Consider the following 144,179-nt stretch of genomic DNA (forward strand, 5'->3'; position numbering starts at 1 on the left):
GCTAAACTAACCTTGAATGAAGACCAAAAAGCTACATTTTGTTTTGATATAGCCTATTTAGACTTTGTGGCTGTGCTATCTCGTGGAAACCAGATGATTGGTTCGTGCTGTACAGTAGCGACAATAACATTTCGCAGCTTGTAACAATATTTATTTTTGTATTCTTTTTGCAACACTGTTCAAAGCAAAGAGACACGCACGCAGATGGTCGCAGATGTGGTTTATTTCTAATCTCGAGGTTTACTACAGGGGTAAACTATTGTATAGAACATGAATAGTATTGAGTGGTTGACTTTTTTAACTTTTGAAGGGAAAGCCTGTATTTCCTTACAATGCCACAAGGTGACGTCAGTGTGTCGACTACATGATTTCTATCTATTAAATATAATGAACACATTAAAGGGGGGAGTTCTCAACTAAATGTTATTGTCTTTCAAAGAAGTCCTGCAATTAATTAAATGAATTATCTATATACACAATTAACATTTATGCCTAAAGCATAAATGCCCCAACTTAGAGAAACGTGAGGCATTCGGATATCTACAGTATAGGCTAATCTTCTGTGATATATTATCAGGTTTGGCTTTTTATGCACAGCCATGTTAAATAGGCTGCACTGTTATATGTCTTTTAGGATGAAAAAAAAAATATTTTTTAAACATTGTGTTGCTCCATACATTCCTATAAATCGAAGGCCTGTGCCTTTGCAGCAATTGATTATGAGCACAACCAATTATACATATACGTGCCAGGCATTCACCGCACCCACGTGAGAGGGTCCATGCTTTCCGGAATCCTTGGGACGTCACAACTCTGACGTGCCCTATTGAAGTTGACATGTAAAATGGTTAAGGTTTAGGTAAGGGTTGTGGTAAGGTAAGGTAAGGTAAGGTAAGGGACGTCCCAAGGATTCCAGAAAGAACTAACCCAAGTGAGAGGGCGGTAGTTGGGCGGAGCGTCGCAGTAACTACAAGCAGAACCAGACCTCTTTGAAAGCACAGCGGATAGAAATTGTGAAAATAGCAGGCTCGCTATCGAGAAGAAGGTGCTGTCTTTCCAACCATATTTCGAATAAACGAGGGTAAGTTGCAACAGATAATGTTATTTCAATAGTAGTACGATCCAGTCGGTGGGAGATCATGTAAATTATGTAAGTGTTATTTTCATTTATCTTTGTATAATATGTAGCGAACTTGCTAGTAGCGTCGCTACAACGTTGCCTACGCGTCGCCAATGGACTTTGCAGAGGGGCGTGTGGACCTTTTTTGTTGTTGTAACTGAAGCAATAGTGAATTATACACTGAATAGTTGTGTTGGCCTACTGGTAGGGTTAGTAACAACAATGGCTCTGTAGGCTACTACTAATTCCATCACCCACCTAGTCTAATTCAAACGCAGGAGTGGGTCTAGGCTCCTAAAGCCACACGTCCTAGTAGGCTGTTGTCTGAGAATGTTGCATAGCCTACACGGGACAGGACGCTGAGTTTAGGTTAAACAAGTGCATTGGTGTATTTTATTATGATATTTATCATAGCATTATGCAATATCGAGTGCAGCATTATGCAATGTTGTTAGAGAACTGTATGTGGCCCCTAATTGGATAGTATTTTACGGTTTACAGTAGGCCTGAATAATGAATGGGACAGGAAAGGAAGTATGAGACCTTCAAACCTTTGAGTCAGTCATTGCTAATAGCCAGATGTTATTTGAACACCTAAACTCAGCAAAAAAAAGAAACGTCCTCTCACTGTCAACTGCGTTTATTTTCAGCAAACTTAACATGTGTTAATATTTGTATGAACATAAGATTCAACAACAGACATAAACTGAACAAGTTCCACAGAAATGTGACTAACAGAAATGGAATAATGTGTCCCTGAACAAAGGGGGTCAAAATCAAAAGTAACAGTCAGTATCTGGTGTGGACACCAGCTGCATTAAGTATTGCAGTGCATCTCCTCCTCATGGACTGCACCAGATTTGCCAGTTCGTGCTGTGACATGTTACCCCACACTTCCACCAACGCACCTGCAAGTTCCCGGACATTTCTGGGGGGAATGGCCCTAGCCCTCACCCTCTGATCCAACAGACGTGCTCAATGCAATTGAGATCCGGGCTCTTCGCTGGCCATGGCAGAACACTGACATTCCTGTCTTGCAGGAAATCATGCACAGAACAAACAGTATGGCTGGTGGCATTGTCATGCTGGAGGGTCATGTCAGGGGTACCATATGAGGGAGGAAGATGTCTTCCCTGTAATGCACAGCGTTGAGATTGCCTGCAATGACAACAAGCTCAGTACGATGACGCTGTGGCAGACCGCCCCAGACCATGACGGACCCTCCACCTCGATCCTGCTCCAGAGTACAGGCCTCAGTGTAACATTCATTCAACAATAAACACGAATCCGACCATCACCCCTGGTTAGACACAACTGCTACTCGTCAGTGAAGAGCACTTTTTGCCGGTCCTGTCTGGTCTAGCGACAGTGGGTTTGTGCCCATAAGCGACATTGTTGACGGTGAGGACCTGCCTTTACAACAGGCCTACAAGCCCTCAGTCCAGCCTCTCTCAGCCTGAGCACTGATGGAGGGATTGTGCATTCCTGGTATAACTCGGGCAGTTGTTGTTGCCATCCTGTACCTGTCCCACAAGTGTGATGTTCGGATGTACCGATCCTGTGCAGGTGTTGTTACACATGGTCTGCCACTGCGAGGACGATCAGCTGTCCGTCGTGTCTCCCTGTAGCGCTGTCTTAAGCGTCTCACAGTACGGACATCGCAATTTATTGCCTTGGCCACATATGCAGTCCTCAAGCCTCCTTGCAGCATGCCTAAGGCATGTTCATGCAGATGAGCAGAGACCCTGTGCATCTTACTTTTGGTGAAGTTATTTGGAATTTTATGAATTATCTTTGAGAGACAGGGTCCTGTAAAAGGGACTAGTTTATCTGTGCTGGTGTGTGTTTATTGTAGGCCTAATTCAACCATGCATCTGTTTTTTCCCAGTGCACTGTAACAATGATGAAGTATTTCATGTTGAATTTTGAACATCCCGTATTTTTCTTTGTCTATTTGAACAATCATCCAATAAGCTTCCAATCTCCCAAGAGATGTTTGGTTACTCTTTCCTATTGATGACTATCCAGCCTTGCCTAGGCTACATTATGGATTATAATGAAAAAAGCCTTGAGATTAATACTTTGTTTGGCCTTCTCTGTACAGTGTTATCCTATCATAGGTAATTGTCATGCAGCCAGTTAGTGAAAGGCTTGGTAAGAACATTGAGGGTTGTTCAGAGGATGAACAGGGATGTCTGAGGCTCTGTGCTGACCTGGCTAATGAATGTGTGCCATCACCCTGTCTTTGACCTGCTGATATCAGGGTATTGTTCATTGGGCACCAAACTCACTGAAACATGGGGGGACTTGCAGAACTTGTCCAATAAGAAACACTTGTTTTTGTTTTCTGCTGCAAAGTGTTTTGCTACGCTATGCACTAGTGAGAGAGACCCCAGGTGAATGTGTGCCATGCCATCTCTGGAATGCAGATTGCTGTTAAATTTGGTGCAATACTGGAGATCAGAACATATTTCACTAAACTATTGCTTCTTTAGTCTGCTAGCTGTTGAAATATTTTTCCAGTCAGTTAGTGGGCTGTAATTCCCATCCTTTATGAGGATTAGTAGAGACAAACTAGGCTAGCAGCCTGTAGAGAGAACTGGAGGGGTATCTCCTTGGATTTTGTTAAATGGGAGGAACACCCTTTCGATTGGAACTGCCACACACACACACACACTCTTGTTTTTAAGATCGGTTTGTTTTAGAGGTCGAACGATTATGATTTTTCAACTCCTTCACCGTTTATTGGAGGACCAAAAAAAAGCCGATACCGATTAATCGTACAATAAGAATAAAAAAATAAATAATATATACATATATATACAAATTATTTGTAATAATGACAATTACAACAAAACTGAATGAACAATGAACACTTTTATTTTAACTTAATACATAACATCTATTTAGTCTCAAATATGGTTTAAATAATGCAAAAACACAGTGTTGGAGAAGAAAGTACAAGTGCAATGTAAAAAAAAGCTAACATTGAAGTTCCTTGCTCAGAACATTAGAACATATGAAAGCTGGTGGTTCAATATTTCCAGTTAAGAATTTTTAGGTTGTAGTTATTATAGGACTATTTCTCTCTCTACCATTTTGTATTTCATATATCTTTGATTATTGGATGTTCTAATAGGCAGTTTAGTATTGCCAGCCTAATCTCAGGAGTTGATAGGCTTGTCATAAACAGCGCTGTGAGTCAAGCATTGCTAAGAGCTGCTGGCAAACGCAGTAAAGTTTGGATGAGTACTTACGAGCCTGCTGCTGCCTACCACCACTCAGTCAGACTGCTCTATCAAATCATAGACATAGATTATAATATAATAAACACAGAAATACGAGCCTTTGGTCATTAATATGGTCAAATCCAGAAATTATCATTTCGAAAACAAAACATTTATTATTTCAGTGAAATACCAAACCGTTCCGTATTTTATCAAACGGGTGGCAACCCTAAGTCTAAATATTGCTGTTACATTGCACAACCCTCAATGTTATGTCATAATTATGTACAATTCTGGCAACAAGCTAGGCGTGCCAAACTGTTACATATACCCTGACTCTGCGTGCAATGAACGCGAGAGAAGTGACACAATTTCCCTAGTTAATATTGATTAATATTAATAACTTCTTTTAACTAAATATGCAGGTTTAAAAATATATATACTTCTGTATATTGTGCTTTTTTCGCGAATGCGCTTCTGTTAAATCATCTCCTGTTTGGCGAAGTAGGCTGTGATTCGATGATAAATTAACATTGATTATATGCGACACAGGATACGCTAGATAAACTAGTAATATCATCAGCCATGTGTAGTTAACTAGTGATTATGTGAAGATTGATTGTTTTTTATAAGAGCAGTTTAATGCTAGCTAGCAACTTACAGCTCCTTGCTGCTCTCGCGTAACAGGTGGTCAGCCTGTCACGCAGTTTCCTCGTGGAATGCAATGTAATCGGAGTCCAAAAATGCTGATTACTGATTTGTTACAATTAATCGGCCATGCAGATTAATCGGTCGACCTCGAGGTGAGGTCGAGGAACAATGTTTTCTGTTGTTATGAAATATTTTAATACGTAGGTTAATATTTTACAATGTTTCAAGAAAAGCAGGTTGATCCAGCCCAGTGGCACTAAGTGGTGTAGTGGATGCTATATGCAGATATATGCCGTATACCCACTTTTTGTTCAGTGGGTATTGCGTATACTCACTTCTTAATCCCCACTGATGCGTATCAAAGTGGTGTGTTGGAGGTATTTCACCCTATCAATTATGTAGTTGTCGTACAATAGAGAAATCATACGAAAAGTAACTCACACAAATGCAAAGCCTGTGAAATACTCTGTTCAGATGCGCGCCACACAGTTTCAGCAGGCAGCAAGACCATGCAGCACTCAACTGGTTGTTGCAACTTACAGAAAAACATCTGTAGCCACTAAGGAAAGGTAGGTAGAAAATAAGTTAAGGCAACAATGGACATGTAAACAATGTATTGAAAAACGATTGGGTACGAAGTCTTGGTTGAATCTTTGCGATGCACAATTCAGTCATCATGCGCTTTTTAGCACATCGATTTCTAAAGGCTTCCCCCAAAAACCTTCACAATTAAATGTTGACTGTAAAGTAGGCCTACCCTGGCAGAATGATGCCATGATGATTTGTATCAATCAGGGGCATTTGTTTAGCAAACTCTGCCATCACATGTAGGACATGTACAGAAACACCACTAGCAAAACAGTCTCTTGCTAGGTGCGCAATTTAATTAACGGGCTACTGCACCCTCAAAAAAATGAACACAACCGTAGTGAATTTCAGGGAATACATAGCATAAGTGCTTTACTGTCATTATATTAATTTAGTTTTAAAAAACACGTAAAAAATAATCTACATTCAGTTTATTATTGGATTCCCCAGCCTGCTGGTTTGGTTTTCAATGCTGATCCTATAAAATCAAGCAACAGCACTGGTAACAAGATTTTTAATTAAAAAAAAATATATATATATTTTATACATCTCTGTTCGAATGTTTCTTTCTGCATGTAATTATTACATCTTCAACCAAGGCGTGGATACACTCAATGGCTGCCAGTCCACCAATTATGCCATTGATTACATTTCTATGGAATAGATACTGTATGTAGCGACCCGCTTGGACAGTTGTGTGCCTGTGTTCTGACGTCCTGTTGTTGTGTGGTTATCACGGCACGTTTATTACCATACTTTATTGTCCATTTGGTTCAAATGGAATTTCATAGTGTGCCATTTTCCAAACCAATCTCCCTTCAGACACCGATCTCCCACCACTCTCTCTAACATGTGACATCTGACTGCCCTCGTCAAGCACGGTCACTGCCCCCTCAACACAACACTCTGCAGCATGGAGCAGATAACATTTCCATGTAAACAGGGTTGGCTTCAGCGTAGATGTTATTAAAAAGAGATTATGAGTGTGGGAGTGCACGTGGGTACTGTGAAGTGAGATATTTTCTTAAATACCCTCCTTTCTCCTTTGAGGCAGATAACATGTCCATGCTAACAGGCTCGGCTTTAGACTAGTTTTAAGGAGGACTGTGTTATTTCTCAATCATTTTCTGTGCAAATGCCAAATATATGCCAAACATCTTTTTTTAAATGGATTTAGTTTTCAGGAATTAAACTTTAGGAAGAATTTGGTGCCGTATTAATGCAGAATGTCTTGATGCTAATTTAGCCATCCGCTAGCGACACACATTCACTGTCCCTCCTGCTTTTGCTCTTGCATAATAACACAGCACCATCTGTTTAACCCAGGCACCACCCTTATGTGCTGAGCAGTCGGCAGCAGGTCCAAATTTGAAGACACTAGTACGCTTTTCACATTACTGGGCCAAACTGAGTCAGGCAAAGTTGGAATGAACAAGATTGTCTCCTATATTAAAATATATATATTTAACCTTTTATTTAACTAGGGAAGTCGTTTAAAAACAAATTCTTGTTTATAATGACGGCCTACCAAAAGGCCTCCTGCGGTGACGGGGGCTGGGATTAAAAACAAAAAATATAAAACAAAACACACATCAATGCAAGAGACAACACTACATAAAGAGAGACGTAAGGCAGCAACACGTGATAACATGACAACAACATGGTAGCAGCACAACATGGTACACACACATTATTGGGCACAGACAACAGCACAAAGGGCAAGAAGGTAGAGACAACAAAACATGACGCAAAGCAGCGACAACTCAACATGATTGAGTTTTTTTTAATGAAGAGATTGAGATAAAACTGTCCAGTTTGAGTGTTTGTTGCAGCTCCTTCCAGTCGCTAGCTGCAGAGAACTGAAAAGAGGAGTGACCCAGGGATGTGTGTGCTTTGGGGACCTTTAACAGAATGTGACTGGCAGAATGGGTGTTGTATGTGGAGGACGAGGGCTGCAGTAGATATCTCAGATAGAAGGGAGTGAGGCCTAAGAGGGTTTTATAAATAAGAATGAACCCGTGGGTTTTGCGACGGGTACACAGAGATGATCAGTTTACAGATGAATATAGAGATCAGTGATGTGTCCTATAAGGAGCATTGGTATTGGTGGCAAATCTGATGGCCAAATGGTAAAGAACATCTAGCTGCTCGAGAGCACTCTTACCTGCCAATCTATATATTTGTTTTATTTTACTTTCTCTACGCAAGTCAGTTAAGAACAAATTCTTATTTTCAATGACGGCCTAGGAACAGTATGTTAACTGCCTTGTTCAGGGGCAGGACGACAGATTTTCATCTTGTCAGCTTGGGGATTCGATCTTGCAACCTCTTGGTTACAAGATGACTACTTCAAGTTCTAAACCCTCAGAGGTAGTAATAACACCCTTGGGAAGAGGGGCATACTTCGTTCCAAACCACATGACATTTGTTTTGGAGGTGTTCAGAACAAGGTTAAGGGTAGAGAAAGCTTGTTGGTGGTTAGAATAGGATGGGAGGCCTAAAGTCTGTGTAACCAATAGAAAGTCAGAGTCCCGAGTGTGGGACAGTCTGTCCCACGGTTGGGTAAAGAAAGTTCGTAGTCAACAAAGCATGCAAGAGGCAAATAGCAAAATGCACAAGAACAATTTTTAATATACAATGGCTTGCCCCAAGTCGTTATAAGTTCAGAGTCACTCGCCCCAACAGTGCGTGTGTACTGGAGGCGAGCGACAGCTCAGGAGAGGGGGGGGGGGAGTGTGGTGGAGTTACCTGTACCAGACGGGGAGACAGGCCAGGGCAGACGGTGAACAGATCGCCAGGTGGAATCCAAGCAGCAGTGCAGCAGGCAACTGGAGTAGGTGTCACACCCACTTGGGATAAGCTTTTATTTCTGGAGGCAGATGTCTTGTTGAACATGCCAGTGGGTGGTCTTTGAACAGTGAGCGAGGGCTTCAAAGACTCCTGCCACTTGTTGGGCCCAAAGGCCTCGACACCTCTCACGTCACACCTCAGTGCTAGTTGAAGTTGTATCTTGTTTGTCCTGGCAGCCTTAACTCAGCATTCAGTATCCATAATAGAGGTCGACCGATTAATCAGAATGGACGATTTAATTAGGGCCGATTTCAAGTTTTCATAATAATCGGAAACCGGTATTTTTGGGTGCCAATTTTTTTTATTTTTTTTAAACACCTTTTTATTTAATCTTTATTTAACTAGGCAAGTCAGTTAAGAACACATTCTTATTTTCAATGACTGCCTAGGAACGTTGGGTTAACTGCCTCGTTCAGGGGCTGAAAGACAGATTTTTCACCTTGTCAGCTCGGGGGATTCAATCTTGCAACCTTACAGTTAACTAGTCCAACGCAATAACGACCTGTCCCTCTCATTGCATTCCACAAGGAGACTGCCTGTTACGCAAATGCAGTAAGCCAAGGTAAGTTGCTAGCTAGCATTAAACTTATCTTATAAAAAACAATCAATCGTAATCACTAGTTAACTACACATGGTTGATGATATTGCTAGATATTATCTAGCGTGTCCTATGCTGCATATAATCTGACTGAGCATACAAACCTACAAGTATCTGACTGAGCGGTGGTAGGCAGAAGCAGGCGCGTAAACATTCATTCAAACAGCACTGTCGTGCGTTTTGCCAGCAGCTCTTGTTGTGCATTGCGCTGTTTATGACTTATCAACTCCCGGGATTAGGCTGGTGTGACTGTCAGTTAAAGTGAAATGGCTGGCTAGTTAGTGCGCGCTAATAGCGTTTCAAACTTCACTCGTTCTGAGCCTTGGGGTGGTTGTTTCCCTTTCTCTGCATGGGTAATGCCGCTTCAATGTGGTGGCTGTTGTCGTTGTGTTGCTGGTTATTGAAGACTGTTAAAAGGAACCACCAGCTTTCATATGTTCTCATGTTCTGAGCAAAGAACTGAAACGTTAGCTTTCTTACATAGCACATATTGCACTTTTACATTATTCTCCAACACTGTTTTTGCATTATTTAAACCAAATTGAACATGTTTCATTATCTACTTGAGGCTAAATTGATTTTATTTATGTATTATATTAAGTTAAAATAAGTGTTCATTCAGTATTGTTGTAATTGTCATTATTACAAAACAAAATATGTTATATCGGTATTGGCTTTTTTGGTCCTCCAATAATCGGTATCGGCGTTGAAAAATCATAATCGGTCGACCCCTAATCCATAAAGTAAAATATATATAATTCTAATGTACTTTTTTATTTGCATTTTTCTTCTTGGCTTTCAAAATAGTATCAGACCAAACACTACTCACTCAGTTCCAGGTTGGATGGTGTCCTCAGGTCTGCTGTTTGTTTGCTAGAGCACCCTCTGTATAGCTTGGAAAAAGAGAACCTTGGTAGAAGTAATCCCCCCAGTTCATTTTGGCCAAAATTAGGTTGCAGGTCCCTGCCCGAAAATCCAATTTTGACCAAGCAAAAACAGGTTTTTAGAAACTTTTGCAAATGTATTAAATATAAAGTGAAATATCACATTTACAAAAGTGACCCTTTACTCAGTACTTTGTTGAAGCACCTTTGGCAGTAATTAGAGCCTCAAGTCTTCTTTGGTATGACGCTACAAGCTTGGCACACCTGTATTTGCGGAGTTTCTCCCATTCCTCTCTGCAGACCCTCTCAAGTTCTGTCAGGTTGGATGGGGAGCATTGCTGTGCAGCTATTTCCAGGTCTCTCCAGAGATGTTCAAGTCCGGCCTCTGGCTTCGGGCCTTTGTCCTGTTGGAAGATGAACCTTTGCCCCAGTCTGAGGTCCTGAGTGCTCTGGAGCAGGTTTTCATCAAGGATCTTTCTGTACTTTGCTCTGTTCATCTTTCCCTCGATCCTGACTAGTCTTACAATCCCTGCCACTGAAAACCATCCCCACAGCATGTTGCTGCCACCACCATGCTTCACCGTAGGGATGGTATTGGCCAGATGATGAGTGGTGCTTGGCTCCCTCCAGACGTGATGATTGGCATTCAGGACAAAAAGTTCAATCTTGGTTTCATCAGACCAGAGCATGTTGTTTCTCATGGTCTGAAAGTCCTTTAGGTGCCTTTTTGGTTAACTCTAAGCTAGTGTGCCTTTTACTGAGAAGTGTCTTTTGTCTGGCCACTCTACCATAAAGGCCTGATTGGTGGAGTGCTGCAGAGATTTACATTTACATTTAAGTCATTTGGCAGACGCTCTTATCCAGAGCAACTTACAAATTGGTGAATTCACCTTATGACATCAGATGGTTGTCCTTTGGGAAGGTTCTCCCATCTCTACAGAGGAACTCTGGAGCTCTGTCTGTGACCATCGGGTTCTTGGTCACCTCCCTGACCCTTCTTTCTCGATTGCTCATTTTAGCCTGGCGGGCCAGCTCTGGGAGGTGTCTTGGTGGTTCCAAACTTATTCCATTTCAAAATAATGGAGGCAACTGTGTTCTTGGACTTTCAATGCTGCATACCTTTTTTTGGTAACTTCACGAGATCTGTGCCTCGACAAAATCCTGTCTCTTAGCTCTCTCTTAGCTCCTGTCTCTTATTCTTTCGACCTCATGGCTTGGATTTTGTTATGGCATGCACTGTAAACTGTGGGACCTTTTGTATAGACCGGTGTGTGCCATTCCAAATCATGTCCAATCAATAAAATATACCACCGGTGGTCTCCAAGTTGTAGAAACATCTCAAGGATGATTAATGGAAACAGGGTGCACTTGAGCTCAATTTCGAGTCTCATAGCAAAGAGTCCGAATACTAATGTAAATAAGGTATTTCAGTTGATGTGCACGAAAACCCCCACCTCTTTTCGCTTTGTCATTATGGGGTGTTGTGTGTAGGGTGATGAGAGCAAAATGTTTATTTAATCAGTTTTAGAATAAGGCTGGAACAAAATGTGGAAAACGTGAAAGGCTTTGAATACTTTCCTAATCCACTGTATGAGGATGAAAATCATGTTAAATGATGTATTGAATATGATGCCACTGTACATGGACCTCTATCAGTCTGCCATAAATGTCAATCTCAGTATTGTTATCTCTGTTCAAAACAAATCAATGCTGGAATGTAGACTTCTAATTCAATAACATGAAATGGCATCTAACTCTATTTCTAAAAATGTATTTCAAGTGACTTATCAGGGCACATAACCATCCTCAAGCATCCAATTTGTATATTTTATCAGGGCTTTGCCATGTAAACACTGCAACAGACACACAGAACACACTGTTCAATGCTCATAGCATCTCATTTACATGAGTGAAAAGGGCCATGGCTATAATGCATTCTTCTGTTATGAGTTAGGGACACTAGTTATCTGAGGCACAGGCAACAGTTGTCAGGCAGTGGATTCCTACATCCCAAAGAAGCATTATTATGGATTACATCTATGACCGGCATTCACTCTGGAGTTAGACTGCACTCATTGTTTGGAAGCATAGTGGACTTCGCCATGTATCACTGACCCATCCAGATATGGAGGCACACACACGGGAAGTGAGAGAGGGTGAGTTTGAGACCAAAACTTCAGTTTCCTCTCCTCGCAAAATCCTTTCACAAAATGACTTGACTGGCATAATTTTGGAGCTAACGCAAGTGGTCTTTTTATCCTGGTTTAAGAAAAAAAAAACTATGAACTAGGTTTGATGGAAAGGTATTTTCAATGGAACTTCCTGCTCTGATTGAAAGCGCTTTGGTAAAATGATCTTATTTCTTGTGTATTTTTGTTCTGCTTTATTTTATAGTACTACTGATATTGATTACTTCATTTTTGGGAAAGCGCTTGCAAGAAAGGTATTTCGCTGTACTTGTGCATGTAATGAAAAAAAAATGTAATTTTAAATAGGTTTTCCCTCCAACATAATGACTAAAGGGGTGTAGAGTGGGGTTACATAACATTACACAGCCAAATGGTGTCTCAAATAATTAAAATGTTTTTCACTTTCATTATCTATGGTGTTGAAATAAGCTAACTGAAATGTTATTTTTCATTACATTCTCTACTGTTATTGGAGATCTAGCAGGTGTAAAAGAAACACCTGAAAGTAGATCCACCTACATACTGGTCTTGACGAGAAAAACTGTCGGGAGGTTGTTTTCTGCACTGTAAAACCTATCCAGTAAATGTGTAGGAGGAGTTAAGATGGAGTGTCGCCTCGTTAACGTCCAAAATCGGAAGAAGCATCAGCCTCTCTTTCCCCTGAACTGCAACATCTGGTTGTTGGGGACTCTGCAGAGGTTATTGGAGATCAAAAGTCAAGAACACACATGTTCATCTCAATGGACCCTTCCCCTATCCTCCCTACAGTAACTCTGGTCCAAACTTAACATCTAACAGCTTTTTGACTGAAGTTATTGTAGTACTAACAATTAGTCGCCATCTCTCGCTCTCCTAATGCATTCAACATTGCCTCATGTCAGGATGCAGGCTGGGAAAGGACGGAAAAGTTATGGACAGCATCTGGACTGTTGCAGAATTTCTCCAAAGCCGTCTTACTCTAATCAATACTACTCTTTAGGTTAGTTTCCCCCAAGGCATTGTGTTGGAATGTGACCCAGATTGATTCATTCCTTTAATTATATTTGAAGGTTATACGTTGTAAATTATTTAGGTATGCATGCATCAGTGAGAGATTTAGAGTGCATTTTGAACCAAATCTTTAGTCAGAAGGACAGGCTCATTTGGGGTTCAAAGATGACAATGGTGTTGCAACCTGTATCCCTACTACTACCTAGTGCAATCTGTCATGAATGAGATTTATTTTCCTTGTTCTCTGTAACAAGTCTGGAACGTGTTAATAACACCTTTCATTTGGAGTAGAGTTGGTGTGTACTGTAATGATAGATTGCTATACTATTACATAAGTTTAAAAGGCTATTCCCAGTTTCCATGGTAATGTGCTTTGTTTCCATAGTGACCACAGTCAATGCTACACCCCTGCACATTTCTGATGTGCACCAGTTGTTGAGTAATAGTGGGAAGGGGGAACCTGTGTGATGTGGGGTTAGTACATAATACAGATGAATCAGCCAGGTGTGAAATGTACAACTCTGGGCCTGATGCTACGATTGCAGCTTTTATCAGTAGCTGCACAGTTCTCTATCCTGGAAGCGTGATTTTAAGTATAAGATATGTATGTAAAACGTTGAGCTGATATTCCTTGTAGAAATGGACGGATGGATGGAAAAGGCCATGATGTTTCCACTGAGCTTGGGGATGGTTGGATGCTTCAGTGTGGCAGAATGGGCACAGTAGATCTGTGGTGACGGTAGTCAGCAACAACATCAGCATTGTGTGCTTGAATGGGGAGTGTTTTTGTGTTTGTTCAGCTTCATGATTATATTGTACTGTATCAAATGACATGGTAAGCACTGAGCAGCATGTAGTCTCTTGACATCCTTTGGATCATTCCATCTCCCAAAAAGCATGAGGATTTCGACACCCACCATCTGAAATAGTTTCTGGAGTTATAATTTAATCTCTACTTGATTGCACCCAAATTGTCCCTTAAAAAAAACATTTATAGGATTCATATAATCTTCAATAGATACAGATATTAATAAGTACTATAAGTCTTCCTAACAATGAGTAAGACATGCAGAATCTAGGCTGGGACGGTATAACCGTATATACCATATACTGGGGTATTTGGAAATGGCCACAGGATGGTGTTTAGAAACTGTCAATACCAGTCCAAATAGGTACTATATTTGTTGAAGATGATATGAATCCCATAAATTAAAAAGGGAACATTTTTAGGTCATGGTTTGTCATGTTTTCTATGTAGCTACAGATATTCATAGGCTATAGTAGTACATTGCCTAATTCTACTATTATTTGACAGCTTATCTGCCAGGTTAGGGTAGATGCCCACGCAGTGGAGCGCATATGATATTGAGTTGCAGTGACATTTTGTTTACATAGCCAGCTAACAAATGGATTGTTTTGTCCTTTTTCTACCGACGCAATTAATTTGGAAACTGTCCCAGCTTCGTAAGTAATCAGCTAACTTTGTAGTTGGTCTGTCAGGCAAGAAAACGAGTTGGAGGCAACATTGTGCTTTGCTCGCGACACTGTCACTTACTTGATAGTCTCACTTCTTCTCTACAAAGACAACCAGCTATGACCATCAAAATAGATTAAGAATTATTCTAAACCTGTTTGGCACTTTGTCATCATTGTAATATTTTACTTTCAACATCCTAAATAAACAGTAGTTGATGTGTTGAATCTGTAAACCGTTGTGCCACATACTTTGACTTCTTACCATCTATATAAGGTAATCTGAACATGGGTCTTGAAGTGGTTGTACCCTATATTGCCTTTGTGGTTATAATCTGACCCATCTATGAACATATTCATGAACGTCTTTTTTTTTGTACTCTATATCCTGTCTAACATGCATATGTAAAACATGAATTGAGAAACAATCTGACCACCAAGGTCTTCGTAAAATAATTTGGATTGATTTGAAAGTGCTGTATAGCATCATGATACTGTTTATTTTGTGTGTGTGTGTGGAATGGGAGGCGTGTAACTGTATCACACAATTTATTATGGAAACCTCTAATAGGAGATTTATTAGGAAGAGAGTATGAGTATGTTGAGAAAAGGAAGTGATGTTCCCAGCCACAATTGTATCTGTTTTGTTGCTCTGCGCTCCCTCTGTTAGTCTGTTCCTCTAGGTCAGTGAAAGTGAGGGAAGTGATGAGAACTCAGGGCTCAACAGCAAAGGCAAGGAGGAAGAGGAGATAGAGATGTGGGGTAGGAGGAAGAGGCTCCCTCTCAGGTGTGTTATGTTTCCATAGTGTCTGCCCCAAGTCAGACCACAGCCTGGGCCTCAAGTGACAGCAGCAGGGATTTTGGAGTTGTTTTAAAAAGTTGTAGGAGTCTGACTTTTAAAATGTTTTACACTTAATCTGCTTTTTTAAAACACCAACCTGTCCGCCACCACATCCAATTCACAGAATTGTCAGAGTAGGCTACTATTTCTACATTGTGTAAAGCCTAGTCTGTATGAAATCAGTTGTTTGCATTTTTATGTTGTTACAGAAGTAAGAATCTTTGTCAATAAAATTGCCTACTTTGTGTGGGTGCATTCAATTTTTTTTCTCTGGATCTTTCTTTATCTAATACTCTTAAGTACTATTTGTACATTTTGTGCCACTTTGTAGGATGGGTCCTTGTTTCAAGAAGTTTCATGGCATGTTGTAGGCTAAATGCAAACACTTCAGTGACAGTGTGACATGAATATTTGTTCGTGAAATTGTGTACTTTTTAAAATAGTCTTCTATCTAATACTTGTTGCCTTCACTGAATTGTTGTCAAAGTAATCTACTATTTCTACATTTGACAGGCCTGGTCTGTACTAAATCTTATTGAGAGAGGTTATCTATATTTTGAAAGGGTCTCTGAATAGTTGTTTACATTGTGTGTGTGTGTGTGTGTAGTATATATATGTATATCACACACACATACAAATACACACACACACACACACACACACACACGTATATATATATGTGTGTATATATATATATATATATATATACGTGTATACATATATACGTGTACGTGTATACATATATACGTGTATACATATATACGTGCATATATGTATGTGTGTATGTGTGTGTGTGTGTGTATATACACACACACACACACACACACACACACACACACACACACACACACACACACACACACACACACACACGTGTGTATATATATATATATATATATATGTGTGTATAATATATTATACCTGGTACATTTTTGGTGAGTAATTTAGTCAGATTTGCTGCATTAAGTTTGACAGTGAGGGTCTTTACACAATGGAACACAAAATTAGTGTAATTGACATGAATCTGGTGTCATATTAAAGAAGAGGTTATGCTCTTGAAAACTAAGTTCACTTGTAATTATTATTTGTTTTTGCGCCATGTCTGTTTTGTTTGAAATGTGTGAGAAAATGAGCTTTATCTTGAAAATGTTCAGTAATCTACAGCAGCATCCTAGAATTCTATTGGGGTCTAAAGGGTTAAGTAAATATCTGCAGTCAACTTGTGCAGTACCTTCGGAGATGAAACAATCGCATTCAGTGGCGACCCATCATTCAGGGCAGAGCCCTACCTGTGTTTTGAGCCCCACATTTTTAGCTAAAAAAAACAGGGCTAACCTGTTTTGCATGTTATTTTGGCATTAATTTGTGTCACATATCAGTTTGCAAACGATGTAATAAAAGAAATTGAGTTAATAAAGCCGCATACTAACATGGACTCTTGTTGCTTTTTTGAGTAATGCAGCTCCAAAATGCAGGTGTTTCAATCTAGCTCTGTGCTTTCTGTGGTGGTGGGGCAGCCATCAGAATATATGGAGCGTAGGTGTTGGTAATGTTCTCTAGTTTCGCCATGATTAGCTCAGTATTCTGTCACTCGTGGGGACAGTACATCATCGCCAAGTCTAAGGGTAGACCTCAAATTCAAGTCCCTGGGTGCTGCCATAGTTACAATAGAAGTGCCCATCCAAGAAGGCGCAAGGGCATTGGCCACAGATAAAATGGTGTCAAATCACATATCAACAGTTGCTTTGATTGGACTGATCATGTCAGCATCATTATTTCAAAATCTTAGCTTGCCGTTAGCATCATGAATCAAGTAAACAATCTACTGGCAAATTATTTTTAATCCTTGTCATATGAAGTGAAATTATAGACAAAACTTATCGGTGCTCTTTGGACACACACGTCCGGATCCAGAATTCTATATAATGCCACGGGTCTGGGTCGGCTCTGATATGATATGATTGTCATGGGTCTCCAGTATTTGTAATTTTTAACTGTCTTATCCGTAAAAGGCCGTACAGAGATGAACACTACTTCTGCAGTGGAGAGAGAATATTACAATTTATGCTGCTGCTCTTGCATGAGAGTGGAGCCTCCTTTAACCTATGAATCACATTTACTGAATTAGTCTTCCATCTCCTCCTAACTTTTGCAACACGTGGAGCGGGGCTCTTCAGCCTATTGCCACTTTGATGACTTATGATTGGCCAACAACAAGCAACACACGCCACGCTCCATCTTGTGAAAAGTAAGAACAGCAGCATTAATTATGCATTTTCTCTCTCTCTCTCCCTACTGCAGCAGTCGCGTTAGGATCTGTACAGACCGTTCCGGACAAGTCCGGTATAGTTTATATATACCCGAGACCGTGACAATCATAGCAGATCTGACCTTGACCAATGACATTTATTTCGAATTCTGGATCCGGACCCACTTGGGTCCTGGATCGGGTCTCTGGTATTCAGATACAGGTGGATCTGTACCGGCAGTTGGAACCTCTACTGTGAAAAGGAAAGTAGAGTAAAGAAAAGTAGAGTACAGTATATTCTACTAAACTATACCGTACTGAACTGTTCTCTGCTGTGCTGCGATGTGTTTTCCAGACTTGTGAAACACGAGAATGACTTTCATATCCATAATTATACATTTCTGTGTAGTACAGGCCATGGACCTATGGTGTAATTCCCTTACCGGGTGTAAATCCATTTCACTTACTATAGTTCAATAACAAATCTCTACAGACATCTTTGAATCTTAAATCGGAGCTTTTGGAAAACATGTTTACTGTAATTCCATTACCAAAGCTTGCATTTGCACAGTTCTTTCATTACACTTTTTTTTTTAAATTGTATTTTTTGGTTGAAATTGTTTAAAGTAGTCCTTGTGCATAGAGTAATATGGTTTGTTAAACTTTGAAATCAGTGGTTTTTGTTTGGCATATATTTTAAAGTGAAAAAACAGTCAAAGCGTAATTCCGTTACTGTGGAAATTGCCCTCAACTACAGTTTTTTTAGAGATTATTCCAGGTCGTTTATCTAAATGGCATCAGGGTTGTATGTAAGAGAAGACCGTTTTAGTCTGCAATGCTCCCTTCTCACACTGGCACCACAACATTTAACAAAAAATACTCAACAATCAATAGTGCAGAGTGTGACTATGAACCAGAGACCTAAGAGACCGTTAAGGAAGGATTTCATTGCTGGACACAGAAGACCATGGGTTGTGTACCAAATGTCACTCTACTCCCTATATAGTGCACTACTTTTGACAAGAGTCCTATGTTCTGGTCAAAAGTACTGCACACCAGTACCAGTCAAAAGTTTGGGCACACCTACTCATTCAAGGGTTTTTCTTTATTTTGACTATGTTCTACATTGTAGAATAATAGTGAAGACATCACAACTATGAAATAACACATATGGGATCATGTAGTAACCAAAAAAGTGTTAAACAATCCAAATATATTATATATTTGAGATTCTGCAAATAGCCACCCTTTGGCTTGATGACAGCTTTGCACACTCTTAGTATGCTCTCAACCAGCTTCATGAGGATTGCTTTTCCAACAGTCTTGAAGGAGTTTCCACATATGCTAAGCACTTGTTGGCTGCTTTTCCTTCACTCTGCGGTCCAACTCAACCCAAACCATCTGGGTTGAGGTCAGGTGATTGTGGAGGCCAGGTAATCTGATGCAGCACTCCAACACTCTCCTTGGTCAATTAGCCCTTACACAGCCTGGATGTGTGTCTTGGGTCATTGTCCTGTTGAAAAACAAATGATAGTGGGACAAAGCGCAAACCAAATGGGATAGCGTATCGCTGCAGAATCCTGTGTTAGCCATGCTTTTTATGTGTGCCTTGAATTCTAAAAAAATCACAGACAGTGTCACCAGCAAAGCACCCCCACACCATCCCACCACCACCTCTGTGTTTCACGGTGGGAACCACGTGTGCAGAGATAATCCATGCACCTACTCTGCGTCTCACAAAGACATGGCAGTTGAGAACCAAACATCTTAAATTTGGACTCGTCAGACCAAAAGACAGATTTCCACAGTCTAATGTACATTGCTCATGTTTCTTGGCCCAAGCAAGTCTCTTCTTATTATTGGTGTCCTTTAGTAGTGGTTTCTTTGCAGCAATTCAACCCTGAAGGCCTGATTCGTGGAGTATCCTCTGAACTGTTGATGCTGAGATGTCTGTGAAGCATTTATTTGGGCTGCTATCTGAGGTGCAGTTAACTAATGAACCTTATCCTCTTCAGCAGAGGTAACTTTGGGTCTTCCTTTCCTGTGTTGGTCCTCATGAGAGCCGGTGTCGTCATAGTGCTTGATGATTTTTGTGTCTGCATTTGAAGAAACTTTCAAAGTTCCTGAAATGTTCCGCATTGACTGACCTTTGGCTTAAATTAATGATGGACTGTTGTTTCTCTTTGCTTATTTGAGCTGTTCTTGCCATAATATGGACTTAGCCCTATTTGGTAAAAGACCATCTTCTATATACCATCCATACCTTTTCAAAACACAATTGATTTGGCTCAAACGCATTAAGGAAAGAAGTTAAACAAATTAACTTTTAACAAGGCACACCTGTTTATTGAAATGCATTCCAGGTGACTACCTCATGAAGCTGTTTGGGAGAATGTCAAGTGTGTGCAAAGCTGTCATCAAGGCAAATGTTGGCTATTTGCAGAATAAATAAAGGTGAAATTTGCAGAATCTCAAATATAAAATATAATTTGATTTAACTTTTTTGGTTACTACATGATTCAATGTGTTATTTCATAGTTTTGATGTCTTCACTATTATTCTACAATGTAGAAAATACTAAAATATTCTGTAAAACCCTTGAATGAGTAGGTGTATGAAAACTATTGACTGGTACTGTATATAGGGAATAGGTTGCCATTTGGGAGGCATACACATCTACATTCTCTCCACCAGACAGAGACGGTGCAGCATTATCCACTGTTCTGTTGGACAATAAATGGAAATTCGTCATACAAAACCAGAGATTTGAGGACTTTTTTGCCCTAATGAGTTTGGAACAGCAAAACCTATGCCTAATTGCTATTTTTCTATCTGTTCATGTTATTTGGTAGCCTGGAATCCATGCTGTAAAACAGAGCATGTCTGTTTTGGATTTTAAGCTAGTTGTTCTCCAATCACAAGAATCCCTCAGGTCAGAAGTGAGATCCTTGCTTCAATACTCACACTAAAACAGTGTGGAAACATTGCATATACATTTTGACTTGTTAAAGGATGCATCATCATGGTTTTTCTACTTTCTCCATTAATTTATCCTGATTTCCCCTTTTTATTTGCACCTAAACTCTTCTTATTGTGTATCTGGCACTAAACCGATTGGACCAATGTCTGCTGTGAGGGCTGGATGGTTTGGGCCTGGCTAGTAGTTGTCATAGCATCCCTGTGTCCAGTTTTGGCTGCCTGAAAGCTGCTGTAACTGCTGAGAACTGAGAAGGGCAAATGGTTTACAGTGGTGTCTGCCAGCCCATAGAGGCCCACTAGCCTTACTCTAATCCTCTTATGCTGCCCGTCTTTGTCCTCTGGGGGGTAGGTCTCCGTCTACAGGCTGCTAATGTACTTTATCTGAGAGAACATTATCCCCTCAGACAGCCTTGACAGAAATGAGACAAGATCAATTGCAAATAATTTCGGTCCCTCGAGCTTTGACTCCAGCCGCTCTAGGTTGAGTCTTGAAGGGAAATCCGTGTCATGTCTGGCAGAGTGAGACTACTGTCCCTCCTTTCTCTCATCCCACCATCTATTTTCGCTCCATCTATTTTTGCTCCATCTCTACATCAGCAATTCCAAGGCAACACAATTATGCTGAGACTCGCTTTAAAGACTTGAAAGACTCGCTGCCAAAAAAAACCCATTGTTTTCAACGCTTAACAAACCATACAACTCTATGCAATGACTACTTTGAATAATTTACACAGTAAATAAATACACGCATGGAAAACCGCATTAAAATGGAATTGCACCCATCTCTCTCTGATCGTCAATGATCTGTCTAAATTGGAGGTGGCGGTGCAAGCTGTACTGTGGTCCCTCCTTCCTGTACTCACTGTGTAGCCATCAAACACAATGATTGCCTGTGTTTGGCGTGCTAGTGTTGGGTAAAATATTGATTTCCTGTCCATTTTTTCCCTGGCTCCGTCATTCATAACCCAATAATAACAATAGCAAGGGATATTGCTATTTTATTATTGGGTTTTGTTTAGAATGACGGAGCCAGGGAAAGTGGACAGGAAATCAATAAGCCATGGGGTGTGTAGTCACATGACCAAACAGGAAGCAGCAGAGGTGGTGGCATAAAGCCATGCAACGTGACTGAATGTTTGGGACAGCAAGTGTGACGTGCACATTTTAAATTCTGAGGCAGTGGCATACACCCAGTAGTCTAGTGTGACTGTGTGATATTAAACGGATTACTTCGATGAAACCAGGATTGTGTTCATTTGGTACCAAATGTAAGAGAACTGACAGGGAGAGACTACTACCTTGGACTTGTCTAATAAGAAATGCTCATTTTCATCTTACATTTCAAAATGTTTTTCTACAAGCGTACCTTAATAAACATGACCAGTGGCGATTTTAGCATGTAAATCTTGGTGGGGCAAACTAAAGAAATACATGTTTTAGATCGATGCCAGCAAAGCCACACCACAACACTTAACAATACATGAATTGCACTGTAACGGTGACAAACAGTGCCCACAAACCTGTTAGGGCCTACAAAAAGTTGTCCCCACAGCAGAGTTCTCTGCTACACCTGGCTCTCAGCGGAGCCTTGTCTGGCAGTGAAACAGTTCATTCAGCCTCATTTACTGCCTTTTAAAAAACACAGCTGATATGGCTGACTTGCTTAAACAAATGTATTTTCTACTGACAATTGAAAATGTACAAACTATAGCATAAGGGGACGACGAGCGGATAAGAGGCCATCTGTAATTTAGATTAAGACATTAATGAGCGAGCTAGGATGGACGTAGTCAATAACTATTTGTTCAGCACTTTCGAAATGTACAGCAACAGAACTAAGAACCTGGGCCATTCCTACAGTAATTATCCCTGTACACCAAGGGAGAACGGGACTAAGAACCTGGGCCATTCCTACAGTAATTATCCCTGTACACCAAGGGAGAAAGGGACTAAGAACCTGGGCCATTCCTACAGTAATTATCCCTGTACACCAAGGGAGAAAGGGACTAAGAACCTGGGCCATTCCTACAGTAATTATCCCTGTACACCAAGGGAGAAAGGGACATATAAGCAGACAATGAACTCTTACAATAGTCAATGATTACATTTCTCTAAAACAGGCTATAGGCTACATGTGTACTACCAAGTCAGCAGTAGGCTGAATTAGGAGGGGAAAAGGGACCAAAAGATTAGGGTGAGGCATGTGGGCTACTAACAGCTGACATACACTTAGTATTACTTTCTCAGCTACAGTATACATATCTCCTTGGCATATTACATAATTTATGCTGCAGAATACAATACATTTTTGGACTCACCTTGCTGTGTTCACTTGAACCGGAAGTTGTTTTGAGCGTGGCAGAAGTCATGCTGGATTGACAGCATGGCCAATGTTGAATGTTTTATCCTTTTAAGCTTGGAAAAGAAACCCTTACACCCAGACTTGGACCAGACACCCACTCCACTGAATAGCAGGCTAGTAATTGCTTTGCAATGCTTGCAGTGAGCCACTGATTCCTTCAAACTACTCTTTGTTGAATTTGTGATTTCCAACTTGTGTAATTGTTGTCCAGTGGCCGATCACTGATACATTTTGTCGTAGTGTCCCCATGAGTGACAGAACACTGAGCCAATCATGACTCAAGTAGAGAACATTTACAAACCCCTAAGCTCTATATTTTCCGCTGGCTACCCCACCACCACAGAAATCACTGAACTAGGCCGAAACACCTGCATTTTGGCGCTGCCTTACTCAAGAAAGCAAAAGAGACCCTGTTTTGTATGCGGCTTTATTAACTCAAATATTTGTAACCTTTTTTTTAATTTCTTTTTTTACATTGTTTGCAAACTGATGTGACACTTACTAATGCCCAAGTAACATCCCCACCTGCCCTGAATGACGGGTCGCCACTGAACATGACCCATGTTGTAACATCTGACCTTTTTCTCCCTGGCATCTTCAGGAGCCAACAGACCTGGTGATGAACGGTGACTCAGGTGCTGGGGTGGTGACTGTCCTCCCGCCCACCACCGCCCCCCACAAGGAGCGCTACTTTGACCGTGTGGATGAAAGCAGCCTAGAGTACCGGCGTGAGAGAAACATGGCTCCAGACCTCAGACAGGATTTCAACATGATGGAGCAGAGGAAGAGGGTCTCCATGATCCTGCAGAGCCCGGTAGGACTGGCTATCATACACACGCATGCAAATGCACGTTCTCACAAACCCACACACACTCAGTAGGAAGTACTACTCCTTTTCTATCTTATGTCTTAATGTAATGTCACCAACATAAGAACACCTTTTGTTACTTCAAATTGAATAGCCTTTTTGTGTAGGGCTGTATCACCCTCTCCACTATCACATGGTATAACCACTTAACATTGATCAACAGTTTATCTGTCTCTCTCGAACACACTACTGTTCCCTCAACGCTCAGTTTAAGCCCAGTATATACACGTATAAAAGCTAAATATTTATACATCAGCCCTTATAGAGCTGGGAAAAAGACTGTCTTTATTATGCTGTGCAGTGTGGATGGATCAGGGTCTAGGGATAGGCAGAGAGCCATAAGGCCTCCGTACTCTAGTCCGAATGAGTTTATATGGGTCAGAGAGGAGATGAGCTCTTTCGGGCAGCAATGACACGCACATACACATGCACAAAGTGTGCCCACACCGACAGCAGCTGAGAGGGTAACACAAGGGTAGAGTTCATGATATTCTCCCCTAGGTTCTCGTTTATGTCAGGGACAGTATGAAATATACAGGACCAATGTGAGGAGCATATTATTTTTTAGTTTTCTCTCATAGCTGCTGTTGGGACAGGGGGAATGTTTAGTACAGTAATTGCTAGTCAGCGCTTCTGTAATATACTACACTATTTCTACGAACATTGTTTCAGTTTGGAGTTCCTCTGTCTCCTCTTTGCAATGCGGCAGTCAACAGGCACTTCTGACTTACTTGTGACATTGTCAAGCAGCGACAGTGAGAGGACATGTGTAGACATAATGTAGAGGCCCTTTTAATTCAGATCACACTTGATTTAAGAGTAACCATGGATCCTGTAATAGATGAACTAACAATAGCCATCCAGTGACAGTGTATTGGCGCGTTCTGTCCTGCCCTGCCCTGACCCTTCATCATCTGTCTGTGTGAATGTCAACTCTGTGGCGGTTGTAGTGTATTGACCCATATGTGTGCAGTGACGCGTCCTGACCCTTCAATGTCTGTCTCCGACTATGTGACTCTCTGACTGTGTGTCTGTCTCTGTCTTTCTGTCTGTCTGTTACTGACTGTGTTACTGTCTACTTTACTCCCCAGGCGTTTTGTGATGAGCTGGATACGATGATCCATGACCAGCTGAAGAGGGGAAAGACCCCCACCAGCCTGTTGGCCCTGCAGCAGATAGCTGACTTCATGACCACCACTATCCCCACCATGTACCCTGCAGCGCCACAGGGAGGCATGGCTGCACTCAACATGAGTGAGTAATATAGAGTAGAATCCTGTCCTGTGTCTTCAGTTCTTACCACTATGATTACTTTTTAAATACTTTTGAAGTAAGTAGACTGTCTGGGGGTACTCAGAGGTTTGGGATACTTTTTAATCGAATGTAAACTCAGCAAAAAACTACAAAAAAAGAAACGTCCATTTTTCGGGACCCTGTCTATCAAAGATAATTCGTAAAAATCCAAATAACTTCACAGATCTTCATTGTAAAGGGTTTAAACACTGTTTCCCATGCTTGTTCAATGAACCATAAACAATTATTGAACATGCACCCGTGGAACGGTCGTTAAGACACGAAAAACTTAGACTGTAGGCAATTAAGGTCACAGTTATGAAAACTTAGGCCACTAAAGAGGCCTTTCTACTGACTATGAAAAACATTATTCTTTGTTAACCGAGGTAAGTGAAATTGTTCCTGTCTCTCTTTTTCTCAATGCAATTTGTTTTATTGGCATGATGTAACAATGTACATATTGCCAAAGCGTCTCCCTCTCTCCCTCTCTAGGTCTGGGTATGGTAACTCCAGTGAATGACCTGCGTGGATCTGACTCTATCTCCTATGAGAAAGGAGAGAAACTGCTTCGTTGTAAGCTAGCTGCCTTCTACCGCCTGACAGACCTCTTTGGCTGGTCCCAGCTCATCTACAACCACTTAACCGTAAGAGAAGCTTATACTTTAGGCATCTTACCCCTCTAGTAATACTGTATATCACTGAAGCTGTCTTGTAGTCAGTAGGAAACACCTGAAGTAGTATGTAAGGACAGGATCTTTTTTCCCCCACTGCAGTATAATGTAGTGCTTGCTTAGCACATTTTACCAGCATATTTTCGGAAAGCTCGTTATGGAAATGTAGGGTTGGCTAGATTAGTAAGATTAGCTGAGTAAGCGTTATATAGATGAACCATCAAATGAATGAAAATACTAACTACTGCATTATTGTATGTACAGTTGAAGTCGAAAGTCTACATAAACCTTAGTCATATCTATTAAACTCAGTTTTTCACAATTCCTGACATTTAATCCTTGTAAAAATTCCCTGTCCTGGGTCAGTTAGGATCACCACTTTATTTTAAGAATGTGAAATGGCAGAATAATAGTAGAGCGAAGGATTTATTTCAGCTTTTATTTCTTTCATCACATTCCCAGTGGTTCAGAAGTTTACCTAACCTCAATTAGTGTTTGTTAGCATTGCCTTTAAATGGTTTAACCTGGGTAAAATGCTTCAGGTAGCCTTCAACAAGCTTTCCAGAATAAGTTAGGTGAATTTTGGCCCATTCCTCCTGACAGAGCTGGTGTAACTGAGTCAGGTTTGTAGGTCTCCTTGCTCGCACAAGCTTTTTCAGTTCTGCCCACAAATGTTCTATTGGATTGAGGTCAGGGCTTTGTGATGGGTACTCCAGTACCTTGACAACTTTGGAAGTATGCTTAGGGTCATTGTCCATTTGAAGACCCTCAAGGTACTAAACGATATCATAACTGCCATCGATAAAAGACAGTACTGTGCAGCCGTCTTCATCGACCTTGCCAAGGCTTTCAACTCTGTCAATCACCATATTCTTATCGGCAGACTCAGGAGCCTCGGTTTCTCTGACTGCCTTGCCTGGTTCACCAACTACTTTGCAGACAGAGTTCAGTGTGTCAAATCGGAGGGCATGCTGTCCGGTCCTCTGGCAATCTCTATGGGGGTGCCACAGGGTTCAATTCTCGGGCCGACTCTTTTCTCTGTATATATCAATCATGTTGCTCTTGCTGCGGGCGATTCCCTGATCCACCTCTACGCAGACGACACCATTCTGTATACTTCCGGCCCGTCCTTGGACACTGCTATCTAACCTCCAAACGAGTTTCAATGCCATACAACACTCCTTCCGTGGCCTCCAACTGCTCTTAAACGCTAGTAAAACCAAATGCATGCTTTTCAACCGTTCGCTGCCTGCACCCGACTAGCATCACCACCCTGGATGGTTCCGACCTAGAATATGTGGACATATATAAGTACCTAGGTGTCTGGCTAGATTGTAAACTCTCCTTCCAGACTCATATCAAACATCTCCAATCTAAAATCAAAACTAGAGTCGGCTTTCTATTCCGCAACAAAGCCTCCTTCACTCACACCCATTCCTCCATGCAGATCTCCTCTAGAGCAGTGATGTTTTGGGGCTGTTGCTGGACAACACGGACTTTCAACTCCCTCCAAAGATTTTCTATGGGGTTGAGATCTGGAGACTGGCTAGGCCACTCCAGGACCTTGAAATGCTTCTTACGAAGCCACTCCTTCATTGCCCGGGTGGTGTGTTTGGGATCATTGTCATGCTGAAAGACCCAGCCACATTTCATCTTCAATGCCCTTGCTGATGGAAGGAGGTTTTCACTCAAAATCTCATGATACATGACCCCATTCATTCTTTCCTTTACACGGATCAGTCGTCCTGGTCCCTTTGCAGAACAACAGCCCCAAAGCATGATGTTTAGACCCCCATGCTTCACACTAGGTATGGTGTTCTTTGGATGTAACTCAGCATTCTTTGCCCTCCAAACACGACGAGTTGAGTTTTTCCCAAAAAGTTCTATTTTGGTTTCATCTGACCATATGACATTCTCCCAATCTTCTTCTGGATCTTCCAAATGCTCTCTAGCAAACTTCAGACGGGCCTGGACATGTACTGGCTTATTCAGGGGCACATGTCTTGCACTGCAGGATTTGAGTCCCTGGCGGTGTAGTTACTGATGGTAGGCTTTGTTACTTTGGTCCCAGCTCTCTGCAGGTCATTCAATAGGTCTCCCCGTGTGGTTCTGGGATTTTTGCTCACTGTTCTTGTGATCATTTTGACCCCACGGTGTGAGATCTTGCGTGGAGCCCCAGATCTTGTATGTCTTCCATTTCCTAATAATTGCTCCCACAGTTGATTTCTTCAAACCAAGCTGCTTACCTATTGCAGTTTCAGTCTTCCCAGCCTGGTGCAGGTCTACAATTTTGTTTCTGGTGTCCTTTGACAGCTCTTTGGTTTTGGCCATAGTGGAGTTTGGAGTGTGACTGTTGGAGGTTGTGGACAGGTGTCTTTTATACTGTTAACAAGTTCAAACAGGTGCCATTAATACAGGTAACGAGTGGAGGACAGAGGAGCCTCTTAAAGAAGTTGTTTCAGGTCTGTGAGAGCCAGAAATCTTGCTTGTTTGTAGGTGACCAAATACTTATTTTCCACCATAATTTGCTAATAAATTCATAAAATATCCTACAATATGATTTTCTGGATTTTGTTTCCTCATTTTGTCAGTCATAGTTGAAGTGTACCTATGATGATAAATTACAGGCCTCATATTTTCAAGTGAGAGAACTTGCAATTGGTGACTCAATACTTTTTTGCCCCACTGTATGTGAGCGGAATGACAGCTGCGTGGTCCCATGGTGTTTATACTTGCGTGCTATTGTTTGTCCAGATGAACCTTCAGGCGTTTGGAAATTGCTCCCAAAGATGAACCAGACTTGTGGAGGTCTAAAAAAAATTGGGCTGAGGTCTTGGCTGATTACTTTTGACTTTTACATGATGTCAAGCAAAGAGGCACTGAGGTTGAAGGTAGACCTTGAAAAACATCCACAGGTACACCTCCAATTGACTCAAATTATGTCAATTAGCCTATCAGAAGCTTCTTTTTTCCATGACATCATTTTCTGGAATTTTCCAAGCTGTTAAAGGCACAGTCAACTTAGTGTATGTAAACTTCTGACCCACTGGAATTGTGATACAGTGAAATAATCTGTCTGTAAACAATTGTTGGAAAAATGACTTGTGTCATGCACAAAGTAGATGTCCTTAACCTTCTTGCCAAAACTATAGTTTGTTTACAAGAAATTTGTGGAGTGGTTGACAAACAAGTTTTTATGACTCCAACCTAAGTGTATGTAAATTCCGACTTCAACTGTATATGTGTGAGCCATTTGGGGTAATTCCTTAGGCCTGTTTGTTTGGTACTGAGTAACTTGTTAAGACCACCATCTGTTCTCTTCCAGGTCAGGGTGAATTCAGATCAGGAGAGGTTCATTATTGTCCCTTTTGGGCTTCTGTACAGTGAAGTCTCCGCCTCCAGTCTGGTAAGGTTCTTTCCCCAGTGCCTCTCACTCTTAACAGAGCTGCCTTCATAATGTATAATAACGCTGTGAACTAATAAAAAAAATGTACATCTGATGTTGTGCTAAATGCATTTTAAATTGATTTGTCATTTTACCTGCCTATTTTAATATAATATCTGGCTTTGGGATTCTGAATACATTACGTTTATCATCTTCCAACCATACTAGAGACATTAAGGTTGTTCCATCTCTGTCTAGTGTATACTGTAATCTGGAGATATAACACTTGTCTTGTTATATAATGACTCATAGATCCTTCAAGGCCGACGCTGCCGTCAACCCTTTTCCCTCTGCCTGTTTCATCTTTTTACATTGTTAATTTCACTGACAGGCAGTGTCACTGTAGCCTGGGTGCCATTTGTGCTGTCTTTCCAACTCCTATATCAAGTTTGGCTAGAGTTTGCAAGACCAAACAAATAGATCTGGGACTCAGGCTAGCATCGTAAGATAAGGGCATCAACTCACTTGTTTAACTGAATGATCCCAGATGTATTTTTAGTTAACTTTTAGATTGTTCATTTCTCTAGGCTTTCAGTCATAAGGCATTGACTCACCGCTGCCTGTCTGGTCCTATCCCATAGAGCTATGTAATAATGTATCCTGTCTATTTAATTCTGTGTCCCGTCCTAGGTGAAGATTAATATGCAAGGGGAGATTGTGGACCGGGGGAGCACCAATCTAGGGGTCAACCAGGCTGGCTTCACTCTCCACTCAGCCATCTATGCAGCCCGGCCAGACGTTAAGTGCATTGTGCGCGTCCACACACCGGCAGGAGCTGCAGTAAGAAATAAGCCCCCCACCCACCTGACAAGTTCCTAACTTCCTGTCTCTGCCCGGTTGCTACAGATCTATGGAACTTTAGCATTTTTATGCTCTTGTAAACTTTAAAGTATTAGGTACATCTATTTTAGCTCCTCATTCCATTGGTTAAAATTCTGCCCACCCGGTACATCAAGCGAGCTAGAACGAATATGAAATACTGCTGCTACCAAGTCAGCTGTTGTGGTGTAATTACAGTCTCTGTGTGTTGTGTTTCAGGTGTCGGCCATGAAATGATATCTGCTGCCCATCTCTCCAGAGGCCATGTCCCTATTGGTAAATAACTTGTCTTGTATTTCAGGTGTCGGCCATGAAGTGTGGCCTGTTACCCATCTCTCCAGAGGCCCTGACCCTGGGAGAGGTGGCTTACCATGACTACCACGGCATCATCATAGACAAAGAGGAGAACGTCCTCATACAGAAGAACCTGGGGCCAACCAGCAAGGTACCAGAAGAAGGGTTCAAAAGTATGGGGGCCAGGCTAGGGAGGGTTTGAGAATACATTTTCAAATCAAATTGTATTTGTCACATACACGTGGTTAGCAGATGTTAATGCGAGTGTAGCGAAATGCTTGTGCTTCTAGTTCCGACAATGCAGTAATAACCAACGAGTAATCTAACCTAACAATTCCACAACTACTACCTTATATACACACACACACACACAAGTATAAAGGGATAAAGAATATGTACATAAAGATACATGAATGAGTGATGGTACAGAACGGCATAGGCAAGATGCAGTAGATCGTATAGAGTACAGTATATACATATGAGATGAGTAATGGAGGGTCTATAAACATAAAGTGGCATAGTTTAAAGTGGCTAGTGATACATTTTTACATCAATTTCCATTATTAAAGTGGCTGGAGTTGAGTCAGTATGTTGGCAGCAGCCACTCAATGTTAGTGGTGGCTGTTTAACAGTCTGATGGCCTTGAGATAGAAGCTGTTTTTCCAGTCTCTTGGTCCCTGCTTTGATGCACCTGTACTGACCTCGCCTGCTGGATGACAGCGGGGTGAACAGGCTATCACTATCACGTTGTTGTCCTTGATGATCTTTATGGCCTTCCTGTGACATCGGGTGGTGTAGGTGTTCTGGAGGGCAGGTAGTTTGCCCCCGGTGATGCGTTGTGCACACCTCACTACCCTCTGGAGAGCCTTATGGTTGTGGGCAGAGCAGTTACCGTACCAGGTGGTGATACAGCCCGACAGGATGCTCTCGATCGTGTATCTGTAGAAGTTTGTGAGTGCTTTTGATGACAAGCCAAATTTCTTCAGCCTCCTGAGGTTGAAGAGGCGCTGCTGCGCCATCTTCACAACGCTGTCTGTGTGGGTGGAGCAATTCAGTTTATCCGTGATGTGTATGCCAAGGAGCTTAAAACTTACTACCCTCTCCACTACTGTCCCATCTGTGGATAGGGGGGTGCTCCCTCTGCTGTTTCCTGAAGTCCACAATCATCTCCTTTGTTTTGTTGACATTGAGTGTGAGGTTATTTTCCTGACACCACACTCCGAGGGCCCTCACCTCCTCCCTGTAGGCAGTCTCGTCGTTGTTGGTAATCAAACCTACCACTGTAGTGTCGTCCGCAAACTTGATGATTGAGTTGGAGGCGTGCATGGCCACGCAGTCGTGGGTGAACAGGGAGTACAGGAGAGGGCTCAGAACACACACTTGTGGGGCCCAGTGTTGAGGATCAGCGGGGTGGCGATTTTGTTTGCAAGCGTGCGTGCGTGCACACATTGTAATGGTTTTAACTTGAGGTTATTGTTTGTTAGGGGTGCCAGGTAGGTTGTGCCTACCAGAGAAAATATTGATTTCTCTATTTTGTTTGTGAGGGAATGAGTCTGGTCTGTCAAGTCGACACCAGTACAAAGGACTCATGTAAAAGTCAGTATGGAAATACACTTTTCATAAATCCTTAAAACATTGGAAATAACTTATTTTGCATTTGCAATTTTCGTCTGCGATGTCGTGACCGCTCGAGCCTGTGGATTTCTGAACATAACACGCCAACCAAATGGAGGTTTTTGGATATAAAAATTATCTTTGTCAAACAAAAGGAACATTTTATTGTGTAACTGGGAGTCTCGTGACTGCAAACATCCGAAGACCATCAAAGGTAAGCGATTCATTTTATTGCTTTTCTGACTTTCGTGACCAATCTACTTTGCTGCTAGTTGTTTGTAATGTTTTGTCTGCTGAGAGAGATGTCTTAACATACACTTGGATAGCTTTTGCTGTAAATCTGTTTTTAAATCTGACACGCCAGGTGGATTAACAACAAGCTAAACTGTGTTTTGCTATATTGCACTTGTGATTTCATGAAAATTTTATATTTTTAGGAATTTGAATTTGGCGCTCTGCAATTCAGCAGATGTTGACAAAATGATCCCGTTTAACGGGATGGATGCGCCAAGAAGTTAAGGATTGAGACTTCTTTGTCTGAGAAAGTTTAATCACTTTCCTCTTCAACGATATCCAGGACCTTGTAGCCATCAATCTCCTCCAATTCCTCAGCAGAGGGGAAACTGGCCGTAAGGCGTGAGACATGTCCTCTTTCAGCTCTCAGTAGTTCAGAGGACACATTTGCTACACCCGCCTATATAGTCCTTGCCATTTTGGGGGGAAAAAAACACTTTGTTTTTGCATTATTTAAACCAAATTGAACATGTTTCATTATTTATTTAAGGCTAATTTGATTTTTATTGATGTATTATATTAAGTTAAAATAATTGTTCATTCAGTATTGTTGTGATTGTCATTATTACAAATAAATAAATAAAAATTGGCTGATTTTAATCGCTAATGGCTTTTTTGGTCCTCCAATTATCTGTATCGGCGTTGAAAAATCATAGGTCGACCTCTCGTCCGAAGGTACCACGTTCATCTGGATAAACACCATTGGACCACACAGCCGTCATACCTTTCAGGTATGAGAGATGAACATACTTTGGTGTGAAAAGTGCAAAACAATCCCAGAACAACAGCAAAGGACCATATGAAGATGCTGGAGGAAACCGGTACAAAAGTATCTATATCCACAGTAAAGCGAGTCCTATATCGACCTGAAAGGCCACTCAGCAAGGAAGAAGCCAACGCTCCAAAACCGCCATTAAAAAAGCCAGACTATGATTTGCAACTGCACATGGGAACAAAGATTTTACTTTTTGGAGAAATGTCCTCTGGTCTGATGAAACAAAAATAGAACTGTTTGACCATAATGACCATCGTTTTGTTTGGAGGAAAACGGAGGAGGCTTGCAAGCCGAAGAACACCATCCCAACCGTGAAGCACGGGGGTGGCAGCATCATGTTGTGGGGGTGCTTTGCTGCAGGAGGGACTGCTGCACTTCACAAAATAGATGGCATCATGAGGCAGGAAAATTATGTGAATATATTGAAGCAACATCTCAAGACATCAGTCAGGAAGTTAAAGCTTGGTTGCAAATGGGTCTTCCAAATGGACAATGACCCCAAGAATACTTTCAAAGTTGTGGCAAAATGGCTGAAGGACAACTAAGTCAAGGTATTGGAGTGGCCATCACAAAGCCCTGACCTCAATCCCATAGAAAAGTTGTGGGCAAAACTGAAAAGGCATGTGCAAGCAAGGAGGCCTACAAACCTGACTCGGTTACACCAGCTCTATCAACTTATTGTGGGAAGCCTTTTGAAGGCTACCCAAAAAGTTTGACCCAAGTTAAACAATTTTAAGGGCAATGCTACCAAATACTAATTGAGGTTAGGTAAACTTCTGAACCACTGGGAATGTGATGAAAGGAATAAAAGCTGAAATAAATCCTTGTCTCTGCTATTATTCTGACATTTCACATTCTTAAAATAAAGTGGAGATCCTAACTGACCTAAGACAGGGAATTTTTAACACGGATCTAATGTCAGGAATTGTGAATAACTGAGTAAATGTATTTGGCTAAGGTGTATGTAAACGTCCGACTTCAACTGTACTTCTCCCCATCTCAGCTACTATTGTATCAATGTTTTTTGATCATGACCGTTTACAATCTAGGGTACTCCAAGCAGTTTAGTCATCTCAACTTGTTCAATTTCCACAAATTATTACAATATTTAGTTGAGGTTTGGTGTGCAGTGAGTTTTTTTTGTTCCAAATACAATGCTTTTAGTTTTATAAATATTTAGATCTAACTTATTCCTTGCCACCCACTCTGAAACTAACTGCAGCTCTTTAAGTGTTGCAGTCATTTCAGTTGCTGCAGTAGCTGACGTGTATAGTGTTGAGTCATCCGCATACACTCTGGTTTTGCTCAAAGTCAGTGGCATGTTGTTAGTTCAAAAATAAACAGCTACCCTGGGGAATTCCTGCTTCTACCTGGATTACATTTGAGAGGCTTCCATTTAAAGAACACCCCCTGTGTTCTGTTAGACAAGTAACTCTTTATCCACATTATAGCAGGGGGTGTAAAGCCATAACACACACGTTTTTCCAGCAGCAGACTATGATCGATAATGTCAAAAGCTGCACTGAAGTCTAACAAGACAGCCCCCACATTAATTTTATCATCAATTTCTCTCAGCCAATCAGTCATTTGTGTAAGTGCTGTGCTTGTTGAGTGTCCTTCCCTATAAGTATGCTGATATTCTGTTGTTAATTTGTTTACTGTGAATCTGGTCAAACACAATTTCTTCCAGAAGTTTACTACGGGTTGGTAACGGGCTGATTGGTTGGCTATTGGAGCCAGTAAAGGAGACTTTACTATTTTTGGGTAGGGGAATGACTAGCTTTCCTACAGGCCTGAGATCACACACTTTCTAGTTGGCTTAAATTGAAGATGTGGAAAAACAGTATTTTTCCATCCAGATTGTCAGACCATGGTGGCTTGTCATTGTTGATAGACAACAATAAAAAAAAATCACCTCCTTCACACTGACTTTACGGAATTCAAAAGTACAATTCTTGTCTCATAACTTGGTCCAATATACTTGGATGTGTAGTGTCAGCGTTTGTTGCTGGCATGTCGTCCCTAAGTTTGTTTATCTCGCCAATGGAACAAGTCATTAAGTAGTTGGCATTATCAGTTGCCTTTGATGAATGAGCCATCTGATTCAATGAATGATGGCGCCGAGTTGGCTTTTTCTCAAAGCTTTTTACTATCATTCTTTATAGAATTTTTTGTTTCATAGTATGGTTTATTTTTATTTAGTTTAGTCATGATTTATTAATTTGCAGTACAGTCAATCAGTTGGGCTGCCAGATTTATTTGCCATACCTTTTGCCTCAACCCTCTCAACCATACAATTGTTCAATTCTTCATCAATCCAAGGGGATTTAACAGTTTTTACAGTCATTTTCTTAATGGGTGCGTGCTTATTAGTAACTGGAATAAGACATTTCAGAAATGTGTCAATTGCAGCATCTGGTTGCTCCTCATTACACACTACAGACCAGTAAATATTCTTTACATTATCAACAACATATGAATCAGTCATACTTATTGTATGACCTCCGATACACTATATTAGGCCCAGCCTTTGGAACTTTGGTTTTCCTAGATATGGCTATTATATTGTGATCACTCCATCCTATGGATTTTGATACTGCTTTAAAGCAAATTTCTGCAGCACGAGTAAAGATGTGATCAATTCATGTTGATGATTTAATTCCTATGCAACCTGGTCGGTTGAGCTAGTCAATATTTAAATCATCCGGAAAATATATTCCATTGCCCTCTGTTGCTCTTCACTCAGACATTTAAATTTATGGGGGATTAGAGTTTGGAGATGTTGAGTCTGATGAAAATCAAGGATGTCACCTTGAAGTTGTAAGACTACAACCTCTGGAGATAAACCAGACGATGGAGGAAGGTTGGGTGTCAGAGGGAGGGCTAGCGCAGAACTTCCACATGTCAATAAGAGAGTAACTGGTTAGACCGCCTGTGGTCCAGACCGAGCATGCAGATTCCGAGGGCTCTGGCCCAAATCAACTCCATTATCTCCATTCACATCATCAGTATTCACATTATTATTTGCATTGTCAGAATGACCCTGTGTAATTCCCATTGACAGGTATGATATGAATGAGCACATTTTATTAGGTTGAATCCATTGTTTTAATTCCTTAACAATCTACACACAAGATTTGCTTTGGTTATTTCTAAATGTTTAGGGGTGCCATTTTTTTTATGTAATGGTTTTGTCTTGTGGTGGTTTGTTAGGGATGCCAGGTAGGTTGTGCCTACCAGAGGAAAATATTGATTTCTCCTTTTTGTTTGTGAGGGAATGAGTCAAGTCTACACCAATACAAAGGACTAATTTAAAAGTCAGTATGGAAATATACTTTTCATGAACCCTTAAAACATTGGAAATAACTTCAAAACAACTGTTCCTTTTGCGTTGGTTGTATTACCAAAGTAAATGATCAGTCAATTTAAGTCACAAAACAATAACAACCTTGGTTCACTGGTAAATGTCCATTACCTCGGTCATAAATAAAAAAGCCCAGCCCAGGTAAAGGAGTGCAGTGCACCCGAGTGACCTCAGTCACACAATTGTCTTTCCATTAAATGATGCGTGAAACCCATCTCCTTCATACAATCAGATTGCATTAAACTCCAGTTTCACACATAATAAAGAGTATCAAATCTCAGAAGTCTTCAACTACAACTGAATACATAAACCAACACGGTATAAATCACCCCAAAACAAATGCAGAAGTGGTGGTCAGTCAGACAATCCAATCCGCCCAACAGATCTCCAGCGGAGAAAGGTCAAGGAGAACAGCTGAGACCAACGTAGATCGGTAGTCCAACAATGGACATAAGTAGATCCGATACTGGTTGATCTTGCGACACAGATACAGTACAAACTTTTAAATACAACAAAACAACCGGGGTATGAACGACTTTCCAAGCTGAGTGTTGAACACTTCCTCTCTCGCCCAATATCACAACCCACTTTTGCACGGCTGATGCTGGCTATTTAATAGGGAATTAAAGCGGAAGCACCCCATTGGCAGGAGTAGCACTGGGACGGTTCAGACAAATTCAGGGCAGTCACAACATGGCTTAATCTGTCTGTGGAAACTGGCCCGACATGTCTGTGGTGAGAGAGTGGACAGTGTGTGTGGGTACACTGAGTTGTTTGGATGTTATTTGTCCTCTAGGTTCTTATCCTGAGAAACCATGGTCTGGTGTCTGTTGGGGAGACTGTGGAGGAAGCCTTCTACTATATCCACAACCTGGTCACTGCATGTGAGATCCAGGTAGGACAGTTTTCAGACCAAACTTGATTTCTGTGAGAATCTGCTCCAGGGCCTCTTCTCTGCGGCCGGTCTTGATCAATGATATATCATATTGTATTATTATAAAGAGGAGGTTATACTGTTACTCTCAGGCAAGATGCCAACTCTTTGAGCATTTGAAATCAAAGCACAACATATACCAAACACAATACTTCTGCATGTGACATGATTGTGTCTGTGACAGTCCCACACAAAGTAATTCAATGTGTTTGTGTGTGTGTCCAGGTGCGCACCCTAGCCAGTGCTGGAGGACCTGGTAACCTGGTGATGCTGGACCCTGCTAAGTACAAATCCCGGCCACGGTGCTCTGAGTATGTCGAGGGCTCCACACACCCGAAATGGCTGGTCGGGGAGCAGGAGTTTGAGGCTTACATGAGGATGCTGGATAACCTGGTAGGAATTCATCTATTAGTCTTGAGAGTAATGATACCTTTTCATAGACTGGTCCCAGATCTGTTTGTTGTCTTGCCATCTCCTATGGTCATTGCCAAATGTTGTTTGACCGTAGGAGTTGGTAAGACAGTACAAACAGATATGAGACTACCGGGATAACATTTTCTTACAGTCTTACGATTTTCATGTGAAATATAATTATTAATACTGTAGATTACTATCAACAATATTTGATATGCCTTGCTTTATCCCCTTTCATTAAAAAAACCTCTCTTTCTCTAGGGTTACAGGACAGGCTACCCCTACAGGTGCCCTGCCCTGCGAGACAAAGCTAAAAAGTTCAGCAGCGACATAGAGATGGCTCCCTCGGCCACGGGCTATTCCTATGCCGAGGACAGTGACTCGGGCGCTCGCTCCCCTCTCAAGCACAGCTTTCAGAGGCAGCAGCGTGACACGACCCGCTGGCCCAACTCGGGCCGGCCGGAAGAGGCCTACGAGGAAGGGCCCGACGGTGGCAGCCCCAAGTCGAAGACTAAGGTGTGGACGAACATTACACACGATCACGTCAAACCCTTGCTGCAGTCTCTCTCGTCCAGTGTCTGCGTGCCAAGCTGTATTACCAACTGCTTGGTCTGTGCCTACCTTATTGTTCATAGTTACAGTTCAGCTAGTTGATGACAGGGCAGCTGGTTGGCACTCTAAGGTTGGAGTGAAATGGATCCTGTGATCTATTTAGACCCTGTGATATAGCTACTTCTCCAGACAGCTCCAGTGTTTGGATGTATCTGAACAGTATTTAACTAATTCCCATTGTGGTAGTTTTGCTCTATTTTCCTCTCTCTAGCCAGTCCAAAGACCAGACTTTTAATAACTGCTTAAGAGATTTTATATATCCTGGTTCCCCCTTTTCATTCCCTTAAATGCACTTCTTTGTTCCTATAACTTACTGTCTGAAGAAGTTGTTTTCCCTACGAACCACTCTCTTAAGCGGTTGGTCCCTCCCTCTATTCCTCATCTTAGTCCCACCCCTCCCCTTTCCTTCCTTTGTTCCCTCAGGCTTTAGGGTGCCACCCCAGCAGCCCAGCGCATGCGGTGTTGCATGAGTAGTCAGATGCATTGTAGGTGCTCTCCGGGAGGAGGAGCGACAGGGGCGTTGCATGAGCCCAGAGTGGGCGTGGCTCGATGATGTTGCTAACCAACCACTACTGTTGCTTTACAGATGTATTCTCGTTCCTTTCTGTCTGGTGTTGTGTGTCTGGTCTGTAGCTTTTATAACTGTACACCCAGGGAAGTTAGTGCAGTATTAAACTCAAGCAAAACGTAGGATGCATTTTACTAAAGCAAACCCTCATACCTTTCTACGGTGTTGCACACAATTTTTGTACCACAGTTGATATGAGTGACTATGTATTACTAATTACTAGCTAATGTAATAGAACCATACACTAAATTATAGATAAACAGTGTCCCCCTTTTGTAGATGCACTTCAAAGCTAGCATGCCTCTTTATTTTGAGCATTGTTTGACCTTTGTAACTGAGGAAGTTACCTCTATCTCTTGTAGCTGGTCCTTCAGCCAGACAGCCAATTACATCACAGTTAAATCCACAGACAAGAGTGAATAAGGCGCAAGGCCGCCCTGCTTTTGGTACGGAATTGAAATCAGAATATCATGAGTCATAGCCTGCTTTTTTGTGACTCTGCCCCCTCTATTCTTGAATCCTGAACCACCTCCCAACTCTCCAGGGCTGATAATATGACATTTAATTTGTGATCCCCTGCATGAGCGAATATGTTTAGTAACATTTTTAAACAAGACATTTACCCCGTTTTTGACTTTTGAAACAATTACCTCCTCTGGGAAGTAGGAGAAAGTGTTGTGTTGTGAGACTCGGTACATAATCAGTGAGTATATCATGTTTACATGTCCATCCCATGTTTCCTAACTACATCCCAGATGCCCTTTGCCTCTTCCTCATCTAGTTTTTGGTTTGGCACCTAACAGTTTTAACAGCCCAGCTGAAACATCTCTTAAACAGAAAAGAACCCATAGCTTATGCTACTCCAAGGCAAAATGCATAGTAACATGCTTTCCAGTAAGTGCATCAAAAAAAAGTGGAAAAAATATAAATATTTGCATGAAGGCTAAAAGTAGATTCAGCGGCTGCTCATTTAATCACATCTATAAAAAATAAAATTAAAAGCTCAATCTTTTTCTTTCCATCCTGGCCTGAGCTTTCCCATCGTTTCTGTTTAAATACCTCTGTCAAGAACTCCCAGAACAGTCCAGTTCATTACCTTCATGACAGCTCCAGAGGGTTTTTTTCTCCACAGCTGTCATAAGAAAGGTGTTCAGTAGTAGATCAAAATACCATTGCATAATGGCAGCCCCTTTTAACTAAACGTAAACTAAGGACCATTTAACTTGTATAAAATGTAATTCTTGGGGGTAACACTAATTTGGTGTGTTTTTCCAATTAGTCATTCTGTCAGTCAGTGAATGGTGGACGAGTGTCTCGTCTGTCGGTGTGTTTTTTTCTTTATCCCTGTTGTTCTGTTACTGTACTGTGTGTTAGCCTGGGAAATGACTTGGTGATGCCCACTCTCTCACGCCTCAACACATTGCTGCTAGCTCGCTGGTCGACACACAGTACATAGCTTCTACTGTACTGTAAGCCAGCGCCATCATCGCCTCACCCTTCCACGTCCTCACCCCCTCCCCGTCCACGGTCTCATCTTCTTGTGATGTCTTCAGTTGCTCTTTTTTTGTTTTTTTGTTTTCTCCGTTTTTGAAGTCTACGAGTAACAGCCAGAGTATCAATGATGATGATGATGATGGTGCATCTTTTGAGGAAACATTCAATAACCTATGCCTGTTAGATAATTACATAAAAATACCAGTAACTTAATACTGAAAAGGACTGTTCAGTGTGTACTTTCTCGAACTATGAAATACAGAGCCATCATGCCAAAAGATGTATCATCATTGGTTTACTGCTTCCAGGTGTTTTTGTTATTTTTTTCATACCTTCTCAATTTTTTAAGTTTGAAATGCATGACCTAATTATTATTGTCCTGAAAAAACCTGCGTAGTCTGTATATGAATCTTTTGCGGCTGTTTTTTCATGTTATTTTGGCAGCATCGTTCTAGGCAGTTTATTTGAATTGTTGCTTTGGTAATTACAGTGGACGAATGAGGAAGGGATGCGACAGGCTGCAGTAGCCAATCAGTTTGTCCCGCTCAACACAAACCCCAAGGAGGTGCTGGAGATGAGGAACAAGGTAGGATATCATTTTAACATGGACTCTGTCAATTATTTCAACATGGGTTGATTTGGGTCCCAACTCTCTGCCCTACTCCTGTAGTGTGCACTTATACACTGTTCATCATGGATTTAAAGCATTAGGTTGGTGTAAGTGTTGGCTGGAGCGATTTTTCAACAACAAAAAATTGAATCCATGAGTGGTAGTGCACACTTCGTAAGAATGGTAGAGAATCAGGATTTCTGTCTTTGTGTTATTCAATGCATGCCTGTGCCTCCGTATCCAACCCCTCTTTCTGTCTGCAACCACCCTCTAGATCCGAGAGCAGAACCTTAAGGACATCAAGACTGCAGGGCCTGAGTCCCAGGTGCTTTGTGCTGGAAGCATGGTGGACTGCTCCTTTGTCCAGGTGAGTCCCTCCTGTGCCCTGCCGCACCTCACAGCCACCAGACAAACCCTGCAAAAATAGAGATGTGTGTGTGCTGCCCTAAATGCTTAACCCCGAGCCGGACCACATTTCAAATTCTTAAGCTTGGTTTGATTGAGTTTGCCTGGAGCAATGGAACAAATATAATAGTTGCAGAACTGCAAACCTTGCGCTCAAAGCAAAGGCTAAAAGTATTTGAATGATTTCCAATTTCCAGTATTTGAACCCAGGTCTGATTTGATAACCCCCCGCTGACATTTAAGTTAACTTGGTTATTATTTAATCACAGAAGTTCTGTAAACTTCATGCTGCGTCACAGGACGGGTTGTGTCCATCCCCTTTGGTTGATGTTAGATTATCCTCCTTTTGATGACTAACCCCAACATGCTGTTAGCCTTCAGCACTGGTGGCCTTCAGGTCTGTCGGATTGCTTTCATATGACTTCAGAGTTGAGTTTGCATGTTATTGGTTTGCCTTCCTTTGACCTCTGGCGGATCCCATTCATAATTTGTTATTGAGGTTTTGCTAGTTTCATTTGAATGATTTTTTTGGGAGGACTACTGAGGCCATTGTTGAAGTGTTTGTCTGCTGACCAATGTAATGTGCATTATGTGATCAGATTTTTACTATTGAAGGTCTTTAGAAGGACTGAATTGAGAAAGAGCTGTTGGTTTTCTCTTAACCTTTCTTCACTGTTAGTTGTAACCTTTTGGTTTTGTGTGATTTGATAGCATTAAATCTAGCCTTATGCATTGTATTGGGTGTTTGTCTCTGTAGTTTGACTTGCACACACTCCTGTGGTGTGTTGCAATGCATGATCCAGAGCCATTTGTTTTAATCATGATCACGCTCGAGACTGCCCAATTCACCTCCCTGAAACAAACGCTGCGTGTGTGTGACTATGCGTATTGTAACAAATGTGTGTTCTCGGACTGGGTTCTGCCCCCCTCACTCAGTTTACTATTGCAGGACGCCCCTCTGTCTGGCTGTACGGACACTATTGCCAGCCTCGATTTGTCAGAGGCCAATAGTCCTTCTAAGTCTTTTAGAAAGGTACTTCCTGACCTTCCATGACCTCTCACCTCACTTCTGTTTTTCTGTGTGATATCTGGAGCATGTTAGGCAACCATTGTGGAATATTGCAGCTAGAAATAGAGTTGTGATTCCTTCAAGTCACATGTCAGAGAGAGCCAATTTATTCAACATTATTTACATATTTCTATCTCAATGTTCCACAATGTTGTGCCCTGTTGAATGCGGCCCTGTTCTTCATCGCCCCATATATAGGACTCCAAGGTGAGGTACAAACATTTAAGACAAATTGAATAGGCCCTATTGTCCAGACTGCTTTGAAATGCTCCATACTAGTAGTGACGTCAAACGTTCAGGCGCCCCGATAAATTGTGTTTTAGAGCATTTTTTAAAACTCTATATGGTTAAATGAGTGCGATAATGTCATTTTTGCAATAGTTTGTGAGTGGGCAATGTATGTACAGTTGAAGTCAGAGGTTTACATACACCTCAGCCAAATAAACTTAAACTCAGTTTTTCACAATTCCTGACATTTAATCCTCGTAAAAGTTCCCTGTCTTAGGTCAGTTAGGATCACCACTTTATTTTAAGAATGTGAAATGTCAGAATAATAATAGTAGAGAGAATGATTTATTTAAGCTTTTATTTCTTTCATCACATTCCCAGTCGGTCAGAAGTTTACCTACACTCAATTAGTATTTGGTAGCATTGCCTTTAAATTGTTCAACTTGGGTCAAGCTTTCTCAGTTCTGCCCATACATTTTCTAAAGGATTGAGGTCTGGACTTTGTGATGGCCACTCCAATACCTTGACTTTGTTGTCCTTTAGCCATTTTGCCACCACTTTGGAAGTACGCTTGGGGTCATTGTCCATTTGGAAGACTCATTTATTATGACCAAGCTTTAACTTCCTGACTGATGCCTTGATGAGATGTTGCTTCAATATAGCCACATAATTTTCCTGCCTCATGATGCCATCTATTTTGTGAAGTGCACCAGTCCCTCCTGCAGCAAAGCACCCCCACCTCATGATGCTGCCGCCCCCGTGCTTCACGGTTGGGATGGTATTCTTCAGCTTGCAAGCCTCCCCCTTTTTCCTCCAAACATAACGATGGTCATTATGGACAAACAGTTCTATTTTTGTTTCATCAGACCAGAGGACATTCCTCCAAAAAGTATGATCTTTGTCCCCATGTGCAGTTGCAAACCATAGTCTGGCTTTTTTACGGCGGTTTTGGAGCAGTGGCTTCTTCCTGGCTGAGCAGCCTTTCAGGTTATGTAGATATAGGACTTGTTTTACTATGGATATAGATACTTTTGTACCTGTACAAATTTTTTGAGGTCTTGGCTGATTTCTTTAGATTTTCCCATGATGTCAAGCAAAGAGGCACTGAGTTTGAAGGTAGGCCTTGAAATACATTCACAGGTACACCTCCAATTGACTCAAATGATGTCAATTGGTCTATCAGAAGTTTCTAAAGCCATGACATTTTTCTGGAATTTTCCAAGCTGTTTAAGGGCACAGTCAACTTAGTGTATGTAAACTTCTGACCCACTGGAATTGTGATACAGTGAATTATAAGTGAAATAATCTGTCTGTTAATTAACAATTGTTGGAAAAATTAATTGTGTCATGCACAAAGTAGATGTCCTTACCGACTTGCAAAACTATAGTTTGTTAACAAGAAATTTGTGGAGTGGTTGAAAAACTAGTTTTAATGACTCCAACCTAAGTGTATGTAAACTTACAACTTCAACTGTATATCTATCCTCTTAAATTGACATGTTGAATTATCTTGCCATATTAAAGTGCCAATATGTAACTTTTTGGGCGATCTGATCAAATTCACATGGAAATTAGTTATAGATCTGTCATTCTTGTTGAAAGCAAGCTTAAAAAGCAGTATTTGTTCTATGTGCGCTAGTTCTATGCATCCCGTTCTTAAATTTAGTTTTTGCATCTTACTTTCGGTTTTGTACACCAGCTGAAAATAAAACATTTTGGGTTATGGAAAATATATTTCTCAGCAGTTTGGATGGTAAACTGATTCTCCACACACTCAAAACTTGCTTGTTTTGTCACAAACTGAAATTAGGCTAACTATTAATATTTCAGAAACCAGGACATGGCGGACCAATTTCTGCATATTGCACCTATTTTAAGTGACTGTATATTGCGCTAATTTCCCTAATGTGGGCAGTTTATTACTACTTTACACAAGCATTTTCACCCCATAAAATATAGTGGAATTACACATCCTTTTTACCTCAGATTGGTGATGTTAATATAAACGTTTATAGTCATCACAATGACGAAATGTATTGCTTAAAACAGATCAATATCATTGGTTTTGTACTGTTGATTTTGTCATGGACTGGGTTGAGCAGGACTTACAACGCAGAGTTGAGGTCGCTGGCCACACCAATGCATGGATTTGACAGTCAAACTATCACTTAAATAGCAGCTAATCATTGTCATTGTTGATATCCTATGCTGCATCGTGATTAATTTACATTAACTAACAGAAAAAGTGGTCTGTTCCTTTTTCCGTGATGGCAGCCTCCCGAAATCAACAACCGACATTCCAAAATCAAAATGCAACACTTAAAAATACAAATTGTCCTCGAACCAGTGATGTACACATTAGCAGATTCCGTGTGATTATTTTTTTTTTTTTGAGCTGTTAGTTTGAACAGGACGTGCAATCTCTCCCTCTCGTGCAAATGATTTCAACGTGATAGCGATATGAGATTAAGTGTTCCAAATAAAAATGCATCACTCCGAAATGCAAGCAGACTGTCTACTGCAGGTTGTTCTCTAATCAGTGATGTAAAAAAGATCTCCAGTTTCCATGCGTTTTTTGTCGTTGTGTTAGTTTCAACAGCGCATACAACCTGATATTCCCCCCTAATTGATATGAGTGATTTTATTGGCACTTTTCAAAACGGTTTTTGGTGCGTGTGCAGTTTATATGGTTCTCGTATACAAGTATATGATTACTATTCTTTCTAAAATTATCCTCTGCCATTGTTGCAACCCCTATTACCAGTCTGTTCAACCTCTCTTTTGTATCGAGATCCCTAAAGATTGGAAAGCTGCTGCGGTCATCCCCTCTTCAAAGGGGGGGACACTCTAGACCCAAACTGTTATAGACCTATATCCATCCTGCCCTGCCTTTCTAAATTATTCGAAAGCTAAGTTAATATACAAATCATTGACCACCTTCTCTGCTGTGCTATCCGGTTTCTGAGCTGGTCAAGGGTGCACCTCACCGCATTCTTATCGGCAGACTCAACATCTCAAATGACTGCCTCGCCTGGTTCACCAACTACTTCTCAGAGTTCAGCGTGTCAAATCGGAGGGCCTATTGTCTGGACCTCTGGAAGTCTATTCGGGTACGATTCTCGGACTGACTTTTTTTCTCTGTATATATCAATGATGTCGTTCTTGCTGCAGGTAATTCCCTGATCCACCTCTACGCAGACGACACCATTCTGTATACATCTGGCCCTTCTTTGGACACTGTTAACTAATCTCCAAAAGAGCTTCAATGTCATACAACACTCCTTCCGTGGCCTCCAACTGCTCTTAAACGCTAGTAAAACCTGCATGCGTTTCAACCGTTCGCTGCCCGCGCCTGCCCGCCCGAGCAGCATCACTTCTCTGGATGGTTCTGACTTAGAATATGTGGACAACTAACAAATACCTGGGTGTCTGGCTAGACTGGCCAGGTTGCAGTTGTAAATGAGAACTTGATCTCAACTAGCCTACCTGGTTAAATTAAGGTGAAATCAATTTATTATTTTTTTTTAAAGTAGAATACACAAAGTGCAAGTTCGAGATTTGGTTTTTCTCTGGTTTATTTATTTTGATGATATACCAGAAATCACCTAAACAGGTTTAACCTGCCAATTACTAGTATTAACATACTTAGAAATTATCAGTGTTGGCATTGATTTAAAAAATTCTGACAATATTAATTTTGTGACGCACAACAGGCCTGTTTTTTAGCAACAATGTGTCTCTTCCTGTCTGAACCACTAGGGAGAGCTGGTGACAGCATCTAAGGCCATCATAGAGAAGGAGTACCAGCCCAGAGTCATCATCAACCAGAAAGGCCCCAACCCCTTCAACAAGCAGTTCGACCAGGAGCTGGAGGAATACCGCAAGGAGGTGGAACTCAAACAGAAAGGACCCGATGGTAAGACCTGTCTCCTAGATCACCTCTTGGGTCACGTTATACCAACTCAGAGAAGAACAAACTGCACTGTTTATTCACCATTAAACCCTCTTTTCTCCATTAACTTCTAGTAGTAGGAGTAGGAGTAGGAGTAGGAACAGTAGCAGCAGTTCCAGATGGGAAATTGGTTTGCAATATACAGTTTTAAGAAAGAAATGACAATGGCAGAAAGATACAGAATCACAATATGTGGGGTATGAGGTAGTTCTTCACAAAGCTCCTGGAGCCCACAACCCATCACAGAGATCCAAATTGTTGTTGCATCATTCATCCAGTACAGGGTGAAGGGTCCTCCACAGCCAGGACACAGCTCCCTTCACCTGGGCCTGGGGAGGGAGGCCTGTCCCCCTATACCTCCCCACAGAAGCCTGCACTGAAGCCAAAGCCCCGCTGTGTCCCAGAGAAGGGACTGGATGTTTCAGAGACCCCCCCCACAGCCTCCATGGCCACCCCTACCACCACCACCACCTCTTTCCCCAGCCGAGACACCCTGACACAGTCGGGGGATGGTCAGGAGAGCCCTGGGATGTCCACAGGGTCGGGGCCCAGGGCCTACGGGGGAGATTCCCGCCCAGAGTCTCCTCACAAGGATTTTCACTGTGCCGTGCTGAAGTCCCTCAGAACCACCAACACAGAACTGGCTGCCCTCACCCTCCTTGAGGCCCCAGGTACTGACTGACTGCAGAGTGATTCTGGCCTGCCCTCCGTTCTGTATTCTGACACTGGAGTCCCTTTTCTGTCTCTCCGGGGTTGATCCTGTTCCCGTCCTACCCACTACTTAGCCCCCTCCAATCCTCAAACCTTGTCTGTCCTCTGCCTATGCCCACTTCTTCATGATGAAGGTTGCAAAATGTCTAGGTTTTCCATAAATCCAGGTTGGAGGATTCCAGGAATCAGCAGGGAGGAAATCCTTGAACTGGGAAACATCCCACCAGGATTTCTGGAAAACCTTGGAATTTGGGGAAAGTTTCCAGAATTTTGCAACCCTCCCCCTACCATCTGATCTGACTCATCTCTGTTTAACCAATGGAATCCAATTGCTGATTGTTGCTGTCCGAGGAAGCCTTCCCCAAATGAACATGAATGATCTCTTTCATCAGTCCTGGGCAAGAGACTCTTCCTCATCCTCCTGCTCCTCCTCCTAACATGGACCTGTTTTCCTTTTGGGGTTTGTAAAGGTTTACTACTAATCATCTGATTGGCGTCTCCAATGGAAGAGGTTCCTTATCTGGGGTGAAGGTGGACTTACATGGGTCTTGTTGCCATTGTGGGCTCTATTACTTCTGCAGTGTTGTGTGCAATATCCTATAATAATCAATGCCTGTGTTCTTTTTCTCCTATGTTCTGTGTGCTGTTTTTATATACTGTATGTGGTGGTGTAAGGGTAGTAATGTATTACACTAATTTCTCTGGGTTGTTGTGTGTTTTGAATGAACCCTGTAACTGACAATCCTCAATCAAATTCAATGAATGCATTGCTCTAATCTGACCAGTTGACAACCTTCGTCTTTTCGTTTGTGGAGTGGACTTTTAAATGAAGTTTGATTCAATTTCCTCCCTAGATGCGTTACCGGAGCCTGAGGAAGAGGTGAAGAGTCAGAGTCAGACCTGCACGCCCCCCAGCACCCCTGTCAGAGCAGAGGAAGGTTAGTTGGCCTAGGGGCTTCTCCTGGGCTACTACTGGGTGTGAGGCACCATGGTTATGGGTCAAAAACAAGGAATTCAAGGGTTCCTGTCTGTTTTTCTTTGATGTGGTCTTTAACATAACTGTAGTTGCTTTTGAATGTGATGTTTAATGTGTAATAACAGGCCAAGAGGTTTGAGACTAATTGAGTCAATTGGGGTTAATTGGGTTATATGGGAAACAAACAAACCGTAAGATCAGAGGGGTATACTACAAAGTAGGATCAATGAGTTAGCCAGCTATCTTGGCTAAATGTTCTGAAATAACATTAACATTTCAGATGCACTTGAAATGAACATGGTCTGTCTCATTAACTCAACAACAAAAATACATCTATGTTTATCTTTCTTAATGAACCAGAAAGTCTATTGTTATTTCTGGTTGTTCATCAAAGTTAGCTGGCAAAATTATGGATCCTGATTTGTAGTATAACCCTCATGTAGTGGAAAGTTTAGTGTAATTCAGGGTTTACATTTTTGTCCAAGGAATATCCTCTTAGATTAGGATTCCTCAAGATCAACAGAGCACTACAAATGGGTAATGTACCAAAGGTAGCCATGACTTTTAGAGCGGAGTGAATTTTTCTTAAATGAGATTAAGATTGAAGTGCATTCTGATCATTATTTTGTTTTATTCTCCCTCTTGGTCTTTATTACTGTTGGATTACATATTTTAAAGTCAGCAGGAGAATGCCCAATACAGTATAATGACACTACTGGTTGTAAAAACCATGAAGTACTTTATTTCCCAGATACTTCTTTGCCATGGATTATACAATAATAAAGAATTAATGCATCAAGATCTATGGAGGCCTGCGAGGGACATAGTTATCCTCCCTCTGATTTTCTGAAGCCAATACTGTGCTTCTTCTAGCATCTCCCAGTATAAACCATAACAAGTGTGTGTTCTGTAGGATGTAAAGTATAGAAGGGAAGTAGAAGGTGATTGTCTACTAGACCAATCACAGGTGTAATCTAATCAAAGATGGTTTAACACTTGTCTTAAATATCTTACAATACCCATTCACTTCTCCATTCTCCATCTTTTAGAGTCTTGTTAAGAATATGGATTTTTTTTTTTTTAATTTAATTTCTCCTGGTGTTTCTCCTAATTTCATTTGGATTTTTCTGTTATAATTTTAACACTGTGGTGGCTGTGATTGACTTGCATCTATAGACGTTTGTTTCTACCTGTTCTTCTTCTTTGTGGCTGCGTTACTATCAGGAGATGGAAATGCTAGAGAGTACCTGTTGCCATAGTAAGTACGTATTGTTCCAACTCACCACCGACCCATGGCTTGTGTTCAAACTATTAACCCCACCGTTCTTTGCATGGATTCACTCATCCAACTCTTCCTCGTTCTCTCTCTCTGTGTCTCTGTGGCCCGCTGGGGTTGAGTATCTATTCCTCCTCACTTTGGTCCTTGATTTCCTGTTCTTTCCCTCTTATTTCCTTTTGTTGCCAGGTGCTATTTCAGAGGTCCTCCCTGTCTGAAATGACAGTATCTCTTAAATGATGAGATTGATGTTAACACCACTTCCTATACAGTCTATGTTCCTAGCCAGCGACAGTGGAGAGATCTGAGATAGACCCAGCAACAAATCTCTTTTTAGGTAATCTCTTCCTTCCTGGAGTTGACCTATTGTGATCTTACCCTTTTTGAGTCTTACATGGGAACATCTTATTTTAAAACTATATGAAATCATAAGTACCTGCATTAGAATTTCCATTAATAAAATACATGACAGGTAATGTATATTGCTATTATAATGTATTGAATGTTTTTGTTCCAGATGTCACCAACCTCTGGTATATACAGCTCTCCTGTATTTTAGTGGAGTGTGGCTGTAGTAGAATACATTTTTTTTTCTTTGCTATGTGTGAGGCTTGTTTTCTGTTGGTTTAGCAGTAACATAAACAGCTTCCTATATCAATTATTTGTTTATCTTAGTGCTGTGTTATGTTTACCCCTCATCAATATTCAGAGGATCTTCAGGGGTTAAATGGATAATCTGTCTGTGTGTACCTGCTATTAATAAGAGTTGGAAATACAGTATATTGTCTGTGGCTTGTATGCATGGTGAGGAACTCATACAAACAGCAAACAGCGGACAGTGGCTGTCTTGTGCTACATTGACTGCACAGTTTATACAGAAGCATGAAGATGAACTGTACTTAATCCCACTGCACTGTATAGTTTATATGAACATGAATTTGATATACAGTGCATTAAGAAAGTATTCAGACCCTTTGACTTTTCCACATTTTGTTTCGTTTTCCTCATCAATCTACACACAATACCCCGTAACGACAAAGCGAAACAAGTTTAGACATTTTTGCAAATATATTGACTCGCATCCTGTTTCCATTGATCATCCTTGAGATGTTTCTACAACTGGATTGGAGACCATCTGTGATAAATCGATTGGACATGATTTGGAAAGGCACACACCTGTCTTCGTAAGTTGACAGTGCATGCCAGAGCAAAAACCAGGCCACGAGGTCGAAGGAATAGTCCGTAGAGCTCAGATGGGATTGTGTCTCCATTCTTTAAATGGAAGAAGTTTGGCTCCACCAAGACTCTTTCTAGAGCTGGCCACCCGGCCAGACTGAGCAATCAGGGGAGAAGGGCCTTAGTCAGGGAGGTGACCATGACCCCGATGGTCACTCTGACAGAGTTCCTCTGTGGAGATGGTTGTCCTTCTGGAAGGTTCTGCCATCTCTGCAGCACTCAACCAATCAGGCCTTTATGTTAGTGGCCAGACGAAAGCCACTCTTCAGTAAAAGGCACATGACAGCCAGCTTGGAGTTTGCCAAAGGGGCGAAGGGTCACCTTCCAACAGGACAACGATCCTAAGCACACAGCCAAGACAACGCAGGAGCGGCTTCGGGACAAGTCTCTGAATGTCCTTGAGTAGCCCAGCCAGAGCCTGTACTTAAACTCGATCCAACATCTCTAGAGAGACCTGAAAATAGCTGCCCATCCAACCTGACAGAGGTTGAGAGGATCTGCAGAGAAGAATGGGAGAAACTCCCCAAATAAAGGTGTACAAAGCTTGTAGCGTTATACAAGAAGATTTGAGGCTGTCGTCCCTGCCAAATGTGCTTCAACAAAGTACTGAGTAAATGGTCTGAATATGTAAATGTGATATTTCAGTTGTTTTTTTTTATAAATTTGCAAACATTTCTAAAAACCTGTTTTTGCTTTGTCATTATGGGGTATTGTGTGTAGATTGATGTTGGGGGGAAAACTATTAAATCGCATCTACTGTTTTAAAAGCTGTAAGGGCCTTACCCTTCCCTGGATGTTATTTTAAGCATTAAGTAAAAGAGCTGTTGAGCTTTGCTTTGTGAAATGGTCAGCGTTCTTCTCTGAGTCTTCAATGTAACGCTTTTGTGGTCCGAGTCTTCAATGTCTAGCTAGGCGGTGGTGATGGCCAGTTGAGCTGATGGTGTTATTCCGCAGCTGAGGAGCATGGCTTATTGAGGCCTGACGATTCTTCTCTGCAGACGTAGACTGTTTTCATGGTTGATATAGATGTGTTAGCGACTAGCTGGGCGACAGAATAAAGACTGAATGGTGGCAGAAGAAAATTGGATATACCGCTGTTGTGGATTAATCTGTAGCCCAAGTGAGAGTAATGGGAAATGGCTAATGAAAATAGTTGAATAGCAGATTTTAAAAGCTGATCTCATATCTGCCTTGACACGTGGTCTCATCTGTATTGCAGCTGCTTTGCAGGCCCTCTAAATTAACCGTTTCCTCCTATCTAATTAGATCTTCTCCTCCCCCTGCTCTCCCGCCCTCCCTCCCCCACAGAGCCCCAGCCGGAGCACACCTATAAGTATGAGAGTGACCAGGCTCCACTGAGACAGACCCTCCCTGACCTGACCCAAGACGACAAACCCTCCGCCACCCCAGCCCCCACCCTCCCCGCCAAAGACCCCACTCCTATCCCTCCCGCCACCACTGAGGGAGAGGAGCCTGCTGACGCTTCCGCCGCCGGCAACCAAGACTGTGAACAGGACGGTGACGAATATCTCAGCAAATCACCTTCCAAGAAGAAGACGTTCCGCACTCCCTCCTTCCTCAAGAAAAACAAAAAGAAGATGGAAGAAAAGGAACAAAAAGCAAAGGAATCCTAGATGAGACCTCCGCCTGCACACCCCTCTCACGCTTTGTAACACTTTGCTTCCCCTTGACCGAGCCACAACCCACATAATTTGATGTTGATGCTTTTTTTAATGGTTTTGTCTGGCATTAAAACTTTGTGGGCACCTCCTAGTGTGTGCTAATTTTCTATAAAAAAAGGGTCGAAATCACTTACGAAGTTTTAATAAGTCGCTTTCATTGGTGAATGACTGTGCATTAAGTCTGGTTCAGTGTGGCTTGTTACGCATGCTGTCTATTTAGGCCCACTACTTGGAGTGAGCAGTGCATTTTTATTTTCATATTATTATTTTTTAATAGTTACTGAAACTCTATTAACCACTACAATGTTTTGGGATTGTATCAAGGTGTCCGCCCCCCCAAAATGAAAATAAGCTTTTACTCCATCATTTAACTGGTGGTAACCGATTCAAAATGTATAACTACAAATGAACTGCATGGTGCTAATTTCAGATTTCTAACATTAGCGTAAAATCTGTTCACTCAAACAAGTTAGGTTTCTCTTGGCCTATGGCCCGTGAGAACTAAAATCATGTCAAGAATAGAATAACAACTCTTAATCTGAATTTGACATTCTGTCACTCCCGTAACTCTTCCATCAACCAGGGTTTAGTGGCACCTGGTGAGAGGGAGGACTGCTGCTCCAATCACAAAGACACAAACAAACGGGACCTAAGAGGACAGATACAGTACTAGACAGAATACAAATGTATTTTATATAGTTAATGATATAGCTATAGTCAATTTATTTTGTTATTCAAAAAAAAATCTTAATTTAGCCATTTTCACTTGCTGTGAGAGCACTGTGAACTGAAGCATCACAGCCTGGACTGCTGTTTTTTAACCGCTGCTTTTAGAGGAAACAGTAGGTCAGCCTGGATCCAAACTGAAAGTCAAAAAGAACAATTCAGTCTGGATTCAGGCTACCGATAAGTATATAGGGAATGTTGGAATACAGTTGTTTTGAAGCCACATCACACCATTTTAACACTGCATGCATGATCAGTGACCACACTGCAATGGACGACTCTGTGAACCCCCTCTGAAATGAAATAACTGTCTCAAGAAAACATCTCGCTTTCAAGTTGCATTCAAGATACTGGAGTTCATGTAATCTATCTGTTGGTGTGATCTTACAGCCTGGTCCCAGATCTATTTGTGCTGTCACACCAAACAATGGCAATAGGAATGGACGAAATGACACATCTGGGACAAGGCTAGCGATCTTACACCTTGGCTTTTTTTTTTTTTTTTTAGTTGTCAGGCAGAGGGGCATTGACACCGGACCAATGTCATGAATGAATCCCACTTGCCTGTGAAGCTTGGTTTTAGACCACTATCAAAACCTAGCCTGGTCCCAGTTCTGTTAGTGCTGTCTTTACCAATGGTATAAAGGACCATAGGAGTTGGCAAGATGGCACAAATGGATCTATGACCAGGCTACTATTAACCTGGTATATTACATGATTGATGCAAGCTGAGGACATTCGCCTGTTCCCTGAAGAACAGCATGGCATTAAACTAAGGCCTTGTATTGTTTGTTGTCTCTACATTATGACTGTAACTCCCTTTTACTTATTGTTAATAACTCCCTTTTACTTATTGTTAGTATTATTAGCACAATAATAACAAAGTCCTTAGTCATTTCTTCACTTTAAGTCACTTAGAATTGTTTTAAACTTGCATCTAAGCTGTTACCCCATTACACAAATGTGTAATTATACCATTTTATAGACTACCATCTCTTTTTCACTGTACTGTTTATTTTTGTTCAATCATTAATAAAAATCCTTCCTTCAAACAATTCCAAATTATAATTTTTGCCAAGACTAGTAAATCTTGAGTTGACGTTTCATCAGCAGAACAATACTTATGGTATTACTCGCTGATATTAGTACTACACTGAACAAAAATATAACCGCAACATGTTAAGTGTTTCATGAGCTGAAAAAATAACCCAGAAATGTAACCTATGCACAAAAAAGCTTATTTCTCTTGAATTTTGTACAGACCTGTTAGTGAGCATTTCTCAATTGCCAAGATAATCCATCAACGGACAGGTGTGGCATATCAAGAAGCTGATTAAACAGTGTGGTGATTACACAGGTGCACCTTGTGCTGGGGACAAACGGCCACTAAAATGTGCGGTTTTGTCACACAACACAATGCCACAGATGTCTCAAGTTTGGAGGGAGCGTGCAATTGGCATGCTGACTGCAGAGAATAGAATGTTAATTTGCCTACCATAAGCCACCTCCAACGTCGTTTTAGAGAATTTGGCAGTATGTCCATCCGGCCTCACAACTGCAGACCACGTGTATGGCGATATGTGGGCGAGCGGTTTTCTGATGTCACCGTTGTGAACAGTGTGCACCATGGTGGGGGTGGCGTTATGGTATGGGCAGGCATAAGCTACTGAAAACGAACACATTGCATTTTGTCGATGGCAATTTGAATGCACAGAGATACTGTGACGAGATCCTGAGGCCCATTGTTGCCGCCACATCTCATGTTTCAGCATGATAACGCACAGCCCCATGTCGCAAGCATCAATTCCTGGAAGCTAAAAGTGTCCAGTTCTTCCATGGCCTGCAATACTCACCACACATGTCACCCATTGAGAATGTTTGGGATGATGTGGATCGACGTATACAACAGCTTGTTCCAGTTCCTGACAATATCCAGCAACTTCGCACAACCATTGAAGAGGTATGGGACAACATTCCACAGGCCACAATCAACAGCCTGACCAACTATGCGAAGGAGATGTGTCGCGCTGCATGAGGCAAATGGTGGTCACATCAGATACTGACTTGTTTTCTGATCCACGCACCTACCTATTTTTTACGGTATCTGTGACCAACAGATGCATATCTGTATTCCCAGTTGTGAAATCCATAGATTAGGGCTTAATGAATTTATTTCAATTGACTGATTTCCTTATATGAACTGTAACTTTTTGATGCATGCCAGCAATGCCACAATACTAACCAATACATTAATTGCACTATAACGGTGACAAACGGTGCCCATAAAATGTTAGGGCCTACATAAAGCTGTCCCAAAAGCAGAGTCCCAACAGCAGTCCTAACACCTTACCACTGCTACACCTGGCTATCAGCAGAGCCTTGTCTGGCAGCAAAACAGTAAATTCAGCCTCATTTACTGCCTTTTTAAAAAACATTGCTGATATGGCTGATTTACTTAAACAAATGTGGTTTCTACGGACAATTGAGATGTACAACCTCTGGCATAAGGGGACGACGAGTGGCTAAGAGGCAATCTAACTTCGATTAAGACAATGAGTGAGTTCGGACGGATGGACGTAGTCAATAACTATCTATTCAGCACTTTGAAATGTACAGCAACAGAATTCAGAACATGGGCCATTCTTACAGTATTCCCCCTGTACACCAAGTCAGAACCGTAGGATAAATAAAGATGGTATATAAGCAGACAATGAAAGCTCTTACCATATTCGATGATGACATTTCACTAAAACAGGCTATAGGTTAACTGTGCACCACCAAGTTAAAACAGTAAGGTATGAGGGGAAAAGGGACCAAATTACCGTATACATATCTCCCTGGCATACCGTATACATATCTCCCTGGCATATTACATAATTTATGCAGCAGCATACAATACATTTTTGGACTCGCCTTGTTGTGCTCACTTGAACAGGAAGGTAACGTGGCGGTCCTTCATGGGTAAACTTTGTCATCAAACTTTGTCATTAAAGTCTGGCATTCTCTGAATTTCAATTAAAATCAAATAAAAATGTACAGTGGGGCAAAAAAGTATTTAGTCAGCCACCAATTGTGCAAGTTCTCCCACTTAAAAAGATGAGAGAGGCCTGCAATTTTCATCATAGGTACACTTCAACTATGACAGACAAAATGAGGAAAAGAAATCCAGAAAAATCACATTGTAGGATTTTTTATGAATTTATTTGCATATGGTGGAAAATAAGTATAACAAATTATTAAAGACCATCAGTAAATAACAATAGCAAGGCTATACACAGGGGGTACCGGTACAGAGTCAATGTGCGAGGTCACCGGTGTCAAGGTAATTGAGGTAATATGTACATGTAGGTAGAGTTATTAAAGTGACTATGCATAGATATAACATAGAGTAGCAGCAGTCTGGGTAGCCATGTGATCAGCTGTTCAGGAGTCTTATGGCTTGGGGGTAGAAGCTATGTAGGAGCCTCTTGGACCTAGACTTGGCGCTCCGGTACCGCTTGCCGTGCGGAAGTAGAGAGAACAGTCTATGACTAGGGTGGCTGGAATCTTTGACCATTTTTAGGGCCTTCCTCTGACACATTTATGGTACTTCAAGACAACTGGGAACTCTGGAAAAAACAAGGTTGATTCATGAAATCAAATCAAATCAAATCAATGAGCGCTCATCAGTGATCTTCAGGTTGGAGCTCAGAAAGTGGCCTGAGCTCCCGACTTGGAATTCCGGGTTGGATGACGGTTCAGAACGTATTTTCCCAGTCGGAGCTGGGGTTTTTTCAGAGTTCCCAGTTGTCTTGAACTCACTGAAATTTGAGATTTCCCAGTCTGAGTTTCCAGTTGTTTTGAATTTAGTAGAAATTACGCTGGATTGACAGCATGGCGAATGTTGAATGTTTATCCTTTTAAACTTGGAAAAGAGACCATTAAACCCAGACCTGGACCTCACACCCAGTCCACTGAATAGCAGCTGGTGATTGCTTTGCAATGCTTACAGTTAGCCACTGATACCTTCCAAACCACTCATTGTTGTATTTTCGTAATGTTTATGGCCAATGAGCACATACGTTTTATCTCTAATCTCTCTTCATATGACAAGGATTAAAAAAAGGATTTTCAAGTAGATTGTTGACTTGATTCATCATGATGATGACTGCTAGTTTGTTAGCTACGATTTTGAAAGTATAATGTTGACATGATCAGTCCATTCCACGCTACAGTAGATATAACATGCTTTGAAAACATTGTATCTGTGGCCAATGACCTTGAGCCTTCTTGGATGGGCACGTATAATGTAACTATGGCAGCACCCGAAGGGCATGAATTTTCAAGCTCCTTGTAGATTTTGTCCCCATGAGTGACAGAACACTGAGCCAATCACGACGCAACTAGAGAACATTGCCAATCCCTACACTGGCTGCTTCACCACCAAAGAAGCTCTGAGCTAGTATTTTTTACATTGTCTGCTAACTGATATGTGTCACGTAGTAATGCCAAAATAACATGCAAAACATGCACACACAAAAAAAAGCTAACAGGTGGGGCCCTGACGAGCACCTATTTCACATCTCATCCTTTTTAGTTTTCCTTTAAGTGCAATGCTGAGTGTTTACCAGATGGCGACGCTGCAGAATATTACTTACCATGTCAACTGACGAGGAGTCGCCTCATGAGGAACTTTGACCTCGTGCTGGCACGCGGATTTTCTGCTGTGGAACAACGTGGATAATACAAAGTAGATGATTTAACGTTATATTTTAACTTGAAAATACATATGAGGTGTTTTACTTGAACGCGTTAACCATATCCAATCTATAAGGTATGCCATTACAATTTATGATGTTTGCCTTGAGAACGTGTCCAACGTTAGCTAGCCAGTTATTACACTAGCTAATGTATTTCAATACTTTCTTTACATGGTTGTTATATTAGCAAGGAGGTTCTCATCCATATTCTTGCCTTCACCTAGCTACCTATTTTGTCTAGATGGGGAAACCGCCAAAAAAGAAGAACCTTGCTGATAAGGTTCGCAAGACCAAAACTTCCACCGAGATCAAAAACAACCCATTCGAGGTGAAAATCAACCGGAAAAAGTTTGACATCCTCGGGCGAAAAAGCAAGCACGACGTCGGTCTGCCAGGTGTATCCCGATCTAAAGCCATCAACAAGGTAGGTGGTTGTAATGAAGTGTTTATGTACACTTTGAAGATAACATGTGCTGAGATGGATGTAAAGTATCTAGCCAGGCTTCAGATTTGTACTCTCTTACCAACTTCCTATGGTCGTTGTCCATATAAATTGACCATAGGAGTTAACAAGACAGCGTAAACAGATCTGGAACCAGGCTAGATGGATCCTAAAGACGCCCGTAGTAGACTAACTAACGTTTGCTCCAAGCAAAAACTCGTCTTGGCGAAGGGAACTAATTGCCAGCAATAGTTGCTGCAACGCCGATACCGATTATTGGAAGACCAAAAAAGCCGATACTGATTAATCGGCCATTTTTTTTTTTTTTTTTGTAATAATGACAATTACAACAATACTGAATTAACACTTATTTTAACTTAATATATAGCATCAATAAAATCAATTTAGCCTCAAATAAATAATGCAACATGTTCACTTTGGTTTAAATAATGCAAAAACAACGTGTTGGAGAAGAAAGTAATTATGTGCCATGTAAAAAAGCTAACATTTAAGTTCCTGGCTCAGAACAGGAGAACATATGAAAGTTGGTGGTTCCTTTTAACATGAGAATTCAATATTCCAAGGTAAGAGGTTTTAGGTTGTAGTTAATATAGTATTATAGGGCTATTTCTCTCTATACCATTTGAATTTCATATACCTTTGACTATTGGATGTTCTTATAGGCACTATAGTATTGCCAGTATAACAGTATAGATTCCGTCCCCCTCCTTGCCCTTACCTGGGCTCGAACCAGGAACACATAGACAACAGCCACACTCGAAGCATCGTTACCCATCACTCCACAAAAGCGGCCCTTGCAGCGCAAGGGGAATAACTACTCCAAATCTAAAAGTGAGTGACGTTTGAAACAGTATTAGCACCCAGCTAACTAGCTAGCCATTTCACAATGGTTACACCAGCCATTAGGCTGATAGGCTTGAAGTCATAAACAGCGCTGTGCTTGCGAAAAGCTGCTGGCAAAACGCACGAAAGTGCTGTTTGAATGAATGATTACGGGCCTGCTGCTGCTCAGTCAGACTGCTCTATCAAGTCAGACTTAATTATAACATAATAACACACAGAAATACGAGCCTTTTTATTGTGCCAGTGTGGATCGTATGCTTATAAAATATTCCTTTCTTCCCCCAGCGAAAAGAGACCCTGCTGAAGGAATATAAGACAAAGGACAAGGCCAATAAGTTCATAGACAAACGGTTTGGTGAATATGACACCAAGATGGACCCAGAGGAGAAAATCCTTCAGAGGTTTTCGATGGAAAGACAGGTGAGATCAATACGGACAGACATACAGTATCTCTCTTCACCCCACTGTCACTGCATGAAGCACCTTCTACGGGAGTGGGCAAATTAAGGTCTGTGGCTGGCATCTTCTTTTTTTTTAGATATGATTATTTGGGGTTATTAAAAAACACTCCAGGCCACACTTGAATGTCTAAAACGAGAAACCTTGGTCTCAATGGGACACACTGTTAATTTTAAAAGTAAAACCCCCCCCAAAATGTTGAAATTATAATTGATTTTCTGGCCCGCAAATTTGACATTTTTAAACAAATCTGTGTGTCCCTTTGTTGATTTTCGAAATCCCGATGTGGCCCTTGAGCCAAGACTTTTGCCCACCCCAGCCCTACATTGTCGATTTACAGCATGTCCAATATAAAATAATAATTAAACTAGCGTCTGGAGAGCTGCACTTTGGCTGGCCCTGTGCTCCTCTCAAATCTGTGTTATGTGGGTGGGTTGAGACCAGAGGAGAAGACTCATTTCCAATGTAACATTTGGACAAATACATGTGTATTGTATAAAGATGTACCATAGTCCATAACTTAACATGGTCCTCTCTTGATTTTTTTCCCCCTTCAGCGTACCCAAGACAAGAAGGACATGTATAACCTGAATGAGGAGGAGGAGTTGACCCACTATGGCCAGTCTCTGTCTGAGATGGAGAAGCTCAACGACATGGTGGACAGCGACAATGATGCAGATGAGAAAGGAGTGCTCTCAGGTGAGACACAACGGCCCCAGTCTTCACAGAATCTGGGGGAGCTGTAGACTAGGAAGAGGGAGAGAAGGGGTGGGGGGAAGTGAGAGAAAGATAAAGGGGAGGAGGGAAAGCCAGCAGGTGGTGGCGAGAGAACATAAAGATGTACATTGGCTCAGTATTTGTCTGTAAAAATAAGGTGTCACTATTGGTGACACCTGTTGAAGTAGTGACCATAACAAGGACAATATTTTCTCATCCATCTTTTCTCCAGCTGAGCTGACTGCATCCCACTTCGGGGGAGGCGGTCTGCTGAGGAGGAAGACCCAAGGGGAGAAGGATAATGGGGGGAACCAGAGAGCCAAGTCCAGACAGGAACTCATAGAGGAGCTCATCCTCAAGTCGAAACAAGAGAAGGTGAGCGTCACTCCCTCTAGTCTCATTCTAGGATGTGCCTTAATGTCTTAAGACACATTAGGAATGGTATTAAGGTTTATTCACTGAAATGTTGGTGGGAGGTCCATTCAATTGTTTGGGGAGCATCCCAAGGTTATCAGTGTGCTGCATTTACTTCCTTTTTAGGAGGGGTTTAATACCCTTTGTCTTGACTTGGTTGTATAGTGTGGTCCACCAGATATTTGATTAACTTTTTCAGTACTAGCAATAGCTCTACGGGTGTCTGAGGTGAGATCAGATGCCTGACAGGTCTGTTGGTTGTCCTCAGAGGGAGAGGCAGAACCAGAAGGAGGAGTCCCAGGTGCTGACAGAGAAGCTGGACCAGGACTGGAAAAGCATTCAGGGGCTGCTGGCTCACAAGAATGCCCCCAAGGCTGACAGACTGGAGGAGGAAGACAAACCCAAGGTAAAAGAACAGGACATGCTTCCAATGGAACTTTTAATTAATTATCCACTAAGTCAAACATGTCCCTCATATAAAATATAATTAGTATCTTATTGAGTCTAACCTGTATACATCAAGGTTAAATTAAAATGTTTCCAGGAGACCTTATCTCAGTGAGATGAACCCGGATAAGTAAAATGATTGTGCCCCAAGGAAAAAACACTTTGTCTCAAATCAAATTGTATTGGTCACAAACACATATTCATCTTTGTCTCTTCCCTTGTATGTTCCAGCTGGATGAGTATGACATGATGGTGCGAGAGCTGGGCTTTGAGATGAAGGCTCAACCATCTGAGAAGATGAAGACTCCAGAGGAAGTGGCCAGGGAGGAAAGGGAACGCCTGCAGAAACTAGAGGTATGGATGTGTCTCAACAACATTTCCTTGTAATTCTTTCTTTATGACCATTGATGGCTAATGGGTCTGCTTTCACCTGACCTGTCAGACAGTAATCATATCGAAAAGGCCTTGAGAAAGGGAAGGATGTTAACTATTGATACACTGACAGTTTGTCCCTCTGTGTGGTTTGACCTGTCTACTGTACTGAAGCTGTTTCCTTTCTGTGGTTTGACCCTTGCCCCAGGCTGACAGGCTGAGGAGGATGATGGGAGATGTAGTAGAAGACTGCACCAAGACCCAGGCTCACATGTCAGCTGACGACCTCAACGACGGCTTCATCCTAGATGGTGACGACAAACCGACTCTGGCCTATCAGGTAAGGGACCGAGCAGGCTCTGCCTTGTCGGGGAAGGGACCGAGACATCGCATCATCGCTACTCTCTCAATGGAAGGAAGTAGTAGGAAGGGTCACACACATTTATTTGGACAGTGACGCTAAAACGTTTAATTTGGCTCTAATATTCCATCCTTTTTTATTTGAGATCAAATGTTTCATATTAGGCCACAGTCTAAAATCTAAATAAAATAAAATTGTATTTGTCACATGCGCCAAATACAGCAGGTGTAGACCTTCCTGTGAAATGCTTACCTACGTCACCTTTTATTTGAGGGTATTTTCAGACATTTGTTTTACTGTTTTAGTACACCCATTTGAAGGTGTCATAGGTGTTTGGACAAATTCAATTATTTTTAGTAAAAAGTGTATTTGGTCCGATATTCCAATGACTGCATTTGCAGTTTGTTTTTGTTGTGCCCAACCGATATTTATGAAAATATCCTCAAATAAAAGGTGCCATTCGGTACTGTCCCCTCATATGGAACATTTGATCTCAAATCCAAAATGCTAGAGTATAGAGCCAAAATAAATATTTAAGCTTCACTGTCTAAATAAATACATAGGGGAGTGTGTGACAAAGTCAAATTTACAGGCGTTCACTGAAAGAAGAGCAGATAACAAAATTCATAATTTTCTTGTTCTCCCTCTATAGGATGGGAAATGGAACATAAATGAGGAAGGAGCAAAGATAGAGGGGGATGACGAGGAGGGTGAAGGAGAGAGTGGTGAGGAGGAATCTGGTGAGGAGGAATCTGGTGGAGAGGAGGAGGGCAGTGGCGAGGATAGCCACTCAGACCTGGACTCAGAGCAGGAGAGTGAGGGAGGAGAGGAGGAGGAGGAGGAAGAGGAGAAGGATGAAGTGCCTGCAACCAAATCTCAGCTGAGTGAGGAGGAGAGGAAGGCCCAAGCAGAGGCAGCTAAAGCAGAACTACCATACACTTTCAAAGGTAAGACCCCTGTTTGATATGATCTAACTGGACATCATTTTCGGTAGGTGATGGAGGTTTTTGGAATATATTGGTATATAGGAAAAATAATTGACGGATTGATCTAAAATTATTTATTATGTTTCAATTGAAAGCTAACATTGACTGCTCTCCAGTCCAGCAAAACAAAACATGACTCTCCCTGGTGGTCACGCCCTGACACAACACCATCATTGTCTTGTCTGCCTTCTCCACCCATGTCCAATGTCCTTCTCTCCCCCTTGCCCCTCCCAGCTCCAGAGAGCTACAGTGACCTGAAGGGCCTACTGCAGGGTCATCCTGCTGACCACCAGTGTATCATCCTTGCCAGGACACAGAAGTGTAACCATCCCAGTCTGGCTGTGGGGAACAAACTCAAACTACAAGTCAGTAGTCTTCAGCCTGAATCACAAGATGGAATTGTTAACTGATATGTAGATGTTGGCTAGGGATCAAAATAGTTATTTGATTCAACTGCTGTGGATTTTTCACTTCCTCTTTCAGAAATTATTTGGCTTTTTGCTGGAGTATGTGGGCGAGTTGGCTTCCAGGAGTCCACCGGAACTTCCCACAATAGACAAAATGATACCGTGAGTAACGCTCTCTAGTTTTGATATGCTTTAGGATTTGACTGTGCCAGGTGTACTGATTGTGATAGTGCTGGTTTGTTCTGTCTCTCCCTGCTGCTCTCCAGACAGCTGTATGGTCTATGTCAGCTGTTCCCTGAAGCTGCTTCCAAGGCGATGCAGACGACTCTGGTTGACAGCGCACACAGGATGGAGGAGGTACTGGAGGTCAAGGGTCGGGCAGCCTTCCCACAACTAGACATGGTACTTTTGACTTTCCTCTCAAATGGTTTTGCTTCCCACTTCTCTGTTACATTATTGCCATGGACTGTTATATTTTTCTGCGTGAAACACTGCTCTACATGTCAAGTCAGGAAAAAAGCCAGGGAAATACCCTTCTGACATCTGTTGATCCTGTTCCATTTGTTCTCTGACAGTGAGAAGTCCAATCCAAAATTATATCTAGAATCGGCATCCTATTTCGCAACAAAGCCTCCTTCACTCATGCCCCCAAATATACCCTCGCTACACCCCGGGGCGGCAGTGTAGCCTAGTGGTTAGAGCGTTGGACTAGTAACCGGAGTTCACACCCCCGAGCTGACAAGGTACAAATCTGTCGTTCTGCCCCTGAACAGGCAGTTAACCCACTGTTCCCAGGCCGTCATTGAAAATAAGAATGTGTTCTTAACTGACTTGCCTGGTTAAATAAAGGTAAAAAAAAAAAAAAAAATGACTATCTGGTCCTTGACTTCGGCGATGTCATTTACAAAATAGCATCGAAGACTACATCCAGTTTACTGAATAGTGTATCACAGTGCCATCCGTTTTGTCACCAAAGCCTCATATACTACCCACTACCGTGACATGTATGCTCTTGTTGACTGGTCCTCACTTCATATTCACGCCAAACCGACTGGCTCCAGGTCATCTATAAGTCTGCTTGGTAAAGCCCCACCTTATCTCAGCTCACTGGTCACCATAGCAGCACCCACCCGCAGCACGCGCTCCAGCCGGAATATGTCACTGGTCATCCCCAAAGCAACTCCTCCTTTGGCCACCTTTTCTTCCAGTTCTCTGCTGCCAGTGACTGGAACAAATTGCAAAAATCACTGAAGCTGGACACTTAAATCGCCCTCACTAACTTTAAGCATTAGCTGTCTGAGCACCTATACACAGCCCAACTGTAAATAGCCCACCCAACTACCTCATCCCCATATTGTTATTCATTTTTTTTGCTCCTTTTTCAGTACTTTTATTTCCATGACTGATCAATGCGAATTTTCTCACGCTCTCGTCTCTCTGCAGCAGACATAGTGAGTGCGTATAGAATTGTGAGAATTGCATCGGGATAATGTTGTATCGTGAGGTCCCTGGCAATTACTAGCCCTTAACAGTGAGCACCAAGCTTGTCCGTAAATTGGTTTCTATGACCGTGTTCTGTCAAGTTGACGTGTTGGTGACGTCTCTGTCTCTCGTCTCTCCTTTTTTTCTCAGCTCATTTACCTGAAGATAACAGCATTGCTGTTCCCCACCTCAGACTTCCGCCACCATGTCACCACCCCAGCCCTACTGTACATCAGCCAGGCCCTCACCAAGGTAATTATCCCACGGTGTGTTTGAGCCCGTGTCTGTGTATGACCGACAGATTGTGTGTGTGAAGAGCTTGTGTCAAGTTGCCTGGATAAAAATGGTCTTCCCTCACAATGGGACTGACCGTAATTAGTCGACTGTTTGATTGTTTTAGTCGGGCAGTTAATAAATAGTGCATTCGGAAAGTATTTTCCACATTTTGTTACGTAACAACCGTATTCTAAAATGGATTAAATAAAAATGTTTCCTCCTCAATCTGCACACAATACCCCATAATGACGAAGCAAAAACAGATTTTAGACATTTTTGTAAATGTATTCAAAATAAAAACTGGATACCTTATTTACATAAGTATTCAGACCCTTTGCTATGAGCTCAGGTGCATCCTGTTTCCAATGATCATCCTTGAGATGTTTCTACAACTTTATTGGAGTCCACCTGTGGTAAGTTCAATTGATTGGACATTATTTGGAAAGGCACACACGTCTATATAAGGTCCCACAGGCATTTCAGAGCAAAAACCAAGCCACGAACTCGACGGAATTGTCCACAGAGCTCCGAGACAGGATTGTGTCAGCACAGATCTGGGGAAGGGTAGCTAAAATTGTCTGCAGCATTAAAGGTCCCCAAGAACTTAATGATGGCCTACATCATTCTTAAATGGAAGAAGTTCCACCAAGACTTTTCCTGAAGCTGGCCACCAGGCCAAACTGAGCAATCGGAGAAGGGCCTTGGTCAGGGTGGTGACCAAGAACCCAATTGTCACTCAGACAGAGCTCCAGAGATCCTCTGTGGATATGTGAGAACCATCTCTGCAGCACTCCACCAATCAGGCCTTTATGGTAGTGAGACGCAAGCCACTCAGTAAAAGGCACATGACAGCCGCTTGGAGTTTGCCAAAAGGAACCTAAAGGACTCTCAGACCAGGAGAAGCAAGATTGAACTCTTTGGCCTGAATGCCAAGCGTCACGTCTGGAGTAAACCTGGCACCATCCCTACGGTGAAGCATGGTGGTGGCAGACTCATGCTGTAGGGATGTTTTTCAGCGGCAGGGACTGGGAAACTAGTCCGTATCGAGGGAAAGATGAACGGAGCAAAGTACTGAGATCATTGATGAACACCTGCTCCAGAGTGCTTAGGACCTCAGACTTAAGCAAAGGTTCACCTTCCAACAGGACAATGATCCTAAGCACACAACCAAGACAGTGCAGTCTCTGAATGTCCTTGAGCCAGATCCCAGACTTGAACCCGAACAAACATCTCTGGAGAGACCTGAAAATAGCTGTGCAGCTGTCCCCATCTAACCTGCCAGAGCTTGAGAGGATCTGCAGAGAAGAATGGAAGAAAGTCCCCAAATACATGTAATAAGACTAGAGTCTGTAATCGCTGCCAAAGGTGCTTCGACAAGTGCTGAGTAATGGGTCTGAATTCTTATCTAAATGTGGTATTTCAGTTTTTCATATTTAATAAATTTGCAAACATTTTTTTTTATGGGTTTTGTCGTTATGTGGTAGTGTGTGTAGATTGACAGGGGGGAAATAATACATTTTAGAATATACACTCACACTCACTACCGGTCAAAAGTTTTATAACATCCACTCATTCAAGAGTTTTTCTTTATTTTACTATTTTCTACATTGTAGAATATTAGTGAAGACATCAAAACTATGAAATATCACACATGGAATCATGTTTTAACCAAAAAAGCTTTAAACAAGTCGGAATATATTTTATATCAAATAGCCACCCTTTGCCTTGACGGCTTTGCACACTCTTGGCATTCTCTCAACCAGCATTCACCTGGAATGCTTTTCCAACAGTCTCGATGGAGGTCCCACATAGAGCACTTGTTGGTTGCTTTTCCTTCACTCTGCGGTTCAACTCATCCCGACAGCTTGGCAGTCTTAACGGATCATTAGAATATTCCCAAAGCTGCTAACCCTGCCCATCTGGCACTCTAGGCAGGTTAGAGCAAATGCTCAAACTATTTGAAAAATCTCAAGTAGTAGTTGAACCCGGGTCTGCAGAAGAGGGCTTTATCCTTCCTTCCTGCCACCAACCCTTTGTTTAATCATGGTGTTTATGTAGATAGCTCAGCTCCAGATTTTGCTCAATGGAAAGGAACATGCATGCATACACACACACTGTTTCTGTTGCTACATGCATGTATTCTCACTAAGCTTTTGACCTGTGGAGTCATGTCCTTTCTTAGTGTTGAATATGGTGGTGATGTCAAAGCAAACCTTGCTAGGGGAAAATATGAAGTTGTATTCTTATGTAACATCTACACGCCAACAATGAGTTTGTTGCTATGCGAATGGTGAAAACAGGCTAGAGAACCTCTGAGTTACTTTCTCAACGTGATTCGCGCGCAGACATGCATTTACACACACACACACTAGAAAAAGAAAGCAGACTGGCTAGCTAGATGAAGCTAATGGCTTTGTTTCAGAAAAAGCAGAGGATGCACAGAAGTGTCACAAGGTCATAGAGAAGGAAAAAGGATTGAAAGCACATTATTGTCCCCTTCTGAAGATTGTGTGTGTGAGTACACATGCATTTACAATGTTTAGTAGGCAAAGTAGTTTTGAGGTGATTTATGCCTAAATTTGACCTATTTTCCCTGTGTGTTTGTGTGATGTTATCAGTGTCCCGTGATGTCATTAGAGGATGTGACATCAGGCCTGGTGCTGTGCTGTCTGGCAGTGGAGTACATCTCCTTCTCCAAGAGGTTCTGTCCTGAGCTCATCAACTTCCTGTTAGGAGTACTACACCTGGCCGTGCAAGATAAGACCTCTACAGGTACGGCCTTTCTGTTAATGGGCTACTGTCATATCTCCTCATCAACTAGGCCTAACTGGTTATTAGTTTTCTCCATTAGGGTTGGGGTTGTTTCCATTTTAATTCAGTCAGGTCTTATGAGGATAATTGGAATTTGTGACTACTTCCTGAATTGAAATGAAATTGACCCCAATCCAGCTCAGTCCCTGCCTTCTCACGGTATTCAGCACAGTACCATAAGCAGCCACACCCAATGTCAGGATTTTTTGGGGGCTGTTTGAAATATGTTAAAATATTTTTTGGCTATGTTTTTAACCTGAGTACTTGCTGCGCGAGGGAGCGACTGCGTGAAGGAGCGACTGTGCTCTGCAACCACTGCAGGTGAGACGAAGCGAGAGAGAGGATCACTGGTCAGAGAGTGACCAGTGATTCTGATCCCAATAAACCCGGGGGCACACTTCCTGCCCGTCCACTTCAGTATAGAGCAGGGCTGCCCAATTCCGGGCTTGGTGGGCCGAAACCGTTCTGGATTTCATCCTCTCCTTCTTTTTGGGGCTAATTTAGACCCGGGACACCAGGTGAGTGCAATTAACTACCAGGTAGAAAAATAAACCAGATGTGTTTCGGCCCTGGAAGCAAATTCGTTATGTATGTAACATGGATAATTTAATTTAGGCAATGCCTTTTCATTGTTAAAATAGGCATATCATTTCTTTCTCAAAAATGAATACTCAATAAGTAATCAAAGCTTATTACAAAGATCTGGGTCTGAGCCCCTCCCTGTGCAACTGGGTCCTAGACTTCCTGACGGGCCGACCTGGTGAAGGTAGGCAATAACACCTCTGCCACGCTAATCCTCAACATGTGGGCCCCGCAGGGATGTGTGCTCAGCCCCATCCTGCGCTTCCTGTTCACACATGACTGTATGACCGTGCACACCTCCAACTCAATCATCAAGTTTGCTGACTACACAACAGTGGTAAGCCCAATTACCAACAACGACGAGACAACTTACCGAGGGAGGTGAAAGCCCTGGCAGAGTGGTGCCAGGAGAATAACTTCTCCCTCAACGTCAACAAAAGGATATGATCGTGGACTTATAGGAGACAGCAGAGTGAGCACGCCCCCATCCACATCAACAGGCCCGCAGTGGAGAGAGTCAAAAGCTTCAAGTTCCAGAGGACCTGTGTGTGGTGAAGGTGCAATGGCGCCTCTTCAAACTCAGGTGGCTGAAGAAATCCTGCTTTGCCACGAAGACCCTCACAAACTAATACAAATGCACCATCGAGAACATCCTGTCAGGCTGTATTATTGCCTGTTACGGCAATTCCACTCCTAGCAACCGCAGGTCTCTCCAGAAGATGGTGAGGTCAGCCCAACGTATCATCGGGGGCACACTGCCTGCCCTCCAGTACATCTGCAGTACCCAGTGTAACAGGAAGGCCAGAAAGATCAAGGGCCTTAGCCACCTGAGCTGCGGACTCTGGTCTGGATGCTAATTTCCTGCAATTTTATCAATTTTGCCATGGGGGTTTTGTACTGTATTCTCAACTGAGTTCATTCTTCCACTTACTGTACATATTAGTTAAATTTTACACTCACCACATTTATTTATATATTGGATTCTTGACATAGCTCTTTCTAATATCTACTGCTCTACATATTCTTAGTATATCTTGTGTAAATTCATCCAGTATATATTTGTGTAGATTGCGTTTGAAATACTTTGCTACAGTCCTATTTGGGTTATTCATTGGATTTGTTCTGACATAAAATAATGATATACATGTGTTTTTTTCACTGCATTGTTAGGGGCTAACGTATTCTAAACTGTACACAACCAATAAATGTTGATTTGATGTTAAATACTAATATCAATTCGGATATTCAAATAAACGTGGGCAGAGGTCCGAATGAACACTTCTAAAAAACCAAAAACGTTTGCCTGCCTACCTACCTGTTTGTGATTGCCTCGGTGTTTCTGCCAGCTACAGTATGATACTGCACAGTGATGTAGAGTGCATTCAGGGCACCATGGCAGTAGTGGCGCCCTGTGAAATAGTTTCACCGCCATGCCAAGTCATCGGCAGAATGAAAGCTAACCTCTGCTAGGTGTCAAGATCTCAACTCCTGTTGATGCTGATTTGATTTAGTGGATTTTAAATAAACCATGCTGTTACGCATATAGTGTTACGCATATTTTTTTTGCCTTGTTCCACATCGCTTGTTCTTCTAAAAAAAGTAAATGTCTCATCCGTAGTTGTTCTAGTCGGTTTATTTGTCATGTAAAAGACGAGCCCTGTCTGTATTTATTTTACATGTAGACCACAGGAGGTTGGTTGCTCCATAATTGGGGAGGATGGGCTCGTGGTAATAACTGTTGTGGAATTAGTGGAATGGTATCAAATACATCAAACATGGTTTCCATGCGTTTAATGCCATTCCATTCGCTCCGTTCCAGCCATTACTAAGAGCTGTTCAGCAGACTCCACTGATGTAGACAGTGTGACACCTAGGGCCCTATCATGACTGGCTGCTGTGTTGTGTTCCTGCCAGGTTACTCAGTGGTGCCACCCTTCAGGCAGAACGGTAAGGTTAGTGACCTGCTGGTGCTGTCAGACCCAGAGTCCAGCCAGACATGGAGCAAGAAGACCCTACCTCTGTCTGCCACCCAGACACTCACACTGACCACTGACCTGGACACCGACCATTACAGGTAATTTAGAGAGCAGCGCACCAATTTAAAAAAAGGGCCCGATCCTTTAAGCAGTGTTGCTTGCTTGTAGAAGCCTACGGCTGTGCAGTGGCATATACTCTTTGTTTTGTTAATTCAGCAGATTAGACACTGATTTCCCGAGCCCTTGTCGCAAAAAACACACGTAATAAAACCAAGGGTTGGAACAAATTATTTTCCAATTAAGTCCTGAACCAAAAAAACATTGTTTTAATATTAAACAACAACATTTACCTCAACATTAAATTACTTCACCAGCCATGCATTGCGGAAAGAGCAGCTTGATATGGAGCGGGCACGCTATAGATCAGCGAGTTGTTTACATGCATGATGGGAAGACAAGTGTCCGGCGCGAGATGCAACTGAAATTTTGCGTGTGGGGAGAGCGGGTGGAAGAGGCTTGGCTTGAAGCGCTTGGCATCTTGTGATGACTTGCATTATCTGATTTAAGTCCACAGAATTATACATACAGAGGGGCAGCTTCTATGCAGGAACTTAAAAAACTGTAGTTTCAAGACATTCTATCTAGCTAACAAGCTTGTTTATGCAGAATCACGCTTGTAACATCAGTAGGCTACAGTTGAGAAGGGTCAGGTACCCTACACGCACGCACACACACTGGCAAAGATTCAGCTGGCAGGCAGAAGCAAGAAGTTTCTGATCGACAGTGGGAAGGCATAAGCGATTTCTTTTTTTAATTATTATTATTATTTTTTTGTGTGGCTGGGAAAAAATGCCTGGAACGTAAAAGAAAGTTATTAACCAATTCCCATGCTTTTAAAATAAAGGGTTCTGTTCTGGAACAGTATAACTTTTGTTCCTGATTCTGTTCCTTGAAAAATGTTGGTGATTTAATATATGTACCCTGAGACAGATCCAGGCCCTGAATATAAAGTAGAACGAAAAAAGTTGCCAGTGTGAAGTGATGTGTATCTCGCATCTTGGTCAGTTATTCTCCAGTAATCATTTGAAACTGGGCTCAATTTGGTGAGTTGAAAGACAATTTCTTCAGGGGTTACAAAAGCAAATTCTGTTTTTCTTTTTAGATACAGATGTTCGATTTAGTTTATTCCGCCTGTTCTTTAGAATTTTTTTAAGTGATTAACAATACTACGGTGAAGAATTATGACCACGACATCTGTTTGATGAATAGGCAGAGGCTTAATGATTGTAATGAAAATATCCCTTTGTCAAAGGTTTTTGCATATTTTCAATGTGGAACCGGACTGTTTCAACAAGACCCGGGTTCAATCCCAGGCTGTCACAACCAGCCGTGACCGGGAGTCCCATAGGGCGGCGCACAATTGTCCCAGCTTTGTCTGGGTTAGGGGAGGGTTTGGCCAGGTGGGCTTTACTTGGCTCATGATGCTCTAGCAACTTCTTGTGGCAAGCCGGGTGCCTGCAGGCTGGCTTCAATCGTCAGACGAGAGGTGTTTACTCCAACATATTGGTGTGGCTGTTTTCCGGGTTAAGGAGGTGGGTGATAAGGAGCGCGGTTTGGCTCTTCATGTTTCGGGGGAATGCATTACTCGACCTTCGCCTCTCCCAAGCACGTTGGGGAGTTGCAGCGATGAGACAAGATCGCGGTTGGATATCACATAATTGGGGAAAAAAGGGTAAAATAAAAAGCAAGGAATGTAGCGTGTTTAACACCTAAGGTTTTTATAGAAATGTATTTCTGTAAACCTACAGGAGTTTGTGTGTGCACACGTGTAGAGGGAGTGGTCGAACGCAATTGAGTGAGAGACATGGAGGGGAAAGAGAATTTAGGGAGAAGAACTGTTTGAAGCTTGCTTTCTTTTTTTGTTGCACGTGTACAAATGGAACACGAGGGACAACATTTCACTTGCCTGTTCGGGAACCACAAAGCACATTCCACTACAGTCCCTGCAGTTATCCACAGGACGGTGGGTTTAGGGTCATGAAGTATTGTGTGGATGAAGGGCAGGTAGGTAGTGGTGGGTTGAATAAAGAGAACGATTCATAAAAAAATCCTTAAATGTATAATTGTTGCGCAATTCATATCTTTCATTATTTTTATCTGAAGTTAGTGCGTAGCCTAAGCTTTAGGGCCAAACTGCAGTGTGCCAAATACCCACCAATTGCCAAATGCTTTTTGGGAGCTTGGGCAGAAAGAGGTAACTTCGATCCACTGAGGCAAAAAGGACAATGTCTGAGTTTAATTCAATAAGACAAAAGCTTTGAAACGGAAAGTTGAAAATAAGTAGGAGGGCCAGAACAGTAGTCTGTTTGGGAAAGATTTGAGGACGTGGTAAAATATGTTTGAGCTGCTATACAAATTCAACAGTTACACGATGGGGGCCTTCAGAATGGCATGTCAAGGGAACTATATTGTTCAGATGGGATAAATTGAGTAAGGTAACTGAAGTTTTGGACACTGGCTGTAGGTCTATAACACCTCACATACCCTAATATATAATATTAACTGCTGCAGAATAAAGCATTTTTCTTACAATAAAATCATACACAAAATGTATATTTTTACTCTGGAGAAATTATTTCTGCATCTTAAAAGAATGTGTGTTTGTAAAGGAGCTATCTTTATCAGCATCATAGAAGATGATAGTATTTCAACCACAAAATGTGCATCCAAGCCAAACTGAAATCTTATCAAAAACATGTTTGGTTGTTTTAACAGTTTTTAATATCCTTAACTGGTCAAGCTGATGTCATTAGAAAATGTTGGCGAAATCTTTCCTGTTTTTTTTTTTTTTTTTTTTGTAGCATTTTCTCCCCGGTCTCTAAATGTCTATGCTGGGCGAGAGAAGCAGAGATGAAAGAAAAAACTAACCTTACCAATGTCAACTAGATTGCAGCATTTATTCGGTCAATTTATGACATTCTGGTGAGCAATTGTTTTGTCTTCTAGGGCAACAATTAATGACAAGAGAAGCAGCATATAGGCTATCTAATATCTAATTCTAGACAAGTGGACTAACAAATAGCCTACCTAAATGTCGGAAATGATAAGCGAAAACAGACGTAACTAAAAAGACATGTCATAAATTGTTCTGCCATCTCTGACTGTACAACACATTTACTATATTTGCAGTTTAGGGTCTGTGCAGAGCTCAGATTTTCACTATCACATATCGTCAGGCAGTTGCGAATGGGTAATTTGAAATTGTGGGTGGGTGTGGGTGAACAAACAGCTGATCTGCACATCACTAGCACGCGCAGACAGGCAACTTTGGGATGAAACATTATTAGGCAACTTGGAAGCGGTCGTCTTTCTGTTTTGTAGGCTATGCGTTAGCCAAACAACTGTATTAAAAGCACATCTGTCGCACTATTCACACATCATTCGCTGCTTCAATTTCAGTTGCACCTCTCCTGTCCTAGTTGGCCGTGCGTTATCAGGTGCGCCAATATGCTGTACAGTGCATTCGGAAAGTATTCAGACCCCTTTTTCCACGTATTGTTACATCACAGCCTTAAACGTTATCAAAGTTTGTTTTTTTTTATCAATCTATGCACAATGACAAAGCATAAACAGGTTTTTTTTAAACTTCATGCAACGAGCAATCCCGTAACCGGGATCCTATTTATAGCCTCACGCTCATTAGCATAACACAACGTTAACTATTCATGAAAATCGCAAATGAAATGAAATAAATATATTTGCTCTCAAGCTTAGACTTTTGTTAACGACACTGTCATCTCAGATTTTCAAAATATGCTATTGAACTATAGCTAAACAAGCATTTGTGTAAGAGTATTGATAGCTAGCATAGCTATAAGCCTAGAATTCAGCCGGCAACATTTTCACAAAAACAAGAAAAGCATTCAAATTAAATTATTTACCTTTGAGGAACTTCAGATGTTTTCAATGAGGAGACTCTCAGTTAGATAGCAAATATTCAGTTTTTCAAAAAATATTATTTGTGTAGGACAAATCGCTCCGTTTTGTTTACGTTTGGCTACGAAAAAAACCTGTATCCAGTTATAGCCACAAGCTCATTAGCATAACGCAACGTTAACTATTCATAAAAATCGCAAATGAAATGAAATAAATATGCTAGCTCTCAAGCTTAGCCTTTTCTTAACACTGTCATCTCAGATTTTCAAACAAAGCTTTTCAACCATAGCAAAACAAGCATTTGTGTAAGAGTATTGATAGCTAGCGTAGCATTTAGCGTAGCATTTAGCGGGCAACATTTTCACAAAAAAACAGAAAAGCATTCAAATAAAATCATTTACCTTTGAAGAACTTCGGATGTTTTTAATTAGGAGACTCTCAGTTAGATAGCAGATGTTCAGTTTTTCCTGAAAGATTCTTTGTGTAGGAGAAATCGCTCCGTTTTGTACATCACGTTTGACTACCAAAAAAAAAAAAAAATTCAGTCACCAAAACGCCAAACTTTTTTCCAAATTAACTCCATAATATCGACTGAAACATGGCAAACGTTGTTTTAGAATCAATCCTCAAGGTGTTTTTCACATATCTCTTCATTGATATATCGTTCGTGGAAGTCTGCTTTCTCCTCTGAATCACATGGAAAAATACTTGCAGCTGAAGTTTACGCACCAATTTCGACGCAGGACACCGGGCGGACACCTGGTAAATGTGGTCTCTTATGGTCAATCTTCCAATGATATGCCTACAAATACGTCACAATGCTGCAGACACCTTGGGGAAACGGCAGAAATTGTAGGCTCGTTCAGGCGCATTCACAGCCATATAGACATTGGAAAACAGACATTTCCTGTTTTGAAATCTTGGTTTCGCAGCATCAGTTCTGTGGCAAAATAATATCTTTGCAGTTTTGGAAACGTCAGTGTTTTTTTTTTCCAAGGCTGTCAATTATATGCATAGTCCATCCAAAATATCTTGTTTAAAACAAATGTATATAACCTCGCTACTCTTATTTTACTGCTGCTCTTTAATTATTTGTTATTTTACTGCTGCTCTTTAATTATTTGTTATTTACATTTTTTACTTATCTTTTTTTTTACCTAACACTTTAACTATTGTTAGTTAAGTGACTATTCATAGATAATAAACAGAGTCAGTGTGTGTCCATGTGTGTTTTTGCATGTGTGTCTGTGGGTCTGAGTGTGGTCATTTAACCAGTGTCTTCTGTCTTAATGATGCCTCTACCCCAGGCTGTCTGCTGTGGCCACCTGTATGGACCTGCTGAAACACTGCTCTTCACTCTACAGAGAACTCACTTCCTACTCGTACATCTTTCAGCCAATCACAACCCTGCTCTCCAAACATCTTCCAATCAAAACGTATCCTGCAGCATTACAGGTGAGTGGAACTGTAGTGTCATCCAAAGACAACTTAGTTGGGCTGCCCTGGGCAAATGTTGCTGCAGTAAAACATTTGAAGACCATGACAAAGTGTTGTGGTTTACAAATCAGGGATTAGTTAAATTAGTCACTCAAGCACTGTTTTAATTACTTTTTTCAGGAGGATAGTTGAGCGTGTTCATTCCCTTCATCTGTCATTGAAACACTTTCCAGGCTTATTTAATAGTAACAGTTAGGAGGTTGAAGGCTTTACATGCCTTCCACTGGGCGGTGAACCCTGGAGTTTTTACATCTGATTACAAAAAAAACGAACTAATAAGTTGTGGGCAGAAAAAATATGAATACTTTTGAAAACTAGATTAGTTCTTTCAGAAAGGATGTTTGCAAAAAAAAACATTGCCAGCCTTTTGTTTTCTCAATAGTTGCACTTTTTTTTTATATATCCCCTTTTCTCCCCAATTTCGTGGTATCCAATTGTTAGTAGTTATATCTTGTCTCATCGCTACAACTCCCGTACGAGCTCGGGAGAGACGAAGGTCGAAAGCCATGCGTCCTCCAAAATACAACCCAACCAAGCCACACTGCTTTTTAACACAGCGCGCATCCAATCCGGAAGCCACCCGCATGTGTCGGAGGAAACACCATGCACCTGCCGACCTGGTTAGCGTGCACTGCTCCCGGCCCGCCACAGGAGTTGCTAGTGCGTGATGAGACAAGGATATCCCCACCGGCCAAACCCTCCCTAACCCGGACGACGCTAGGCCAATGGTGCGTTGCCCCATGGACCTCCCGGTCGCTGCGACATAGCCTGGGCACGAACCCAGAGTCTCTGGTGGCAAAGCAAGCACTGCGACGCAGTGCCCTGGACCACTGTACCACCCGGGAGGCCCAATAGTTGCAAATTATGTTTGTTCAACCTAAGCGAGTCTGACCATGTTTAATGGATCCTCCTTGTCTAATTCTAATGCAGGGGGTTCCAATCTGGCCCGCGGGGGGGTTGAGTAGAAAAAATGAAATAATAAACAGTCATACACGTCGATCCAGAGCATCCCAAACATGCTCCGTGGTTGACATGTCTGGTGAGTATGCAGGCCTTGGAAGAACTGGGACATTTTCAGCTTCCAGGAATTGTCTACAGATCCTTGCCACATGGGTCCGTGCATTATCATGCTGAAACGTGAGGGCATGGCGGCGGATGGAGGTCACGACAATGGCCCTCAGGATCTCGTCCCTGTATCTCTGCATTAACATTGCCATAGTTCAAATGCAATTGTGGATTTTCATAGCTCATACCTGCCCATGTCATAACCCCACTGCCACCATGTAGCACTCTGTTCACAACGTTGACAACCTCAAACTGCTCGCCCACACAACGCCTTACACTTTCTGCCATCTGCCTGGTACAGTTGAAAACAGGATTTATCCGTAAAGAGGACACTTCTCCACCGTACCAATGGCCATCGAAGGTGAGCAGAACTGTCGTTGGGTCAAAACCCTGGTGAGGACGGCGAGCATGCAGATGAGCTTCCCTGAGACAGTTTCATCACCTCTCCAGATGGCTGGTCTGACGATCCCGCAGGTGAAGAAGCTGGATGTGGAGGTCCTGGGCTGGCGTGCTTACACGTGGTCTGCGGTTGTGAGACCGGTTGGACATACTGCCAAATTCTCTAAAACAACTTTATGGTAGAGAAATTAACAATAAATGATCCGGCAACAGCTCTAGTGGACCTTTCTGCCGTCAGCATGCCAATTGCACGCTCCCTCAACTTGACATCTGTGGAATTGTGTTGTGGGACACAACTGCAAATTTTAGAGTAGCCTATTATTGTTCCCCCAGCACAAGGTGCATATGTATAATGATCGTGCATTTTAATATGCCACATCTGTCAGATGGATGGATTATCTTGGCAAAGGAGAAATGCTCACTAACAGAGATGTAAACAAATTTGTGCACTAAATTTGAGTGAAATAATTTCTATACACAACTTTTCAGAGATCTTGTATTTTCAGTTCAACAATTTACATGTTGCATATATCACACACTCACACAACTGTTCAAAAGTTTGGGTTCACTTAGAAATGTCCTTGTTTTTGAAACAAAAAATGTCTGTTAAAATAGCATCAAATTGATCAGAAATGCAGTGTAGACATTGTTAACATCCAGTGAGTTTGCAACATCCAGTGAGATTGCCAAATTCAAATACAGAAATACTCATTATAATAATTCAGAAAATATACTACTATTTTACATAGGTTTAAAGATGAACTTCTTGTGAATCCAACCATGGTGTCAGATTTCAAAAGTGCTTTACAGCGAACTCATACCTTATGATTATTTGAGAACATAGCCCAACAGAGAGATCCTTACAAACAGTAACCAGCCAAGTAGAAGAGTTACACTAGTCAGAAAGAGAGAAAATGATTCACTTACTTTTGATGATCTTCATATGATTGAATTCCTTTTGTTCGATAAAGTCTCTTTACATCCAAAAACCTCCATTTTGTTTGCGCGTTTTCTTCAGTAATCCACAGGCTCAAACGCCGTCACAAAGGGCAGACAAAAAATCCAAATAGTATCCGTAAAGTTCGTAGAAACATTTCAAACGTAGTTCATAATCAATCCTCAGGTTGTTTTTAGCCTAAATAATCGATAATATTTCAACCGGACAATAACGTTGTCAATATAAAAGGTCAACAAGAAAGGCACTCTCTCGGTCGGGTGCATGAAAAAGCTCTGTGACACGGCAGGGTCCACTCATTCAGACTGCTCTTACTCCCTCATTTTTCAGAATACAAGCCTGAAACAATTTCTAAAGACTGTTGACATCTAGTGGAAGGCAAAGGAACTGCAATTTGAGTCCTAAGTCAATGGATACTGTAATGCCATTGAATAGAAAACTACAACAATAACAAAAAATCCAACTTCCTGAATGGATTTTTCTCAGGTTTTCGCCTGACAAATCAGTTCTGTTATACTCAGACACCATTTTAACAGTTTAGGAAACTTTAGTGTGTTCTATACAAATCTACCAATTATATGCATATCCTATCTTCTGGGCCTGAGTAGAAGGCAGTTTAATTTGGACACGCTTTTCATCCGAAATTCCAAATGCTGCCCCCTACGCTAGAGAAGTTAATGTTGTAAATGACTTGTAGCCGGAAACTGCAGATTTGTTATGGAATGTCTACATAGGTGTACAAGCCCATTATCAGCAACCAATGGCACGTTGTGTTAGCTAATCAAAGTTTATTGTTTTAAAAGGATAATTGATCATTAGAAAACTCTTTATCAATTATGTTAGCACAGCTGAAAACGGTTCTGATTAAAGAAGCAATTAAACTGGCCTTCTTTATACTGTTGAGTATCTGGAGCGTCAGCATTTGTGGGTTCGATTACAGGCTCAAAATGGCCAGAAACAACTTCCTTCTGAAACTCGTCAGTCTATTCTTTTTCTGAGAAATGAAGGCTATTCCATGTGAGAAATTGCCAAGTAACTGAAGATCTCGTACAACGCTGTGTACTATTCACTTTACAGAACAGAGCAAACTGGCTCTAACCAGAATAGAAAGAGTGGGATGCCCCAGTGCACAACTGAACAAGAGAACAAGTACATTAGTGTCTAGTTTGAGAAACAGATGCCTCAACTGGCATTTTCATTAAATAGTACCTGCAAAACACCAGTCTGAACGTCAACAGTGAAGAGGCGAATCCGGGATGCTGGCCTTCTTGGCAGAGTTGCAATGAAACTACGAACTACCGGTTAAGTTGGACACCTACTCATTCCAGGGGTTTTCTTAATTAATTAATTAAAAAACTATTTTCTACATTGTAGAATAATGAAATAACACAAGAAATCATGTAGTAACCAAAAAAGTGTTAAACAAATCAAATCTTTAAAGTAGCCACCCTTTGCCTTGACAGCTTTGCACACTCTTGGAGTCGATACCAACGTCGGCATTTTTTAGCCAGCAGGTGTATCTCACTGATCATCCCTAAAGCCAACACCTCATTCGGCCGCCTTTTGTTCCATTTGTTCTGCTGCCTGTGACTGGAACGAATTGCAAAAATCGCTGAAGTTGGAGACCTTTATCTCCCTCACCTTTCCAGTGTGGTCCTCCGGGCCTCGAAGACAGAATGCGGCCCCAGGGCAAAATTACCTCTGTTCTAATGCCTCTTAAGGGTAAAGTAATCTAAAATTATCAATGTAATCAGATTACCTTACTGAGTTTGGCTAACCTAAAAGTTACTTAACTGATTTAACAATTTTGAACTGTTAAATAGTTACTATAACAGGGTATATTTAGAAAGTAAACTACCCTGCCCATGGTCTGTGTCATGGTTCATTTCTATAAATAGAATTTGAATTTCAGTTGACTGACTGACTAAATGGAATTGACCCCCAACTTGGATTACCCCTCACTATAGTGAGTCCTTGTTTTATCCATCTTGGAATGGGAATAGTGGTAAAGCAGTATATACATTTACCTTCACACAGGGTAACAAGATGCTTATTACAATGGAGCATTGTCACAGTTCAGCTGCTCACCCTCACAGAAATACTCAGTATTTCACCAGTAGTTGCAATTGATGTAGGATTTGTTTACTTGCAAGTTGTCTACCACATGTTTTTTTTTTGTATAGGAGCGTTTTTTACTATTGACATTTTTACTTTTTATTTATTGAAATGAGTCTTCTAGGCCGTGTAACTATAAAGCATGTTGTCACAGTTGGGTGTAAAAATGGCTTTATAAATTACATTTGATTTTAAATTTGCTTTGAGCTGATTCAGTGTGTGTGGTAACTGTTTTCCTTTCAATATTTTCCTTTCATCCATCTGGTTCAGTATTGATGTTAAATTGTATGCTTTAGGTTTTCTAATATTGAGCACTTTTTTTATCTTCTTGTCCCAGGACCTTCATGGGGAAATCCTTGCGACCATATCCGGTTCACTGACGTCACATCCTCTCCTGGTGTTTCAGAAGAAGAAACCCATTCCCCTCAAACTGTTCACACCAAAGATTGTGGAAGTGTGAGTGGTCTCTAAATTCAGTTATTTGTGTGGAGAAAAAGGAAGACAAAGTGATTGTATTCCCTTGTAATGTCATCTTCAATCCAAGATTGTAGAGTGAGACTCATCTTAATTCGCGTAGCATTACCCCGCGGAAGATGTCATTTTTTATTTAACCTTTATTTAACTAGGCAAGTTAGTTAAGGAACAAATTCTTATTTACGATGGCCTACCAGGGAACAGTGGGTTTAGGGTAGCCTAGTGGTTAGAGCGTTGGACTAGGAACCGGAAGGTTGCAAGTTCAAACCCCCAAGCCGACAAGGTACAAATCTGTCGTTCTGCCCCTGAACAGGCAGTTGACCCACTGTTCCTAGGCCGTTATTGAAAATAAGAATTTGTTCGTAACTGACTTGCCTGGTTAAATAAAGGTAGAAATCTAAATTAAAAACTGCCTTGTTCAGGGGCCGAATGACAGATTTTCACCTTGTCAACTCGGGGATTCGATCCAGCAACCTTTCGGGTACTGGCCCAATGCTTTAACCACTAGGCTTCCTGCCACCCCTGATTAAGATGGCGATGGATTGTATTCCCTTGTAGTGTCACATGCACCCATTTGTCTTACATCAAATATTGTAGAAAGATTGTGTGAGACTAAATGAATTTAATGTATAACAAACGCCTATGAAAATTGGAGTACAAAAGAACTATGTTCCCCTTTTGTTCCACCTTCCATTTTGTAAACCTCTCAATTCCAGGCTGGACTATGGGAAAAAGCGAGGGAACACAAAGGAGGAGAGGGAGAAGGAAAGGTTGAACCACAAGTATAAGAAAGAGTTCAAGGGAGCTCTGAGAGAGATCCGTAAAGACACCCGTTTCCTGGCCCGAGAGAAACTCAACGAGGTCATGGGCAGGTCTGTATGACATTACGTACACATCACTATAACACATGCCAGAGTCTGGTCTAGTGGTAGCGCTGCCAACTCCTGACTACATACCCCTTGGCGATGGGAATTTGAGCCCCGCCTTGGCCACTTTCTCTTCTGTGCCCTTCACCTTTCACCCCCCACTTAACCTTTTATTTTTTTAAATACTTGAAAATATATGGACTTTTTTCATGTGCAGATGACCTGATGTTTTTTTTCTTCCCCCTGTGTGTAGGGATGCAGAGAGGAAGAGGAAGGTGAAGGAGCTGTTTGGCAGTCTGGCCACGCAGGAGGGGGAGTGGAAGGCTCTGAAGAGAAGGAAGAACAGCAGACACTGACGTATTCAAAACGGCTTTGTATTGTCAGTTACAAACTTTGTAGTATTTTCTATTATACTTTTGTTTTAAACATTGCAAAATAAAATTGCTGAGAACAACATGCATGATTTGTATTAATTTGTGGATATCATCATCCATTTCATGTTATATTTGTATAACATATTTGTACAATGTCATTATCTAAATGTACAATGTTTCAAATTTGCAAAACATACAATATGTAAATTTACAAAACTTGTTACAAATTCCAATTTGTTGTGGCCAACGTTTGCTAGGCTTGGAGTTAAGGTTAGGAGTAAGGGAAGGGTTGGCTAACATGCAAAGTTGTTGAAAGTTGCCAAAATGCTGAAGTTGTCTGTGGTTAGATTCAAACATGCAAACTTTGAGCTAGATGTTTGCGTTATACACCCACCCAACCAACCACCCTACTTTAGTTTTTGCTTTAAGTAACCTTCTGTCTTGTGTGCAACCATACCAAACGTAACATTTCAAAAATAATCTGAGTTCCTGGATATATGTTCACTATGTTATGTCTAGTCTGAGACTTGTCGTGGAATTATTGTAATCAAAAGGAGAGACTTAAATTTCAAAACAAGTCAACTTTATTATTTATTTCCTGCAGTAATGGAGCTTGTCAACGAGCCCCCCCATTGGTAATTCTTTGAGAGCCCAACAAGCGGATTTGAGCCACGGCGTTTTATAGCAAAGTCCATCCTCATGACAAACAGCAGATGTATGGAATTGGTCACAAGGTTAGGATTCATATGAAGGATACTAATAATTCTCCGCAAACAGTATCGGCTGTAAAAACTTCTCATTATGTTGAGACCAGGTTCTGGCCCTGGGCCTTCTCCCCTTGGTACCCAGTACAGAAACATTAACTCATGCTATGGAATGCGGTCTTGTTAGGCTTATCACCCAAAGACCATGTAAATATTCTGTCTGTGTTAAATCTCCCTGAGGCCCACTTTCAGTCCAAACACAGATGGGTGTTCTTTAAAAAAAACTATTCTGTTGCATAAAACAAGCATTTGATGCAGTAACAGTATTCTAACAATCTTTTAATTCCTGTTCTGACAGACCATCCTGGTTGACTTTGTGTAATCTTACCATGTACATTAAAAAAATATATGCATTTGTTCAAAGTAATAAACATTATCTTTATATTTATGATGATTTTATTTCGTGTGAGTGGAAAGGTTTTAGTGTTTCCCCACATTTCAGAGTGTGCAGTAACAATTTCTAGTCAGGTTTTGGGTATTCTAATACAAAGTGGTTGGGAGCTCTTATATCTCTGACAAACCCAGACATCATTTTTAGACGGAAACTATTAGGAGATTAAAAATGATTACCAGAAACAAAACACAGCTGTTGTATGCACTCAAGTTAAGCTTTATTTATTATGTAGTAGTGGGTATACATTTATGTAAACAGCTTTAGTTATCTTACATATAATGGGTGAGTCACAAGGTTTAAATTAAAATAAAGGGAATGTTTTTGTTTGAGGAGTTAACCATACAGTAGCAGGGCATGAGAAGGGTGCTCCAATGTCCGAGAGAGGTTGACAGGAATGGGAGCGACCGATGACGAGGGCTGGTCAGGGGAGCGGAAGCTGTGGTGGGTAGGACTTTGGGAGAAGGTAGGGTGCTGAGGGTCTGAGTGTGGACTGTTGAAAGGGTTGGACGGGAAGAGCTGGGGTTGTGGAGGGAGAAGTTGACAGGCAATTAAGTCTGAGAGGGCTGACGGGTGGGAGATACGGTAGGGTGCTCAGGCAGACATTCTGGCAGCTGTGTGGGTCTCCACACTGAGGTGGTCCTCTCTGACCGCTCCTACATGGAGAAGTAGGTTTCATATGGAGGATTGAATCAGGGTACATAGCCTGAGTGATACACAGCACAATTGAAAATGACTGGAAATTATAAATAAGGTGGGTACCTTTTTTTTATTTGAAGTTCTCTGTCTCAAATTATATTTGGACACCTACAAATATAATAAATGTTTCAGTTATGCAGTATTGAAAGTGTGAACTGTGCTTTAGTGTTGCAAGTAAATATTCAAATCATTTTCTGATGTCAACACATTTTCCTTTAAGCCTTAGCATCACAATGAGCCATAAAGCCATCCAGTCAGTCACACAACTTTCACTGTAACTCATTCTCTACATCAAAGCATCACTTAGACTTTGAGGACACCTCAGTTACCCATCCATCGGTGATCAACCCACCTTAAACTTCTGGCTCTTTCCCTGCCGAGATCCCCAGTCTGCTCTCTTCTCCCTCCAGCAGCTTCCTGTAGACGGCTATCTCAGCATCCAGCTTCAGCTTGATATGCAGCAGCTCCTGGTAGTCAGCCAGGTACTTGCCCATCTCCAGCTTGGTCTCGCAGAGTTGGTTTTCCAGCTGGGCAATGATGCCCTCCAGGCCTCCAACCTTATCCATGTGGGCCATCTCCATGTCCTCCAGCTGCTGCTCCAGGGCCATGTTGCGTGCCCTCAGCCCATCAATCTGGTTCTGGAGGTCTGTCACCTGGTTGTGGAAAGTGGTGATCTCTTCTTTAATCGACTTCATCTGCTCTTCTTTCTTGCCGGCAACCTCTTTGAGGTTTTCAAACTTGCCCTTGTACCACTTCTCGGCTTCCTGTACGTTTTTGGCCGCCACAGCCTCGATCTCGGCACGCATGTTGCGCAGATATGCGGCCAGGTCTGGACGGTCACCGTCAATTTCCGCAGTCACCTTGGAGTCCTCGATCTGCTTCATGAGGTCGGCGACTTCCTCGTCGTGAAGCTTCTTGAGGAACTCGATCTCGGCCACCAGCTGTTCGACACGCTTTTCAAGCTCCGCCTTCTGCAGGGTGGCATTGTCTACGTCTTGACGGAACTCCCTCAGGATCATCTCTGCCTCCTCTGTAGATGTTTTAAAACATTACAACAATGTTATTATAGTATTGCGATCAGGTTCACTTGGTGTATGTAGACAAAATGTTGGCTGATCGTACACCCGTACGAGTACAAGCAATCTCAATCAACCAATGGCATGTCTAGAAACATTGTGTCATCAAATTTGGCATTTTGATTATTCAATGACTAAAATTATAGCTAGAAATCCTGCGTTCTTCATGGAAATTTGGTTTATATCATCATACAATAATGTCAATATGGAAGACGATCGAGATCAGTAGATCTCTCCAGCCAGTGATCAGTGTGGGACTGGTAACATACCTTTCAGTGACAGCTCCTCTTCCAGTTTCAGCCTCCACACCTCCACCTCCTCCTCAATGTATCCCCTCTCGATATCAGCAGCTCCCTTCTCATTGGTCAAAGCTTCAATCAGCTCCCTCATCTCCTTGAACTTGAGTTCATACTCTTCTCCGATGCCGGTGGGGCCTCCCTTGAAGCGGCCCTGTAGGGAGGCGAGCTCTGCAGTCAGCTGGGCGTTCCTCTGTTCAAGGGCCTGAACCTTCTCGATGTAGCCGGCGAACCTCACGTTCAGCTCCTGCATCTCCTCCTTCTCGTTGGCATGCTGCTGGTGTATCTCTGTGCCGATTTCCACGGCGGATGACAAATTCCCGCCCTGGTGCCCGGACCGTCCACGGTTGTTGTACGAGGAACCGCGACACCGGGAGGGAGAGGGGCTCTGGACCCGCGTACTGCTACGAGAGCCGCTCACCTGCAGTGACTGGGATTTCTGGGAATAGGAAGCTCCTCTCATGTTTGCTTCTCAGTGTGTTACAAAGTGTGTTCTAGAATCAGATTTTGTTTCTTGAGTATAGTTCCAGTTCCACCAAAAGGATTTGAAGGCCTCTTGTGTTCTCTTTCTTTGCTGGCCCACCTTATTACTGTACTGACAGTCTTTCAGATCGACCCGTGTCTTTTATAGGGTCACAAAGAATGTCTCGGACTCCCTTGAAACTCTCGCAGGGTTTTGACATGTTTTAAATGTGGATCATCACTCTCTTCCAAAGACCTGCAGCACAACAGTCTTCATTAGCTAGCTAGCATTGCGTTGTTAGTAGCGGTGATGGGTGGAGTTTTTGCGCCCCACGCCTCCGTGTGAAATAGTGATATGAGGATGTATGCCCACTATTTTTCACTCTTACTTAGGGCACCGCTAGGGACTCGGGAGGGTGTGGAGGCCATCTAGCACATTGGGAAAGACTGACGAAGTGACTGTGCTTTGGCAACAGATTTTCCTGTAAGACATTCCGACACAGCTTCACGGTAGCCTCCCTCATACAATCAAGATGTCAGACACCATTTCAGTGGAGACATTCTTTGAACAATTAACCATCTCCAAGAATAACAAGAGTCTTCCTAATGCTGGGAACGGTGTTAAGGAGAGCATTAGGGTAATGCTTCATTTGAGTCTCCATGTAGTCTCATGATAATGTGTTATGACAAATAGGGTTATAATGATAGTAAATTTATTCCTTGATATTTTAGATTCAGTTGCCTCTATTTGTGCACAGTAAGAAAAGCCTATAATAGAACTATGGACAACCACTATTTGTCAGTAAAATGGTCTAAAGCACATGCAACTGAGCACTATTGAAATGTTTGGAGATGTTTAAAAGTCGTAATCTGAACTGTCAAAAATGTAAATCTGCATTACATGAGACAATTTGGTTTCTTTAGTTTTTACAGTTCGCTCGCACACTCAAATCACATTGAAGTCCCTTTTAACAAACCCTCCTGTCATGCCATTTTCACTCATCTCTTCATTTGTGGACATGAGATTACTTTAGTTGGCCAAATGGTGAAGTAATACTCTTGTATTAGCTATCATTAGCTATGTATTACATAGCTAGATGTGTGCTGTGTCTATGTGGGTGTTATCTGTGTCTGTGTGATTCCTCCGACCCAAGTTGTCAGTCCCCTGTGAGGGCTCTACAGTCATGGATATAAGATGACATGTTTTGATGACATGTCTTGATGACATTGATGACAAGATGACATGTCACCAAATGAGGAATTAATACATTGATATACCACATGTTTTGTAGTGAGTCAGGATTAGCTTGCTGCTGGCATTAGTGTGATGTGGGTGTATCTGTATGCTGCCTCCATGCCTATAGCCCCATTCTCATTCCATTGTGAAGGCCTCAATCTTTGGTCTTCTCTTGACCAGAGAGAGGGTGAATAAATACAGCATGTTCAGTAGATAGCCAATCATCCCTGCTATCTAGCTGTGTGTGGGTGTATCTATTTGTACTCCTCCAGCCCAGGTCAGACTATTTCCCCTGCTAAGGCCTCTACATTCATGGATATAAGATTTAAGTAATGCCTTAATGTACCACATATTTAATAGGGATTCATGATTAGCTAGCTGCTAACATTGGTGTGCTGTGTGTGGGTCTATCTCTGTACAATATCTGTTTTAATGCCTCCAGCCCCAGTCAGCCTCGTTCCCCTGTGAGGGCATTGGCGTTGAGCAGGTTCAATCTCTAGGGTGCTTGTTAATTGGCTTGGGCCTCTGCTGTGACACGAGTCATGGAGACATTTTTAGTAATTTAGCAGACACTCTTATCCAGAGCGACTTACAGTAGTGAGTGCAAACACTTTCATACTATTCCCTATGTGGTGTGCACGACTACATACTATTCAATATGTAGTACACTACTTTTGACCAGAGACCCATGGGTTTCCCATTGCGGGCCCTGGACAAAAGTGCACTATAAAGAGAATAGAGTGCCATTTGGGATGCAGACGACTGACTCCTCCCCACCGAAAGTCTATATGGGAGTGGCACTAGGATGATGAGTTCAGGTAGTACCACCTTGCGTTTACTGATACATTGTGTGCCTACTTAACTCATTCCAGATTTACAATAAGTCACTGAAGTTTGTGGTCTAACCTCCACTGGAAACTGATAATTGTCTGACTGTGTTTTCTGTGACTTTAGAGTTTTTTTTAGAGGTGGTTGAAGTGCTCTGTTTCCCTTTTGACTCCAGGTTTAAGTGACAGTGACAGAAGGGTGTGGAAAAAAACATTTGTCTCTAGATATGGCAATCTGTGTCAATATGATAATATGCAGTGACAACAGTGCATTGCTATCTGTGGTCACAATAAGACTGACATTTTAGGGAAACTACTTTGACCTAGTAATGATTTTTATATATTTGTTAATAAAAAAACTATGTGGACAAGCATGTCATGTTCATTTTTCTTTGTGTGAGTTTCTCCTAGATAAAAAAAATCTAATCTTATTTATCATGCCTGTGTCTGTTGATTTAAGATGCCTTTGGCACTCATCGACAAACAGAGAGCTGATATGACTACACGCACAGCTAACACACACCCACAGGTAGTGTCTATGGGGACTGTCAATGCCTTCCGTCCTATTTCCATCTCTCAGCCACGACCATGTCACCTGTCTCGCTGAGGATCTTATATAATGAAAATAACTTGTTGCCTTCAAGACCCAGATAAGTCAAAAACTAGATTTTCCTGTGCTTTATATAAATTCAGTGGCCAGTTTATTATGTACACCCATCTAGTACTGGGTCGACCCCTTCCCACCTTTTGCTCCAGAACAGCCTGAATTCTTCAAGGCATTTTATTTTTTTATTTAACCTTTATTTAACTAGGCACAAGTCATGGAAAGGTTGCTCAATTGGTATCAAGGTACCTAATGTGTGCTAGGAAAACATTCCACACACCATTAAACCACCCCCACCAGCCTGTACTGTTGACATCAGGCAGGATGGGGCCATGGACTCATGCTACTTACTCCAAATCCTGACAGCATTCAGCATGACGCAACAGGAACCGGGATTCGTCGGACCAGGGGATGTTTTTCCCCTCCTCAATTGTCCAGTGTTGGTGATCGCGTGCTCACTGGAGCCGCTTATTCTTTTTAGCTGATAGGAGTGGAACCTTCTCTGGTTGGCCCATCCATGACAAGGACAATCGAGTTGTTCATTCTAAAATGTCGTTCTGCACACCACTGCTGTACTGTGCTGTCATTTTCCTGTTTGTGGACTGCATGTTAGCTTGCACGATTCTTGCCATTCTCCTTTGTCGCACCGTTGTCGGTAAACCCTAGACTCTGTCGTGTGAAAATCCCAGGGGCCTCATTTATCAATATTGCACCTGAAGGTTTTTATTTGGCTCGCTCAGTTGTCGCTTGACCAGTACAAATAAAAAATATAACTTCACAGAGAGGACCATTAGGACAATTAAAGTTGCTTTAGCAATGGCAAATATAACCTATGTCAAATGAGTAGACAAAAATCCCCAACAAGCCACTATCCTCAACAGCTCCCTCCTGTAGGCGTAAAGGCCAACATTGCTGTTCTGCAGAATGGAGTTGTTCCATCTGGCCACCATATTCAGCAGCGTCTTTTGCACATCACATACAGTACATTCGGAAAGTATTCTTACCCCTTGACTTTTTCTACATTTTGTTATATTACAGCCTTATTATTAATTAAATAAAAAAATGTCTCATCAATCTACACACAAAACCTCATAATGACAAAGCGAAAACAGGTTTTTGAGACAATTTTGCAAATTTATTCAAAATAGAAAACATACCATATTTCCGCATTCCGACCCTTTGCTATGAGACTCGAAGTTGCACTCAGGTGCATCCTGTTTCCATTCATCATCCTCGAGGTGTTTCTACAACTTGATTGGAGTACACCTGTGGTAAATTCAATTGATTGGACATGATTTGATAAGGTACACAACCATCTACATAAGGTCCCACAGTTGACAGTGCATGTCAGAGCAAAAACCAAGCCATATGGTTGGCGGAATTGTCCATAGAGCTCAGACAAAGGATTGTGACGAGGCACAGATCTGGGGAAGGGTACCAAAACATTTCTGCAGCAATGAAGGTCCCCAAGAACACAGTGACCTCCATCATTCTTAGATGGAAGAAGTTTGGAACCACCAAGACTCTTCCCAAAGCTGGCTGCCCGGGCAAACTGAGCAAGAAGGGGAGAAGCGTCTTGGTCAGGGAGGTGACCAAGAACCTGATGGTCACTCTGACAGAGCTCCAGAGTTCCTCTTTGAGAACCTTCCAAAAGGACAACCATCTCTGGAGCACTCCACTAATAGGGCCTTTATAGTAGAATGGCCAGATGGAAGCTCCCCCTCAGTAAAAGGCACATGACAGCCCACTTTGGGTTTGCCAAAAAGCACCTAAAAGACTCTCAGACCATGAGAAACAAGATTCTCTGTTCTGATTAAACCAAGATTGAACTCTTTAGCCTGAATGCCAAGCGTCACGTCTGAAGGAAACTTGGCACCATCCCTACGGTGAAGCATGGTGGTAGAAGCATCATGCTGTGAGGATGTTTTTCAGCGGCAGAGACTGGGAGACTAGTCAGGATCGAGAGAAAGATGAACGAAGAAAAGTACAGATAGAACCCTGATGAAAACCTGCTCCAGGGCGATCAGGACCTCAGACTGGGACGAAAGTTCACCTTCCAACAGGACAACAACCCTAAGCACACAGCCAAGCAGCCAAGACAAGTCTGGAGTGGCTTCTGGACAAGTCTCTGAATGTCCTTAAGTGGCCCAGGCAGAAAGTACATATTGGTTTGTCATGTCTTTTCCTAAAACCACTCTTACAGGATTATTGTGAGGATTTAACACCTATCTTAAAAAGGCTAAAATGTGTCATTCAGGTGCAGATCCAAGTGCAATCCACCCTCGGATATTTAGCAACAGGCTCTTTTCAGCAACTCAAATAATTTGTATTAAAGCTTTTATTTTATTTTATTTTTTTTACATTGTTTTTCAACTGGTATATAACAAGTATTAATGCCAAAATAACATGCAACCAAAACAGGCAAACCCAACAAATTAAAAAATGTTGTGGCTCAAAACAGGTGGGCCTCAGCATCTTTACTAAACTGTAGACATATTAGTTACCACACCCAGTCTCGGGGATGGCTAACTCTAGATTGAAAGACCTGTGTGTTGTCCTTGTTAATGCAGACAGAAAAGAGCTCCAACTGCTTAATCATAGCCTCAATTTTGTCCCGTACATTGAATATAGCTGCGAAGAATCCCTGTAATCCTAGATTCAGATTATTCAGGTGAGAAAAAACATCACCCAGAGGCCAGTCGTCTGAGAAACTTGTCATCATGCAAGCGGTCAGACAAGCGAAAACTATGGTCAGTAAACTTTAAGCTCTTCTCTCAATGTATACTTTAGAAAATACATGAGAGTTCATGAGAGTTCAGGGGCCTTGCTTTAACAAACCATTTTCACTGTAATGTCCAAAACATCTTTCAAGCTGTCAGGCATTCCCTTGGCAGCAAGAGACTCTAGGTGGATGCTGCAGTGTACCCAGTGGCGTCGGAAGCAACTGCTTGCACACGCATGCGTTACCACTCCACTATGTCTCCCTGTCATGGCTTTTGCGCCATCAGTACAGATACCAACATGAGCAGCAGCTACGTTTGGCTACATACGCACCGTTAGTAGAATTCCCGCGAGAGAGTAACAGTTAATATGATTGGATGTTAATTATTTGACTAAGCTACTTGTATTTGACATTGTGTGGTTATTTCGCTGAACACTAGATTATTCTATTTTACTTTTGGCAGTGACACGAGGCTACTCAGGCAAGAAAAACACCTCACCCACACTTATAGCTCTGTTGGAAAATATAAATGGACTGTTTGAAAATGTGAAGGAAAAAAAATTAAAGAATAAAGAATCAAAAAAATAATACATGTTTTTAAATATGAAACCAATTTTTATTTGGCGTACCCCCGACAGCATTGCGCATACCCCTGGGAGTATGCACAATGCTGTCGGGGTTACCCCAGTTTGGGAATAACTGCTCTAGGGCAATTCAGAAAGCTGATTGTGGACATTATGACTGATGAATGTGTTGTTCTGGTGTCTCTAGGCCAATTCAGAAAACTGATTGAGGACCTTATTACTGATAAATGTGTTATTTTATTATGACCATGTTTTTATTTCTGCTTGCATTTTGCATGTTGTATTTATATTTTTATTAATCACCATCCCAAATCGAGTTAAACTATGTGAACAGAAAAGGCTTCCACTCTTTGTGTGCAGGCGATAGGTTATGTGATGTGCAAAAAAAAGCTGCTGAATGAAGTGGCCATGTGGAACGCAGGACTCGTTCATTCTGCAGAATAGCAAAGTTCTGCAAGACCTAGAGGGAGCTGTTGAGGATGGATGGCTTATTGGTTTGTTGCCTACTCTTTTGCCATTGCTAAAGCAACTTGAATTGTCCTAGTGATCCTCTTTTTGTAGCTGTTTTCATTTTTACTGGTCAAACCACATGAGCGAACCTTTTGGTTGTACTTTCTGACACTAGCACCGCCATGTATTTCAGTCTCTTTTGCACCATTGTAGGCTATTTCATGGTATGGCATTGTATATTCCCCACAGGCTTTAAAGGGATGATTCTGACCATATTATGCTTAATCGGGGGCGTTTCCAAATGCAAATAGCCAAAGTTGTGCATGAGCACTGAGGCTGAGTGTATATTTCCACAATCGTTGGAATAAAACTGTGAAATTGTGTTAATGCCCTTTTAGTATTTACAGCTGTTTGAAAAGACCACCTGAGACTTCAGCCTGTTTTGGTGGGATGGCGTTTTGGCCTGCCTGGTGACATCACCAGGTGGTAAATTAGTTAATAGACCAATAAGAGTTCCAAACCAATGACATTAATAGCGAGTTTTCTCCTCCCCACTTAAAACCACTCCTAGAAAAGTCCTAGTAACATTCTTGCTTGGGAAATTGCTCTTTGCTAAGAAGCTATTTTGGTTTATTGTTGACCATTTTAATTGAAAGCAATCACAGTAAGGTACTTAATTGTTACAGAGAAAATGCTTTGATAGAGATAAAAACAGCTGCATTTGATTTTTAAAGAAAAAAAACACTCAAAAATGTAATTTTGGTGTTTGCTTCATTAGTCCACTGTTGATGCAGTCCCAAAATCTTTTGGATGTCAGCAATCAAGTTTTCAAGATATAGAACTTTCAAAATACAGAAAGTGTTACAGTATGATGCTTGTGATGCGTTTTGGAATTTTCTTTTAAGATCCTGCTGAGACAGTCGGGGAGAGTCGGTGTTGGAAAAGACTGAAGTTGGCTCTCCTGTTACATACTAATACTGTACTTTTACAATGAGCAAGCAGGAAAAACATAGAAATAGAATCCCTAGAATGGCATTCCTCAATACAGATCAGCCATATTGAGTGTACCCATGAATTTCCCAGTCACATAGCCTTGTGGAGAGGTTTTAACTACTTTTGAGGCATTCTATTTCTGAGGCAAACACACCTGCTGTGAATAGATGTAATAAGACAAACTAATAAATAAAGACATTTTATACCTTATTCAACATTTAACAAATTTAACTAAACTCCTTGTCACAGTTAGTTGAATGTTTTGGTTCCATGCTGGTATGTTTCAAACCACCTGGTATTTTACTAATCTGCAGAGTGAGAACATAAAAATACAAGTTTATAAATTCACAAATGCCGCATATAGCACAGCAGTAGTCCAGCGCAAAAACACACAAAAATAAAGTATAGTTCCTTTCAAATTCATATAGTTAATTGTTATAGACACTTATGTGCTTTTTCATAAATTGCAATACAGTGGGGCGGCAGGGTAGCCTAGTGGTTAGAGCGTTGGACTAGTAACCGGAAGGTTGCAAGTTCAAACCCCCGAGCTGACAAGGTGCAAATCTGTCGTTCTGCCCCTGAACAGGCAGTTAACCCACTGTTCCTAGGCCGTCATTGAAAATAAGAATTTGTTCTTAACCTGGTTAAATAAAGGTAAAATAAATAAAAAATAAAAAATACGGTGTACTCCGCATATAGCGGTTTATCACAGTATACTAAACTCAGCAAAAAAAGAAACGTCCCTTTTTCAGGACCCTGTCTTTCAAAGATAATTTGTAAAAATCCAAATATCTTCACAGATCTTCATTGTAAAGGACTGTTTCCCATGCTTGTTCAATAAACAATTAATGAACATGCACCTGTGGAACGGTTGTTAAGACACAAACAGCTTACAGACAGTAGGCAAATAAGGCCACAGTTATGAAAAGTTAGGACACTAAAGAGGCCTTTCTACTGACTCTGAAAAACACCAAAAGAAAGGTCGCAGGGTCCCTGCTCATCTGCAGGCATGCTGCAAGGAGGCATGAGGACTGCAGATGAAGCCAGGACAATAAATGCAATGTCCGTACTGTGAGACGCCTAAGACAGAGCTACAGGGAGACAGGACAGTCCTCGCAGTGGCAGACCACGTGTAACAACATCTGCACAGGATCGGTAAATCCGAACATCACACCTGCGGGACAGGTACAGGATGGCAACAACAACTGCCCGAGTTACACCAGGAACACACAATCCCTCCATCAGTGCTCAGACTCTCCGCAATAGGCTGAGAGAGGCTGGACTGAGGGCTTATAGACCTGTTGGAAGGCAGGTCCTCGCCAGACATCACCGGCAACAACGTTGCACAAACCCACCATCGCTGGACCGGACAGGACTGGCAAAAAGTGCTCTTCACTGACGATTCGCGTTTATCGTCGAAGGAATGACCGTTACATCGATTTGGAGGTGAAGGGTCCGTCATGGTCTGGGGCGGTGTGTCACAGCATCATCAGACTGAGCTTGTTGTCATTGCAGGCTATCTCAACGCTGTGTGTTACAGGGAAGACATCCTCCTGCCTCGTGGTACCCTTCCCGCAGGCTCATCCTGACATGACCCTCCAGCATGACAATGCCACCAGCCATACTGCTCGTTCTGTGCGTGATTTCCTGCAAGACAGAAATGTCAGTGTTCTGCCATGGCCAGCGAAGAGCCCATAGATCTCAATCCCATTGAGCACATCTGGGACCTCTTGGATCGGAGGGTGAGGGCTAGGGCCAATTCCCCCCAGAAATGTCCTGGAACTTGCAGGTGCCTTTCTGGAAGAGTGGGGTAACATATCACAGCTAGAACTGGCAAATCTGGTAGAGTCCATGAGGAGGAGATGCACTGCAGTACTTAATGCAGCTGGTGGCCATACCAGATACTGACTGTTACTTTTGTTCAGGGACACATTATTCAATTTCTGTTAGTCACATGTGTCACGCCCTGACCTGAGTATTCTTTGTTTTCTTTATATATTTGGTTAGGTCAGGGTGTGACGAGGGTGGTATGTGTGTTTTTGTCTCATCTAGGATTTTGTATGTCTAGGTGTGTGCCTAGTCTAGGCATATTGTAGGTCTATGGTGGCCTGGATTGGTTCCCGTTGTCTCTGATTGGGGAACCTATTTAGGTTGCCATTTTCCAGTTTGGGTTCGTGGGTTATTGTCTATATTATGTTGCTTGTTAGCACAGTGTTTCTTTAGCAGTCTAGTTAGTTAGTTAGTTAGTTAGTTAGTTTGTGTGTGCTTCGTGTTTTTTGCGTCTTTTCATTAAATCATGCATTCACATTGGTCTACTCAATACGACGATCGTGACAACATGTCTGTGGAACTTGTTCAGTTTATGTCTCAGTTGTTGAAACTTATGTTCATACAAATATTTACACGTGTTAAGTTTGTTGAAAATAAATGCAGTTGACAGTGAGAGGACGTTTCTTTATATCTCGGGTGTCCAATCAAAAACCCATCTTTTGACCAATGGGTAAAAATAATGTTAATTGTGTAGATATAAGGATGGTCCAAATGTCTCAATTATACTCCGTTCAAAAGTTATTGGAGTTATTACCCTTCTAGGATGGCTAGAATTAAGGTGACTAAATCAGTGGAGGCCATAGAAAAAAGGGGTAAAAAAAAATCTGGAAAACTTCATAAAAATCATCTAGATTGGATTTTGTGCAAGAATTAAGGCTACTGGCTAGCTGACAGGCTCACTTTTCTGTTGAACTCGTCGTCAGTCTTCTCGAATCCGCAGGACTTAAAACAATCAAGATAAGATGGATATTGATTTTGAGACATGTTTTCATATTTTATTGTACGCTTCATATTAATTCAAAATTCCTTTTATAATTTTTTGAGATTTCCCACAAAAACAAATGTACATCTGTGAAATGTCAACAGAGCACTGTGTATACCAAGCTTGTTATTTTCAAAGCCTTTTACGTTGAATTCAGCTTGCCATGCTAATTCCGCTTTTTGCAACCTGCGGAAAAACTAGTTTTAGGACGACCACCAATTTTTTTTTAAATTCTCAAGTTGTTACGAGAAACTTGCTATGTCAACAGAGTGTGGTGCTTATTATTGGCTGTATTAGGTTAGGAAATCCGACTTCTTGGATATCATAAGTGATATGCTAGAGAAAGGCTCCACTGAACAATTCAGAACATGAATCATATTTGTCTTGGTTTAATTTATTTTATAACATAAGGAAGTGACATGTCATCACCAAAAAAATATGCGTTTTCCCACCCTCGGAGCAGAGTGGGCGGACACCGTCCTGTAAACAGTATTTGTATTTACTTCAAAGTCCACAGACAGATAGACAGAACATAAAGGTAGTCCCTTCTGTGTCCAGGTGGCTGCCTTAGTGGGATGGAGTTACTGAAGATGGGCATATAGACCCCACTCAGGACTGACTGACGGAGACTCCAGGACACACACTGACCCACACACACACACACTGGCGTACACCCACTAAGCATTAAGACACACCCATACACACATCACACACACTAATAGATACACACACAGAGTCATACACACACACATGGTACAGACTCCATTAAGGAACACAACGAGGCACAACTGGACTTGGCAGGGTGACATGGAATGTTTTGATAGTTGATTCTGGATTGTTACAGTAGTTCTGGATTGTTCTGAGATGAGGCACTTGACAGTGCTGTACTTCTAATAGCCATCAGAATCCTCCTGCAAGTACAGATGGGGGAGAGGTTACTTTTAGAATTATTATGAAATTATTTTCCCACTTGTGTAACAACTGATAACACTAAACTCTATTACCATGTAGAAAGCAGTTAAAATGTAAGTACATGTTAATACAATGTTACTACAGATATTTCACGTTTCAAGTTTTAATGTCACGTGCACAAGTACAGTGGAAAGCCTTTTTTGCAAGCTCCAAACACAACAATGCAGTAATCAATATCAACGCAGCACTAAAAATAACACAAGGTAGAACAAAAACACACAATAAATAAAAATAAGAAATAAGAAGAGCATCAGAAAGTAAGAAGCTATATGCAGGGTCAGTTCCAATACCATATTTACAATGTGCAGGTATACTGAAGTGACAGAGGTAGACATGTATAGGTGTAAGGTGACTAGGTATCAGGATATATGATCAACAGCAGCGTACAAAACATTAGTGTAAAAAACATTAGGAACACCTTAATATTGAGTTGCACTTCCTTTTGCCCTCAATGTGTCGGGGCATGGACTCTATTTCTTTAAAAAAAGTAACCTTTATTTAACTAGGCAAGTCAGTTAAGAACAAATTCTTATTTACTATGACGGCCTCTACAAGGTATCGCAAGCACTTTACAGGGATTCTAGCCCATGTTGACTCCCGTACTTCCCACAGTTGTGTCAAGTTGGCTGGATGTCCTTTGGGTGGTGGACCATTTTGATTGTATGTCAGTACGTGTTTGTAGAGTTAGGAAAAACGTGTGAGTGTTGGAGTGTCAGTGTGCGTGAGTGTTTAGAGTCCTGTGAGTGTGCATAGAGACAATGCAAAAATGAAATACAAGGGTCACCTAATGTGTAGTTACATAGGTATTAGGGTAACTTAAGGTAAAGTATTACCCTATTTGTACATAATGTTAAAAATAAGATGAATTAACAAATCATATCATATACATACATAGTGCTGATGGATCATGATGATGGTGGATGGAACCCCAAAGGATATCTTGTGAGGAAATGGGAACCTCACCCATCTTAACAGCCAAAATAAATAATTTAACACAAAAACCCATGTAAAACAATCTGATGAATGAAACATGGAAAAGGATGACTATCTAAAAATGGGAGGATGTGTCACGTCCTAACCTTAGAGATCCTTATTATTCTCTGTGTTTGGTTAGGTCAGGGTGTGACTCGGGTGGGAAATTCTATGTCTTCTGTTTCTTTATTTTTGGCCGAGTGTGGTTCCCAATCAAAGGCAGCTGTCTATCGTTGTCTCTGATTGGGGATCATACTTAGGCAGCACTTTTTCCCACCATTAGGTTGTGGGATCTTGTTTTCCGTTTAGTTTCTGTAGCCTGACAGAACTGTGCGCTTTCATTTTTTGACTTTGTTATTTTGTTTGGTGTCGTCAATAAAGATACGATGTACGCCTACCACGTTGTGCCTTGGTCTCCTTCTACCAACGAGAAAAGTTACAGGATGATGAGGAGTAAACCATTAACTGCTGATGCACTAACCATGCTTCTATCCAACCATTTCATATGGATGAATTTCCTGACTCGTGAAAATGTCATGACAGGTCTGACAGAAAAATGAAATGCCATTACAATTTTATAAACGGATTCAGAAAATTTCTTCATTCGACATGGTGGGGTCTTTTTGTGTCTGTAAAATTAATTCTGCAAGAAATGGCGGTGAAAACCGAGTGATGCGATGATGTGTTGTGTGTTCCTCCCACTAAGACTCGGGAAAGCATGCAGTTTATTAGGTTACAGATTAAATAAATGATGATGAACTTTAAGGGGTGGTGAAAGTACAAGGTGATGAGCTTGATGCTCCTTTCCAATAAATATCTAGAGTCTTATTCTGGTGGCGTGATGATCGAAGCTTGGCTGCCGTTTGACAAATACAAATAATATCGCTCTTATCCATATTAATCTCATAATGTAGGTAGCCTACCCGCATTGTATCTGCAAACTGTTGGATAGAGCGCATGTGCCAAGACCAGAGTGGGCACATTTTCTATATTACGAAACAGTTGTTGTGGCAAAAATATCAGTAGATTTTAAAATGCGATGGTATGCCATTTAACTTATTTTTTTCATTCCTATTTTTCATTCGGTACCTGGGAATCTATGCACACTACGTGACTCTCATCCCCTATGTGCACTAACGTTGCGTTATAACGCACAGCCTTTTATCCACTAAAAGTAAGTTTGATGGAAACACCACTGGTGGGAAAATGTGCATCTTTGATGAAGATTTTAGAATATTTGCATGAAAATCTGTCGCAAATTGGATGGAAACCTAGCAAATGACTCAGTTTGAGACTCTGCAATATTGATTTTATTGTCACAAAAGATCAAAGCAGGGCTCTCGAACCCTGTTCCTGGAGAGTTACCCTCCTGAAGGTTTTCGCTCTAAACCCAGTTTTATCTAACCCTTCAGTTTATCAAAGGGTGGTTACATGCTGACCACACTGCTCGCATCACGTCCATGTTATTCAATCATTGCACCCACACTGCTCGCGTGTGTCAACGAACGTCTGCTTAGCTGGCGCATATACCCACGTGGGTGATTGAAAGATGATCTGTGGTCCACACTCCGGACAGTTGTAATAATGCAGTAAAGTTGGTTGCCAACCACCATATAAATTCCAAAGAAGAAAAAGTAGCCTGATGGAAGGAGAAGAGATGACGAGAAACAAATTTGGTTTACCGTTTTATCTGTGGATTAATTGTCGGAGTAGAGGACCTTGTGCATTTCAGGTAAAAGAGCAATCCAATGTTTGTACACCAGGACAAATTAGCTAGCAACAGTAAGCTAGTTAGCTAAATTGCCATAAATGTTTAATGCTTTTTGACCTCTCCCCAAATTAATATAATTGGATTAGAGTTTGTTTTAATATTTCAACCTGTGTGTCCTGATCGCATCTGGTGTGGGTGAACAAAATCAACTTGTGTGCAATGGCGCACGCAGACGGATGCGTGCGTGCGGTTAGGTCTGCATGTTAGGGTTGGAGTGAAAACCTACAGGATGATAGCTCTCAAGGAACAGGTTTGGTGAGCCCTGGACTAGAGCCTCTGACACAGATTTCTAGAGTTGTTGTTGTTATTTACTGTAGTATTTGGGGGAAAGCGCACAGTTTAGCCTAGCTAACATCAATTAGCCTTCCTAATGTTAGCTAGCTAGCTAACATTAGGAAGGCTTCTCTTGGTTTGATGCAGTTTAAACAAGTAGTATGTATTCAGGTGAGGCGATAAATAACTAGCAATAAGTTTAGTCTACCAGAGCAAGTCCTTCTACTACGGTTACAGCATTGTTGCGTTAGGTATTTGCTGAATTTTATTTCCCCCCTTTATGATGATAATTGGGACCTGCAAGTGGTAGTTTTGTGATAACTGCACAATTTCAAAGTTGTTAATTAAAACAGACATATTGGGACCCAATATCGTTTCAATATTTTAACGTTTAAACGTTCACACTAGAGGTCTTCACGAATCCAACAGATCCAAAATTCCGAACGTGTCCGTGTCCTAAAATTCAGACTTTTGCCTTGGATCTGGGTCGAAACTAATATGTAATTGCCATGGATGTATGTACAGTTGAAGTCGTAAGTTTACATACACTTATGTTGAAGTCATTAAAACACATTTTTCAACCACACCACAAATGTTTTGTTAACCTCTCTGCGCACCGATCGCTACATAAATAGTCATATTAAACATTCATGAAAATACAAGTGTCTCACATGGGTCGAAAGCCTAGAATATTGCTAATCCAACTGCGTTGTCAGATTTAAAAAAGGATTTACTGCGAAAGAATACGATGCGATTATCTGAGAACAAAGCCCCATAAAAAAAACTATTTCAACCAGCACAGGCGTAACAAGATCACAAATTGCAATAAAATAAATTGTTTACCTTTGACGATCTTCCTCTGTTTGCAATCCCAATGCTCATTGTTACACAATGAATGGTCTTTTGTTTGACAAAATCAATTTTTATAGCCTAACACGAAACATTTTGTGAACCGCTTGTGTCGTGAATTCCGTCTCATTCCATTTTCGACGACACATTCAATGTAAATACACACACTAAACGTGACTTTTCCAGTCATGTTGGGTTTCATTGCAATCAACTGGTTTGTTTGTAACACAACCAAACCTGATGGGTCATTTCGTGGGACGTATTGACTGAAAGAAACCGATTTGAAGACAACAAGCAATGACATCATTGTGCACCAAAGATATGACCACTGTTTCGTTGATTGACTGTATTTTAACCCAATGACCACTGATCGTCTTGAAATCTAGCTGGGTAGATAGCCAGTGAGCTGAGGTAAACGGCAATATGTAATGTTTATGTGTTGGAAGACCAACCCATGTAGTAAACTCCGGCGTAAAGAGGTTCATTCGCCATTGAAGATTCATACCGGAAGGGGCCATGCATGTTACGCACAGCATTGTTTTGGTAAAGCGCATCTTCAGCTGTTTATATATCAATCAGTATGGCGACTAAGTCAAGGAAAGCTAAATCTAAGTCTAGATATACAGATGTACACACAATTTTAGAAGAGATTAATCGGGAAAGTGAGACAGAGATTGTTGGACGATGATTCATTTAGCGATTCCCAAATGGAGGAATATTTTTTGAACATAGAGGACATCGTTTTGGACTGGTAAGTTCTTCTCATGCTAATACCATTGTTTGAAATGAATAATATAAAATATTATTTTTTATTTTTTTATTTTAGTAGCAATATATAAAAATGTAATGTAATGAAATGTGAGATCCGTGTGTCTGCCGCCCCACCCCACCCCCACATGAAATAGCCTACTTGAGGCTGTTGAGGGGAGGGCAGGCCCACAACAATGGCCAAAGTGAAATGGAGGCAGTAGAGACAGCTGGTCTGTTGTAATATAATAAAGACAGTAGATCTAGCTGGTCTGTCATAATATAATAGAGACAGTAGATCTAGCAGGTCTATAATAATATATTCAACCTAATGTGCCCTGTACTCTATCTGTTTATTATACCTGTTGATACAGGGCTCATACAGTGGGGCAAAAAAAGTATTTAGCCAGCCACCAATTGTGCAAGTTCTCCCACTTAAAAATATGAGAGAGGCCTGTAATTTTCATCATAGGTACACAAAAAATCAAGAAAATCACATTGTAGGATTTTTAATGAATTACTTTGCAAATTATGGTGTAAAATAAGTATTTGGTCACCTACAAACAAGCAAGATTTCTGGCTCTCACAGACCTGTAACTTCTTCTTTCAGAGGCGCCTCTGTCCTCCACTCGTTACCTGTATTAATGGCACCTGTTTGAACTTGTTATAAGTATAAAAGACACCTGTCCACAACCTCAAACAGTCACACTCCAAACTCCACTATGGCCAAAACCAAAGAGCTGTCAAAGGACACCAGAAACAAAATTGTAGACCTGCACCAGGCTGGGAAGACTCAATCTGCAATAGGTAAGCAGCTTGGTTTGAAGAAATCAACTGTGGGAGCAATTATTAGGAAATGGAAGACATACAAGACCACTGATAATCTCCCTCGATCTGGGGCTCCACGCAAGATCTCACCCCGTGGGTTCAAAATGATCACAAGAACGGTGAGAAAAAATTCCAGAACCGCACGGGGGGACCTAGTGAATGACCTGCAGAGAGCTGGGACCAAAGTAACAAAGCCTACCATCAGTAACACACTACGCCGCCAGGGACTCAAATCCTGCAGTGCCAGACGTGTCCCCCTGCTTAAGCCAGTACATGTCCAGGCCCGTCTGAAGTTTGCTAGAGAGCATTTGGATGATCCAGAAGAAGATTGAGAGAATGTCATATGGTCAGATGAAACCAAAATAGAACTTTTTGGGAAAAACTCAACTCGTCGTATTTGGAGGACAAAGAATGCTGAGTTGCATCCAAAGAACACCATACCTACTAAGAAGCATGGGGGTGAAAAGATCATGCTTTGGGGCTGTTTTACTGGGACCAGGACAACTGATCCGTGTAAAGGAAAGAATGAATAGGGCCATGTATCGTGAGATTTTCATTGGAAACCTCCTTCCATCAGCAAGGGCATTGAAGATGAAACGTGGCTGGGTCTTTCAGCATGACAATGATCCCAAACACACCGCCCGGGCAACGAAGGAGTGGCTTCGTAAGAAGCATTTCAAGGTCCTGGAGTGGCCTCGCCAGTCTCCAGATCTCAACCCCATAGAAAATCTTTGGAGGGAGTTGAAAGTCCGTGATGCCCAGCAACAGCCCCAAAACATCACTGCTCTAGAGGAGATCTGCATGGAGGAATGGGCCAAAATACCAGCAACAGTGTGTGAAAACCTTGTGTCTTCCAGAAAATGTTTGACCTCTGTCATTGCCAACAAAGGGTATATAACAAAGTATTGAGATACACTTTTGTAATTGACCAAATACTTATTTTTCACCATAATTTGCAAATAAATTCATAAAATATCCTACAATGTGATTCTGTGGATTTTCTCATTTTGTCTGTCATAGTTGAAGTGTACCTATGAAAATTACAGGCCTCTCTCATCGTTTTAAGTGGGAGAACTTGCACAATTGGTGGCTGACTAAATACTTTTTTGCCCCACTGTATGTGAAGCTATTCTAACTGAACATTTTCTTTCACAGTGACACTGACTCCGAATAGGAGCCCCCAGTGCCAAGGTGTCCCTCCCCCACTGAAGATGGTTCATCCAGCTCCTGCCACAAGTGGTATTCATCTGCCCAAATGTATTTCTGCAGGCATGGATGTGCCTCAGGGCCAAAAGGGCACAGCATGGAGGCTTCGCTGTGTTCTTTGCAAAATGAAGTCCCCCATCACCTGAACCACATGCTTGGTGACCCTCTGCTTTACAGCAGAAAGAGACTGCTATGGCACCTGGCACCAGCAGCACAATATTGTGTAGAGGACTGAGGGTCTTCCAAATATTGAAAATGTTATTTTGTAAATGTATATATTCTTTTCTTCATGTTTTTTCTAAAAAAAATGTTTTGGGGGGTGTGTGTTAGAATACCATTTTGGTATTTTGTATATAGTTATTCCTTTCAAAATGTATAACTTCACCAATTTGGCCACTTGAGTACATTTGGGGTACTTGTGTGGGACACCTGGGTGACTTCATGATAAATGTCATTTAGCACACTCATTTTGGAAGTTATCATTCTGAAACTTTGCACAAGTACTGTTGCCCTCTTATGTTTTTCACTGAAATTGTCCCCATCATCCTATCTGAATGTTTGTTTTGTCTTGTTCATTTTAAAGATGATGATACAACAATAAAAATGAAAAAACATATGGTTTTTTCATTGTATTATCTAAACCAGATCTATTGTGTTATATTCTTCTACATTCAATTCACATTTACACAAAATTTACACAAAATTCAGAGTGTTTTCTTTCAAATTAAACCAAGAATATGCATATCCTTGGTCCTGGGCCTGAGCTACAGGCAGATAGATTTGGGTATGTCTTCAGGCGGAAATGTAAAAAAGTAGGGGGGTAGCTGTAAGAGGTTAATAACAAACTATAGTTTTGGCAAGTCGGTAAGGACATCTACTTTGTGCATGACACAAGTAATTTTTCCAACAATTGTTTACAGACAGATTATTTCACTTATAATTCACTGTGTCACAATTGCAGTGGGTCAGAAATGTACATACATTAAGTTGACTGTGCCTTTAAACAGCTTGGGAAATTACAGAAAATGATGTCACGGCTTTAGAAGCTTCTGATTGACTAATTGTCATAATTTGAGTCAATTGGAGGTGTACCTGTGGATGTATTTCAAGGCCTACCTTCAACCTGAGTGCCTCTTTGCTTGATATCATGGGAAAATCAAAAGAAATCAGCCAAGACCTCAGAAAAATATGTGTAGACCTCCACAAGTCTGGTTCATCTTGGGAGCAATTTCGAAAAGCCTGAAGGTACCACGTTCTTCTGTACAAACAGTAGTACGCAAGTATAAACACCATGGGACCACGCAGCCGTCATACCACTCAGGAAGGAGACGCGTTCTGTCTCCTAGAGATGAAGGTACTTTGGTGTGAAAAGTGCAAATCAATCCCAGAACAACAGCAAAGGACCTTGTGAAGATGCTAGGGAAGCAGGTACAAAAGTATCTATATCCACAGTAAAACGGCATAACCTGAAAGACCGTTCAGCAAGGAAGAAGCCACTGCTCTAAAACTGCCATAAAAAAATCCAGACTACGGTTTGCAGCTGCACATGGGGACAAAGGTCGTACTTTTTGGGGAAATGTCCTCTGGTCTGATGAAACAAAAATAGAACTGTTTGGCCATAATGACCATCGTCATGTTTGGAGGAAATTGGGTGAGGCTTGGATGCCGAAGAACACCGTCCCAACCGTGAAGCACGGGGGTGGCAGCATCATGTTGTGGGGTTGATTTGCTGCAGGAAGGACTGGTGCACTTCACAAAATAGATGACATCATGAGGTTGGAAAATTATGTGGATATATTGAAGTAACATCTCAAGACATCAGTCAGGAAGTTAAAGCTTGGTCGCAAATGGGTCTTCCAAATGGACAATGACCCCAAGCATACTTCCAAAGTTGTGGCAAATTACTTCAGGACAACAAAGACAAGGTAATGGAGTGGCCATCACAAAGCCCTGACCTCAATCCCATAGAAAATGTGTGGGCAGAACTGAAAAAGCGTGTTGGAGAAAGGAGGCCTACAAACCTGATTCAGTTACACCAGCTCTGTCAGGAGGAATAGGCCAAAATTCACCAACTTATTTTGGGAAGCTTGTTGAAGGCTACCCAAAACGTTTGACCCAAGTTAAACAATTTAAAGGCAATGCTACCAAATACTGATTGAGTGTATGTAAACTTCTGACCCACTGGGAATGTGATGAAGGAAATACAAGCTGAAATAAATCATTCTCTCTACTATTATTCTGACATTTCACATTCTTAAAATAAAGTGGTGATCCTAACTGACATTACCTAAAACAGGGAAATTTTACTAGGATTAAATGTCAGTAATTGTGAAAATCTGAGTTGAAATGTATTTGGCTAAGGTGTATAGTCGTGGCCAAAAGTTTTGAGAATGACACAAATATGAATTTTCACAAAGTCTGCTACTTCAGTTTATATGATGGCAATTTGCATATACTCCAGAATGATATGAAGAGTGATCAGATTAATTGAAATTAATTGCAAAGTCCCTCTTTGCTATGCAAATGAACTGAATCCCCCCAAAACAGCCCTGCTACAAAAGGACCAGCTGACATCTTGTTAGTTATTCTCTTGTTAACACAGGTGTGAGTGTTGACGAGGACAAGGCTGGAGATCACTCTGTCATGCTGATTGAGTTCAAATAACAGTCTGGAAGCTTCAAAAGGAGGATGGTGCTTGAAATCATTGTTCTTTCTCTGTCAACAATGGTTACATGCAAGGAAACACGTGCCATCATCATTAATTTGCACAAAAAGACTTCACAGGCAAGGATATTGCTGCCAGTAAGATTGCACCTAAATCAACCATTTATCGGATAATCAAGAACTTCAAGGAGAGCGGTTCAATTATTGTGAAGAAGGCTTCAGGGCGCCCAAGAAAGTCCAGCAAGCGCCAGGACCATCGCCTAAAGATGATTCAGCTATGGGATCGGGGCACCACCAGTACAGAGCTTGCTCAGGAATGGCAGTAGGCAGGTGTGAGTGCATCTGCACGCACAGTGAGGTGAAGACTTTTGGAGGATGCTCTGGTGTCAAGAAGAGCAGCAAAGAAGCCACTTATCTCCAGGAAAAACATCAGGGACAGACTGATATTCTGCAAAAGGTACAGGGATTGGACTGCTGAGGACTGGGGTAAAGTCATTTTCTCTGATGAATCCCCTTTCCAATTGTTTGGGGCATCTGGAAAAAAGCTTGTCCGGAGAAGACAAGGTGGGCGCTACCATCAGTTCTGTGTCATGCCAACAGTAAACCATCCTGAGACCATTCATGTGTGGGGTTGCTTCTCAACCAAGGGATTGGGCTCACTCACAATTTTGCCTAAGAACACAGCCATGAATAAAGAATAGCACCAACACATCCTCTGACAGCAACTTCTCCCAACCATCCAGGAACAGTTTGGTGACGAACAATGCCTTTTCCAGCATGATGGAGCATCTTGCCATAAGGCAAAAGTGATAACTAAGTGGCCCAGGAAACAAAACATCGATATTTTGGGTCCATGGCCAGGAAACTCCCCAGACCTTTTAATCCCATTGAGAACTTGTGGTCAATCCTCAAGAGGCGGGTGGACAAACAAAAACCCACAAATTCTGACAAACTCCAAGCATTGATTTTGCAAGAATGGGCTTAGATCAGTCAGGATGTGGCCCAGAAGTTAATTGATAGCATGCCAGGGCAGATTGCAGAGGCTTTGAAAAAGAAGGGTCAACTGCAAATATTGACTCTGCATCAACTTCATGTAATTGTCAATGAAAGCCTTTGACACTTGTGAAATGCTTGTAATTATACTTCAGTATTCCATAGTAACATCTGACAAAAATATCTAAAGGCACTGAGGCAGCAAACTTTGTGGAAATTAATATTTGCGTCATTCTCAAAACTTTTGGCCACGACTGTATGTAAAACTTCCGACTTCAGTTGTATATGCATACAATGCCCTGATGCATTTAGCGTTCAAATCAGGTGGACAATTCTTGTAAAAAACAATACAACAATAGTCTATAAAGTTTTTAACATCAAAACACAATAAATTGTTGTTTTTATATTTCTTATAGGCAGTTTAAGGACACATAAGTAACTGTGTAATTTTTGGCCAATATCACCTGTTTATTGATGGCGCTGGCAGTGCCCAGTCGGAAGTTTCTTTCTCTCTCTCTTTCTACTCTCGGATCTGGAAGGGTTTCTTTCATCCGAACCGTCATGGGTCTGTTTGGTTCTGTTTTCCAAAAGCCTTTTCGGAATGGGTCTGACTACCCTCGGGTCCATTCAGAATGGGTCTCAGTTTATAAATGTTATATTTATGCATATCGGGTTGGGTGGGAAAGCCATAGATCCATTTTGGAACTTTTCTAACTTTTTGAACCCGTGAAGACCTCTTCACATCCCTATGCTCAGGTGTGCCCCAAAACTTTTCCTAATCTTGACTGTTTTATCTCGATTGTTTTTAAAACAAGGTGTGCCACCGTTTAAAAAAGGTTGGGAGCCACTGCTCTAGAAGATGTTGTAAGTAGTAGGTAAATATCCTACCTCTGCAGCAGTATCACCACCCTCTGGGTCCACTGGTGACTCCTTGATAGGTGAGTCTTTAGACATAGCATCTTCATCCTGCAATAATAACACACATTCACTGACCAGGTCAACAGTGGGGAAGTGTTGGAAATATCCACAGTAGACAATGACCACTTTTGTTAGTTGGTTGCTGCATACACAAAACATTAGAAACACCTGCTCTTTCCATGACATAGACTGACCAGATGAATCCAGGTGAAAGCTAGTATCCCTTATTGATGTCACCTGTTAAATCCACTTCAGGCAGTGTAGATGAAAGAGAGGATCAGAAACTTTTTTTTCTTATTTTTTTATTTAGCCTAAAATGACATACCCCAATTTAACTGCCTGTAGCTCAGAACCTGAAGCAAGGATATGCATATTCTTGATACCATTTGAAAGGAAACACTGAAGTTTGAGGAAATGTGAAATTAATGTAGGAGAATATGACACATTAGATCTGGTAAAAGATAATACAAACCATTCAAAAAAAATTGTTCCATCATCTTTATGTTCCATCAAGACAAAGACAATAGTGTATTATTGCAGTTTAGGTGCAATTTAGATTTTGGCCACTAGATGGCAGCAGTGTGTGTGCAACATTTCAGATTGAGTCACATTTCAATACTGGACAATATTTTGTATCAAGTCTGCCCAAATGTACCAAATTGGTCAATTGATACATTTTCAAATAAATAATTATAGAGAAACAACAATGATATGGTAATGCAAAATGTAAGTTTACACACTCCTAGGAATGTCATACATGATGGATCAGTAGCTTACACACTAACTTTCACACATCTAGATGGCTGGGTGGGGTGGGTGTGGAGTCAGAGACAGCAGGGGTCGAAACTGTAGAACCCAGTTCCTACATTTGAATATAAAAATTGATTTTATTCAACAAAACTATGCTACATTTTCTCTCTGGGACCCTCAGGATGACAAACCAGAGCAAGATTACTGAATGTAAGTACATTATTTACCTTCAGAGGTGAATATATCAAACCAGTTGCCATGAAAAAAGTGTTTTGTTGTTGTGTACTCTCCTCAAACACTAGCATGGTATTTTTTAACTGTAATAGATACTGTAAATTGGACACTGCAGTTAGATTAACAGGAATGTAAGCTTTCTGCCCATATAAGACATGTCTATGTCCTGGGAAATCCTGTAGAGGTTAAAGAAGGCTTTTTAAGCCTTGAGACAGTTGAGACATGGATTGTGTATGTGTGCCATTCAGAGGGTGAATGGGCAAGACAACATTTAAGTACCTTTGAATGGGGTATGGTAGTAGTAACTCACCGGTTTTAGTGTGTCAAGAACTGCATCGCTACTGGGTTTTTCACGCACAGTTTCCCATGTGTATCAAGAACGGTCCACCACCCAATGGCCATTTAGCCAACTTGACATAACTGTGGGAAGCATTGGATTCAACATGGACCAGGATCCCTGTGGAAAGCTTTCGATACCTTGTAGTGTCCATGCCTCGACGAACGGAGGCTGTTCTGATGGTGGAAGGTGTTCCTAATGTTTTGTACACTCAGTGTACTCCAAGACAAGCATGCTAACAATTGCAGGCTGTGGGAAACAAACCTATTACATTAAATTGCTTATTGATCCCATGTGCATGTTCTGTGCTACAATACAAGGCATTTATTGGTGCTTGTCATTGTTGTGACCTTTAATAAGATACAGGCCGGTGACACATACAGCTCCACTCATCTCCTAGCGTGTGTGTGTGTGACATGGCTACCTGCATGTGTGTGTGTAGGTGTGTTTTTGTGCCCTCTTCTCCTGTATGTGTAGGTGTGTATTTGTGCCCTCTCCTCCTGCCATTCCATTTAACACCGCCCACTGCGTCTCCATCTGTTCACGCAGCACGGCCAGAAAAACACACACACACACACACACACACCACACACACACACACACACACACACACACACACACACACACACACACACACACACACACACACACACACACACACACACACACACACACACACACACACACACACACACACACACACATACACATACATAGAAAGAAGCACACCACACAGCGTCTCTCAACACCCACCGTGGCCAATAAATACTGTCTCTACTGTGCTATTTGAGCCTTTCCCATATGAAACATTAACAAGATTTTGATTGTGTTCCTCTTGTCTTGTGGCTCAACAACCGAACATACAACAGAACAGCATCTGTGACATGACTGCAATGAGTCGGTCTACGGGAGCTGGTGAGGTGTGTTCTTTGTTCTGTCTTACCAGCCCAAATCCATTTACCAGCCGGAGCATCGCTGCTAGCGCTGCTAGTGGTTTGTGTGTGGGTGGATGGGTGTTCCATTCAACAAACAAACAGGCAGCAGCCTCGCTCTTCCTCCCTCGTCATCAGACACCCCATCTCTCACACTGTCTGATGAGAGTTAGCTGGCTGCTCTGGACAAACAGATGAAAGTAGATTGATCACTCTGCTCCCTAACCTGCTGTTCCATGCTTGCTTTAGGAAGGAGGTATGGAGAGATGGATAGAGAGATAAAGGTAAAGAGAGATTGCACCTGGGTTGGAGCCCCCTAGGCAGAGAAGCTCCTTTGATGGGCTCCTTTTAAATTTGGTCTATATCAGTGACACTGTAATGACTGGGGCTCAGAACTCAAGCAGGGAGAGACAGGCACTAAGGATCTGTCTAAATGAGATCAATCCAATTCTGTGCACCATCTCTGGCTTCATTCCAAATGGCACCCTATTCCTTATATATGTAGTGCACTACTTTTGAACAGCACCCATGTAGGGAATTAGGGTGCCATTTGGGACTTAGTTTCTGTATTTCTGTGTTTCTTCTGTCAAACTCGGAGGACACGTTAAGGTGTTACACAGAGGACGCGATTAGGCATTAGACAGGGTTTGGAGATAAACCGCTAGGTAGCCAATCAATGGCTACAGAAATGCCACAATCAAACGTCTTTAAAAACAAATCAAATGGACAGGGGATTGTGTCGACACACAGGCGATTAACAGAGAAAAACAAAGATTGTAATTGGCTGAAAGATAGTGCTGAATACATTACTCGGATTATCAGAGTGGTTCCAAGGCATTGCCTCCTGTCCAGACCAAAATATTTATTCCTTTAGCAGCAAAACATTCCACTACTTTTATCTTATTCATCAGTAGCAATTCTGGGTGTGTCGGTAATTATTGTTCTGAAATTCTTGATCTTGGAACCCAGAACCAAATATTGTGTGAACACTGGCCACCTACTCAATTTGTTTAACATTTACGTAAACAGTCAGTCATTAAATTCTAAATCCTAAATCAAATCATTTTTTTTTATATAGCCCTTCGTACATCAGCTGATATCTCAAAGTGCTGTACAGAAACCCAGCCTAAAACCCCAAACAGCAAGCAATGCAGGTGTGGAAGCACGGTGGTGTGGAAAAACTCCCTAGAAAGGCCAAAACCTAGGAAGAAACCTAGAGAGGAACCAGGCTATGAGGGGTGGTCAGTCCTCTTCTAAAATCTACATACAGTAGGAGCTCCTCAAGAAACCTTCAATTGAGCAGTACACTGTTCTCTTCTCAGCCCCGGGAGATTCTATTTGTTTATAACTTCCTCGCAGTAGCATAACCACAGCCTAATTGTATAATCCCTCTAGAATTATGTCCCATTTAACACTTTATTAACCTCTGTGTGTGCGGATGTGTGTGTGTCATGTAACAATTTATTAATCTAGTCATAAACGAACACAGGCAAAGGAGGAAGGCAGCTAAAGTTATTGTCCTAATTAGGTTCTCTCTCTGATTGATGTCGTTGATTTTTTTCTAATAATAATGCCAGTGTGTGTGTGTGCGTGTGCGAGTGCGAGTGCGTGTGCGTGTGCGTGTGCGTGTGCATGTGCGTGTGTGTGTGTGTGTGTGTGTGTGTGTGTGTGTATAGGACACTATACAGATAATGAATGCAATGATTCACCTGGCAGATTAACACTGTTAAAGCAACGATCTGTCATTTGTTTTTCATACAAATGGCAGCCCCTCCACTTCTTTTGCTATAAAGCTGATGGATGGGGCTGGAGAAATGCAACCATTCTCAAATGCATAGATTGAGTTCAGTTCTACTAAACTCTTGAGGCAAGTTTTTTCCCTCAAGCATCAATGGGTATTTTGTCATTCATTGAATTGACCATTTGAACAGCTGTACATATTGCAGATTGTCCCATTAATTGGAAGAACATGGAAGGGCAGACTGAAGAAACCCTGTTGCTTTGCTGTTTGTTTGAAGATGAATCATCACTACTATTACAAGGCCAGCATTGCAGGCAAGCTTTACTTTAATATGCCCACTATTCTGTTTAGTTTTGTTTTGAAAGAGAGACAATCCATTTTTCATCTTCAGAGACCATCAGGGCTGCAAATTGTCTGTCTGTCTGGATCTTTCTCTGCCTTTATATTAACAGACCTTCAGACAGACAAGTGAGAATTCATCCTGCTTTTTATGACAGAGAACTAAGAACGCCGGAGGAAGAGGATAAGAAAGGAAAAAGCAACAAGCCAGAGGACTCAAGGTCAGGCTTCATTTGACAGGGGGGGAAAGAGAAGTGAATTAGCTGTCACAAAATGGTTGAAAAATGCTGTGCTGAAAGGAAAGGACAGCATTCAGATGGAAATAGGTTCTGATGAAATGTCGGTATCAAGACTAAAATGAATAGCAAAGGTTGCTTCTGTTTTCTCTCTTACAGTACATTCGGAAAGTATTCAGACCCCTTGACTTTTTGCACATTTTGTAACGTTACAGCCTTATTCTAAAATTGATAAAAATTATTATTTTTCCCTCATCAATCTACACACAATACACCACAATGACAAAACAAAAACAGGTTTTTATAAATGTTAACAAATGTGTTAAAAATTAACTATACAAATACCTTATTTATATAAATATTCAGACCCTTTGCTATGAGAATAGAAATTGAGCTCAGGTTCATCCTGTTTCCAATGATGATCCTTGAGATTTTCCTACAACTTGATTGGAGTCCACTTGTGGTAAATTCAATTGATTGGACATGATTTGGAAAGACACACACCTGTCTTTGTAAGGTCACACAGTTGACAGTGCATGTGCAAAACCACAAGAACACAGTGGCCTCCATCATTCTTAAATGGAAGAAGTTTGAAACCATCAAGACTCTTCCTAGATCTGGCCAAATTGAGCAATTGGGGGAGTAGGGCCTTGGTCAGGGAGGTGACCAAGAACCCGATGGTCACTCTGACAGAGCATCAGTTGGGAGAACTTTCTTGAAGGACAACCATTTCTGCAAGCACTCCACCAATCAGGCCTTTATGGTAGAATTACCAGATGGAAGCCACTCTTCATGACAGCTCAATTGGAGTTTTCAAAAGGCACCTAAAGACTCTCAGACCAAGAGAAACAAGATTCTTTGGTCTGATGAAACCAAGATTGAACTCTTTGGCCTAAATACCAAGCGTCACGTCTGGAGGACACCTGGCACAATCCCTACGGTGAAGCATGTTGGTGGTAGCATCATGCTGTGGGGTGGTTTCAGCAGCAGGGGCTGGGATACTAGTCACGATCGAGGGAAAGATGAACGGAGCAAAATACAAAGAGATCCTTGATGAAAACCTGCTGAATACGTATGTAAATATGATATTGCATTTTGGTAATAATTATTTTTGCAAAAAAATAAATATCTATATATATATATATACGTTTTTTGCTTTGTCATAGCGGGGTATTGTGTGTGGGGTATTGTGTGTTGATTGAGGGGATTATTACAATAAGGCTGTAACGTAACAAAATGTGGAAAAAGTCAAGGGGTCTGAAAACTTTCCGAATGCACTGTATATGTGTATAAGAATAAAAAGTAACCCCCACTTGTTCGTCATTCATCTCAATTTAAATGTTGTGTGAGAGAGAGGTAGAGCTAAAACTAAGAGATAGAGATCTGTAAAGTGTTTGTGTAAGTGAGGGTATCAAATATTGAACAAGGTAGGAGTATGGGTCAGGTATCTCAGGTTCTCACCTGTTTGGCTGTGTCTTTCTTGACCAATCCAGTCGCAGCAGCAATATTCCCCGCCCCCTCCACAGTCCTGTGAGCCACTGCTGTCACACCTGTTACCATGGCTCCGCCCACCTGGGAAACGCCAGACACTGTTTTACCTGCAACTACCAGGAGAGGGAGAACATATGTGGTGGTCACTTCTAGGAAGATTTTAACCCACTTAATCTTAACATTTCTCCAAGTTTCACCTTCGTTGTAAAGCCCTAGTTATTTTGTTGCTTTGACAGTCATTACAGAAAAGCAAGCTACCATTCCCAGTCACAAGGGGATTTCTGTCTGATTTAAGAAGAAATGGTCAACTTGTTATTGTTATTTTATTGTGTTACATTTTTTATTACTTTAGTTTATTAAGTACATTTTTTCTTGACTAATATTTCTTAAAACTGCAGTGTTGGTTAATCTTTTTTATTTATTTTTTATTTTTTATTTATTTCACCTTTCTTTAACCTGGTAGGCCAGTTCTCATTTACAACTGCAACCTGGCCAAGATAAAGCAAAGCAGTGTGACACAAACAACACAGAGTTACACATGGAATAAACAAACGTACAGTCAATAACACAATAGAAAAGTCTATATACAGTGTGTGCAAATGCAGTAAGATTAGGGAGGTAAGGCAATAAATAGGCCATAGTGGCGAAATAATTAGAATTAGTAATTAAGTAATTAAGTAATTAAATACTGGAGTGATAGATGTGCAGAAGATGAATGTGCAAGAAGAGATGATGATGATGCAAAGGAGCAAAAAAAAAGAAATAACAATATGGGGATGAGGTAGTTGGGTGGGCTATTTACAGATAAATATGGGCTTGTAAGTAAGCCTTTCATGGTAATGTCTACACCTGTTGTATTCAGCGCATGTGACAAATAAAATTAGATATGATTTATAAGAATACATTTACTATAGTCTTTTTTTTGTTTAACTTCTTAAGATGGTAAAACATGTTTTCTATTGAACATGTGCTCTTTATGATGAGGTGAAATCAATGTTTTTTTGGACCAAGTAACACTTCTCAAAAGGCACCAAATTGGTGGAACAACCCACTTACTTACAGTGCCTTCAGAAAGTATTCGTATCCCTTAACTTATTCCACATTTTGTGTGTTGTTGTGTACAGCCTGAATCACGAATGATTTAAATTGAGATTTTTGGTCACTGGCCCACAATACCTTATAATGTCAAAGTAATTATGTTTTAGAAATTTTTACAAATTAATACAAATATTTAAGGTGAAATGTCTTGAGACAATAAGTCTTCAACCCCTTTGTAATGAGAAGCCTAAATTACGTTCAGGAGTAAACATTTGCTTAACAAGTCACATAAGTTGCACGGACTCACTCTGTGTGCAATAATAGTGTTTAACATGATTTTTGAATGACTACCTCATCTCTGTACCTCACACATACAATTATCTGTAAGATCCCTCAATTGAGCAGTGCATTTCAAACAGAGTCAACCACAAAGACCAGGGAGGTTTTCCAATGCCACGCAAAGAAGGGCACCTATTGGTAGATGGGTAAAAAAAAGCAGGCATTGAATATCCCTTTGACAATGGTGAAGTTATTAATTACACTTTGTATGGTGTATCAATACACCCAGTCACTACAAAGATACAGGCCGGAGGGGAAGGAAACTGCTCAGGGATTTCACCATGAGGCCAATGGTGACTTTAAAACAGTTACATAGTTTAATGGCTGTAATAGGAGAAAACTGATGATAGGTCAACAACGTCGTGGTTACTCCACAATACTAACCTAATTGACAGAGTGAAAAGAAGTAAGTCTGTACAGAATAAAAATATTCCAAAACATGCATCCTGTTTTTAATTAATAAGGCATTAAAGTAATACAACAAAAATGTCCTGAATACAAAGTGTTACGTTTTGGGCAAATCCAATACAACACATAACTGAGTACCACTCTTCGTATATACCAGCAAAGTGGTGGCTGCATCATGTTATGGGTATGCTTGTTTCGGACTGGGGAGTTTTTCAGGATAAAAAAGAAATGGAATGGAGCTAAGCACAAGCAAAATCCTAGAGGAAAACCTAGTTCAGTGTGCTTTCCACCAGGCACTGGGAGATGAATTCCCCTTTCAGCAGGACAATAACCTAAAACACAAAGCCAAATCTATACTGGATTTGCTTACCAAAAAGACAGTGAATGATCCTGAGTGGCTGAGTTACAATTTTGACTTAAATTTACAGGAAAATCTATGGCAAGACTTGAAAACGGTTGTCTAGCAATGATCAGCAATCAATTTGACAGAGTTTGGAGAATTTTGAAAATAATAATGGCCAATGTTACACAATCCAGGTGTGGAAAGCTCTGTCATTCACCTATTAACTTCATCCAATGAGCATAGCACACTAAGGCAATTCCACCACGCTTGCTGATTAACCTATGGGGTCACTTGTGCAATAATCACTTCCTTTTCTGTCAACCAATAGGTATAAATCTAGGGCGTATTTGTCAACCTATCCCTTGTCTCTGACTTGATGTTTTGCAGCAACAGTCTCCCAACGACCTTCCAGCTCCCCACCACCACCAGCATAAAAACCTGAAGGCCCATTATCGGAACCCCGTTCTAAGGACCATTCCTTGGAGACAAGGCCTACCCCAACTATTCAATACAATTCCATATCGTATTCTGTCTCTGCTGTATTTCAGTTAAGCCTGTACTCAACTGTGTAATGTTGGTAATGGTGACATGTAGACTACCTGTTGTGACTCCATCCTTTGTTTTGTTGCCTATGAAAAAGAACAAAAACGTGAAGGACGGGTGACAAATATTTAACATCCCATTGATGTCAATGGGACCACTGTCATTCAATAAAATGATCTCTTTACATAGTCTGATTAACCATGCTCGTACATCATTTCTAACATTCAACATCTCAGCATCTCATCTCAGCAACACTTAGCATTCGACATCTCAGCAATGATTTAAAAGCAAGTTAAAGGAAAGAGCAGGTCGGCTACAATTGTCAAGACCTACCGACAAAGATAACGCCACCTTTTGTCATCTCTGCCGCCCCAGTTACTCCCTGCTTCGTCTTCTCCGCTGCAGCCACGACCCCATCCTTGGCTTTCGAGAACCCCTTTATTAGCGCGTCCATGGTGTCCAAAATGACACAGCAACAGCTGTGGAAATGTCAAACCGGGCAGTGCAGTCAGTGCCGTGAAGAACTTCTAGAACTTCTATCTCGGTAACTGGTGGCGTTACGATGGGAAGGAGGAGGAGGTTAGGGTTTTGCAGAAATGCCACCTCCCACCATTCTCTTTCTTTTGACAGACCCGGCAGGTTAATGTCGTTTATAGACGCAGTCTGGGATCTTAATCACAGCAAATTTGTAACATATCATACGAATTGGATTCGTAACATATCATACGAATTGGATTCGTAACATATCATAAGAATTGGATTCGTAACATATCATGAATTGGACGTAACGTATCATACGAAATGGATGACTTCGTACACAATTGGATGAGGTATTACACACAAAACTGGGACCCGTTTAGGCTAGGGAGCACTACATTCAAAAAAGTACTGGCTGAAATATATACATAAGTTCTGGAGCATCACTTTAACATGTATTCCAATTCCTTTTTACATGCATGACAATGATTATGGACAACAAGAGCCAGGTATTTCTCGTTAGAAGCCTTGGTGATTCCGTCTAGGTTAAACCTAGTCTACCACACCTGTTGGCAGCACACATCACATCTGTCCTCCAGAAACGATGTCTCAAGCCTAATTTTATCATGAACAATTCCGATACCAGCTCGGTCTTACATTTTCATAGAGAAGGGAAATAATAACAATTGTAGTTTATTGAGAATAATTAATTATGAAACAAAATTGACTGGTGTTGAAAAAATGGCATTCGAATTGCTACAAACCTGTGGATTGTTTGCGCACCTGTTATTTGCCTTCCAACTTCCCCTTTCAACACTGAAATCCGTGTTGCCTTGTCTAGATTTCGCCCTGCAGGTTTGAAACCGATACTCTTCTCCGTTTCAGAAGCAGACACAGATTGCTCGTAATTCCGTGGTGCTGATGCTGGGAGAGCTCGAGATAGAATGGCTGCTTTAATGTCTGCATCCCACCACCTCGTGCGCCGCCCTACACACATCCCCTCCCCTCTCCTCTCCATTACCCATCTCATTCAATCAGTTATGGTGACAGTGGATCTTGGATGGATAACAAGCATCATGGGAGAGGATGATGAATGCTACACACTGTAATCACAAATAGCATCTGTGTCTGATCACCCACTTCCCTCCCCTTTATTTCTTCCTCCATCCTCTCCCTCCCCTCATCCTCACCCTCATAATCCTCACCCCCCCCCTTGTCTCCCTCCTCCACTCCTGCCCTGCCACTTCCTGTGGACCACCCTGGGGGCCCAGTCGGAGTCCCGCTCTCTCTAACTCAGTTGTGCTATGGAAGTTTTCCAACAGAAGATGTGTTTGTGGTACAGTAACTACATTCACCTTGGGCTACTTTACCTGATCTGGGTAAGGACCTGAAAATTGCCAAAGACGTCAGCCACCCCAGCCATGGGCTGTTCACTACGCTACCCCCTGGAGAATGGCACCGGTGCATCAGCGCTCGGACAAACAGGCTCAGAGACAGCTTCTATCTCCATGCAATGAGAATGTTCAACAGCTAAGTGATGGCTGCTCAACCTCCATTCTGCACCGACTCTAACTGCACTGAGTCACAAGTCTCTAACCACACACTCACACACACTTACACTGACACTTTTGCATTGAACGTCACTCAGAAACACTGCTGTCCAGTCACTTTTATACATGCCTTCATGTACATATTGTATCTACCTCTACTACCACTTACAGTGTTTTTCGATTGCTAAACGACAGTGGACACAACTGGAGTCACATGTGCAAAACTCTAACTACAGTCTGCACAGCAGCAGTTCATGTGGACCAAACTCTAGTTCGTTTTTCATTGCTTGAACACAGTTTTCAAAACTCTACACTCTTATCCGATGACTTTAACCACAACCTGCACAACACTGTGGATTTTCCGCACTTTGTTCAAATGCTAACACACTGCTGTCAAAACTGTGAACCACACATTCAAAACGGATTAGATTTCAGCCTTGTGCCTTTCAAACACTGCTGATTGCAATTTCAGCTGAAAGGCTAAGCAGGTGTCGTGTTTTAGACTTGTTAGTGAACACACACACATATTACAGTATATATAGGTAGAGCTCAGAAAGACTCATTTTGGAAATGGAACAAGGAAGATGGGTTCGTGGAGGGAGAAGGGTGGCAGGGAGAGGGCAGATGCGTGGAGGAAGACAAAGAAGACAAAGAGCTGTTATTTCAGATGAAATAAGGGCTACACTTATAGACCATATCGTGAACCATGGTCTCTCATTGAGAGAGGCAGGGTTGAGAGTGCAACCCAATCTGCAAAGATCCACAGTGGCATCTGTAATGCGAATTTTCCATCATACAAACAGGTGAGAGTTACATCCTTACAGTAAATGAAAACATTACAGGAATCTATTTTGTATTGCAATTATAGAATATTTACACAGATATATATTACAGTAAGTTTGACTGTAAAATATGTTTTTACAACAGGACCCAAAGGCTGCCCCCAACAGGGGGAAGAGGAAAAATATTTTCAGATGCGCAGGAAAATGCTATTGTTGACATGGTTGTTGTCAACAATGCAATAAAACTGCGGGAGATTCAAGATAGAGTGCTGGCTGATAATGATATATTTGAAAATGTTAATTCTGTCAGCACAACAACTATTGCTTGAGTCCTAAAGAAACACCAAGTTACAATGAAAAAGTTATACACTGTACCGTTTGAGAGAAACAGTGAACAGGTAAAAGAGCAAAGATACCAATATGTCCAGGTAAGACGTCTGAGGTTACGTACACAGCTATACAAAATATTTACAGTAAAAAAAAACACTAGCATTTCTACAGTAAAACTGTGCACTTACTGTTTTTCAGAGAGTAATGGAGGAGGAAGCACTGGAAAGACCACATTCATTTGTATTTATCGATGAAGCTGGATATAACCTTGCCAAAACACGGCGCAGACGAAGGAATGTTATAGGTCAAAGGGCCACTGTGGAGGTTCCAGGCCAAAGGGGGGGAAATATCACCATGTGTGCTGCAATGGCCAATGATGGTTTGCTTCTCAACACACCACTCATTGGCCCATACAACACAGAAAGGCATATAGCTTTCCTAGAACAGCTCTATGCTCAGCTAGTGCCAGCAGAACAGGGGAGCCAGTAAGAAACCCCCAAGTTTTTGTCATAGTTTGCGATAACGTTGCTTTTCACCACTCTGCAGCTGTCACAGATTGGTTTGCAGCACATCACAGATTTATGGTTTTGTACCTGCCTGCATATTCACCCTTACTCAACCCAATAGAGGAGTTTTTCTCTGCCTGGAGGTGGAAAGTGTTTGGTCACCACCCACATGACCAAATGTCTCTTTTGGAAGCCATGCGTGCCGGATGTGAGGACACGAGTCCAGAGGACTGCCAGGGATGGATAAGGCACTCCAGAAGGTTCTTCCCCAGGTGCATGGCAAGAGAAAACATTAGATGTGATGTTGAAGAAAACCTGTGGCCTGATGCTAGAGAGAGGCAGGATTAGCCCCTCAATTATTTGTTTGAATTACAGTATGTACTTTTAGTTTCTATCTTTTTTTTCTCATTACTGTAATTCCGTAAATTACTACAGACTATTGAAGCAAACTGCTAATTTTCATTTACCTTAAAGAATTGTTATGTTCTAAAAAATTGAATAAATCATGTGAAAGAATGTCACTTTTCTTTGAAGAAAATATTACTTTGTATGAAGTCACTGAAATTGTTCAAACTGTAAAGATGAAAGTTTGTATTTTCTGTATTGGTGTTTGATGCTAGTGTTTTTACTCTCAGTGTGTTCTGAGTGACAGTGTGTGTTATCTCAGTGAGGGTTGTGCATAGTGTTTGGAAGCACTGAGCGTGTTTTGAGCCATGTGTTAAGAGTTGTGTTGCTTGGAATGAGTTTTGCAGGTGATGTGAACTGTTTAGCTCAGGTGACTGTTGGTAGTGCAGACTGTAGTTAGAGTTTTGCACATGTGACTCCAGTTGTGCCCACTGTCGTTTAGCAATCGAAAAAAACTGTAATCCCTGCACATTGATATGATACTGGTACTGGCCTTGTATGTGGCATTAATTATTGTGTTTTTATTTCTAATTAGTTTTCATTTGAGCATATCTCTCTTTAAGATCCTATTTTTCTATTTTCTTCCCTTTGACATTGACACTGCACTGTTGAGGAAGAGCTTGAACGCAAAATTGTACCTGTATTGTTTACCCCTGTTGCATTCTGTGCATGTGACAAATACACTTGGATTTGACCGTGGTCTTTCTCATAATTATAGGAATGGTTGCCAAATGGCATTCTATAACATGCACGACAATGACTGTGAAGACACTTTGTTAGAAATACAAATGAAATAATACTTATCACGAAGCAGCAGCAGCAGACATGGTGGCAGCGTGCTGGATCAATCTCATAAGCAGCCAGGGGCTCCAAGGACTGTTGTGAGCATCTGCAGGACTATCACTTCAATCTATCTAAGCTTCAGTAGTAGGAGGGTGGATGGGCAAACTGGGCATTCAGTTAGCCACCATCATAGCTCAGCACAAAGCTTGTGGACATCATCTTCTCGGTCCACACTACAAATATGGTAGGAGGATAGGAAGATGTGAATTACGATAGAATAGGGTGTTTTTAGTAAAGTTGTGCACTTTGTGCTCCCAAAATTTACACCGGATTCACTGCAAAGTCCCAGGCCATCTGACTGTACATCATTCAGTATCTCCTCTTCCCTCCATGCCTCCCCTCCCAGCATTGTTTACATCATATAAGACCAAACTCTCTAGATAATGCTACAAACACTTGGGAAAAAGCCTATGGAAAATGTCCTGTATATTGTCTTCTAACTCCCAACCTTTATGTTGCATCACAGAGAATATAGAATGCGTCCCAAATGGCACTTTATTCACGTGTCTGTCTCTGTGTGTGTGTGTGTGTGAGTGTGTGAGTGTGTGTGTGTGTGTGTGTGTGTTCGCGTCCAGATGTACGCCTGTGCGTGCGTGTGCTTGCATTTTAAAATTCACTTATAAAAGTTTAAAAAGTTAAGTAAAAAGTTACCCCTTGTACAGTTGCAGTCGAAAGTTTACATACACCTTAGCCAAATACATTTAAACTCAGTTTTTCACAATTCCTGACATTTAATCCAAGTAAAACTTCCCTGTCTTAGGTCAGTCAGGATCACCACTTTAATTTAAGAATGTGAAATGTCAGAATAATAGTAGATATAATGATTTATTTCACCCATGGTGTTTATACTTGCGTACTATTGTTTGTACAGATGAACGTGGTACCTTCAGGCGTTTGGAAATTGCTCCCAAGGATGAACCAGACTGGAGGTCTACAAGGTCTACTGATTTCTTTTGATTTTCCCATGATGTCAAGCAAAGAGGCACTAAGTTTGAAGGTAGGCCTTGAAACACATCCACATTGACTCAAATGATGTCAATTAGCTTCTAAAGCCATGACATAATTTTCTGGAATTTTCCAGAATCTACTTGAAGATCCATGGCAAGACCTGAAAATGGTTGTTGATCAACAACCAATTTGACAGAGCTTGAAGAATTTTTCAAATAGTAATGTGACACTGTTGCACAATTCAGGTGTGTAAAGCTCTTAGAGACTTACCCTAAAGACTCACAGCTGTAATTGCTGTCAAAGGTGCTTCTCCAAAGCATTGACTCAGTGTGTGAATACATATGTAAATAAGATACATTGGAATTTCATTTTTAATAAATATGCAAACATTTCTAGAAACACTGTTTACTTTGTCATTATGCGGTATTGTGTGTAGTTGAGTGAGAAAACAATATTTAATCAATTTTGAATTCAGGCTTGTTAAGGGAATTTTCATCAATGATGACTAATTATGTATACATTTCAATCAGGACTGACTAATCCGAATACTATTATGTTATTATACATGTACTAATCAGAATACTAAATGTTACTGTATATGTATGAGTTTTCATTCTTGATTCCAGTACTGAAAATAATGTGTGTGTGTGAACGTGGGCAAAAGTTAGAACAATGACGGTCTGTTCCTTGGTACAAATGAATGAACGATATCTCCAGACTGTTTAGAATGCTTATCTACACTGACTGACCTTGGCTCTAGGCGAGAAGGGAAGGCTTGAGAGCTATAGAGCCTTTCTACCAGTGTCAAGAAGAGACGGAACATTTAGAAAACGCTGACGTCATTATCAGTTTATAACCTGTGGTAAAATGTGTATGAACTCAGTACTCTCTTGAATAAAGGCTGTTACTTGACTTTTAAGATCGGGCTCTGTCCATTCCTATAAAATAAGGGTCTTACAAATTCTTATGAATTGACAGAGTGTTTAATTTTAATTGGGAATTAAAACAGAGGAATTAAATTCCTTCAACAATTGGTCCTTCGAAGCCGGGATCTAAAAATCCGTCCCTGCCATCTGGAGGTCGTACGCCGGAAAAATCATGCACGTTATTAAAAAAAAGACCTGGCTTCTGGATTGAGGTTAAAAACAGGCCGGTGTTTAACCCAGATGACAGGTACGGTGACAGATCCAAACGAACAGTGGTTTTCCCAGTTGGCAGCAGGTCAGTAGCCTTTATTCTCGATTCTGGGGGGATTTGAGTTCTTTGATTGATGTTCTAAAATTTTCAGAATTCATCAATAATGGGAGCTTTGCTATTCCCACAGGGTTTTGTATGACCAACATACACTGGGTTTTGTATAACCGATATACACTGAGCAGGTTCGAAAATAACCTGTGGTAATGTGCACTACCGTAAATAAAATAAACTTAATCATGAGAGGCACATCCGCCCGAGATTAAGACGGGATATTGATTAAGTGCTGGGGGATAGGACGGTGATCTTGTACAAATACTGGGCGTGGGGAGACAGGAAAGGAATGCGCAAGATAACTGGAATGGTCATTTGAATTGTGGCAGTATTGATCATCGTCCCGATTCAACAAATACTACTGAAATATCCAAATAAGGAGGAGAGGGAATCAAAATCCGAATAATCCAAAATCCGAATATCCGAATACTATTATGTTACTATACATGTACTAATCAGAACACTAAATGTTACTGTATATGTATGAGTTTTCATTCTTGATTCCAGTACTGAAAATAATGTGTGTGTGTGAACGTGGGCAAAAGTTAGAACAATGACGGTCTATTCCTTGGTACAAATGAATGAACGATATCTCCAGACTGTCTAGAATGCTTATCTACACTGACTGACCTTGGCTTTAGGCGAGGAGGGAAGGCTTGAGAGCTATAGAGCCTTTCTACCAGTGTCAAGAAGAGACGGAACATTTAGAAAACGCTGACGTCATTTTCAATTTATAACCTGTGGTAAAACGTGTATGAACTCAGTACTCTCTTGAATAAAGGCTGTTACTTGACTTTTAAGATCAGGCTCTGTCCATTCCTATAAAATAAGGGTCTTACAAATTCTTATGAATTGACAGAGTGTTTAATTTTAATTGGGAATTAAAACAGAGGAATTAAATTCCTTCAACAAGGCTGTAACACAACAAAATGTGGAATAGGTCAAGGGTTATAAATACTTGCTGAAGGCACTGTAATTATGTTATGTTAGGCTTTAATTAATCCCCCTTGAGTCTAATTAACACACACACACACAACAAGCCTGTTTAAGCTAGAGATATCAGTTTTGTATGGGATGAGTCTCACTCCACCACATCTGCCTATGGTGGCCTTCTGCATCTGCGATGGAAGATGGCAGAGCTACAGTGCTGTTTGTCGGACCAGGAGACATCCCGGAAATCGGGATGTGTCCTAACTAACTTGCAAACAAATATTACTTTTTATTACCAAGGATTCTTTCAGCCAAGGACTATCCAGCAAACGTTCTGACAAACCAGCAACCAGCAAAAGAAGCACAACAAATATCCAACCAGTAAGTAATGTTCAGTCTGAAGCTACTTCAAAAGCCTAGGAATAAAATAATATTACAATAATTTCTAGATATTTTACTTTATAAATACTGAATGCTAAGTTAAAAAGGCTACCAAACTTGCATGGAAAGAACAGACCCAGCTGCAACATTAACTGGCCCTGAAGTTTGAAGTGATAGCTGTGAAGCCCCTGAGCCCAACAATTGCAGCAGGGTTCCTCCCCTACCCAAATGCAGAGGCCTCTTTGGTCCGCTGCTCCATGGCTTCCCACTGTGCAGAGGTCACTACAGTACAGTACCACGTGGATATTAAAAATGACAAGGCACGGGAAGAATACAAAGAGAAGCTCCCCATGGACAATCCAGAGACATTTTTGCTGACTGTTACAAAAATGGGAACGTAATCAACCGAATCTTCCACATAGACAATCAAATCAAATCAAATTTATTTATATAGCCCTTCGTACATCAGCTGATATCTCAAAGTGCTGTACAGAAACCCAGCCTAAAACCCCAAACAGCAAGCAATGCAGGTGTAGAAGCACGGTGGTTAGGAAAAACTCCCTAGAAAGGCCAAAACCTAGGAAGAAACCTAGAGAGGAACCAGGCTATGTGGGGTGGCCAGTCCTCTTCTGGCTGTGCCGGGTGGAGATTATAACAGAACATGGCCAAGATGTTCAAATGTTCATAAATGACCAGCATGGTCGAATAATAATAAGGCAGAACAGTTGAAACTGGAGCAGCAGCACGGCCAGGTGGACTGGGGACAGCAAGGAGTCATCATGTCAGGTAGTCCTGGGGCATGGTCCTAGGGCTCAGGTCAGGTGAAACTGGAGCAGCAGCACGGCAAGGTGGACTGGGGACAGCAAGGAGTCATCATGTCAGGTAGTCCTGGGGTGTGGTCCTAGGGCTCAGGTCAGTTGAAACTGGAGCAGCAGCACGGCAAGGTGGACTGGGGACAGCAAGGAGTCATCATGTCAGGTAGTCCTGGGGCATGGTCCTAGGGCTCAGGTCCTCCGAGAGAGAGAAAGAGAGAGAGAGAAGGAGAGAATTAGAGAACGCACACTTAGATTCACACAGGACACCGAATTGGACAGGAGAAGTACTCCAGATATAACAAACTGACCCCAGCCCCCCGACACATAAACTACTGCAGCATAAATACTGGAGGCTGAGACAGGAGGGGTCAGGAGACAATGTGGCCCCATCCGAGGACATCCCCGGACAGGGCCAAACAGGAAGGATATAACCCCACCCACTTTGCCAAAGCACAGCCCCCACACCACTAGAGGGATATCTTCAACCACCAACTTACCATCCTGAGACAAGGCTGAGTATAGCCCACAAAGATCTCCGCCATGGCACAACCCAAGGGGGGGCGCCAATCCAGACAGGATGACCACATCAGTGAATCAACCCACTCAGGTGACGCACCCCTTCCAGGGACGGCATGAGAGAGCCCCAGTAAGCCAGTGACTCAGCCCCTGTAATAGGGTTAGAGGCAGAGAATCCCAGTGGAAAGAGGGGAACCGGCCAGGCAGAGACAGCAAGGGTGGTTCGTTGCTCCAGAGCCTTTCCGTTCACCTTCCCACTCCTGGGCCAGACTACTCTCAATCATATGACCCACTGAAGAGATGAGTCTTCAGTAAAGACTTAAAGGTTGAGACCGAGTTTGCGTCTCTGACATGGGTAGGCAGACCGTTCCATAAAAATGGAGCTCTATAGGAGAAAGCCCTGCCTCCAGCTGTTTGCTTAGAAATTCTAGGGACAATTAGGACGCCTGCGTCTTGTGACCGTAGCGTACGTGTAGGTATGTACGGCAGGACCAAATCAGAGAGATAGGTAGGAGCAAGCCCATGTAATGCTTTGTAGGTTAGCAGTAAAACCTTAAAATCAGCCCTTGCTTTGTCAGGAAGCCAGTGTAGGGATGCTAGCACTGGAGTAATATGATCAAATCTTTTGGTTCTAGTCAGGATTCTAGCAGCCGTATTTAGCACTAACTGAAGTTGATTTAGTGCTTTATCCGGGTAGCCGGAAAGTAGAGCATTGCAGTAGTCTAAGCTAGATACATTTTTAGATTAAAGCATGGATTTTAGATTATTTTTAGATTAAAGCATGGATTAATTTTTCTGCATCATTTTTGGACAGAAAGTTTCTGATTTTTGCAATGTTACGTAGATGGAAAAAGCTGTCCTTGAAATGGTCTTGATATGTTCTTCAAAAGAGAGATCAGGGTCCAGAGTAACGCCGAGGTCCTTCACAGTTTTATTTGAGACGACTGTACAACCATTAAGATTAATTGTTAGATTCAACAGAAGATCTCTTTGTTTCTTGGGACCTAGAACAAGCATCTCTGTTTTGTCCGAGTTTAAAAGTAGAAAGTTTGCAGCCATCCACTTCCTTATGTCTGATACACATGCTTCTAGCAAGGGCAATTTTGGGGCTTCACCATGTTTCATTGAAATGTACAGCTGTGTGTCATCCGCATAGCAGTGAAAGTTAACATTATGTTTTCAAATAACATCCCCAAGAGGTACAATCCCTGGGCATGGCACACAGCTATAAGAGGGTATAAGAGGGGGGGCCTCCCGAGTTGTCGCAGTGGTCACTGCATCGCCATTAGAGATTCTGGGTCCAGGCTCTGTCGCAGCCGGCAGCGACTGGATACCCATGGGGTGGTGCACAATTGGCCCAGCCTCGTCCAGTTTAGAGGATGGTTTGGCCGGCAGGAATGTCCCTGTCCCATCGCGCCAGCAACCCCTGTGGTGGGCCGGGCAAAGTGCACGCTGACACGGTCGCCAAGTATACGGTGTTTCCTCCGACACATTGGTGTGGCTGGCTTCCGGTTTCAGTGGGCACTGTGTCAAGAAGCAGTGCGGTTGGGTTGTGTTTCGGAGGACGCACGGCTCTCGACCTTCGCCTCTCCCGAGTACATTCAGGAGTTGCAGCAATGAGACAAAACTGTAACTACCAAAAGGGGTAAAAAATAAAAAATAAAAAGAGGGTATTGGTGGAGGTTGGGAAATCGGAATACTGGAAAATGAGGACACTGAGACACCCTCTGTCAACCTGGAATGGTGGTGCAGGGCCACTTCATACATATCCAAAAGGATTTCCACAGAATCAAAGCGAGACCATGGCAGGAGAAGCTTTTTTTCTTGGTGACAACCACCCCACCCCAAGCAAGTCTGATCAAACCTCTTCAAACTGTCCTGCAGATGAGGATTGTCACCCCTGCAGGACTGAACACACCCAGGCCCCACAACTGCACGGCTCCTCCGTCATTGAGAGGAAATTCACAGAGCTGGTGAGAGACATGGTAGAGCTCAGAGAGCTAGTCCACACACTCCAGACAGCACAGACATACCAAACAGACCAGCACAACACAAACCCAGAGGGCTGAAGGTAGAGACAGATGGCTGTCTGAGAGAGCTGGCTGCACTCCGGTCTGAGGTGAGAGAACTTAAGGAAAAGAGAGAGGAACACATGGTACAGCTAACAGAGGAACACACAGCCCAGCTAAGAGCACTGCAAGAGGAGGTGAGAAAGAGCTAGCCATCTCCCCAGAGAAGCCAACCACCCACTTCAACAGGACAGAGAAGGTAGGATCCACCAACTCAACAGACTCCCCCTCCAGGCACCCCCCCTTTCAGCCCACCGGATAGCTCTGCTGACAACACCCCCACACCCATTGAGGACACACAAAATCCCTAGATTGTGCTCCTCATTGACTCAAATGGGAAATACATTGATGACATGAAACGTTTTCCAAAACACCAAGTAGCTAAACTCTGGTGTCAGAACACCTGGCTTGCAATGGAGCTGCTGTCAGAGGACCGAGTAGAGTCCCACAGCCCAGCAGGAAAGGGTAGCCACAGCACTCAAGGGATTGATTGAAAAAGTCTCTTCCACTTTCTCCAACGCTTAAGTGGTTATCTCCACCCTGCTACCACGAAAATACCTTCACCCTGCCACCATACAGCGGGTAAATTCAAGCATTTCCCATGACTGTGCCTCAAAACGAAATGTTTACCTGGCTCACCACTCCACCTTGGACTTCAACAGCCTTTATGACCAGGTTCAGCTCTACAAGGCAGCAGGCCCCTCCTTTTCCAGGACCCTGAAGAACATCACCCTCAACCGCAGCCCCAGCACCTCACAAAGACCCCCTCCCAGAACTGCGAGATTCCCCCGGAGGACCTGCACCAAGAGGATCCACAACAAGAGGACATAGACCCAGACCACAGCACCACCAACCACATCCCCTCCCCAACCAGTCTAACCCTCCCCAAACAAACCCTTCAGCCCCCCCCATTTCCCCCACCCTTGCAGCAAGGACCTCAACATAACATTCACACTTATGACGACTCCGTGAGCAGAGCAATGGGCCCAACCTGTACTAATACACCCGCCCAAGCCCCATCCTGCAGCCTAAGAGGTATGTATCAGATGCTCAACATGCTCTGCTCACAACTACTGTAAAAGTCTGAGCCTAAACCACATAAAAACAACACTAGACACTATGGGACACAAAGCTTTTACTATCTCATCCTGGAATATACAAGGTCTGAGGTCATCTGCCGTTGGCCTAAAGAAAATGTAATCCCTTTTAGACAACTTCAAGAACAAAACGTTTCACTTGAGTAGTGAAGGTGTACATTTGGCAGTAGCAAACCTAAACAGAATATTTGAAAAACAGACAACCTTAGAAAATTAACAGCAATGACAAGTGGTTTAATGAAGAATGCAAAAAAAGTAATTGAGAAACCTATCCAACCAAAAACATAGAGACCCACAAAATCTGAGCCTACAGAAATACTCTACGAAAAAGAAGGAACAGCACGTCAGAAATCAGCTCAATGTAATTGAAGAATCCATAGAATCTAATCACTTCTGGGAAAATTGGAACACACTACACAAATAACAACACAAAGTGTTATCTATCCAAAATGGAGATGCATGGCCAAACCACTTCTCCAATATTTTTGGCTTTATAACAAAGAACAAAGATCAAAAACATATACATGACCAAATACAAATCTTAGAATCAACTATTAAAGACTACCAGAACCCACTGGATACTCCAATTACATTGAATGAACTACAGGACAAAATACAAACTCTCTAACCCAAAAAGGCCTGTGATGTTGATGGTATGCTAAATGAAATGATACAATATACAGACAACAAATTTCAATTGGCTATACTTAAACTATTTTACATCATCCTCAGCTCTGGCATCTTCCCCAATATTTGGAACCAAGAACTGATCATCCTATTCCACAAAAGTGGAGACAAATTTGACCCCAATAACTACCGTGGGATATGCCTCAACAGAAACCTTGGGAAAATCCTCTCCATTATCATCAACAACAGACTCGTACATTTCTTCAGTGAAAATAATGTACTGAGCAAATATCAAATTGGCTTTTAATCAAATTACCATACGACAGACCACATATTCACCCTGCACATCCTAATTGACAAACAAACAAGCCAAAACAAAGACAAAGTCTTCTCATGCTTTGTTGATTTCTAAAAATCTTTTGACTCAATTTGGCATGATGGTCTACTATACAAATTGATGGAAAGCGGTGTTGGGGGGAAAACATACAACATTATAAAATGTATGTACACAAACAAGTGTGCGGATAAAATCGGCAAAAAAAACACTCACATTTCTTTCCACAGGGCCGTGGGGTAAGACAGGGATGCAGCTTGAGCCCCACTCTCTTCAACATATCTATCAACGAATTGGCAAGGACACTAGAATAGTCTGCAGCACCCGGCCTCATCCTACTAGAATCTGAATTCAAATGTCTACTGTTTGCTGATGATCTGGTGCTTCTGTCCCCAACCAAGGAGGGCCTACAGAAGCACCTAAATCTTTTGCACAGATTCTGTCAGACCTGGGCCCTGACAGTAAATCTCAAGAAGAAAAAATAATGGTGTTCCAAAAAAGGTCCAGATGTCAGGACCACAAATACAAATTCCATCTGGACACCTAGAGCACACAAAAAACTATACATAAACTACTGTTCAAAAGTTTGGGGTCACTTAGAAATGTCCTTTTTTTTCAAAATGTCAGTCCATTAAATTACCATCAAATTGATCAGAAATACAGTGTAGACATTGTTAATGTTGCAAATGACTATTGTAGCTGGAAACAGCTGATTTGTTATGGAATATCTACATAGGGGGACAAAAGCCCATTATCAGCAACCATCACTCCTGTGTTCCAATGGCACTGCAACAACTTCTTCCGAAGTTGGTTCCTCTCCTTGTTCGGGCGGTGTTCGGCGGTCGACGTCACCGGTCTTCTAGCCATCATCAATCTATTTTTCATGTTCCATTTGTTTTGTCTGGTTGTTCCACTCACCTGGTTTCAATTCCCTAATTACATGTTGCATATGTTCCCTCTGTTACTCCCATGTCCTTGTCGGGAATTGTTTATTGTAAGTATGTGGGCTTTATGTTACTGGTGCGATACAGGTTTTTGTGCCCATGTGGTTTGTTACTTTTGTATGACGGTAGTTATGTACATGAAATGGCTCCGGCTATTTTCCAAGTTCTGCTCTCCTGCGTTTGACTTCCATGCCACCAGTTACACACCCCTTGACATGCACGTTGTGTTAGCTAATCCAAGTTTATCATTTTAAAAGGCGAATTGATCATTAGAAAACCCTTTTTACAATGATGTTAGCATAGCTGAAAACTGTTGTTCTGATTAAAGAAGCAATAAAACTGGCCTTCTTTAGTTGAGTATCTGGAGCATCAGCATTTGTGGGTTCGATTACAGGCTCAAAACGGCCAGAAACAAATAACTTTCTTCTGAAACTCGTCAGTCTATTCTTGTTCTGAGAAATGTAGGCTATTCCATGCGAGAAATTGCCAAGAAACTGAAGATCTCATACAACACTGTGTACTACTCCCTTCACAGAACAGAGCAAACTGGCCCTAACCAGAATAGAAAGAGGAGTGGGATGCCCCAGTGCACAACTGAACAAGTAAGTACATTAGAGTGTCTAGTTTGAGAAACAGACACCTCACAAGTCCTCAACTGGCAGCTTCATTAAATAGTACCCGCAAAACACCAGTCTTAACATCAACAGTGAAGAGGCGACTCTGGGATGCTGGCCTTGGCCCTAAACAGAAAGTACACAATGGTAGACTACCTGACCCAAAATTAAGGAAAGATTTGACTATGTACAGACTCAGGGAGGATAGCCATGCTATTGCAAGACCTGGCTCTAAAGAGAAGACAGGCTATGTGCACACTGCCCACAAAATTAGGTGAAACCTGAGCTGCATTTCCTAACCTCCTGCCAAATGTATGACCATAGAGATACACATTTTCCTCAGATTACACAAAAAATAAATACAGTTTTGATAAACTCCCATTGGGTGAAATACCACAGTGTTCCATTACACCAGCAACACGTGTGATCTGATGCCACAAGAAAAAGGGCAACCAGTGAAGAACAATCACCATTGTAAATACAAACCCATATTTATTTCCCTTTGCACATCGTTGCAACTGTAACAAAGATGCAGGGAGTCAGTTGCTGTTGGTGAGTTTAATAAAAACATTTTTTTAAACATTTAACTAGGTAAGTCAGTTAAGAACAAATTATTATTTACAATGACCGCCTACCGGGGAACAGTGGGTTAACTGCCTCGTTCAGAACAACAGATTTTTAATCTGTCAGCTCAGGGATTGATCCATCAACTTTCGGTTACTGGCCCAAACCTCTAACCGCTAGGCTACCTGCCGCCCACACATAGAGTGAATACACAAATAAGATTAGTGTCTGAACATGAACACAGAAATGCTGCTGCCTGATAACAACGGAGTGCTAGATAAAGGGGGAGTGATAACAACGGAGTGCTAGATAAAGGGGGAGTGATAACAAGGGAGTGCTAGATAAAGGGTGAGTGATAACAAGGGAGTGCTAGATAAAGGGGGAGTGATAACAACGGAGTGCTAGATAAAGTGGGAGTGATAACAAGGGAGTGCTAGATAAAGGGGGAGTGATAACAAGGGAGTGCTAGATAAAGGGGGAGTGATAACAATGGAGTGCTAGATAAAGGGGGAGTGATAACAAGGGAGTGCTAGATAAAGGGGGAGTGATAACAAGGGAGTGCTAGATAAAGGGGGAGTGATAACAATGGAGTGCTAGATAAAGGGGGAGTGATAACAACGGAGTGCTAGATAAAGTGGGAGTGATAACAATGGAGTGCTAGATAAAGGGGGAGTGATAACAACGGAGTGCTAGATAAAGGGGGAGTGATAACAACGGAGTGCTAGATAAAGGGGGAGTGATAACAAGGGAGTGCTAGATAAAGGGGGAGTGATAACAACGGAGTGCTAGATAAAGGGGGAGTGATAACAAGGGAGTGCTAGATAAAGGGGGAGTGATAACAACGGAGTGCTAGATAAAGGGGAGTGATAACAACGGAGTGCTAGATAAAGGGGGAGTGATAACAACGGAGTGCTAGATAAAGGGGGAGTGATAACAAGGGAGTGCTAGATAAAGGCGGAGTGATAACAAGGGAGTACTAGATAAAGGGGGAGTAATAACAATGGAGTGCTAGATAAAGGGGGAGTGATAACAACGGAGTGCTAGATAAAGGGGGAGTAATAACAAGGGAGTGCTAGATAAAGGGGGAGTGATAACAATGGAGTGCTAGATAAAGGGGGAGTGATAACAACGGAGTGCTAGATAAAGGGGGAGTGATAACAAGGGAGTGCTAGATAAAGGCGGAGTGATAACAAGGGAGTACTAGATAAAGGGGGAGTAATAACAATGGAGTGCTAGATAAAGGGGGAGTGATAACAGCGGAGTGCTAGATAAAGGGGGAGTAATAACAAGGGAGTGCTAGATAAAGGGGGAGTGATAACAACGGAGTGCTAGGTAAAGGGGGAGTAATCAGGGAAGTGATGAAGTCCAGGTTTGCCTAATGATGAGGCGCAGGTGTGCGTAATGATGGTTGCCAGGTGTGAGAAATTATGGTTTGCCAGGACAGGTGGTTAGTAGACCGATGGTTAGTAGACCGGCAATGCCAAACACAGGAGAGGAGGAGCGGGAGCAGATGTGACAGCATCACTGTATATAGACATAATATGACATTGAAATGTTTCTACTCCTTTGGAACTTTTGTGAGTGTAATATTTACTGTTAATTTTTATTGTTTATTTCACTTGTGTTTATTATCTATTTCACTTACTTTGGCAATGTAAACATATGTTTCCCAAGCCAATAAAGCCAATGAAACTCACACCTAATTTCAGACATAATGTGCCCTCCATCCCCTCGGGCATACACACAACCAAACAAATAATAAGACCAGAAAAGCACAGTGCCAGTCGTTCTTCAGTCATTTGTATGACAGTTGTGTCATTGTTGGTGTTGTGGTTTTTGTTGTTTTCTGTCAAATTCTACCTGAAAGAGAGATAATGTGAGAGTGAGACAGAGGAAGAAAGAAAGAGCGCGAGAGAGAGAGAAAGTGCCCTCCATCCCCTCTACTCTCTGTGGAACAGACTCCTACACAATCTACCCACGGCTCTGTCAGATCTGAGACAGTCTGTCTGTACTGTTGCATTATTTATCCAGACACTCCTGTCTTTGGGCCTGGTCTCATACAAATTCAGCACCTTGAAATCCAACACTACTACATTTATTAACACACACACACACACACACACACACACACACACACACACACACACACACACACACACACACACACACACACACACACACACACACACACACACACACACACACACACACACACACACACACACACACACATTGCATCTCATTCTGCCTCCTCCTCCTCTGAAAAAATGACCTTCAATAATAGTACCATTTAATTGTCACCTTTAACCAGTGGTGGAAAAAGTACCAAATTGTCATAGAAAATTACTATGTCACCCAGTAAAATAAAAAAAATAAAAGTCACCCAGTAAAATGCTACTTGAGTAAAAGTCTAAAAGTATTTGGTTTTAAATCTACTTAAGTATCAAAAGTAAATGTAATTGCTAAAATATGTTTAAATATCAAAAGTAAAAATATAAATAATTTTTTAATTCCTTATGTTAAGCAAACCAGACAGCACCATTTGATTTATTTTAATTTTATGGATAGCCAGGGGCACACCCCAACACTCAGACATCATTTAAAAACTAAGCACGTGTGTTTAGTGATCAGAGGCAGTACGAGGTGTTCTCTCGATAAGTGCATGAATTGGACCATTTTCCTGTACTGCTAAGCATTCAAAATGTAACAAGTACTTTTGGGTGTCAGGGAAAATGTATGGAGTAAAAAGTACATTATTTTCTTTAGGGAATATAGTGAAGCAAAAGTAAAAGTTGTCCAAAATATAAAGAGTAAAGTAAAATACATATACCCTAAATAACTACTTAAGTTATACTTTAAAAGTATTTTTACTTACGTACTTTACACCACTGCCTTTTACTGCAGTGTGTGTGTGTTTGTGCCTTTGAGTGTGTGTGTTTGTATGTGTTTGTGTATGATTTTATCTTTCCCGGTCCGGGACATTGTGTGTGTACGCACGTTCTCGTGCGTGTGTGTTTGTGTGTGTGTGTGTGACTTTCATCTGTTGTTTTCCCCAAAAATGTTTTACAGTTAATTAGAGACCTTTCTCAGGCTCTGTGACATGGTTTTCATCAAGGAATGTGTTTTGAAGTGGGCAGTGTGTGATGTCACCATGTATTCATTATTCTGAAGCAGACTCTGGACTTGGAGGTGTGCTGCAAGATTGTTAACGTTATTGACACTTTTTATTTATTTATTTCACATTTATTTAACCAGGTAGGCTAGTTGAGAACAAGTTCTCATTTGCAACTGCGACCAGGCCAAGATAAAGCGTAGCAATTCGACACATACAACAACACAGAGTTACACATGGAATAAACAAAACATACAGTCAATAATACAGTAGATGAGGTAAGTTAAGGAAATAAATAGGCCATGGTGGCGAAGTAATTACAATATAGCAATTAAACACTGGGATGGTAGATCGGCAGAAGATGAACGTGCAGGTAGAGATACTGGGGTGCAAAGGAGAAAAATAAATAAATAAATAGATACCAGTATGGGGGTGAGGTAGGTAGATAGATGGGCTATGTACAGGTGCAGTGATCTGTAAGCTGCTCTGACAGCTGGTGCTTAAAGCTAGTGAGGGAGATGTGAGTCTCCAGCTTCAGAGATTTTTGCAATTCGTTTCAGTCATGGGCAGCAGCGAACTGGAAGGAAAGACGACCAAAGGAGGAATTGGCTATGGGGGTGACCAGTGAGATATACCTGCTGGAGCGCATGCTACGAGTGGGTGCTGCTATGGTGATCAGTGAGCTGAGATAAGGCGGGGCTTTACCTAGCAGAGACTTGTAGATAACTTGTAGCCAGTGGGTATGGCGACGAGTATGAAGCGAGGGACAACCAACGAGAGCGTACAGGTCGCAATGGTGGGTAGTGTATGGGGCTTTGGTGACAAAACGGATGGCACTGTGATAGACTGCATCCAGTTTGCTGAGTAGAGTGTTGGAGGCTATTTTATAGATGACATCACCAAAGTCGAGGATCGGATAGATGATCAGTTTTACGAGGGTATGTTTGGCAGCATGAATGAAGGATGCTTTGTTGCGATATAGGAAGCCGATTCTAGATTTAATTTTGGATTAGAGATGCTTAATGTGAGTCTGGAAGGAGAGTTTAAAGTCTAACCAGACACCCAAGTATTTGTAGTTGTCCACGTATTCTAAGTCAGAGCCGTCCAGAGTAGTGATGCTAGACTGGCAAGCAGGTGCGGGCAGTGATCAATTGAATAGCACTTAGTTTTACTTGCGTTTAAGAGCAGTTGGAGGCCACGGAAGGAGAGTTGAATGGCATTGAAGCTCGTCTGGAGGTTAGTTAACACAGTGTCCAAGGAGGGGCCAGAAGTATACAGAATGGTGTCGTCTGCGTAGAGGTGGATCAGAGAATCACCAGCAGCAACATCATTGATGTATACAGAAAAGAGAGTCGGCCCGAGAATTGAACCCTGTGGCACACCCATAGAGACTGTCAGAGGTCCGGACAACATGCCATCCGATTTGACACACTGAACTCTATCAGAGAAGTAGTTGGTAAACCAGGCAAGGCAATCATTTGAGATACCAAGGCTGTCGAGTCTGCCAATAAGAATGTTGTGATTGACAGAGTCGAAAGCCTTGGCCAGGTCGATGAATACGGCTGCACAGTAATGTCTCTTATCGATGGTGGTTATGATGTCGTTTAGAACATTGAGTGTGGCTGAGGTGCACCCATGACCAGCTCTGAAACCAGATTGCATAGTGGAGAAGGTATGGTGGGATTCGAAGTGGTCAGTAATCTGTTTGTTAACTTGGCTTTCGAAGACCTGAGAAAGACAGGGTAGGATAGATATAGGTCTGTAGCAGTTTGGGTCTAGCGTGTCACCCCCTTTGAAGAGGGTGATGACCGCGGCAGCTTTCCAATCTTTGGGAATCTCAGACGATACGAAAGAGAGGTTGAACAGGCTAGTAATAGGGGTTGCAACAATTTTGGCAGATAATTTTAGAAAGAGAGGGTCCAGATTGTCTAGCCCGGCTGATTTGTAGGGGTCCAGATTTTGCAGCTCTTTCAGAACATCAGCTATCTGGATTTGGTTAAAGGAGAAATGGTGGGGGCTTTGGCGGGTCTCTGTGGAGGGTGCCGGGCAGTTGACCAGGGTAGAGGTAGCCATGTGGAAAGCATGGCCAGCCGTAGAGAAATGCTTATTGAAATTCTCAATTATAGTGGATTTATCGGTGGTGACAGTGTTTCCTGGCCTCAGAGCAGTGGGCAGCTGGGAGGAGGTGCTCTTATTCTCCATGGACTTTACAGTGTCCCAGAATTTTTTTGATTTAGTACTACAGGATGCAAATTTCTGTTTGAAAAAGCTTGCCTTAGCTTTTCTAACTGCCTCTGTATATTTGTTCCTAACTTCCCTGAAAAGTTGCATGTCACAGGGGCTATTCGAGGCTAATGCAGAACGCCACAGGATGTTTTTGTGCTGGTCAAGGGCAGACAGGTCTGGAGTGAACCAAGGACTATATCTATTCCTAGTTCTACATTTCTTTGAGAGGGGCATGCTTATTTAAGATGGTGAGGAAGGCACTTTTAAAGAATAGCCAGGCATCATCTACTGACGGGATGAGGTCAATATCATATCATTCCAGGATACCCCGGCCAGGTCGATTAGAAAGGCCTGCTCGCAGAAGTGTTTCAGGGAGCGTTTGACAGTGATGAGGGTGGTCATTTGGTCGCACACCCATTACGGATGCAGGCAATGAGGCAGTGATCGCTAAGATGATTGATTGAAAACAGCAGAGGTGTATTTGGAGGGCGAATTTTGTTAGGATGACATCTATGAGGGTGGTTGGGGAAAAATCAGAATTAGTTGGTAACATAGGTAAGATGCTTTATATTCATCATTTGTTTATAAGTTACTTCTCATCAGAATGTTTATTTTTGTATAATACTGTGGCGGGGTTGCAGTATCTGTTCTCTGTCAAGACTAAGTTGCTTGGGCCGGAGAGAGGGGAGAGGTCAAGCGTGTATCTCTTGGCTCCACAATGTCTGTGTGACAGTCAATGTGTCTCGGTGATCTTGTCAAGATAGGATGGATTTGATATATGCCTGTTAATGTGAGGATTTGTTTAGGTTCTGAGTTTGAGAAAAGAACATAGTTTAGGAGACAAAGCCGAACGATAAATTATGCCAATGCTGTCTGGCTATGTGTGTCTTTGCTATAAAGGATCTCAGTTGCAATGTGTAAGGGACTCTCAGAGAATTCATTTATAGACACTGAATTGATCTGAGAGTCACAGGGTTGTGATGGAGCTCATATAATTAAAGATGGACTTTGTGATAAACTCTGACTTGTGTGTGGTTTGCTCTCATGATTTGGTAAATACAGGAAATTTCCACGACAGGGTGCTCATGTTTACTGATTTGGGGTTGTACCTGGTAGGTTCATTGAAATTTTGTGTGAGATTGAAGGCATCAAGCTTAGTTTGTAGGATGGCTGGGGTGTTAAGCATGTCCCCGTTTAGGTCACCTAGTAGCACGAGCTCAGAAGATAGATGGGGGGCAATCAATTCACATATGGTATCGATGGCACGGCTGGGGGCAGAGGGAGGTCTATAGCAAGCGGCAATAGTGAGAGACTTGTTTCTGGAAAGGTGAATTTTTAGAAGTAGAAGCTCATATTGTTTGGGTACAGACCTGGATAGTAGGACAGAACTCTGCAGGCTATCTTTGCAGTAGATTGCAACACCGCCCCATATGGCAGTTCTATCCTGGCGGAAAATGTTATAGTTAGCAATGGAGATTTCAGGGATTTTGGTGGTTTTCCTAAGACAGGATTCAGACACGGCTAAGACATCTGGGTTGGCAGAGTGTATTAAAGCAGTGAGTAAAACAAACTTAGGGAATAGGCTTCTAATGTTAACATGCATGAAACCAAGACTTTTACGTTTACAGAAGTCAACAAATGAGAGCACCTGGAGGGTGGGAGTGGAGCTAGGCACTGCAGGACCTGGATTAACCTCCACATCACCAGAGGAACAGAGGAGAAGTAGGATAAGGGTACGGCTCAAGACTATACGAACTGGCTGTCTAGCACGTTCACAACAGAGAGTGAAAGGAGCAGGTTTCTGGGCACGATAGCATAGATTCAAGGCATAGTGTACAGACAAAGGTAAGGTAGTATGTGAGTCCATTGGAGGTAAACCTAGGCATTGAGTAATGAAGAGAGAGATATAGTCTCTAGAGATGATTAAACCAGGTGATTTCATCGCGTATGTAGGAGGTGGAACAACATGGTTGGTTAAGGCATATTGAGCAGGGCTAGAAGCTCTACAGTGAAATAAGACAGTAATCACTAACCAGGACAGTAATGGACAAGGCATATTGATATTAGAGAGAGGCATGCGTAGCCAAGTGAACATATGGGTCCAGTGAGTGGTTGTGCTGGCTGGGGACACGGCGATTCAGACAGTTAGCAGGCTAACAAGCTAACAGTTAGTAGGCCGGGGCTAAACAAGCTAGCAGCTAGTAGACCGGGGCAAGCTAGCAGTTAGCAGGCCGGGTTAGCAAGCAAGCAGTTAGCATGGGCTAGCAGTTACAGACCGGGCAGGTAAGCTGGCAGTTAGCAGGCCGGAGCCGGCAGCTAGCAGTTTGTAGACCGGGGCAAGCTAGCAGTTAGCAGGCTGGGTTAGCAAGCAGTTAGCAGACCGGGTTAGCAAGCAAGCAGTTAGCAAGAGTTAGCAGACCGGGTTAGCAAGCAAGCAGATAGCAAGAGTTAGCAGACCGGGTTAGCAAGCAAGCAGATAGCAGGGGCTAGAAAGTTAGCCTTTAGGGGACGCCGCGATTGGGGTGAGTCTTATTTTGCCTCTTCATGCGGTTACGTCGATAGACCAGTCGTGAAATTAGTAGGGTTCCAAGTAGCTCTAGGTAGCTAGCAGGCCTAGCTGGTTAGCATAATGGGCCTTCAGGGGCGTCGCGCCTGAGGGGCCTGTTTGAGACCTTGGGCAGATTATGTCGGTATTCCAGTTTTAGGGGGATCAGTGGGGTTCCATGCCCCGTACCGGCTGTAGAAGGGGTCCGGATATTGTAGCCCAGGAGTACGCTTTGGTGGTAGCACAGGAGCCCTGGCCGGGCTAGCTTCTAGCTAATTGGTGCTTGCTCTGGGATGGAAACACTAGCCAGGAGTAGTCATCCGGGATTGTGGGTAGCTAGTTGTGAAGATCCAGATGAAAATGTTCAGTTTGCGGTAGGAATCCGGGGATAAAAATAACAGGTCCGTTATGCTCTGGTTAGAGTCACGTTGTTCGGACTGACGAGAGCTTTCCGAGCTGAAGGTTAGCTGATGACCGCTGGCAATGGTTTGCTGACTGATAGCTGGTAGTTAGCTGGCTAGCTTTAGTTGAGGGATTCCGGATCCGAAGTAAATATAAATACTTTAGGAAAAAAAGCAGATCCACTCTACATTGGGTGAGGCGGGTTGCAGGAGAGTATTTATTCAAAATATTTGAAAGGATATGCGACGAAAAAGATGTAAAACGATATATACAAGGGACACCACAGGACAAAGACGTCTGACTGCTACACCCTCTTGGATCACTAATGTGTTATAAGTAGTCTGTCTTGTGTGTGGGTGATCTAAATTAATGGTCCTATGGTATTTCATGATAAATGAGTTATTTGAACCAATGATTCTGCAAGCTCAATGGTTTCTTTTAACGATATGAATGCACATTGCAATGTTTTGAACATTGGACAGCCTGTGTTACAAGTGATGACCGTTTTGTGTCTAGAGTTTTGAAAAATGGCCAAGGTTCTGAAATTAGTGCCAAACTGTAAACTGTAAATGGTTTGGGAGGCCAAACACTACAAAGACTCCGTTGCCTTTTTACCAGCACACAGACCCCCTAGTAGTATGAAGAGGTAAAATGATTTTGTTGATTTTATTCTCCAGAGAAGATTTTTGCAGTTTATATCAGTGGCTGTGCATCTAACACTAATAGTGTACATTTCAAATGTACATATTAAATAGATAAAAAATAATGTGAAATGCATACGTTTGCTTTTATTTTGTGTGTTAGGATGTTGAGTGATACACATTTGTGCCATGCACATTTACCTACTATTGTTATGGCTATATTCTTAGTTGAGGAGCCCTGGTGATGTTCCTGGCTGGGAATGCAGTGCCACCTATTGTACTGTCATGTAGCTGCTCTGTTCTCTGGAGGAGAACCCAGAGGGTTCTCAAACGGTAGAACCACAAGGCTCTCCTGAGTCATGTTCATTAGGGCCAACAAAAACACTATTTGAACTTGTCCAATAGGAAAAGCATATCTCCCTGTTTCATACCCTTTTCTTCCGTTTGGCGCTTCCTGAACACAACCCTGGTTGGAGTGATTTAGTCCACCTGCACAGTTTGTGATCTGACATAGACATGCTACGCAGGCTGTACAAAGTTCAGTCAAAGGTGTGGTTTGGAAAGGGAGTCCTATACTGAAATAATAGCATATTATAAGCCACATGCACATAACTGTTAGTCTGCTGTCACCAGCACTCAATCGTCCTGTGTAATCACGTGGATCGTTCGTCAGCCAGGTAATAAAATAACTGTCTGCTATTCTTAGCAATGTTGTAGCCTACCAGCTCTTCTGAGTGACCAGAATCATACAGATTGACCTGTTAAGTACATTTTTTTGAATGGATTACCATACCGTGAGTCACTTCCTTATGATCAGCCATGCCTACCTCCACTGGCAACCTCTCCTCTGCTTGGTTACCATCCCATCCGGCTGGGCAACTTCCATATGAATCATCAGTTGGCTCTAAGGAGTGCGGGACAGTTAGTCATTGCTAGGGCGTTGGTTTGTGCACTTTATAATAATTGACCAGCGGATGTGTGCAGCTGGACTGGAAACACTACTGAGAGATTTGAGATTTGTGTGAGGTGTAAGTGGGGGACAGGTAGGCTGTTCTGTCCAAAAATCATAATTCAAAAAGCAGCGAAGAACCGAAATGAAGAACCGTTTTACAAGAGGTGAAGAAAGTACCCACTGGGCTCACCATGTCATTTAAACGTGGATATATGGGTCATTTTTGGTTGAGACGTTGATCAATGAAATTTCAACCTTTATTCAACCACTCAAAAAGACCACCAGAAGTTTGGTGAATTCCCAATGTGGTATCACTATGCTTTCAAGCATCTAAAAGCAGAACCAAATTCCAATGGAAAAACAATGTCAGCTTTTTGGTTTGTGTTTGGTTTGTGTCTAAATGTGTTATCATTGCACTTTCAATCATTTTAAAAGCACAACAAAGTTAAAATGGGATACAATGGCATATTTTTTTATTTATACAACAACTTAAGGTTTTATCACTATGCTTCATCTATCAGCACCACTAAAGGACCTGGATTGTGGTTGAGATTACATTAAAAGTAAGTAGCGCAAATGATCAATGACGTTCAAGATTTTTATTTATTTTTGTAACTCTCTTTTTATTGGTATTTTCTTTCACAGTTACAGTAAACAATGCTTGAAATACAGTACAATTGCACGTGTTTTTACACATTTGATATACCATGGGAACATGATTTTTGAATGAGGTAGGAATGCATACGCCCATACAAAAATATGCAATACTTAAGTACTGTAATACTTTCATTATGAAACATACATTAGGAACAACAAAGTGCACAAAAAACATGGCTAGCCTTTAAAAAGAAGAGACAAACTATAATAAGACACACTCACAAAGGTGGATCAATTAAATACAAAGTTTAGGTAGGCAGTTTACTGTAGAGGGAAAATGCAGTGTCTCTACATAGATAAAGAAAGGTTGCCACATTCGGTAGAATTTGTCAGAAGAACCCCGTAGGGTATATTTTATCTTCTCCAATTTACTAGTGTAAGACATCTTTAATCCACGCAAAATGAGAGGGATGAGTGGGCGACTCCCACAGAATGAAAATCAATCTTCTTGCCAACAAACCCAAAAAGGCTGCAAAG

At 41.8% G+C, this 144,179-nt stretch overlaps 4 protein-coding genes across 13 annotated transcripts; 2 read left to right on the top strand and 2 right to left on the bottom strand.

Annotated features, from left to right (window-relative positions):
- Positions 1-815: 815 nt before the first annotated feature.
- Positions 816-54,379, top strand: LOC135517588 (alpha-adducin-like). Of its 7 annotated transcripts, XR_010452052.1 has the most exons (18): positions 816-1,081; positions 23,602-23,814; positions 24,960-25,122; positions 25,654-25,805; positions 29,158-29,238; positions 29,908-30,057; positions 30,398-30,541; positions 37,234-37,332; positions 37,597-37,764; positions 38,047-38,394; positions 40,950-41,045; positions 41,344-41,436; positions 46,531-46,687; positions 47,002-47,394; positions 48,289-48,372; positions 49,635-49,668; positions 49,876-50,023; positions 52,231-52,317. XR_010452052.1 is itself a non-coding variant. In XM_064942032.1 (17 exons), coding segments are annotated over exons 2-17 (2,358 nt in total). In that variant the 5' UTR covers positions 816-1,081; positions 23,602-23,619; the 3' UTR covers positions 52,232-52,320. The 7 variants fall into 7 exon arrangements, 6 of the variants coding, with proteins under 6 accessions (XP_064798104.1, XP_064798103.1, XP_064798106.1 ...); XM_064942032.1 differs by lacking the exon at positions 49,876-50,023 and having other exon boundaries at positions 52,231-52,320; XM_064942031.1 differs by lacking the exon at positions 49,876-50,023 and having other exon boundaries at positions 49,635-49,672.
- A 3,608-nt stretch (positions 54,380-57,987) lies between these two features.
- nop14 (NOP14 nucleolar protein homolog (yeast)) lies at positions 57,988-82,430 on the top strand. Of its 3 annotated transcripts, none has more exons than XM_064942035.1 (19): positions 57,988-58,143; positions 58,294-58,493; positions 59,661-59,795; positions 60,392-60,533; positions 60,784-60,926; positions 61,234-61,371; positions 61,644-61,766; positions 61,993-62,124; positions 62,798-63,092; positions 63,366-63,496; positions 63,615-63,700; positions 63,805-63,940; positions 65,171-65,272; positions 67,915-68,068; positions 70,604-70,763; positions 75,909-76,056; positions 80,970-81,088; positions 81,823-81,978; positions 82,226-82,430. In XM_064942035.1, exons 2-19 carry the CDS (start codon positions 58,311-58,313, stop codon positions 82,326-82,328), a joined length of 2,586 nt encoding a protein of 861 aa, XP_064798107.1. In that variant the 5' UTR covers positions 57,988-58,143; positions 58,294-58,310; the 3' UTR covers positions 82,329-82,430. The 3 variants fall into 3 exon arrangements, with proteins under 3 accessions (XP_064798107.1, XP_064798108.1, XP_064798110.1); XM_064942036.1 differs by having other exon boundaries at positions 58,311-58,493; XM_064942038.1 differs by having other exon boundaries at positions 58,040-58,059; positions 58,311-58,493.
- A 1,683-nt stretch (positions 82,431-84,113) lies between these two features.
- On the bottom strand, positions 84,114-86,035 carry LOC135518585 (vimentin-like). The gene is made up of 2 exons (XM_064943746.1): positions 85,546-86,035; positions 84,114-85,230 (listed from the first exon to the last, which is right to left on the bottom strand). Exons 1-2 carry the CDS (start codon positions 86,033-86,035, stop codon positions 84,554-84,556), a joined length of 1,167 nt encoding a protein of 388 aa, XP_064799818.1. The 3' UTR covers positions 84,114-84,553.
- Positions 86,036-96,523: 10,488 nt separating this feature from the next.
- LOC135518586 (alpha-synuclein-like) lies at positions 96,524-118,589 on the bottom strand. 2 transcript variants are annotated; one of them, XM_064943748.1, is made up of 6 exons: positions 118,448-118,589; positions 117,521-117,666; positions 117,244-117,273; positions 114,487-114,629; positions 108,427-108,504; positions 96,524-97,174 (listed from the first exon to the last, which is right to left on the bottom strand). In XM_064943748.1, exons 2-6 carry the CDS (start codon positions 117,639-117,641, stop codon positions 97,154-97,156), a joined length of 393 nt encoding a protein of 130 aa, XP_064799820.1. In that variant the 5' UTR covers positions 117,642-117,666; positions 118,448-118,589; the 3' UTR covers positions 96,524-97,153. The 2 variants fall into 2 exon arrangements, with proteins under 2 accessions (XP_064799820.1, XP_064799819.1); XM_064943747.1 differs by having other exon boundaries at positions 118,429-118,589.
- Positions 118,590-144,179: the final 25,590 nt, after the last annotated feature.

The sequence above is a fragment of the Oncorhynchus masou genome, chromosome 28, assembly GCF_036934945.1.
Source record: "Oncorhynchus masou masou isolate Uvic2021 chromosome 28, UVic_Omas_1.1, whole genome shotgun sequence".
NCBI classification, from domain to species: domain Eukaryota; kingdom Metazoa; phylum Chordata; class Actinopteri; order Salmoniformes; family Salmonidae; genus Oncorhynchus; species Oncorhynchus masou.

Bases quoted from the DNA above. Each gene is read 5' to 3' on its own strand.
- LOC135517588 (XM_064942029.1), top strand. From the start codon at position 23,620: ATGAACGGTGACTCAGGTGCTGGGGTGGTGACTGTCCTCCCGCCCACC. The intron at 46,688-47,001 runs GTAAGACCTGTC...TCATTCATCCAG, and splicing joins CAAACAGAAAGGACCCGATG to TACAGGGTGAAGGGTCCTCC. The intron at 47,395-48,288 runs GTACTGACTGAC...TTTCCTCCCTAG, and splicing joins CACCCTCCTTGAGGCCCCAG to ATGCGTTACCGGAGCCTGAG.
- nop14 (XM_064942035.1), top strand. From the start codon at position 58,311: ATGGGGAAACCGCCAAAAAAGAAGAACCTTGCTGATAAGGTTCGCAAG. The intron at 60,534-60,783 runs GTGAGACACAAC...TCTTTTCTCCAG, and splicing joins TGAGAAAGGAGTGCTCTCAG to CTGAGCTGACTGCATCCCAC. The intron at 65,273-67,914 runs GTAATTATCCCA...TGATGTTATCAG, and splicing joins TCAGCCAGGCCCTCACCAAG to TGTCCCGTGATGTCATTAGA.
- LOC135518585 (XM_064943746.1), bottom strand. From the start codon at position 86,035: ATGAGAGGAGCTTCCTATTCCCAGAAATCCCAGTCACTGCAGGTGAGC. The intron at 85,231-85,545 runs GTATGTTACCAG...AAACATCTACAG, and splicing joins AGAGGAGCTGTCACTGAAAG to AGGAGGCAGAGATGATCCTG.
- LOC135518586 (XM_064943748.1), bottom strand. From the start codon at position 117,641: ATGGACGCGCTAATAAAGGGGTTCTCGAAAGCCAAGGATGGGGTCGTG. The intron at 117,274-117,520 runs GTAGGTCTTGAC...TCTTTTTCATAG, and splicing joins AGGTGGCGTTATCTTTGTCG to GCAACAAAACAAAGGATGGA. The intron at 97,175-108,426 runs GTAGGATATTTA...CTGTACTTGCAG, and splicing joins GTGGTGATACTGCTGCAGAG to GAGGATTCTGATGGCTATTA.